Below are 144,179 nucleotides of genomic sequence, written 5' to 3' on the forward strand. Positions count from 1 at the left end.
GGTTTTTTTGAAAGAACGGCCTTGAAAGTATCCAGAAATCAATTGATTGGGTAATGCATGCTCAGCAATCCCAAAGTTGACACAGGATGAAAGTCAGGGAGGCCTTACTAGGCACTGTCCAAGCAAAGATGTGCTCTGAGAACAGAGAGGGAAAAAATACTGACAGGTACTGATACAAAGTCAATCATCAATGATAATGGCATACGCTATTTTTATAAGAACATATGTTGCAGGCACCACAGATTAGCTCACTCGGCATCCATCTCTACCTTTTGTGCCTTGGCTTCCTCTGCTATTGAAGATAGGAAAGCTAAATAATCACTTCCCCAACCTTTCTGGAAACTAAGAATGGCTAGAGAAAAAGTTTTGGCTGAATAAGACATCTCCATTCTCCCATTCACTTAAATCAAAACCTTGGAGTCCTCCCTGACTCCTCTCTTTTCTCCCACACCCCACATCTGATCCGTTTGCAAACTGTTGGCTCCACTTGTGTGATATATTCCAAGTCCAAATATTCCTCACGCCTCCCCCACTGCTCTCTTGCTGTAAGTCAGCATCATCTATTGCCCGGGCTGTGGCAATAGTCTCCTATTTGGTCTCTCTGCTTCTATCCTGTCCCCTACAACCCGTTTTCCAAAGAATAACTGAAGATATCTTTTTAAAAATGCAAACCTCATCATGTTACTCCTTTTCTCAAAACCTTCCAGTGTCTTTAAATACAATAAAATATAAACTCCTTAGCATAATCTACCAGGCCTTGCATGATCTGACTTCCAGCTACTTTGTCAACATCTATGGCCACCCTCCTCCTGCTGGCTCCCTCTGTTCAGCACTGCCAGCCTCCTTGCTGTTACTCAAACATGCCAAGCACATGCCTTATCAGAGCCTTTCTGTTTGCTGCTCCCTCTACCTGGAACACTCTTCCTCCAGACACATTTATTCAGGCCTCTACTCAGTCATCATAGCCTGCTGCCCATCATTCTCTACCTTTTACCTTCCCTAACTTCATTGCACACTTTGCTACTTGGCTTGATATGTGCTATTTTTTTTATTTATTTCTCTATTATCTAACACACACACACACACACACACACACACACACACACACACACAGGCACACATGGCTATTTTATTTACCCCTCTATCCCCAGCATCTAAAAAAGTGCCTGACATGTAGTAGGAGCTCAATAATTGTATTTGTTGAGTTAGTAAACTTTCCATAGACCTCTGCCCAGCTTTGAGTTATACTATATTACCATGTTTTATCATTTCTTTTACTTTTCTAAGCTAATAGTTATGGCAGACAGTGTTCATTGTCTACCCATCACTTAAGCCTCATACCCTCCTTCCATAACAAAGCTCTGATCTGTTTGGGGGAGCATAGAGCCATCGATTTAGCCCAATCTCAACTAATGAATCATGGTTTTCCTGGGCTAGACATGGTCATCCTGTTCCACTTTGCCACCAATTGTTATGCAGTAGACATGTGATCTGATTTTTTCAAAGGAAAGGCAACTCAAAGATTTCGCTTCTCAAATAAAAAGACAGTCTTAGAAGTAGCCGATCTTTTGTGCCTTGTCTCTTCCTTCCTCCTTGGGACATGGGTGTGAAGAAATAAGATTCAGAGTTGTAGCAGTTCTCTTGCAGCCATGAGGTGACATGCATGAAGTAAAAGTCACTCAGTGACGATAGTAAAATGGAAAAGTAGAAAGACTGTAGGTCCTTGATGACATCATTGAGCCAGTGAATAAACTGGAACTGCCTGTGTCCAAAGTTCTTATTAAATGAACAATAAATATTCTTATGGCTTAAGCTATTGTAATTAGGTTTCCCCTTATTAACTGCCAAATGAAATCCTGATTCAATCTTTTTATTTACAGATGTGTTTGTGAGGACAAATGTATTTTTTCTTACATGGAACATTCTAGATAAGAAAAGGTAAGAAGGGAAGGAGGAAAGGGAGAAACTTGTGGATGACATAATCCTGGAAGTGGAGTAAATTACAAGAAGGATGTGTGTGTGTGTGTGTGTGTGTGTGTGTGTATCAATATCTTACTCATTCATCACCTAGTCTCAACTTCCCCTGCTCTTTTTTTTTAATTTTTGTTTTAATGTTTATTTATTTTTGAGAGAAAGAGAGACAGAGTGCGAGGGGGAGGGGCAGAGAGAGGAAGACACAGAATCTGAAGCAGGCTCCAGGCTCTGAACTGTCAGCATAGAGCCCGACGCAGGGCTCGAACCCACAAACCATGAGATCATGACCTGAGCTGAAGTCGGACACTTAGCTGACTGAACCACCCAGGAACCCCATCCTCTGCTGTCTTTATCCAATCTTCCCACTGATACTGAAGGATCATAAACTAAGCCACTGTCTTTATACATCTACCACCACCCTTTAATGGCTTCTCATAATTTATCAGATAATTTTCATCTAGTGAGCATTTAAAGATTCTAAAACCCAACCACACCAATTCATTGAATTTACCTCCCACTATCTCCTAATCTAAGGCTTCCCGCTCAAATAAATAAGAACAAACTCTCCTTATTTTATTCTTATTCTTTATTATAGCTAAGTAATTGATCTTGACATTCCCAATTGCTGGATGACCCAATAGACAAAGTAAGTAGGTCTTTAAAAACACAAGCAAGGCAAAGGAGAGAGAGGCAGAGACAGAGAGAGATTCAACTATAATGGACTTATCCAGAATTCTGCAACCAGAATATCTGGAATAAACCATTTTAATTTCATCATATATGCAGGTTTTGTGTTTTACAGTTTTAGAATTGTTTACTTTTTTTAATTTTTTTAATGTTTATTTATTTTTGAGAGAGAGACAGAGTGTGAGCAGGTGAGGGGTAGATAGAAAGGGAGACCCAGAATCCGAAGCAAGCTTCAGGCTCCAAGCTGTCAGCACAGAGCCCGACACGGGGCTCGAACCCACAGACCGCGAGATCATGACCTGAGCTGAAGTCAGACGCTTAACTGGCTGAGCCACCCCGACGCCCCTAAAATTGTTTACTTTGAATTGTATCTGGTATATGTACATCATATATTTTCTTCTAAAGGTTAAAATTAAGCCCTGACCATTTATTTTATTTTTAATTTTTTTTTTTAATTTACATCCAAATTAGTTAGCATATAATGCAACAATGATTTCAGGAGTAGATTCCTTAGTGCCCCTTACCCATTTAGCCCATCCCCCCTCCCACAACCCTTCCAGTAACCCTCAGTTTGTTCTCCATATTTATGAGTCTCTTATGTTTTGTCCCCCTCCCTGTTTTTTTTTTATTTTTTTTAATGTTTTTTATTTATTTTGAGACAGAGAGAGACAGAGCATGAGCAGGGGAGGGGCAGAGAGAGGGAGACACAGAATGCGAAGCAGGCTCCCGGCTCTGAGCTGTCAGCACAGAGTCCCATGTGGGGCTCAAACTCACAGACTGAGATCATGACCTGAGCCGAAGTCAGACGCCCAACCGACTGAGCCACCCAGGCGTCCCCCTCCCAGTTTTTATATTATTTTTGTTTCCCTTCCCTTAGGTTCATCTGTTTTCCAAATGGAACATATCTTTTCTCCTCCTATCTGAAGCCTGCTCCCTACCTTGAGTGTAAGTCAAAATCCAATCTCCTCCAAATAACCCAAAACCACAATAGGATCTGTTTTTAATTGAGTTTTTAGTTTTTAGATTCACACTTTCATTTAAATATGTATATTTATTGTAAACTGCTCTTTGTGAGTTACATCTTCTCTCTCTTATTAGACTCAAAATTTCCCACTCACAAGTAAATCTCCGAGAATGCATCGTACTTCTGTTTTAATCTCCCACATTGCAACTAGAACGGTAAGAATGCAAAGAATAACTTTTGAACCCCTGACCTGCCGGTTTACATGAGCAGTGTGCAAATGAATGTGTGAAGAAAATTATTTTATGTTTCAAGAGTTCTCAGCAAACTGTGAGGCTAGAGGTAAATCTTGGATTAAGTTGTAAAGTACGATACTATCATCAGCATCAATAAATGAAGAACCAAATGTTCCTTTATGAAGTTCGGCAGGAGCCCACCAATCTTAACGAATCACTCCTGGCAAAGTGTCTCCTAACGGGCAAGGGAAGAGCCACACAAGACCTCATTCGGTCGGACATTAACCATCCCTACCCAGTCCCACTCCTCTCCCCGCTAACCCAGCGCTGCTACTCCCCCCATCATCAAAACTATGTCTGTTTTAAATCAGAACATGGATTGGCAACCAATAGCATCTATGCCTTATCAGAATTGGTTGCCAACACGTGCCCACCTCCCTGCTGCCTGTGACCGTCCGCTACCTGCCTCGCTGACCAAACTTGGCAACCGGCGCGCTTCTTCCTCCGCCTCAGTGTTAGCGGGCCATCCTGCTCCCTCCCTGTTTGGAAATCATGTCCAAAGACTCTTCTCCATGAGCTGCCTCCAACACGCCAAAGGGAAGGGAGGAGGAAGCTTGGCACCCTAGTTTCAAAAGGGTGCCAGTCCGTGATGTAAAAGGAAGACAATATTCTTCTGCAAATGTGGACACTGCCTGTTTCCCTTTACTGCAGTCATTAGCTGCTGTCTTTGGCAGAGAACATGTAGAGTAAGCTTTTCCAGGGTGGGCCGGTAGCCTTGGAAATACATCACCCAAAACAAAAAGCCAAACTTCTGATTGTTTCTCATCTTGCACCCACACACTCACCAAGACACTTCATTTGAAAACAAATTTTTTAACAAAGCAAAAGCCAAATTCATGTTCCTTCTACCCCCCGTGCCGATGACAAAGTTTTACGTTTCTGATTTTTACGTTTCTTTTTGGACTATTTTCTTTCCCTTCTCAATGAAAAGAAATATTTTTTGTCACCAGTAGCTACTGCATTTTCCAGTTGCCCTTTTCTGTTCCCTGGCCTCACTTTTTCCTTTCCTCTACCTGAACAAACAGAAATTTTTAAAACTAAACTGAATTTTGAGTAATATAAAATTGAGATTTTTAAGATCAGTATATTAAAAACTGGATGTGAATAGGACTCGACTCAATAGATCATTTATTTCCTTATGAGTCTGAATACAGATGCATTTAATATTTATTATTATATAAAGAGAAATGTAAAAATTTTCACAGGCAACTTTTCTTCTGGAAAGTTGCATATTCACATTATGCCTATATCACATTATGATAGGGTAATACAATAGAACTATTATAAACTCTTCTTTTTTTAATGTTTATTAATTTTTGAGAGAGAGAGAGAGGCAGAGAGAGGGAGACAGGATCTGAAGCGGGCTCTGTACTGACTGCAGAGAGTCCAATGTGGGGCTTGAACTCACAAACTGTGAGATCATGGCCTGAGCCTAAGTCAGAAGCTTAACCAACTGAGCCACCCCGGCGCCCCTAAACTCTTTTCTACTGGATTCAATGACATGAGTTTTAATAGGCAATCCGGAGCGCCAACTTCAACTCTAATCAATTCCGGTGTCAAATATCCGATTATCATATGCTCCATTTAATGAGTAACTAGCTGGAGAGTGAGATCTCTTCGATTGCAGCATGATATGTACAAACCAGACCACTGTTTCTTTCTATTTTTAATACAGTTAAAGAGTAACGAATATCTTTTCAAAGGCCATGGAAAAATACCACATAAGCTAGGGAAACTGAAAAAATAAATGCTTCTAATTACAGGTTAAGTTAATCCCCTTCTGGGTTTCATTTTTCCTTAGGGTCTTAGAAGGATATAATGTGATATATCAAGCTGCAGAAACAATAAATAACTTCTACCAACATCCTATTATTTACGGCTTAGCTGTCTAGTATGAAGACCAGGCCAAAAAGATTCAAGCATGCCCCTAATTTTTACTGACCTTTTCCTAAGAATTAATCAAGATTTGAGTCCCAATTCTACCACTCCATTGCTGTGACATTAGCTTTTCTGGGTTTCCGTTTTCTTCCTTTGTAAAATAGAGATAATAACTCCCTTCATAAGACTGTTGTGAGGATGAAATGAGAGAATATATGTGAAACATCTAGTTCAGTGCCTAGAATTCCGTGAATTTCCTTCAAACCCCCTCTTCACCTTCAAATTTCCATTCTTACTATTATGAGCCAAAAGGGATGTATGTGAGCATTCTTTCCACTCCTGTAGAGCAAGGAGTTAAACGAATATCTTTGTTTATCGGTGTTCTTGCATAAGATATTGTTTTGTGGGCATGTAATTTTAATTTATGTAAATAGCATTGTATAGTATATCTCACTCTTTCTTATCCTATTTATTTTTTGGTTTGGGGTTGGAGGATTGCTTTGTTTCTTATTGTTGTCGTTTGGGGAAAATATAAAACTTACAACGTAGTCCTTCACAGCTCCTGTTCAAAAGCGAGACTTTCTAAATCAGGTGTGCCCAAACTTGCTTGGAACAACTTTATCTGAAGAGATTAGACATACATGCAAAGCAAATACATGATGAAAGGGCGAGGGAGTTTTTTTTAATCTGCGGAGGTGGGAGGATGTGGTAAATGCCCCAGGGTTGAGTTAATCATATTCTTCACTTCATGGTCCATTATCATCAGATGTCTGTGCAAGGGCTCGCCCTTATTTTATTTATTGATTCCCTTTAATCCCCATTCTTCATGCCTCTCTCCTCCATCCTCTGAGAGGCAGCCATACCAATCAGTTGGATGCGTATCTTTTTGTTTGTTAAGTGTACTTGTGAAATATATTGTTTTGTGTGAGAGATGATTTTAATTTATTTAAATAGTATTACTCTGTATGTTTTCATTTCTTATTTTGTCACTCTGCACTATGCTTTTCTTTTTAATGTTTATTTATTTTTGAGACAGAGACAGAGCATGAACGGGGAGGGTCAGAGAGAGAGGGAGACACAGAATTTGAAGCAGGCTCCAGGCTCTGAGCTGTTAGCACAGAGCCCTATGCGGGGCTCAAACTCACGGACCGTGATATGATGACCTGAGCCAAAGTCAGACACTTAACCTACTGAGCCACCCAGGCTCCCCTGCACTATGCTTTTTAAATTCATCTCTATTGCCAGGTGTAAATCTACTTAGTTATTTCCAATTCTTGCTTTGTTCCCATGGTGTACAACCACCATGTTTTACCTAACCACTTTCTCAACGATGGGCACTCAAGAGAGCATCCAGCCACCTACCACTACAAATAATGCTGAAATGAAAGTCTTTATGTGTGGGGTACCTGGGTGGCTCAGTTGGTTGGACGTCCAACTTCGGCTCAGGTCCATGATCTCACAGTCCATGGGTTCGAGCCCTGCATCAGGCTCTGTGCTGACAGCTCGGAGCCCGGAGCCTGCTTCCGATTCTGTGTCTCCCTCTCTCTCTGCCCCTCCCTGCTCATGCTCTGTCTCTGTCTCAAAAATAAATAAAAACATTAAAAGAATTTTTTTTAATTTTTTAGATGAGTTCCCATATTTACCTGTGTGAAATTTCTTTGACATATATACCCAAGAGCAGAACTGCATATACTAGCAATATGACTCTATACCACGTACTAGTATATATGTATAATATACTTGCTGTAAGCCTCTAATTTTATCAAATACTGCTGGGTAACAACTGTCTAACAGTACCTGGGAGTTCCTGTAACATCACACTAGGCATGACATGGCTTTCTAATAAATGAAAACTGATATCTCATTGTTTTAACCTGCACTTCTCAGATCCTGATGCATTTCTTCATTTGCTCATTGGAATTTCCTGTACTATAAGTAAGGCCATTTCTGTTCACATCCTTTGCACATTTTCCTATTGGAATTATTGTCTTTGTCTTGGTGATTTGTAGTTCTTTGGATATATTAAATATAATTTTCCTTGTCAATTTTAAAATTTGAAAATATATTGTGTCACCTATTAATTTTCTCCACAATATCCTTTGTGGGAATGCTTAATTTTGATGTCATATCTTTGTCTTATGATTTGTGCTTTTGGAGTTTTGTTAAGCCTTTCCTTCTCCCTGGGTTACAAAAGAATATCCTCTTAAGTTTTCTTCTATTAGCTTTGTAACTTACCTTTCTCATTTAGGTCTTTCAACCATCTGAATCCAAATTTGGATATGAGCTTAGGTAAGGATCCAGTTTCATTTTTCGTCATGTACTGAGCCAATTTTCCCAATACCACTGCTAATTAAATCCATTTTTTCGCCATTGATTTATGGTGTCACCTTCATTATATATTAAATACTCGGTATACATGGGTCTGTCTATGATCTCTCTGTTATGTCCTTTTGGTCTGTTTATTCTTGTGTCAATATTGCACTGTTTTTATTATTATAGTTTGTGATTTGTCTTTATATCTCAAAGGAAGAGTCTTTTTTTTTTTTTATTCCTATCTTAGCTACTTGTGGATCTTTATTCTCCCATACAACTTCAAACATTGATCAAATTCCTCAAAATAGCCAACTGGAATTTTTATTGGGATTACACTGAATTTACATATGAAGTTTTGGATCATTGACATCATTATAATACTAAAGCACCCAGTCAAGGAAACATACCCAGGACAACTTTACCTAAAGAAGATTATAGATGTCCCTGGAAAGCAAGTAGTCAAAGAAAATGAACAGAAGTAAAGTCTTTTTTTAATCCAAGTTTTCACTAACAGTTGAAGAACCATTTCTTGATTTTTAAAAGAAAAAAAAACACTGTAGGAATGTTTTACAGGACTATCAGCTCTTTTTTAGTTTCTACCTCAAGAGGGAAGCTAACAGCTGGTCTTTGAGAATGAGACCAATCTAAAAGTCCCTGTATGGGGGTGCCTGGGTGGCTCAGTCATTTAAGCATCTGACTTTGGCTCAGATCATGATCTCCTGGTCCATGGGTTCGAGCCCCGCATCAGGCTTTCTGCTGACAGCTTGGAGCCTGCTTTGTATTATGTGTCTCCTTCTCTCTGCCCCTCCCCAACTCATGCTCTGTCTCACTCTGTCTCTCAAAAATGAATAAATGTTTAAAAAAAGATTTAAAAAAATTAAAAGTCCCTTTATAGTTGCAAAAGAGAAGAGCTTTTTGTTTGTTTATTTATGTAGTTTACAGGCGAAGAGTTATGAGGAAAGATATATAAACACAGGGCCATGACATGAGACTATGGACACAGCTGTGAGCAAACCTAAGGATTCTAGAGTAGCTGGTAATTGAACCAGTTAGGGAAATGAACCTAAGGATCATAATAATTTTGTTTCTTTATTTGTTTTAAGAACAGAAATGGTAAAAATTTTAAATGTTACTTTAAAAAAAATATTTGGGGGCGCCTGGGTGGCTCAGTCAGTTAAGCATCCGACTTTGGCTGAAGTCATGATCTCACGATTCCATGAGTTCAAGGTCAGCGTCAGGCTCTGCACTGACAGTATGGAGCCTGCTTGGGATTCTCTCTCTTCCTGTCTCTCTGACTATCCCTCATTCATGCATGCTTCCTCTATCTCAAAATAAATTTTAAAACAACAAAAAAAAAAAACGTTTGTCTTCATCATAGGGAAGTGGTGTTTAGAAAGAATTCCACTCCTCTATTTTAACAAAGCTACTTAGTTTTTTTAAGCAAAAGCTACAGCATCAAAAGCCAGCTTTAGTGCAAAATTAACAAACCAAAATTTAGTAATTTATGATAAAAGCTTTTAAAAATTAATTTTTGAAAAGTAAAAGCTACCCCCCCCAAAAACGTACTAACATTTTATATTTTTGCCATATGTAGTTTGCCCGTAGTGAAAAGGCAATTCATTCTGAAAATAAAGATGGAGTAAATGACATTTTAGACTCATTTCTAAGTAAATAAAGAAGGTTCTATCAAAATCCATAATCTTATAAATCAAAGAAATCATGTGCTATTATAAATAACTATTCCTTGCAAACTGGTGCAGCCATCATGGGAAACAGTAAAAAGTTAAAAATAGAACTATTCTATGATGGAGCAAAGGCACTACTGGCTATTTACCCAAAGAATCCAAAAATCCTAATTCAAAGGGATACATGCAGGGGCACCTGGGTGGCTCAGTTGGTTATTTCAGCTCAGGTCATGATCTCATGGTTCATGGGTTTGAGCCTCAAGTCGGGCTCTGCTCTGACAGTGAAGAGCCTGCTTGGGATTCTCTCTCTCTCTCTCTCTCTCTCTCTCTCTCTCTCTCTCTCTCCCTCTCAGAATAAATAATTTTTTTTTAAAAAAGGGATACATGAACCTCAATGTTTATAAGCAGCATTATTTACAATAGCCAAACTGTGTAAACAGACTAAGTATATATCAACTGGTGAATGGATAAAAAAGATGTGGTATATATATACAACGGAATATTACTCAGCCATAAAAAAGAATGATATCTGGCCATTTGCAATGACATGGATGAAGCTAGCAAGTATTATGCTTAGCGATATAAGTCAGAGAAAGTCAAATGCCATATGATTTCACTCATAGGTGAAATGTTAGAAACAAAACAAACAAGCAAAAGAAAAAGAGGGGAAGAGAGAGAGAGAAAGAGAGGGAAACCAAGAAACAGACTCGTAATTATAGCAAACAAACTGATGGTTACCAGAGGGGATGGGGGGGGGCAGCGATGGGTTAAGTAGCTGGTGGGGATCAAGGAGTGCACTTGCTGTGATGAGCATCAGGTGACCTATGGAAGTGTTGCATCATTGCATTATACACCTTAACTAGTATTACACTGTTAGGTAACTAGAATTTAAATAAAAACTTTAAAAAAAAACTTTAAAAACCTATACCACAAGTCTACAGCGTGAATACATAACTAGAATTGGTTCAGAGCGTTGCCGGAGAGGTAGCGGGAGGTGGAATGGTCGGACTGGGAAAGGGGCATTAAAGAATCTACTCCTGAAATCATGGTTGCACCACATGCTAACTTGTATGTAAATTAAACAAATAAAGTTAAAAAAAAAAAAACTAGAGTTGGTTCAGAGACATCGCTGAGCATGATTATTCCATACAAGAACTACAAAAGAAAATCACAATTAAGTACGGTTGGTATCTGAATATAAGATTTCTGAAAACTGGCAATCCATTTGCTTAGTTTCCAGAGCAGCATCTGTTATAGCAATGTGTCAAATAGTTCACGCCTTTGAAACATCAGGGTTGTTTCCGATTAAAGCACCCAGATCTTTTCAGTAAGCCCAATGTGCGTAAGATAATGCTTAAATTGTCCTAAAATGAGGAATTTTGGTTGCTAAAGGCGAAAAAGAGGCTGACATTACAGAGGCCTTGCTCCAAGTTGCAGGCCTTGTAGTAAAAACAGGTGTAAGTTATACAGTTGATAGGAACTTTGTGACAAGAACCACGATCAGTAAAAGTGGTGTTTTTCTCTTAGAATAAAGCATAACAACCTACTGGCAAAATTTCTTTGTCAGATAAGACTACTGGAGTCTGAATATCTGGAACACAGTTGTGGAAGGCCATTACTATCACGTATCCATGCCAGAAGATATCTCACTCTGTAGTTGCCCAAAACCGGGACGCCTGGGTGGCTCAGTCGGTCAAATGCCTGACTTCAGCGTAGTTTGTGATCTCATGGTTTGTGAGCTTGAGCCCCACTTCAGGTGAGCACAAGCCCCGCTTCTCTCTCTCTCTCTCTGTCTCTCTCTCTCTCTCTTTCTCTGCCCCTTGTGGGATTCTCTCTCTCTCCCTCTCTCTCTGCCCCTCGTTCACTTGTGCCCTCTCTTTCTCAAAAAAAAAAAAAAAATTACAGTTGCTCAAAATCACTGAAATTATGAGTCACCTTTAACATTGTACACCTGATATTACATGATTCTATACATTATGATGATAGATAATAGATAGATATTATATATTAGGTATATATTAGATAATGGAGAGGCCCTTGATGGCTTCATGCGTTTATCACAGCAAATGCATGCTACACGGAACGAGACCGTGGTTAACAAATATTTTGTGAGTCTGTGGTGTGAAACGGAAAACGGATAACGGATCTGGTAGTGACGGAGTAGCAGCTATACGTTAGAGCAGGGGATGTGCTTCTGTGCAAATCAAAGACGCGGCAGCCCAGAGCCAATCCACAGGCTGCCATGGCCAGCCACAGAGCCCAGCCAGCTATGCACTCCTGCCTCCCAGTCTTTACTCAGTGTAAAGGAAATGGTGACAAGTGTGACAATCATCAAGGTGCAGCTAATATTTTTTTGTTTATTTATTTTGAGAGAGAGAGAGAGAGAGCATGAGCAGGGGAGGGACAGAGAGAGAGGGAAAGAGAATCCTAAGCAGGCCCTGCACTGTCAGCACAGAGCCCAACGTGGGGCTTGAACCCACGAACCGTGAAATCACAACCTGAGCCAAAACGGAGAGTTGGATGCTTACCCGACTGAGCCACCCAGGCGCCCCAAGGTGCAGCTAATATTTCATGTTTGTGATGAGAGGAAATTTTAAGAGTAAAATTGTTTTTTCATGTCAAAGTAGCCGTTTGATCACACAGTGTTTAAAATGCTGAGAATAAAATATTGTTCTAGATTCTCATCATGCTTGTAAAGACCCTTTTTAAGATTTCAAATGGCTTCCTTAAGCTGCACATCTCAGAAATATGCCTAGTATCTTGAATAGCCAGAACTTCTTATTTTAAGGTTAAAAATATCATGATGGTCATAATGCTGAAGTTAACATGCTAAGAATTCATAAGAAAACTGAATTGCAGTGAAAATGATTCAATAGTCAAGAATTGCACTCTGCCAGCCCTTGATTCTCTTTATTCTTCAAAGAAAGAAACCTATGGTATATTAATGGGCAGATCTTAAAACTGCAACCAGATGCTACAAGAGAACATCAAGAAATATTTCTCTCTTTTTTTAATGTTTTTTTTTTTTTTGAGGGGTGGGTGGGGAGGCAGAGCACGAGCAGAGCAGGGGCAGAGAGAGGGAGACACAGAATCCGAAGCAGGCTCTAGGCTCTGAGCTGTGAGCACAGAGCCTGACATGGGGCTCGAACTCACAAACTGGGAGATCATGACCTGAGCCCAAGTCGGACGCTCAACCGACTGAGCCACCCAGGCGCCCCATCAAGAAATATTTCTTAGAGCCACACACAACCAAAGAGTGTTATTAGATATTCAAATGTTTGAAACACTTGAAACATTAGCATCTGACTGAGAACCAAATGTGCTGTTCAGAGAAAAATCTCCCCACACTTTTGGATCTCCCCACAGTTTTGGATCTGTATTCAGTCCAAAAATCCAAAACTATCTGACAAAGTCGGCAAACATTTGTTCCCACTTCTGATGACTTGTAATTGTGAATTAGCATGTTCTAACTTAGAAGAAAACAAAGAGTAAGAAAACAGCTACATAAAACCCGAACTGCAGTTCAGGTCAGCCATGATCAAACCTGTCAGAGATTATTAATTTTAATATGCTTTACTTTTTAAAATGCTAATAGATTGTAAACTTAAAATTGACTCATTGTATATGCTCTAAAACTCCATTAAGTTGGCCATGGACATTAAAAGTTAGAGAGAGGTGCCCGGGGAGGGGGGCTCAGTCGGTTAAGCATTTGACCCTCAATTATGGCTCAGGTCACAGATCTCACAGTCATGAGATCGAGTCCCACGTCAGGCTCCCAGCCTGCTAAAGATTCTCTCTCTTCCCTTCCTCTCCCCCCAAAAAGAGAAACACAGACTTATAATAAGTTATGATGAGAGAGTGTTTTACTCTGTTCCTGCACACCACTGATCTACAGCTAGCATCCAAGGTTTCAGGCAGGAACCAGAGGCAGAGTCATTCTCTTCCTACTTACGAGTCATGGAAGTAGATATTATTACTATGCCATACTATTTTTATAAATAAGAAAACTGTAATTTGGGTAAGTAAAATGAGCAGAGTCATATAGATTAGACACACGAGAAGCAGACCGAACACAGATCTTCTCACCCCTAATTCAGAGTCCGATTTACCCCATTCTTTCTCAGCATTGGAGATTTTGGGTACATTTGGCATAGTACAATGCTTTTTGGTTTGTTTTGTTTGATTTTTAAAGATTTTTAAATTTTTCCTTTTAAGTCATTTTTTGAGAGAGAGAGAGAGAAAGAGCGCGAGCCAGGGAGGGGCAGAGAGAAAGGGAGACAGAGAATCCAAAGCAGGCTCCAAGCTCTGAGCTGTCAGCACAGAGCCCCATGCGGGTCTCAAACTCACCAACCTGTGAAATCATGACCTGAGCTGAAATCTGACACTTAACCAACTGAGCCACCCAGGCACCCCTGGCTTTGTTTTTTGTTTTTGGTTTTTTTTTTCTTATTTAGTATTCTTTTTTTCTGTGTTTTTTTTTTAGTATAGTTGACATATTGCTCTGGTTGTTTAAACCCTCAACTTGAAGGAATGCTTATTATCCTAGATCTCTGAGTTGATGGCCACTAGCTAACTGAAGTTCCTACATCACAACTAACTGCAAAGCACCTGTTCTCTCTTTCGTATGTATTAGTGCAAAGCACCAGTTTCTCTCCCTACCCCACAGCCTGCCTCCCACTTCACTTCCAGACCTGCACGTAAAACAAGGAAGTGGCTGAAAACTGAATACTTTTTTTTTTCTATACCTTGAACCAACATTATGGATTGCAGTTGGGCTGAAGGTTCATATTCATCCTATTTAACGGGTCTTTAAAACTCAGCAGAACTGTTTCCACTAGATGGCGGTCTTTACCAAGAACTGTAAGAGCTATGCCAGCTGGTGGCAATTTACAAGTTGTAAAGCCTGCCTTTCAGAGCGGTGAGTATACTTACTCATACAAACCTTCTGTCTGTGATTCCATTTTTTTAGCCCCCACTGTGGAAAAAGCCAATAAATGCAAATATAATGTGCTTTTTAAAAACAGAGGGCGCCTGGGTGGCTCAGTCGGTTAAGCGGCCGACTTCGGCTCAGGTCATGATCTCACAGTCTGTGAGTTCGGGCCCCGCGTCGGGCTCTGTGCTGACTGCTCAGAGCCTGGAGCCTGCTTCAGATTCTGTGTCTCCCTCTCTCTCTGACCCTCCCTTGTTCATGCTCTGTCTCTCTCTGTCTCAAAAATAAATAAACATTAAAAAAATAAAATAAAAAAATAATAACTAAGTCTTGAAAAAAAACAGAAGAGAAATCGTGTTTCAAGTTGAAATTTTTCTTTGTTATTTTCTTTTTTGAGTTGAAACATATTTGACCTATAACTGTGTCAATTTAAGGCGTCAGCATGTTAATCTGTTACATTCATATGCTGTAATATGACTGTAGTGATAATTAGCACCTCTATCATGTTACGTGTTTGTCATTTAATTGGGATAGTTAAGTTCTAGTCTCATAGCAAGTTTGATGATGGTAAAACAATATTGCTGTTTCTGGTCACTGTTACTGTGCATTAGACCTTTGGGACTTCTTTACCATTCTCTGGTTTGTTGCCTTAAACAGCACCTGAAAATATTCTTGAAGAAATAAGGACTTTCTCCCAGAAGAAAGACTGAAAGACATATATAAAAAATTATCTCTTGTAATTGTCATTCATAGTCTCAGATCAAAAAATACCTGTTGGGCACCTGAGTGGCTCAGTCGGTTAAGCATCTGACTCTTGATTTCAGATCAGGACATGATTTCACAGTTTGTGGGATTGAGCCCCACATCTGATTCTGTGCTGACAGCACGGAGCAAGCTTGGGATTCTCTCTCTCTCTCTCTCTCTCTCAAAATAAATGAATAAACATTAATTTTTTTTTAGGGGCTCCTGGGTGGCTCAGTTGGTTGGGTGTACGACTTCAGCTCAGGTCATGATCTCATGGTTTGTGAGTTTGAGCCCCATATGAGGCTCTGTGCTGACAGCTCAGAGCCTGGAACCTGCTTCGAATCCTGTGTCTCCCTCTCTCTCTGCCTCTCCCCACCCCACCCCCCACCCCCCAGCTCATGCTCTGTCTCTCTCTCTCGAAAATAAAAACATTAAAAGAATAAGTAAATTAAATTAAATATTTTTTTTAATTTTTAAAGTACTTGTTGGTTCTAAAAATTGTGCATGACGTTTGGGAGAAGCAATTGGCTATTGCTATTTATAGTTGGCATTTGTTTTATATCTTTTCTCCAAGTGATAGTATTTTTAAGTTAAAATATAATCTACTGAGTAGAATTTATCATGTGCTACACAGTTTCTCCTCTGGTTATCAATGAGATTGTTTCTTCCCTTTAAATGCTTTGTTACGTATTAGTATTTAATGACTTGTTATTTGATTAGTAGAAATAATTCTTTAAAAAAATTTTTTTTAATGTTTATTTATTTGAGAAAGAGAGAGAGAGAGTACGAGCAGGGGAAGGGCAGAGAGAGAGAGCGAGAGAGACAGAATCCGAAGTAGGTTCCAGGCTCTGAGCTGTCAGCACAGAGCCTGACGAGGGGCTCGAACTCATGAACTGTGGGATCATGACCTGAGCTGAAGTTGAACGCTCAACCGACTGCACCACCCAGGTGCCCCTACTTTTCTTCCCTCCCCCTGCCCCCCCACCCTGAGATTTGGAGGGCAGAAGCGACGCAGCAGCCATGATTTTCATGTTTAGAACTCCGCAGCAGGCACTGTTCTAGCTGGTACACGTTGTCCCTTCTCTCTCTTACCTCACGGCTCCCCTTGTTGACCTGGGAACCGCGTGGGGCCTGCAGTTGTTCCAACTTCCTGTGACTCCTCTTTGACCTCCTCTGACTTCTGTTAATTTGATCGTCTTTAGTTTCTCTCAATAATGATTTGTAGTTCTTTGGTGTGATGGTCTTGCCCAACTTTTATTATATTTATTGCCAGGTATGTGATGTTTTTGATGCAATTGGAGATTTCATCTTTTTAAATTTCATTTGCTACTGTTTGTGACTGGTAGATAAAAATACAAGTTGATTTTTACATTTCGATCATGTATCCTACATGTATCCTACAACCTTGCTTAAATTTAGTTTTAATAATTCATGAACACTTTTGGATGTTCTACATATACAATCATGACATCTGAGATTAATGTGTTCCCTTCTTCCTTTTCCTTTTTTGGACTGCCTGGGACCTCTAGTATAGTACTGAGTAGCAGTGGTAATAAAAGGTAACCTTGTCGGGGCGCCTGGGTGGCTCAGCTGGTTAAGCGTCCAACTTCAGCTCAGGACATGATCTCACCATTCGCGGGTTCGAACCCCACTCGTGTGGGGCTCTGTGCTGACAGCTCAGTTCAGAGCCTGGAGCCTGCTTCGGATTCTGTGTCTCCTTCTCTCTCTGCCCCTCCCCCGCTTGCTTGTTCGCTCTCTCTCTCAAAAATAAACCTTTAAAAAAAAAAAGGTAACCATGTCTCACTGCCCATCTCAGGGGAGGGTTTGTAAATAATTCACTCTTGAATATTATATTTCCCATAGGTTTTTTGCAGATATTCCTTGTCAGATAAAAGAAATTCCTTCTACTCTAAATTTGCTAAGAGTTTTTATCATGAATGGTTTTATTGCACCTGGGTGGCTCAGTCGGTTAAGTGTCCAACTTCAGCTCAGGTCATGATCTCACACTCGTGAGTTTGAGCCCAGCTCAAACTGTGCTGACAGCTCAGAGCCTGGAGATTGCTTAGGATTCTGTCTCTCTCTCCCTCTCCCTCTCTCTCTCTCTGCCCCTCCCCTGCTCATACTCTGTCTCTCTCTCTCTCTCTCTCAAAAATAAATAAACATTAAAAAAATTATCACGAATGGTTTTTGCGTGATCAAATGTTTCTTCTGCATCTACTGAGATGATCATGAGTTTCTTCTTTTTTCTGTTAATATGGTGAGTTACACTGGTAATTTTCTTTTTTTTTTTTTAATTTTTTTTTCAACGTTTTTTATTTATTTTTGGGACAGAGAGAGACATAGCATGAACGGGGGAGGGGCAGAGAGAGAGAAGGAGACACAAAATAGGAAACAGGCTCCAGGCTCCGAGCCATCAGCCCAGAGCCTGACGCAGGGCTCGAACTCATAGAACGCGAGATCGTGACCTGGCTGAAGTCAGACGCTTAACCGACTGCGCCACCCAGGCGCCCCATACACTGGTAATTTTCAAATGTCAAACCAACCTCAACAAAAGTTAGTTTGGTCATTATACATCATCCTATGTACACATTGATCGATTGAATGTACTCATATTTTGTTTAGAATTTCTGCATATCTCTTCTTTTTTTGAGAGAGAGAGGAAGAAAGCATGCAAATGTGTGCACCAGCAGGGGAAGGGCAGAGGGAGAGGGAGAGAAAGAATCTTAAGCAGGTTCCACACCCAGTACAGGGTTCGACTCGGAGCTCAGTCCCACCACCATGATGCCGTGATCTGACCTAAATTCAAGAGTCACCCGCTTAACCGACTGAGCCACCCAGACGCCCCTGCATATCTCTTCTTAGAAGAGATTGGCCTTATAGGCCAATTTTCATTTCATTTCTTAATGTCCTTTTCAAGCTTTGGTACCAGAGGTTATGTTTAAAATGAATTGGAAGTGTTTCATCTTTTTCTTTTCTCTGGAGGAGTTGTATAAAATTAATGTCATTTCTTCCTGAAATATTTGAAAGGATTTACCCATAAGGCCATGTGGGACTGAAAACTTCTTCATGAGAAAGTTTTTAATTTCAGAATCAGCGTATTTAGTTGATATGGGACTGACTATACACTCTGTGCTGTGTGTATCATCTTATTATATTTTAATGCCTATATAATCTATAGCAATGGCCTCTTTTTATTACTGATATTGGAATTTTGTGCTTTCTCTATCTTTTTTCCCTGACTTACTTTGCTAGAGGTCTCTCAAATTTACTAGTCTTTTCAAAGACCCAACTTTTGTGCCTGTCATTTTTCTCTACTATGCATTTGCTCTCTATTGAATTAATTTCTGTTCACATCTTTAATTACTTCCTCCTACTTTTATAGGTGTATCTTGCTGTTGTTTTTCTAAATTCTCAAGATGAATATTTAAATACTTCATTTTCAGTCTTTCTTCATTTTCAGTCTTTCATTTCCAACTATGGATTTCTGGGGCACCTGTGTGGCTCAGTTGGTTCAGCGTCCGACTCTGGGTCTCTGCTCAGGTCATGATCTCATGGTTCATAGGTTCGAGCCCCACATCCCACATCTGGCTGCTTGTAGGCGGTGTGGAGCCTGCTTGGAATTCTCTCTCTCTCTCTCTCTCTCTCTCTCTCCCCCTCCCTCTTTCTGCCTCTCTCCCCAGCTTGCACTCTCTCATTCTCTCTTTCAAAATAACTTAAAGCTACAAATTTCCCTGTATCTTTTTGGAAGAACACAATTTAAGCCACTACACAGCCTTAAATTACTTATTACTTTTAGTACTTCCCTGGCAATGTTAGGACTTTAGAGCACTTTTTTTTTTTTTTTTTTTTTTTAAAGAAAGGCAGACTGCCACGTGCAGTGCCTCATTTGGATGTGTCTGGAATCTTGGAAGCTTGACTACCCTACGTTCTCCTACAAATGGACCTTGAAAGCTTGTTTGGAGGTTCTAGCAGGGGAGTGCACCTACTCCTATACCCTTGACCGAAGAATGTCCTCCTCTATCAGGGAAGGTCATCCTCTTGGACCGAGCGCACAGCTTCAGGAGGGATGCACATGGAGCGGTGAGGGAGGAAGGGGACACCCGCCTAGCCAGCCAGATCAGCCGAATCAAGCCTGGCGATCAATGGGGTGACAGATGTCGCAGCCAGATCACCCTCACATCCAGGACTTTCGAACACTTTAACCCCATTTACCATTTCCTGCCTTTTGTGTTATTGTTATTGTATATTAATTCTACATATTAAAAAAAAAATTTTTTTTTACATTTATTCATTTTTGAGAGACAGAGAGAGACAGAGCACAAGCAAGGGAGGGGCAGAGAGAGAGGGAGACACAGAATCCGAAGCAGGCTCCAGGCTCCGAGCTGTCAGCACAGAGCCCGACGTGGGGCTCGAACTCACGAGCTGTGAAATCATGACCTGAGCCGAAGTCGGCCGCTTAACCCACTGAGCCACCCAGGCGCCCCTGCTTTCCCTTTTTCTCTTAGTCTGCTGGATCTTCAATTTACCTATATGTCAGACCTGTTCACTATGTCCCATTTGTGTCTGCTGAGATTCTCTTTTTCTTAATCCATCTTCTCCTTCTTTTTCTCTATTTTCTTATATCTATTCATCAAAGTTATGCTTAAAATTTGGCTGATATCTATAAATCTGAATCACCTGTCTGAGCTTTCGCTTGTGTTTTTGGTCATTTTGTACTGTTCCTTGGTATGCTTGATACCTCTTGATTGACAGTCAGATATTGTTTGAAAATTTACAGAAGCTCTGGATGATGAGGGAATCTCCAAGGAATGTTCTCCATTTACTCTGCTAGGCAGGCAGAGTTAGGGCTGATCACCTTAATCTACTCAGGAATGAAATGACTCAGTATCGGGCTGCAGTTTTCCTAAAGGCTTTTTCTACCCCTTCATCATTCCCACAGGTCATGGAGGCGGAACCTCAGGGAACTGCCCAGACTGTAGGTTGGAACTCTACAGACCTGTCTTGAACTCTAATCCTTGTTACTTTAGTAGCCTGAGATGGCCACAATCTCCACTCTGCTTTTCAGAAAGCCTCTGCCCAGCTTCTTGCCTCCTATACTTTGCAGGTTCAGAATTCATCAAAATAGCTTGGAAAAAAACTAACCAATGGGGATCAGTTTTCTGCCCGGCCAGGCTTCAGTCTCTTTAGCTCCACAGGATCACCAAAAGCTCTGATGGTTTCTCTGCCTTCCAGCAGCGGCCCTTTCCCCAAGAATTTTATGGGTTTTCAGCCACATTCCTTGAATCCATAATTGTGAAATTCCCCATGGAAAAAACACAACTGCAGGTTGTTAGTTCAGCTCTCCATGGTTTTCCCCTGATCAGAATTTTGACCTCTCAAGTTCTAAGTTGCCTTAGCAGCATCCCTAGACTCAAGATTTTTTTTTTAATTTTTTTAAATGTTTATTTATTTTTGACAGGGAGAGACAGAGCATGAGTGGGGGAGGGGCAGAGAGAGAGAGGGAGACACAGAATCCAGAGTGGGCTCCAGGCCCTGAGCTGTCAGCAGCACAGAGCCTGACGTGGGGCTTGAACTCACAACCCGCAAGATCGTGACCTGAGCCGAAGTCAGATGCTCAACCGACTGAGCCACGCAGTCTTCCCCAAGATTTTTTTTTTAATTCAACCTCTCTAGTTATTCTTAAAGGATGCATTATTGTGCCATAAGTTACTCTATCATACTAAATAAAAGTAGAAGTTCTAAGCACAGAGTTTTAGAGCTCCCCCTCCATTAAAGCTATTGATTATCAGTCAGGAAGCTAAACCGCTGAATAAGAGAATTTATCTTTTTTAATTATTATTGACAGAGAGAGAGAGAGAGAGATTGAGTGCATGCATGAGCAGAAGCAGGGTAGGGGCAGAGAGAGAAAGAGAATCCCAAGCAGGGTCCGAGCTGTCAGCACAGAGCTCTAACTCACTAACCCTGAGATCATGACCTGAGGCAAGATCAAAAGTCAGATGCTTAACCGACTGAACCACCTAGGCACCCCAATCGTTTTTCTTAAATCAGGTATATGATGGTCTCTAAATCCCAACTGTAATTAGTGTGTCCTATGACAAAATATACATTTAAATTATAGAACTTATCATTGGACTATTTTGTCCAGAAACGAATGAGAAAAATAAATATGCAAAATAAGAAGTATTTCTCACAGCTCTGGATGCTGGGGCCAGCAAATTCACGTCCAGTGAAAGCCCTCTTTTTGGTTTGCAGATGGCCGCCTTCTTGCTGGATCTTCACATGGCGGAGAGATCATCTCTCTTGTGTTTCTTCTGAGGGCACTAATCCCATTGTGAGGACTCATGGCCTAATTACCTCCCAAAGGCTCCACATCCAAAAACCTTTACACTGGGGATCAGGGCTTCGACATACGAGTTTTGGTGGAGACCCATTCAGTCCATAGCAGCCATGAACTGTGTTCTATGATTAACTCAATGGTCTGTAGCTGTATGTGGTAAATGCTGCATTTGCCACTGAGACCCCTCTCCAGAAATGGAGGACTTCTTCCCTCAGCCGCTGGAAGTGCTGCAGGAAGGCAGCCCTCAGCTCTCAGCTTTCTTTGGGCATTGTTTTGCCTGAAGAAAAATGGCCCAAGATCATACCTCCTTCCAAAGGTAGCTCATATCCGGTAACTGATCGGTGCAGGAGGTATAAGTATCTGTTCCCCTTGCCCAGACTTGGGATAGTTTTGAAGGGCCATTCCAGATGCAGACTTTGTCATCAGGTTGGTTGATTGGGACTGCATCTCAGTTCAACTTTCTCCCTCTACCCAATCCTGTTTCATTCACCTCCCCAATAAAGACCGCTGACTAATAAATGTCTTGCACGCCAATCTCTGTCTCAGAATCAGCTTCCCAAAGAACTCAAGTTGTGACACAAACATTAACATAAGTACGTGTGTGTTAACCTTTGTTGATGTATTTTTCTCTTTTGCTGACCTCCATTTTTCAAACTTTCAGCAACAAACATTCTGGGAAAAGAAAAAATACAGAAGTTTTTTGTGTGTGCTTTGTTTTTGGTTTTGTTTTTACAAAATATGATGAGGATGTGTTTCTATCGGCTTTAGCAATAACAAAATGTGCCGGATTTTTTGTCTCTGGCGAACATAAAATAACTGAAAATACATAGACATTGAAAAGTCAAAATACCATCCCTATTTAATCAGAGGAATTCAAAGGAATACACAGGTGAAAAGTAAATGCACATATAATCAGTTCCCATTAGGTAGCAAGTTAAATACCAAGCCAAAACTTCCTCGCTAAATCATTTTGCAGTGGCTGTCTCCTTCCCAAGCTCCTGCAACATCACACTTGAGCAGAGGTCACTTAGTAAGCCTAAAGAGTTCCCTCACCACTCGTTCATTTGACCAACCTACCTGCCCAGTCTACCATTATCTTGTGAGCTGTCAATCCTATACATACCTGTGTCTGACAAGCATTTCTTACAACCATCAGTGGCTCTGTGTATTAATTTCCCAGGACTGTTGTAACGAAGTACCACAAACTAGGTGGCTCATAATAACAGAAATGTATTGTCTCATAATCCTGGAAGCTAGAAGTTTGAAATCAAGGTCTCAGCAGGTCCATGCTTTCTCTGAAACACTCTATGGAAGAACTTCCCATGCTTCTTCTAGCTACTGGCGATTGCCAGCAATCCTCACATGAATTTTCCCCTATGTGTCTGTGTCTATGTGTCCTTATCTTTCTTGTAAGGGCTCTAGTGGTTGTAGTTGGGGCCCATCTTAATCCAGTATGACCTCAACTTAATTACATCAGCAAAGGCCCTATTTCCAAATAAGGTCACATACTGAGATTCAAATTGCACATGATTTTAGAGGAGATACTATTCAACTCAGTATGTATAGTCTGCCCTCGGGCTCTCCCAGACTCACATCCATCCCATGTGCAAAATGCATTTTACCCTATCTCCAAATCCCCTCCAAACCTTAATGCATGGCAGCATTAAATCTAAATATCAACAATCAATTTGCTCTCTCTATGAAAAAAAATAAAGGATATTGAATACCTATCTCATACCGTACTCCAAAATCAAGTCCAGAAGGATTAAGGACACTTACATGTAAAAGGCAAAAATTTTCACTTGTAGGAGAAAATAAAGGACGTGTTTCCATCCTAGGATAAGGGAAATTTTCTTAAATAAACACACACAGTGACACAAAGTAGATGAAAATATTCATAATTCAACTATATTAAAATTGAGACGTCTTTTCTTTGGGAAAGTAAACAAGCAAACCACAAACTGGGAGGAGGTAGTTTCAACACTGACAAAGGATTAGTATCCAGAATGTATAAAGAATTCCCAGAGCTCAGTAGTAGAAGGCAAACAACCCAACAGAAAAATGGGCTAAAGATATAAGTAAGCATTTAATGAAGAGTAAGTACAAATAGGCTGTAAACATATGAAGAGATACACAACTTTATTTGCATTTTTACATCATCTCAATCATTTTTATGTGTACAGTACAGAAGCGTTAAGTATATTTGCATTGTCCTGTCACCATTCATTAAGAACTCCCACCTTTCAGATGAGAGCTGCAGGGCCACATCAAGCCTCCATGTATTCATGAGTCTATTTCTGGACTATATTTCATTCCATTGATTGATTTAGATATTCCTCCTCCACTATATCGTAACACATCCTCCAATACTAGCTTAGTACAACTTGGTAATAAATTTTGATATCAGGTAGGGCAAACCTCACACCTAACTCTTCTTTGTTTTTTGGTTTTTTTTGGTTTTTTTTTTTTAGATTTGGTCTCCCATATACGTTTTAGGATCCGTCTCGAGTTCCTTGAAAACCCCATTGGGATTTTGATGAGACTTGCATTGAATTTATGGATCAATCTGGGAAGGATTGCTATGTTAATCATATTGAGTCCTCCCATCCTTGGCCATGGCATATCTCTCCATTTATTTAGGTCTTCTTTAGTGAATTTCAATAAAGTTTTATCGTTTCCTTCATACAGGTCTTGCACATTCTAGTTTTATTGCTATCATAAGTAGCAACTTTTTTAAAAAATATGGCTTATCAAACTACTGTAAAAAAATTTTTTAAAGCACTTGGAGACATTTTAATACAGGCTGAATATTAGATGATACTAAGGTATTGATGTGAATTTGGTTAGGTTAATATGTTTAAATGGTATTCATTATGGTAAAAGAAAGTAAGACCTTTATGTATTACAAACTTATATTTGAATATTTACTGGTAAAGTGACATGATGTTTCGTTTGTTTAAAAGTTAATAAAAATCATTTTAAATAGTTTATTTTACAAATGAGGAAGAGCTAAAAGAAGAATGGCAAAATAGTGACAAGTGTTGAAGCTGGGTAATAGATACGTGGGAGTTCATTATACTATTCTCCTTATTTTTGTGCATGTTTGAAATTGTCCACAATAGACTTTAAAATTATATTTTCTACTTATTTTTTCTAAGGTATAGAAAAAATATCTTACAGCAACCCTAACAAACTAGTCCACTTTATATAAATGGGATCATACAGTGTTTATCCTTTTTGTTACCAGCTTATTTCACTTGTCCTCAAGCTTCATCCATGTTACAACATATGACAGGAATTCCTTCTTTTTTAAAAGATGGAATAGGGGCGCCTGGGTGGCTCAGTCGGTTGAGCGTCCGACTTCGGCTCAGGTCACGATCTCACAGTCTGTGAGTTTGAGCCCCGCCTCGGGCTCTGGGCTGATGGCTCAGAGCCTGGAGCCTGCTTCCAATTCTGTGTCTCCCTCTCTCTCTGACCCTCCCCCGTTCATGCTCTGTCTCTCTCTGTCTCAAAAATAAATAAACTTAAAAAAATAAAAATAAAAAAATTTAAAAGATGGAATAATATTCTATGGTACATATATACCACATTTTGTTTATCCATTCATCTGCTGTGAACACATAAGTTGTTTCTACCTCCTGGCTATTGTGAATAATGCTGCTGTGAACATGGGTGTGCAAATATCTCTTAGAGAGCCTGCTTTCAATTCTTCTGTATATATGCAAGAGGCATTACTGGATCATATGGTAGTGTGATTTTAAATTTTTTGAGGAAACATCATACTGCTTTCCCCAGTAGGTGCACCACTTTATAGTCCCACCAACAGCGCACAAGACTTATAAAATTTCTCTACATCCTTACCAGCCCTTATTATTTTCTGGCTTTTTGATAGTAGTCATCCTGATGGATGTGCAGTAGTATCCCACTGTGGTTTTGATTTGCATTTTCCTAATGATCATTCGGTTTTTAAAAATGCTAAGACCTTTTTGAGATACCATTTACATCCACTATATGTATTGGAAAAGTTAATCTGACAATACTAAGAATTGATGAGACAGAGACTTTTAAAAAACATGCTGCTGGGGGCATGTAAATTATTAACAATCTCTTTTGAAGGACAATTTGGCATTACCTTGTAAAGTGAATTCATTTTCCCTAAGATTCAGTAATTCCAGTCCTAGGTAGTTGGTTCCTGCAGTGCTTTTAAAACCTTGAGTCCACACTCATTTGTGAGTTCTGTAATCCATTTACTAAGAGTCACAATTAGCCCTGGAGAAGTAAATGTTGTTTTATTATTTTGTGAAACTTTTGTTTTATGTATGTATATTTACTGGTGGAAGACACTAATTGCATTTCTTACACTATGAGTAATGGTGAAAAAGTTTGAAAACCTCTCATTAATTCTTGCACACGCATACCAAGAGAATGTATAAGAATGTTCATAGTAACAAAAATCGGAGCAAACCTAGTGGCCCATAAAATTGTAAATTTGTGGTGTGTTCCTACAAGGCAACTCTATAAAGCAATGAAAATGCATGCATGCGACTTACATATGTATCCTTAAGTGAAAAAAACACCACAAAGACTGACATTTTTTTATTTTTGTTTTTTAAATTTTTTTAAGTTTATTTATTTTGAGAAAGAGAGCACAAGCAAGGGAGGGGCAGAGAGAAGGAGAGATCAAATCCCAAGCAGGCTCGGAGCCATCAGTGCAGAGCCTGATGTGGGGCCACAAACAGTGAGATGATGACCTGAGCGGAGATCAAGAGTCTCGAATTCGGCCTAGCCGAATATGCCACCCAGGTGCCCCAAGACTGACGTTTTTATAAAGCTTCCAAACGAGTAAAACTGAACAATATGTTGTTGAGAGATACACACGTGGGAAGGGATTAATAAGAACTAATCAGTAAATAGGGAATAATAAAATTAGGAATACATTTGGCAGGTGGATGAAACGGGGAAAAAAAGATGCAACAGTATTGGTGTCATAGGTCTTATGTATTCATAGATATTCATTTTATTAATATGCAACATAATTTAAATTTATACTAAATATATTATTTATATGTAGTTATATAACTTACATATGTATAAAAAGGTTCCTTCCTAAAAGTGCATATTCTCTGTCTTCTTGCACAGTAGTGAATCAACCCAATAGAAACTGAATTTCCTGAAAAACAGGTTAAGAAGTTAAAGACCACAGGGGGAAAATGCCTGTCAGCATGCCAAAGGTCAACATGTATCATTTCATGTAAGCATATCTTAACTTTCAAAAGTTCCCAGAGGCCAGGGCAGGGAGTAGGGAATGATAAATAGCTAGATCACTACCATTTTTTTCCTCTTAGTTTTGAAAGAGAGAGGGAGAGAGAATCCCAAGCAGGCTCTGTGCTATCAGCAAAGAGCAAAGACACCCCCCCACCCCCCACCCCCCCCCCCAGGCAGGGCTCCATCCCACGACCCTGGGATCATGACCCAAACTTAGAGGCTCAACCGACTAAGCCACCCAGGCGCCTGGCTAGATCACTACCTTAACCGTGACAATTATCTCTGTGGTTTTCTTGCTTCTGTGGTCTACATACACATCGCAAATCATTAAATTTGTCAGCCATCCGTATACCCAGTGTATCCACACCTCATTCAAATCAGTACAATATTGATATATGTATGGGCCCGTTAGTTCTGAGCTAATAACGATAGCAAGAGTAATTAATCAGAGCCATCCCTCTCAATAATTTAGAATAGGAACAAACTTTCATCGCTCTCCTAATTTCCTTTAAATGAACTTGGGGCAGCTCATCCAAACTTCCCATGAAGTGGAAAGCAACTCATTCGTTTTCGAGAAGTGACTTACAAGAAGCAACAAAACAGCAGTTGCAGGGGAAGGGAAGAGACAGTAAACAGAAAAGAAATCCCCCGCCCTCACCCCACCCCCAGGAGAAAGGGATTGTGGAAACTGAAAAGTGGAGACTAAGAATTCTAAAAAAAATATGCAAGATCGGGGAAAACCTTTCAAGCGCTCTTTTCAGTGTACAACAATAAGGAAATTCAGCTCAGGAAAACCATGCCTTAAAAAAAAAAAAAAAAAAAAAAAAGGCAAGAAACAATCATTCGACTTCAGCAAAACCCACTGCAAAGATGGCGGTGGGACGAAGCCCCTTCTCCTCTCGCCGCCAAAGGTCCTCGCCTCGCATTTCCCACAAACCCCTCCGCGCCGCCCCGCTCGCAGAAACCTGCCGGGCCGGTCGCGGACCACTGCGCAAGCGCGGCACCACGTCACGTGCCCTCCCAGGGCTCAGCGGAGCTGGCAGGAGGGGCCTTGCCAGCTTCCGCCGCCGCGTCGCTTCGGGGCTCGAACGGCGGGTTCGTGCTGCCTCTGCCGCCGCCGCGGGGCACCCGGGGGTCGCGGGGCCAAGCGAGGGGCGCGCGGCAGCGTGGCCATGGGACTGCGCCGACCCCGGTGACAGTAGGGAGCCCAGCGGCCCGGGCCCTGAGCGCGTCTCCTCCGGGGGGCCTCGCCCTCTTGCTCGCAGGGCCGGGGCTCCTGCTGCCGTTGCTGGCGCTGCTGCTGGCGGCGGCGGCGGCGGCCAGGATCATGTCGGGCCGCCGCTGCGCCGGCGGGGGCGCGGCCTGCGCGGGCGCGGCGGCCGAGGCTGTGGAGCCGGCTGCCCGCGAGCTGTTCGAGGCGTGCCGCAACGGGGACGTGGAGCGAGTCAAGAGGCTAGTGACCCCCGAGAAGGTGAACAGCCGCGACACGGCGGGCAGGAAATCCACCCCGCTCCACTTCGCCGCAGGTAACCGGGACCAGTGCCTCCTCGCCTCGCCCCACCTGCGCACCCGGGCTCTCAGGCCTGAAAGCAGACACGGTGGTCCTCTGCTTTTCCTCGTAGGACTCGGGTGCTGGTCGTCTCGCTCTCGCCGATTGGGGACCGAGGCGAGGACTTGGGGCTAGGGGGCGAGCGTGTCCCACTCCCTGGAATTTTTTTTTTTTTTTTTTTTTTTTTTTTTGCTTTGTTTTGTATCAACAATACCTGTACCAACTTCCGGTCTTGCTACTCTCAAAGACTTCCAGACACAAGAAAGAGTAGGGGACCTAGTAGACTGTGATTTGAAAGGCCAGTGATCTTCCAAAATCTGTCGTTCTTGCAAGTTCCACTACAGCTCTTCCTTTGTAAAATGTGACGATGTAATTCAGGAGGAGTAGCTTAATTAGCCGTTGACACGTTAGTGTTAATGGGTTTATCAGGGTCGTCAATCATTAGCAAGTTTCTGGAGAGGCTAGAACTGGAAATAGTCAAGTTTGGGAAACCTGAGATCTGACTTGGGCTGGGTGCGGGTGGGTAGTGGCTGCTACATTAACACTCACAAGTTGGGGTGGACAGTGGTAGGATGAGGGAAAAGATGGTACAGGAACTTGAACTTGCATCTAGAACTGAAGTTGGGACTAACCTCGCCTCATTCTGAGTTTAGATTGTTTGAATTACTTTTACTTAATTATTTACTAGGTTGGCTTTATAAGTGTACTAGGTTTAATTGAAGAATTTAAAAGAACTAGAAATGAGACACTCAGTTTATTTCCATAAAGCATTTAAACTTTTCGCTTCGAGGAGAGGTTATATATCCTCAAGTGAGCCATGCATGATTGAAAATGGGAGTGGGTTCTCATACTTAGGATAATCTTGTTTTGTTTTTTTTTTTTTTTTGTATTACATGGTTGTTTAAAACAATTTTGAAAAAAGCAGAAGGATGAGTTTTAAAGCATTCCCTTCTTTTAGAGTAGGCATGATGAGCGAGAAAGAGTGTAAGAAAAATTTCCTTGTTCACAGATAATTGCTTTTACTCGATTTGTTTGCTTTAACTTGCCCTGTTTTAAAATCTAAATACTACTAAGAGGTAATGCTTTCTATATCAGGTACAACTTTGTTGGGTTCCTATTGGGGAGCCTTTTTAAGAGGAAGGTATGGTGGGAGAACTAGAAACAGCCTGTGGGCAGCAGAAAGGAAAGGGGGAAAGTCAGATCTCACCTGTTTGCCATTTTGCCTAAAATTTTAGTCTTTTCTCAGCTAATTTGGGTTGTCTCATTTGGCCATGTAGTCAACATTTAAGCAACTGATTTGGCAAACTCATAACCAACTGATAAGTAATCCAAAGGGTAGTGTTACTTAGATTCTGTTCACTTGATCTGTGGGATAAAAATAACCAAGCAAGATCTTAGTTGCTACCTTTCAAGAATCTGGTGTATTAATGAGTTCATGTCTGAAAATAGTAGTATTTAGAGATTATGGGATTAGCTTTTCTTATTGACCTTGTTCCTCCCCCACAATCCCACCCTCGGTTCTGTCCCAACATTTCGAAGTACTTTTTTACATAGATTTCATGTGACTCAGACTGAAGTAAAAAAACTTGTTTTAGGAACCAATCTATCTCACTATTTACCCAAATTATCTGGTACAGGTCATATGACTAAGAATTTAAGGTACAAAGGGAGAATAATAAAATAAAAATTGTGAATGGTGTACATTAAATCAGAGCATTAAAAATAAAAGCCCTGCATTTAAACCCAGGCATATGAGAAACTTATTTAAAAATTCGTTTTGTAAATTCAATCTGAGTTATTAATGACAAAATATGTTTTTTGTTTTTAAGTTTATATTTATTTTGAGAGAGAGAGAGAGAGAAAGAGCGTAAACAGGGTAGGGACAGAGAGAATCTCAAGCAGGCTTCGTGCTAGATCCCATCAACCGTGAGACTGTGACCTGTGCCGAACATTAAGAGTTGGACACTTGGGGCGCCTGGGTGGCGCAGTCGGTTAAGCGTCCGACTTCAGCCAGGTCACGATCTCGCGGTCCGTGAGTTCGAGCCCCGCGTCAGGCTCTGGGCTGATGGCTCGGAGCCTGGAGCCTGTTTCCGATTCTGTGTCTCCCTCTCTCTCTGCCCCTCCCCCGTTCATGCTCTGTCTCTCTCTGTCCCAAAAATAAATAAAAAACGTTGAAAAAAAAAAAAGAGTTGGACACTTAATTGAGCTGCCCAGACACCCCAGAACCTGTTTTAATTTTTAAATAAATGCATTTAGCTGCATTTACTCTTACGTATGGAAAATACATTTAATAATCTCTTGTAGATAGCTGTCAGTCATGTTGATATGCATGTAAACACGCCGTTGGAAGCTCATTGTAGGTGTGGGGACTATGTGACTGCCTGACCAAGTAGTTTCTTGTGTTTGTACATTATAGAGTAAGGTACAAAGGGGAAAAATGTTTTGTTTTGTTTTGTTTTCAGTAGGCTTCGTGCCCAACACAGAGCCCAATGAGGGGCTTGAACTCACAACCCTAAGATCAGGACCTGAGCTGAGATCATGAGCTGGAATTATGTGTAGCTTAATCAACTGAACTATCCAGGAGCCCAGAAAAATATATATATATACTTTTAAGCCAATTAAAGGGGGAAGGGGACATGTTTTTGTCTTTCTGTTTTGATGTCCAGGGAATAGGAATGAGAGATCTCTGACCAAGGAAATGAATCATGATAGAAGAACAGTTTAGAAAAATTTGGTATGGCTCAGTCGGTTAAGGGTCTAAAATATTTAGCTATAAAGAATAAATTACTAACCCCAAAGGAGTTAAGTTCTTCTGTTAATGAAAAATAACATAAATAGGAACTTTTTTCCTATTAGGTGCTTTTTATTATTAAACTAGATTGCATTTCCTCTAGATAAATACTCTTTAAGAAGCCATTTCTTATGAGAAAAATTGTTTCCTCTTCAGTCCCCCACCACACACACAGGATATGAATGATTTTTTTGTAATGCATCACAAAACTTGTAGCGGCAAGTTGATGGTAGGGAGACTGCAGCTCTAATTTTGCTAAAAGCAATAACACCTGAAATTCTTGACAGTGTAATCCCCTAGAAAACAGCAGTTTTCAGTAAAGGAGATTGGTTCTCTGAATTTATTTCTGAAAGATGAAGAAGAGGGACAGAAACTTTAGGAAAAAGCCATGTTGTTGTCTGTCACAGCCAAAGAAGTACATAGCGTGCTGTAGAAGCTTAGGATGGGGTTGGGGGTGGGGATAGAATTCCATGACTTCGGTCTTTGGGGTGTGCGGAGAGGTATCATTCAGTAGAGAAATATGTAAAATCATTTATTAGGTTTAAAGAATTCAGGTATAGAAATGGTGGGAAGAGATGAGGTACATAGTTGTATGTTATTGGAGAATGACAAGTTGAAAAGAGCTTGCATTGTGGAGTTCTAGCTAAACAAGGTATCACTTGTTCTGCAGTTGTGTGCTACTCAGCCATCTACATTGGACTAGTCAGACTCAGTTTCAGTTCTTATATTCAATGGAGTGAATTGCAAAGGGTTGTTTGTTTTATTTTTTTGGTTCAGTTTGGTTTTTTATTCAGAGGAAGGTAGTGGAATTAGAGCATCTGGAAATTATTATAAAAGCAACAGATACAAAAACTAGAGTTACTTTAGGGATGAAAGAAGACTAAGGTTAGACAGTGTTAGACAGAATGTTACTGTCTTCACATATGTAGAAGACAAGTAGAAGAGTGAAATGGATATTGGATATGACTTAAGTGGCTTGGGCAATCAAAACCGGGGCCAGTAGGTGAAAGGTTACAAGGAGTCAGACTGACTTTAACAATCTATTTAACTGTGGAATTGGCTGCAAGTGTCCAAACAGTGGTTGGATTGGCATCTTTCAGAAATGTGGAAAGGATTCCTGCATACAGGTGGGCAACTGGACCAACAGGTCAGAATCTGGATTGGTATAAGAAAGTGGAATGTTTACCCCCAATTGAAGGTTTTAACAGCTCAGCTACCAAAGATATAATAGCTTTTGTGATTGCCATTCATATCCTTTCCCAAAACGGTGCTGTTGAAGACCTCCAAAAACATTTCAATAGCATTTCCTATTCTTGGCTGTAGGCCAATACCATAATTATGGGAGATACACAAGATATACCCATATTCCTTACCTAGGACTGGAATTTTTTTTTTAAGTTTTTTATTTTTGAGAGACAGAGAGAGAGTGAGTGTGAGCAGGGGAGGGGCAGAGAGAGAGGGAGACACAGAATCTGAAGCAGGCTCCAGGCTCTGAGCAGGGCCTAATGTGGGGCTCGAACTCATGAACTGTGAGATCATGACCTGAGCTAAAGTCGGATGCTCAAACCGACTGAGCCACCCAGGCGCCTCTAGGACTAGAATTATAGATTGTTTCCAGCATTGGTTTTTGCTGTGGGAGATGATTAAATCCTATATCAGTAAAAAACCCGAATCTGAAATAAAGACCAGTCTATATAAGAATTCAGGGAACCCCTGGGTGGCTCAGTTGGTTGTGTGCAACTCTTGATTTTGGCTCAAGTCACGATCTCACAGTTCATGCAATCAAGCCCCACATCAAGTTCCTTGATGGCAGTGTGGAGCCTGTTTGGGATTCTCTCTCTTGAAATTAATAAATAAACATTTTTTAAAAAGAATTTAGAATCTTTGGGGCACCTGGTTGGCTCAGTCAGTTAAACATCCAACTTCGATTTTTGGCTCAGGTCATGATCCCAGAGTTGTGGAATCAAGTCCAGCTTAAGATATTCACTCTCTCTCTCTCTCTCTCTCTCTGTCTCTCTCTCCCCCCCCCCCCAAAATAAAACAAACAAAAAAAAACCACTTTAGAATCCTTTCTTGACTTACCAGATCTCCCAGTATATTCTCAAGACTTGAGCTGTACTTCTTTCTTCAGATCTTGCTAGACTTAGAGATTGACTTCAATAACAATAGTTTGGAGTACTTGTTTCAGTACTTCCCCATTCAGATTATCAGGATTTGATCAACCCAAAGGCTATGGCATTCTTTTCCAAGTTTCTCCTAGTCTGACCAGAGAGGTAGTATATCTGTCCTAAGTTGAGCTAGGCAAAGCGTTTTTCCCTGTATTCTTCATTCTAAAATATATGTGGAAAATATGTTTCCGAATGTTAGTAAAGTTAATAGTAAATGAGAGGTTTAAAATGATATTCCTCAGAAAAATTTGGTAAGAGTCCTGGCTATATAAGTCAAAGCTGAAGGCCGCCTGATTATACATTCCCAACTCTCAGACCACAAGAGCCTTCTCAGTTTCATGGCCTTGTTGACATTTTCTGTTTCTGAGCTTTTCCTTCTGGCAAAGTCCTACAAGAGACCAGCCTACCTTTAGACTAGCAGGACACAGGGACAGCATTATCATTTTGTATTGGACTGGTTATATCGATGGCCCATCCCACCTTCGGACTGTAAAAGGAAGGAGAGGTGGTGGCTTTTGGTGAATATTCCTAAGCATCCAAATTGATTTCTATTGTGACTTCCACAATACTGTGGAAAACCATTCCAAAAACTTTGGAAGCCATTCACTGAAAGCATATTTTAGTATGGGAGCAAAATAAGATACTGTTAACAATACAGTAGTATTGAGAATACTGCTCTGACAAGAGTTGGCAATAGTTCCGAGACTGATAGCACCTAGATAGTGGTGAAATTTGACAAGAAAGAAACTGAATAGATTTCTTAATAGCCACAAATCATCAACTCCATACTCTCTGTGAGGGTCATTTGCTTACTGTTCCAACAAAATATTAAACATTGCACTAAACAGATGTTTATTAAGTCCTGTTTTATGCCAGATACTGGCTTTGGCCAGTGAACAGAAATGAACAGGATACAATACCTACCATTAAGTGACACAGTTTATTGATCAGTAAATTCACTTTACAAATAAGTCTGCTTTGTTTCACTGTCAGTGCTTTTTAGTGAATTCAAGCTCAAGTATGATTTCATCAGTTCTTTCTTTCTTTCTTTCTTTCTTTCTTTCTTTCTTTCTTTCTTTTTTTAATGTTTATTTGTTTTGAGAGGGAGGGAGTAGGGAGAGAATCCCAATCCAGCACAGAGCCTGACACAAGGTTGGAACTCATGAACCATGAGATCATGACCTGAGCCAAAATCAAGAATTGGACGCTTAACCAATTCAGCCACCCAGGCGCCCCTGATTTCATCAGTGTTCTCAAATTTAGAGCAGTGTTTGAAGATGAGTGCTGTCCCATAATTATCAAATAGACTGCATTGTATCCAGTGTATCCTGAGCAGCCATGACTGCCAATGAGATCCTTGGGATTTAGAGATTGGCACTAACTCTAAGGATATACCTTCTCAGGTTTTACCTGGCCAGTGAGAGCATTATCAAAATATATCCTATATATCCTGAAATGCTTTTTTTGTTTGTTTGTTTGTTTTTAAAGAACTGAGTACTTAACAGAAGACTTTGAACTGTTTTTGAGACCATATGAATGAAGATTTCATCAAGGATTAGCCCTCAGAGTTCGGGAAGCATCTTAAATCTAAAGGTTTTGCCAAACTCCCAACAATAAAATGCTTAGAATTTGAAATAGCTACCTACTGACCCCTCTAACCCCCCCCCCCCCCCGCCGCCCCATGCCAAGGAAGTGGCTTCAGGCATTCAAAAGCTGAGAGTCCTCATCTACTCTTTTAGGATAGCAACATGATCTCTACTCACATAGTATAATCATTACAATGTGACTTGTAAAAAGTGCCTATATCTGCTGTCAGCCTCCTGACAGGTTTTAGTCATCCTAATGGCTAGAGAATCATGTTAATACAAAGTTACTGAACAGTCATCTGTGTCTTGGACTGTTGGTAACTGTGTAGGTATAATAACTTGACCCATTCCACCCCTGTTTCTTCCCCAGCTAAAACTTCAGTTTTAGTATTTAGTCATACATGTCAGTATTGAGTCTCTTTAACTGGTTTTAAGCAACCTTCTTCAATTCCCAAATGATATTTTAATAGAAGGCTACTACTTGACTTCAGCTAGATCACCAGTCCTTTGGGATAGATACCTTCATAATTGACACAATATCTTGTAATAATTACATGTTCAACTAAAGCTGTTTCTTTTTTGCGAAGTTAGCCTGTGAATTACCATTTTGATTACTTCAGATGTGCTGATTACCATTGAAGAAATAGTGATCCTCCTTCTAAAAGTGGGCACATCAAGTAGCGTTCCCTAAGAAGAGATACTTTGACTAATTTTTCTTTGTTCTGATTCCTTTTCTCTTACTCTCCAGTTTAAGAATTCTTTTATAAAAGGGGCGCCTGGGTGGCTCAGTCGGTTGGGCGACCAACTTCGGCTCAGGTCGTGATCTCGCGGTCCGTGAGTTCAAGCCCCGCATCGAGCTCTGTGCTGACAGCTCGGAGCCTGGAGCCTGTTTCGGATTCTGTGTCTCCCTCTCTCTCTGACCTTCCCCCACTCATGCTCTGTCTCTCTCTGTCTCTAAAATGAATAAACATTAAAAAAAAAAAAATTAAATAAAGTTTAAAAAAAAAAAGAATTCTTTTATAAAAGCATTTCCTCCAGGTGGGTGCTGAATGGCTGGGAAAGCAGAACTATTAATTGGGGCAACTGTGGATGGCTTACTTGGAGAGGACAGTAAGATCAACAACGCTCAGGCAGAGATAAGGAAGACGAAAGTCAGAACATAGTGGCAAGATATTTGGCCTTTTCCTCCTTAAAATTTTCCCTCTTGGGTTCTGCAGTGCCATCTATTCTTAATTTTACTTCTTAGGCTCCTTTTCTCATAGTAATTCAGCAAATATCAACAAATTGCTGTGTGCCACACAGTGTGAAGGACACTGGGAAAGTAATAATAAACTAAAACACATGGCTCCTGCCTTTTATGGAACTTAAGAGTCCAGAAGATGAGTAAATGGTAAATCCAGATTTTAGTAAGTGTCAGAGGTTATTGCCATGAACAACCAAGAAAAAAAAAATCTCCATTTCTCTGCAGGTTGCGTTCTACTAGAGAAAAGGGGGAGACCAAATAAAGAATGTTAAGATAGAAAGTAACACTGGTGGGTAGAATGGACTCCTTTAGATAGGATGGTCAGGGATGGCCTCCTTAAGGTGGTGATATTTGAACAGAATAGACACTAGGAGGAATGAATAGTGAGTGACGGCTACCGTGCGTAGTGAGAAATGCAGAGAACAAGGGAGGAGCAGTCCAAGCAGAAGGGCAGCATGTACCAAGTCCCTGAAGTAATGTTGGCACACTTGAAACAGAAAAAAAGCTGGATCATAGCTCAGAAAGCATAGAGTGGTGTGAAATGTACTTAAGAAGTAGGTAAGAGCCAGTTTTCATGCAACAGGCCTTGCAGGACACAGCACAGTGATTAAATTTTATTCTGTGAGCATCAGTGGGAAGCCAGTGAGCTTTTTTTTTTTCCCCAATTACTCAAACTTTTATTATATTTCAGGAACAGAGGTAATCAAGAATTTAAATGTAGTACATTTAGCCAGTGAACTATTTTAAAGTATCACTGATGATATAATGATAATGTAATATTGGTACATATTTAAATAATTTAGGGAAATTTAAGTAACTTACTAATGATGATTTTATTTTGTTTTTTAAGTTTATTTTTGGGAGAGAGAGAGAGCACAAGTGGGGAAGGGGCACAGAGGGAGAGGGAGAAAGACAGACAGAACCTGAACCGGGCTCCAGGCTCCAGGCTCCAGGCTCCAGGCTCCAGGCTCCAGGCTCCAGGCTCCAGGCTCTAGGCTCTAGGCTCTGAGCTGTCAGCCCAGAGCCCGGTGCAGGGCTCGAAACCACAAACCATGAGATCATGACCTGAGCTGAAGTCAACCAACTGAACCACCCAGGTGCTCCGATGATGATTGTTTTCAAAAGGTCCCTTGGGACAGAAGTAGAGTGAGGGGCCCAATTAGACTGTTGTAATAATACAGGCTGGAGACAATAGTGATTGGGTCGGGGCAGGGTGATTGGAAATGAAGAGAAGTTCCGGAACATGTTGAGTTTAAGATGCCTTTAGAATATCCAGGTAGAGATATGTCCAGTAAATTGTCTGTAATTCAAGTGAAAAGTCTAGCTACACTGGAGATTTAAATTTGGAGGTTATGTATGTAGTTGGTACTTAATGCTGTAGGAGAAGATGAGATCACCTAGGAAGGGAAAAGAGGATAGAAAACTGAATCTTGAGGAATGCTGACATTTAGAAATTGGGTGGAGGAAGCAAGAAGGCCTCAGCTAGATAGGACTGTCCAAGACTTGAACTCCTCTTCTGCCAGAGACCTGTTTTGTCTGTAGCCTTCCTCATCTGAGTTGATGCCAGCTCCACCCCTCTGTTTCTCAGTTCAAAAACCTTAACATCATCCACGACTCCTCTCTCTCTCACCTTTTTACCCCTACCCTCACCCCACATCCAATCCATGAAGAAACTATACTGCTTCTACCTTCAGAGTACCCAGAATATGCCCTAATTACTCTCACAATTGCCACCAGATTCTTAGAGTGGTCCTCAAGCCTGTCTTTCTGGCCCTCATTAATTCTGACCTCATCTCCTACTTTGCTACAGCTTTCTCACTCAGCTCCAGTCACTCTGGCCTTACTGTTGGCTGTTCTTTCAAGTCTTTGATCAAATGTTACCATCACAGCAATACCTATGGTTATAGCAGCGCTTTTGATAACAGCCCAATTATGAAAAGAGCCTAAAAGTCCCATCAACTGACGAATGGATAAAGAAGATGTAGTGTGTGAAATATTACTCAGCGATCAAAAAGAATGAAATCTTGCCATTTGTAACAATGTGGGTGAAACTAGAGTGTATTATGCTAAGCAAAATAAGTCAGAGACAAATAAATGATTTCACTCATGTGGAATTTAAGAAGTAAAACAGATGAACATAGGGAAAGGAAAGCAAAACAAGATAAAAACAGGGAGACAAACCATAGAACAAACTGAGAGTTGGTGGAGGGGTGTTGGGTGGAGGGATGGGCTAAATGGGTGATGGGCGTTAAGGAGGGCAGTTGTTGGCACCTGGATCACTCATTTGGTTAAGTGTCTGACTTTGGCTCAGGTTATGATCTCACTGTTTGTGAGTTTGAGCCCCGTGTCCAGCTGTATGCTGATAGGTTGGAGCCTGCTTCAGATTCTGTGTCTCCCTCTCTCTCTGCCCCTCCCCTGTGTGCTCATGCGTGCGCGCTCTCTCTCTCGCTCTCTCTCTCGTGCTCTCTCTCGTGCTCTCTCTCTCTCTCTCTTTCAAAAATAAACATTAAAAATTTTTTTAAGTAAAAGGAGGGCACTTGTTGGAATGAGCACTAGGTGTTCTATGTAAGTGATGCATCACTAAATTTTATTCCTGAAATCATCATTGCACTATATGTTAACTAACTTGGATTTTAATTAGAACAGCAAAGGGGCGCCTGGGTGGCTCAGTTGGTTAAGGGTCTGACTTCAGTACAGGTTATGATCTCACAGTTCAGGAGTTCAAACCCTGCATTCAGCTCTGTGCTGACAGCTCCAAGTTTAGAGTCTGCTTCAGATGCTCTGTCCCCCTCTGTGTGCCCCTCTCCCACTTGCTTACTCATGCGCGCGCACTCACTCTCTCTCTCTCTCTCTCAAAAATAAATGTTAAGAAAAAATTTTTAAAGAAATAAACCAAGAACAACACTGCCTATGATGACCTCCTTGTTCAACTTTACAACCCATCTCCTTACACACACCCTGATCACTTCTTATTCTGCTTTTGTTCTCATTACCTTCTAACATAATTATTTTTTGCATTTATTGCTCATCTCTCCCACCTCCACAGAATAGAAGTTCCTCACAGGCAGGGATTTGGTCTCTCATTCACTAGCATGTCCCAGGCACCAAAAAAAGTGTCTCTCATATAGTAGATATTCCCTAATCATTTGTTGAATGAATGGATGAGACAGGAGGAAAACCAGTAGTGTGTGATGAAATGGAAGTTTTGGAGACACTATTTCAGGAAGGAAGGGAGTAGTCAGTTGCCAAATGTTGTTGAGAGGTCTAGTCAAATGAAAACAGACATATATCCCTTGGATTTGGTAACATGGAGATTTTAAGTAACCTTGATGAAAGCAGTTGTAAAGCAGCAGAAGCCAGATTGGATTTGGAAGAGGAGTGAATGAGAGAAAGAATTGATGGCAGCCTCTAGTGGAGCAGAAAAACGGAAATTTGAATTTAGGGAGAATATTTTGTATAAAATGGAAGATACAGAACATGTTTACATACTGTCAGGAACGATCTAGTAGAGAGGGAGGTATTGTTGGGAGTGGGGAGAGAACAAAGACTTTGAGAAGGGACTAAAGTACAAGATGAAAAGGGATTGATCTTTGATAGAAAGTACACTTCAACACAACAGAAAACTAGCTTCAGATGCCATTGTGACGGTCACAGCTCCAGCTCATACCAGTTTCCTGAGTTCAAGATTTACGGAGCTTTCTACTTGGCATTCATTCCACAGGCACCTCAAACTAAGCATTTCCAAATCCAAATGATCTTATCCCATGAAACCTGTTTCTCAAAGATCTGACGGCCACCCCTTCCTTCTCCTCTTTCCCCAGAGTAAAGAAGTTACCAGGTGCTTTCTTGTCTCTTTAGTTACTCCTGTGTACAGTAGAAAAAATTAGAACCAATTTATCCCTGAGAAAGGACCTACAGGTCTCCAGCTGTTGATGGCTTGACTTATGATTGTACTATTTTACAATGGTGCAAAAGCGGTATGTCAGTAGAATCCATAGTTCGAATTTTGAATTTTGATCTCGTGCTGGGCTGGCACCGTGCAATACATGTTGGTGATTCTGGGCAGAGGCATTGAGCTGCAGCTCCCAGTCAGCCTGTGATCCTGTAATGACAAGGGTAAACAACCGATACACTTAAAACCATTCTGTTACTCACTTTCAGTATAGTGTTCAGTAAATTATATGAGATACCCAACACTTTATTATAAAATAGGCTTTCTGTTAGATTTTGCCCAACTTTAAGCTAATACGTAAGTATTCTAAGCATGTTTAAGGTGGGCTAGGCTAAGTTGTGATTGATGTTCAGTGGGTTAGGTGTATTTAGTGCATTTTGGACATACAGTATTTTCAACTAAATAGGTTTATCAGGATATAACCCCATTGTAAGTTGAGGAAGATTTGTAGTTAAATTATGGTACTTCCAACAGATAAATTAGGTAATGATAGGAGTTGATTTCTGGGATATTACTAGAGTTTTTAAAGGAGGATGCGAAACTCTTTTTGCTGTTTTTAAATACTAGTAGGTATTTGTCCTTCAGTAAGCACTTTTATGTTGTAGCAGTATATTTATGCTGTTTCTAAGAGGAGGCTTAGTAATATAGGAGTAATTTCCTTTGGGTCTTTGTGAGGGCTTTTCAAGGAGGATTCAACCTGAATTGTATTATTAAATTGAATTCAGTTAATTTGCAACTCTGTGAGTGCCAGTTATGTACCAGGTGTTGGGTATTTTTGCAGTGATCATGAATTTTATAAGATTTCATTAGGAATTGTAAGCTCACAGAGATACATGCACCCTCCTCTCCTCCCTGTTCATTGCGGCATTATTTACAATAGTCAAGACCTGAAGCAACCTAAGTGTCAATTGATGGATGAAGGAAATGTGGTATATGTATATTTAATGGAATATTATTCACCCATAAGAATGAAATCTTGCCATTTGTAACATGGATTGACCTTGAGGGCATTATGTAAGTAAAAGAAAGAAATACTGTGTGATCTCACTTATGTATGAAAGCTTACCCCCCCACACCCCCCCCCCCAAAAAAAAACCCCTCCTAGAACAGATTGGTAGTTGTCAGAAGTGGGAGGTGAAGGGGTGGGTGAATCAGTGAAGGTGGTCCAAAGATAAAAGCTTCCAGTTACATAATAAATAAGTCCTGGGGATGTAATGTACAGTATGCTGACTATTTTAATCACTGTATATTTGAAAGTTGCTAAGAGAGTAGATCTTAAAAGTTCTCATCACAAGAAAAGGAAATTTGTAATTATGTGTGCTGATGGATGCTAACTAGACTTAACGTGCTGTTCATTTGACAGTATATAAAAATGCTGGATTACTATGTTGTACACTTGAAACTAATACATTATTTGTGAGTTGTGTCTCAGTTTTTTTTTTTAAAGGCAAAAGATTCCACTAAAACCTGCCTGAAAACAGTTTTAAAAACGGTATTCCATAAGACAAAGTCCAGATGCCACCTTAGCATGACATAAAAGATTTTTCCTCATCTGGTTATCTGCCTAATTGGCATTCTCTGTCTTATCGTGAATGATTTGCTTTTTCATGCTTCCGTGTCTGTGTACATTTTGTCTCTTCTGCTTGGACTGCAGTGTTCTACCCTTGCTCAGATCCTTCCCACCCACCTCTCCTCTCCTCACTTTCTTCATGATCCCTTGAAGAAAAATCCCTTGATTTTTCTGTAAGTCTTCAATTCAGATTTCACTGGAATCTCCTTGGGTAGTCCTTCCTATTCTCTGCTTTTCCCCCAATTTAGGTATTCCTTTCTTTGGACTTTAGTAACATTTTTGGTATACCTCTGTTATGGCAGTTGTATTGAAATGATTGCCTTTTTTTGTTTTTCCACATCTTAAATTGTGAGCTCTTTGAGAATAGGGAGAATCAGAGATAGGAAGATACTTATCTTTGTGACATGGAGCCTAGCAATATTAAAACAAAGAATCCAGTTAATCTTTCCAACCATCTAATTCTTATATCAGCTGCAACTAGGCCAGCCCCAGGCATACACCTTAAAAAGATTCTACTGCTGCTTTTTTTTTTTTTTTTAAGTTTATTTATTTTGAGAGAGAGTGCAAGCAGGGGAGAGGCAGAGAAATAAGGAGAATCTCAAGCAGGATCCACACTGTCACCTCAGCCCATACAGGGCTCGAACTCCTCAAACCCTAAAACCATGACCTGAGCTGAAATCAGGAGTTGGACACTTAACCGACTGAGACACCCAGGCACCCCACTACTGCTGCTTTCTCATTCAGCTCCCACTCTGGTTTTAGAAAAACTGTATTCAGGGTTGGTGGTTTTGAGAATATTCGGGTAAGGGTCATCTGGGTGGCTCAGTCAGTTGAGCATCTTCAGCTCAGGTCATGATCTTGTGGTTCATTAGTTCAAGCCCCGTGTTGGGCTTATTGCTGTCAGCCTTTCAGCATTGAGCCTGCTCTGGATCCTCTGTCCCCCTCTCTCTGCCCCTCTCCTACTTGCACTTCCCCAAAAATAATTTAAAAAAATTTTTTTAGCAAAAAAGAATATTGGGGTAAAACTTTAGATGAGTGAGAAGGGGCTTCTGTCTCTCCTAGCACTCAGGTATAACCTCCCCATCTGCTTTAACATATGCCTGAAATTCTTCCCATTTCATTTTGTTTTAGCTGTAAAAAAGGTTTTTAGCGTTGTTATGTGAGAATGGTTAAGAGATTGAAATTCATTAGTACTGATTCTGTAAACCAGTATAAATGAGTTGTCAGACTTTTTTCTTTTGTTTGATATGGGGCCAGTTACAGCAGAACTGTGGAACATGGTTTTCTGAAGGAGGTCTCCTACCTAGAAAGAGGTTGCTTGTGTTGTGCACGTGACAACGTAGGGGCTCCTTTGAAGACACCTGATGTCACACTGTTGCCCAAGATCGCTTCTATTTTCATTGCATAGACTAACTGTAAGCAGATATTTTTTGTGTTGCTATCTCATAGTCCCTAATTTAGTGGAACCATTTTTTTTTGAGATAGATGTGGGAAAGAGATTCTAGCAAGAGTTATATACTTTGAATATCTGAAAATGTATGCACGCTAAATATGCAGAACTCCATATTTGCAATTAGAAATGCCATTAGAGAGTGGGAAACATTTGAACTCTGGGCTTTCAGTCACTTACTTCATAACCTTTCTCTGAAGTTAGTTAGTATGCTTGACCCTTGAGCAACGTGGGGGTTGGGGTGTTGATCTCTGTGCAGTCAGAAATCCACATATAACTTTTAACTCCCCAAAAACTTAACTACTAATAGCCTACTGTTGCCCACAGCAACCTTACTGATAACATAAACAGTCAAGTAATAATATTTCATATGTCATATGTATTATATACTGTATTCTTAGAGTAATAACAAAGAGAAAATAAAATACATTTATAGTACTGTAAAAAAATCTGCTTATAAGTGGACCCATGCAATTTAAACCAATGTTGTTCAAGAGTCAGCTATACTACCTAAAGCATTGGAGAGTCCCTCTGCTTTCTTATTAGTAAGTGATATATTTCAGACCCTCTTTTCATCAATTATTTTTTTAATTGTATCTTTTGTTATTCTTCATCCAAAGACATTTTAGCGTGGCTAGTATTTATTGATACTAATTGATGTATTTTCTTTGGCAAACTTAAATGTGGATAATTTGTTTTCTTTTAGGTTTTGGGCGTAAAGATGTGGTTGAATATTTGCTTCAGAATGGTGCAAATGTCCAAGCACGTGATGATGGAGGGCTTATTCCTCTTCATAATGCATGTTCTTTTGGTCATGCTGAAGTAGTCGGTCTCCTTTTGCGACATGGTGCGGACCCAAATGCTCGTGATAATTGGAATTATACTCCCCTCCATGAAGCTGCAATTAAAGGAAAGATTGATGTTTGCATTGGTAAGTCTGTTTACTTTCCAGAATATTCTTGAAGTAACTATTCTGAATCTAAGTTAAATTCATTTGTTAATGTGATCAAATTCTGCCAGACTTTATTTAAATACTAGAGAATACTTTGTGATTTAATCTAACCATTATTTACTGAGTGTCTGTTTTTGTATGTTATTGAGCTTAAGTTCTTTAAAGAAGAGAGCACAAAATTCCCATTCTGTAGAAATTTAGATAAGACACATGAAGAAGCAAGTAAAGTCATGATAGAAGTGAACAGAGAGTGTTAGAGGATACTGAGTACCATGACTGGGTTGGAGTCAAGTTTCTCCTTCCTGGAGTCTTTCCAGGAAGTTGTGGGAGAAAGATTGAAAAGGTAGGTAGACTTCTTTGTAAAAAGCTTTGAATTGCAGATTAAGGAGCTTGATACTGTTATATAGGTAGTGTGAAATCATTGAAGACTTTGGAGGAGACAGTCTGGTAAGAGTAGTATATTTTTGAAAGAACGATCTGGTACAGTGCTGGGTTGAATGGATGGCATCAGACAGACTAGCTTGGAAGCTGTAAAATAATCCCGATGAGAAATGAGGGCATCAAGGAGGGTTGTAGAACAGAAATGGCAGGATAAGTAAAGAAGCATTTGAAGGACAAATGATCAGTTAACAAATGATACAGGATTGGCCTGATAGGTTGGTTGGTCACTGGCAGAAAATTATAATTGAAAAGATTATTTGAGAGTTTTCATTAACCCTGGTATTGGCTTTTCTGAGCCTAACAGTCAAGGGTTTCAGACTCTGCTTACCTTAGCTCTATTTCCTGATTCAAAACAAGGACAGCTGAAATCCTTGAGACAGCTAGAAAACCAGTTCGGTGCACTAGGAAAAGTCCAGGTGCTCTATGCTGGATTTAAAAGTTGCTCTCTTGGGGCACCTGGGTGTCTCAGTCAGTTAAGCATCCGACTCCAGCTTAGGTCATGATCTCACTGTTTGTGAGTTCCAGCCCCACATTGGGCTGGCTCTGTGTGCAGACAGCTCCGAGCCTGCAGCTTACTTTGGATTCTGTCTCCTGCTGTCTCTGCCCCTCCCCCGCTTGCGCTATCTCAAAAATAAATAAACATTTAAAAAAAAAAAAAAAAAGTCGCTCTCTCCTCACCCCAAAACCCCATATCGCTATTTATAACTATTTATACCAGTCCCAGCCTAGCTCAAGTTAGGTCATTTATAATCAAGATACAAAACACTTTACCTAGTAGCCTCTGCCCTGTTCTCCTTTCCTGTGTGTTATCTGAAATTGCTGCTGCCCTCTGCTCACAGCCCTTTTCTAGTTCCTGAGTCATAGACATATAAATCATCAGCTTTAATAATGCAGCATTTTCCAAATACGGTTATAGATCTGCACTGTCCAGTATGGTAACTGAGCACGTGTGATGCAGCTAGTCTGAATGGAGATATACTTTTAACATACCATATTTCAAAAACCATGAAAGAAAGGAATGCAAAAATCTCAATTTTATATTGATCACAATATAAATATAAATGTTGAGATGATGGTATTTTGGGTATATTGGATTAAATAAAATATTGAAAATAACTTATCCTGTTTTTAATGTGGCTACTAGTAAATTTTAAATTACATACGTGCTCCCGTTTTATTTCTATCGGACAGCACTATTACAGGTAGTGGTAGAGTGGAATGAATATAATAACCCTGTCAAAGAACAGGAGGTAGGCTTCCTGCTCTGCATGTATTTGCCTGTCTTTCACCAGCACTTACTTAAAGAGTATGCTAGAATATTTTTTAAAAAATTTTCTTCCATGTTTATGTATGTATTTATTTCCAGAGACAGCACAGAGCCCAATGCAGGGCTGGATCTCACGAAATCAAGCATCAGCTGAACCAACTGAGCCACCCAGGCACCCCTAGAATATCTTTATATAACAAGTAACAGTAGAGAATATAGCTCAAATCTGTTCTTTTCATGTGCTCTAGGATGTAACATAGCAGTTTTGATTTGGGGTTTGTTAACCCTACAGAGTATTTTTCTTTTCTTTTTCAAAGAATTTACCTGTGTGATTTTTTTTTTTTTCCTCCTTTTTTAATTCCACAGATCCCTGTTCCCGGGCTTTCATAGCTTTGGAACTTCTATTTTTGTTATGGTAGGACATTCTTTGTAACATAGGCAGTGTTCCTTTGGAATGAGAAAACAAGCTTTTAAGTAAACTAGTCTTTTATTTCTTTATATACTCTGATCTGTCTTCAGTCACAGAGCAAAGGAAACCTGACATTAATCTTAGGGGACATTTATTTAAGGTGTCTTATACATTAAATAATGCAATATTTTCTATATTCTTATCTTTAAAATATAACATTTACCATACTGTCAGGATATGAAAGGTCTTTAAATAACTCTAAGACTTCTGGACCAGAGTTTTTGAGAAAATGATTTACTAAAAGAATATTGTCATGGTTACCATTTTGAAAGGTAGTGTTTCTGTGTTGCAGTGCTCTTACAGCACGGAGCTGAGCCAACCATCCGAAATACAGATGGAAGGACAGCGTTGGATTTAGCAGACCCGTCTGCCAAAGCAGTGCTGACTGGTAAGCCGATGTCCTCTCTTTGGGTATTCCAGGAAGAATATAAAGAATTGAGCTCGCTAGGTAGACAGTCTGCTTCCTGCAGTTAATGATGTCAACTAGATTTTCAAAATGCTGTCAGTTCAATTGTTAACTCTTTTCTACATCTGGACAGTTGATATTTGATTTTTGTGTAAGAAAAGTAAAGCTTTTCTTTTTTCTTTTTAAATTGGTCTTTAAATATGTGATTTCTGCCTTATTTTGGGTCAGGGGTGTTAGATAGTTGTGTGTTACTATCACGTATTCAGGATTTTTAAATGTCCCTGATTTTTCCAGGCAAAAATAAACAATTGGAACAACATCAAAATAAAAAGCTTCTGCACAGAGAAGGAAACAATCAATAAAACTAAAAGGCACCCTAGGGAACAGGAGCAGATATTTGCAAATGACATATCTGATAAAGGGTTAGTATCCAAAATATATGAAGAACTCACAAAATTCAACACCCAAAAAAACAAATAATCCAATTAAAACATAAGCAGAAGACACGAACAGACATTTCTTCAAAGAAGACATACCTGATGACCAACAGACACATGAAATGATGCTCAGCATTACTGATTGTCAGGGAAATGCAAATCAAAACTACAATGAGGTACCACCTCACACCTTACAGAATGGCTAAAATCAACAACACAAGAAGCAGCAGGTATTGGTGAGGATGTAGAGAAGAAGGAACCCTCGTGCACCGTTTGTGGGAATGCAAACTGGTGTTGCCACTGTGGAAAACAGTATGGAGATTTAACTCAAAAAGTTAAAAATAGAACTACCCTACAATGCAGTAATCACACTACTGGGTATTTACCCAAAGAATACAAAAACACTAATTCAAAGGGATGGGTGCACCTCGATGTTTATAGCAGCATTATTTACAATAGGCAAGATACAGAAGCAGGCCAAATGTCCATCAATAGGTAAACGGATAAAGAAAATGTGGTGTGCGCACACACACATGTATAACATACATACATAGATACATAAACACACACAATGCAATATTACTGAGCCATAAAACAGAATGAAATCTTGCCATTGACAACAACATAGATGGAGCTAGAGAGTATAATGCTAAGCAGAATAAGTCAGAGAAAAACAAATATCATATGATTTGACTCATATGAGGAACTTAAACAAAAAGGGGGGGGGGGCAAAGGGGACAAAAAGAGCAAGAAACCAAGAAACAGACGCTTAACTATAGAGAACAAGCTGATGGTTACCAGAGGGGAGGTTGGTGGGGGGACAGGTTAAATAGGTGATGAGGATTAAGGAGTACACTTGTTGTGAGGAGGATCAGGTAATTAAAAGCTTCAAAAAAAAAAAAAAAAGAATAGCTTAAAATAAGTGAAATCTCAGAAATTTTTATTAGCCAGTGAATAAGGAAACATCTCATTTTGAAATCAGAGAATTTCTATTTCCAAGCTAAAGCTGCCTAAAAATGCTACTTTTCCAGGCATTGCAGTTGTTCTGCTAAAATTTTTTTGTGATATATATGGTTTTACAAGGTTCTGTATAGGCTGTCAGTTTATAAGAAGTTAAAAAAATAAATGTCCTGATTTTTCAAGATAACATGTTTACCCTTTTAATATACTATTTTTTTAAGCTTTTTTTTTTTAATGTTTATTTAGAGAGAGAAAGACAGAGAGACAGGTGGAGCACGAGTCGGGGAGGGGCAGAGAGAGACATAGAATCCAAGCAGGCTCCAGGCTCTGAGCCTGACATGAGGCTCAAACCCACAAACCATGAGATCATGACCTGAGCCAAAGTCGGACACTTAACCAACTAGGCACCTAGGCACCCCTAATATACTATTTTTTTTTAATGTATTTTAATCTTTTTCTTTTTCTCTCTTTTTTTATGAAACCCTTTCAAAAAGCTCTAAGAGCTCTAACCATTCCCTTTTCTAGACAGAGGATTCTGGCCATACCAATTTCATTACCATGAAGAGTGTCAATTATTGTTCTCGCATAACATATTCATGTCTTTGGAACCTCTTAGGATGTGTAAGGCTTAGTCTCTGGGTTTACTTAGACTGTCAAGCCTTTTCAAGTGGTAGTATCCACTTCAAATGTTTCTCCTTCATCAGACTGTTTCCTTTTAAGCAGCTCTCTGCCATATTATTTTCTGGATTCTTCTTCACTGTGTGATCACCATTAGAATCATGTCCAGTCCAATAGTCAAGAGCCTGAGAGCTTGTGCTATGAGCTCTTGTGCTTGGAATTTGTGATATTTCTTCTGGTACTACTGAGAAAATTTAGACTAGTCCCTCAAAGGGGTTCTAGAAAAGTGAACTGCTGTAACTATAAATCCAGTGTTTATTTCCCCCTTCCCTATTCCATGCTATTCCCTGCTTTTTTCTTTTTAAACACCTTGGGGCTGAAAGAAGCCTTGCACTAGTGATCAATATATAATTTGCACTGTGGGCAGCAGTTTGGATTTTATTTCAGCAAATCAGTAAACACTATCCATTAGGTTAATTTAAGTTATATTCATTTTAAAATTTTGTTTGTATTCGTTTGTAAATATGAAAGCTATAGGCATAAAGAGTTTATATTTGATCCAATTTTTATTTGCATATATTTAAGTAGCATTATAATAAATATAATTTTAGTGCTGAAAAATCTTCTGGATCCATAAAAATGTTAACAATATGTTCAGTTGATAATGCCGTAGATTATCTTTTGTTATCTCTATAATGTTGGTATATTGAATTTTGTTTTGTTTTACCTTTGAGTGAAGTTGTGGGTGCATTTTGTCTGTTGAACAAATAACATAATTGGTTTTAGGAAATTTGGAAAATTCTTTCCTTTACAAAAGAAAAGGAAAAGCTCACCAATAACCTACCACGTAGAACAAACTTTTGAAAGTTTGGTTTATTTTCTTCTTGGCTTTCATTTTTTGGTGAATATTGTTTTCATATAGCTTCATTATGTAATATTGGATTTTTTTTTTTTTGCTTTTATAAAAATTATTCCATGTTCTTTATAATTATTCTTAAACTGTACAATATTCTCTTAATTAACCATTTTCCGTTTGTTGGAAATTTCGTTTATCTACTTTAAATATAGTTCATGAGGATCTTTATGCATAAAACTGTTACTACTTTTGTGACTCAGTTTTCTTTAATCTCCTTTTTTCCCCTAATTCACAGGTGAATATAAGAAAGATGAACTTTTGGAAAGTGCCAGGTATGTACTGGTGTAATAAATACATACCATGAATAACTTCATCATTAATTTTTTTTAACAACAAGCAAACATTAAAAGAGAATGATTTTTTTAATAGTCACATATATGCCTCCATATAGGCTCTGGTAAAGAATACAAATTACTAATACATTTTTTTGTGTGCTAGGAGTGGCAATGAAGAAAAAATGATGGCTCTTCTTACACCATTAAATGTCAACTGCCATGCAAGTGATGGCAGAAAGGTACTTCCTTTTGCAACTAAATATGTGTTCATCCTCCTGGTAACATGAAAATGCATTTGTGTCACTAAAAATTAAAACATTTGATGAAGGGGCACCTGGGGGGCTCAGTCATTTAAGCTTTCAACTCTTGATTGTGGCCCACCTCATGATCTCATGGTTTGTGAGATCAAACCCTGCATCAGGCTCTGTTCTGACAGTGCAGAGCTTGCTTGGGATTCTCTCTCCCTCTCTATCTGCACCCCCCACCCTGCGCTCTTTCTCTCTCTCTCTCTTTCGAAAGAAATAAACTTAAAAAAAAAGAAAACGTTTGATGCAAATGCTAATATTTCTTTTAAGTAATAGTTTGGATTCTTAAATTTAGTAATACTTTATTGAAAATAAATATATAGTTGTTTGCTTCTTATTTAATAACGAGCTTACAAACTTTTATGCCTTCAGTACATATGTTGGATTCTATAAAACCAAATTAATACCTTTATCAAGTTTTTTGGTATTTGGATTTTTACCTTTTCACACATTTTTTTAGCTATTATTTTAATTTCATTAATTTGATTAATATTTCAGTCAACTCCATTGCATTTGGCAGCAGGATACAACAGAGTAAAAATTGTACAGCTGTTACTGCAACACGGAGCCGATGTCCATGCTAAAGACAAAGGGTAAGTAAGCATTTGAAACAGATGAGGATTTCTCAGATGTTTCTGTCCTTGCAATAATCTCTGTAATCTTATAAAAATCTTAACTGTTTGCTAAACAGCATAAACATTATTGAGTTTTTACAATATGCAGATTGCTCTCAGGAATCTGAGAATTATAAAATCTTAAAGCTCCCACTCATAAGGCTTACACTGCATTTAGGGAGAATGGAAAGATAGCTAACAATATAAGATCTCTACCGAGTGTGAGGTATAATAGAGATAGTACTTTAGGAGTTCCCAGGAGGGAACTCTCAGTGATGGCTGTAGTGGCTGGAAAATCCTTCAGGAGGAGGTGATACTTGACCTGGACTCAGTTCAAGAGAGCAGAGAGCTTAGGAAACATCTTTGTGCAAGAGAATCTGTGTGAGAGGAGATGCTGAAGCATATATTACAACATCTTTAAGAAACAAAGACTAAACCAGTATGGCTGAAGCAGATGATTTATGCAGGAGGGAGACATGAAGTTTAGGGTTGGAGAAGTAGGTAAGAAGCAAGTTTTAGAAGACTTGGTATTCTAGCCTAAAGAATTCAAGCTGTGAGCTGTGAGCCATTGAAGGATCTTAAGTAAGGGGAAATTTTTTTCTAAAAGAGGGGTTTTAGGGGACACACTCTGGCAGGAATGTGTAGAGTAGTTTGGAGACAAAGAGCCAGAAGGAAAAGAGCAGTTAGAGTAATCATTGTAGGGGTTCAAGCACGATGAGAATCTATAATAATGTTGCAGAGGAATGGAAATGAAGACATAGGTGCAGGAGATACATTACAAGGTAAGTATGGCCAAGATTTGTTGACTGAATATGATGAATGAGAAAGGAATACAAAGATAACTACATTTCAAATTCTGAAGCTGAATGACTGAGACCCAGTGATACACATGCTAAAATCCAGGAGGGAAATCTTGGAAGAAAACGTTGAGTTCCCTTTTTTTTTTTTTAATGTTTATTTATTTTTGAGAGAGAGACAGTGAGCATGCACGAACAGGCGATGGAGGGGGGTGCAGAGAGACAGGTAGAGAATCCCAAGCAGGCTCCATGTAGTCAGGGCAGAGGCCAATGCGGGGCTCGAACTCAAGAACCATGAGATCATGACCTGAGCCAAAATCAAGAGTCTGGGCACTTAACCGACTGAGCCACCCAGGCACCCCTGAGTTCACTTTTAGAACTCTCGGTTTTATGAGATGATGATGAGGGCTCAAGTAGAGAGACCCAGCAGATAGTTGGGAATGAAATCGGTGCTCAGGAAAGAAATCCTACAATGAAAAATGGTGAGGAAAGCCACGAGCCTTTAAAGAGAGGACAGGTAAAATTAAAGGCTAAACTGTGAGTGGCTCTTCCTCACCAGAAGCCATCACGATAGTGTCTGTGGTAATTAATGAATAAGTGATCCCCAAGGAAGAGCAGCTTAAAGGTACAAGTCAGGATTTTAAGGTTCCACCGTACCTTCCTATACAGAAAGTTCTTTTTCCATTGCCATCATGAAGGAATTGGGTTTTAGTTTATTAAGTAATATACCCTACAGAATCTGAAAAAAAAAGTCTCAAAGAAGAGCCAGTTTTTGAGCTCTGAGTCTGGAAAAGATTGTAGAAGCCAGGAGGGAGGGAAGTCTGTTCTACACCAAGGGGATAGTATGTGCAGAGGCATCAAGGGAACTGCAAGTGCTTGAGTGTACCATCATTGAAGGGTAAGCTTCCAGAAGGCCAGACCATTGCATGCCAGGGTAAGCAGTTGGAACCAGCTTTCAAAAGCAAGGAAGAACCAGTGAAGGGCATTAAAACAAGGAGTAACTACGTCAGATTTACCTTTTAGAAAAATCTGGCTACAGTTTGGAGGGTAAATTGAAGTGGAGGCTGTTTCAGTAGTATAAGAAGAAATAATAAAGGCCGTGGTGTTAGCCGTGCAGGAAAGAAAAGATGGATTTGGAAGCGACTTGGGAGTTAGGATTGTTAGAATTTAGTACTTAAATGGATGTTAAATTCTGTACATTTCTGTGTGAAGGTCACAAAAGCCATTTGCTATTTAAATCTAAGTGTATATTTAAGTTAATTACAATTACACCTAGGGGATCTGTAATAACACAGACTTCTTTTCACCCTCACCCCATACTGTAGTGATCTGGTGCCCTTACACAATGCCTGTTCTTATGGTCATTATGAAGTAACTGAACTTCTGGTCAAGGTTAGTTCTCTTCTGTTTTTCTTAGAATTATAAAACCAATTTGAAATACATCGTATATCTGTTCACTATGTGTTTTCAGTGCTTGGTGGGTATAGAAGGAATATGTATAATCCTTACATAGATGATTTATAGGTCAGCATTTGACCGCTTTGAGGTTTATGAGGTACCATATGGTTTTATTTTATTTTTTCCAAAAAATTTATTTAATGTTTGTTTATTTTTGAGACAGAGACAGAGCACAAGCAAGGGAGGGGTGCAGGGAGGGGAGGGACAGAGAGAGAGGGAGACACAGAATCCAAAGCTGGCTTCAGGCTCCCAGCTGTCAGCACAGAACCCAACACAGGGCTCAAACTCCCGAACTGTGAGATCATGACCTAAGCTGAAGTCAAGAGCCAGAGGCTTAACCAACTGAGCCACCTAGGCACCCCAGCTCTCAGTATTTTTTTTTTAATGAAGTATTTGTATGTACGTATCTATGTATGTATGCTATTTAAGTAATCGCTCCATTCCACATGGGCCTCGAACTCACAACCCCAAGATGAAGAGTCACATTGTCTTGCAACTGAGCCAGCCAGGTGCCCCCAGGAGTTCCTTTTAATGAAGTTCTTAAACTGAAGTATATTTAGCTGAGGGCAGCTAGGGTGAAAGGAAGTCTAGAAACCATCTGATAAGAAAGATGAGTGAAGGAGCTGAAGGTGTTTAGACTCAAAAAGAAAAACATAAGAGTTGCTTTCAAATACTGCAAAGAATATTGATCTCATTTGCTCCGAATATCAGTACATCAAAGTTTAAAATACATGTTTAACTCAAGATAGAAGATAACTTGTAATAAGATTTACCTGGTAATTATGAAAAATCATGTTAGTTGAGAATTAGTTTCCCATTATTGAGAATACCAAAAAGGGTAAGGAATTCATTTGTCTTGTGCAGGAATACTGTGGAAGGGATTGTGAGAGATGAGATTGAACTGGAATGACTTCTGTGCTCTGTCCAACCCCATTACTTGAAATGGCTGAAATTAAAAAGACTGACAAGGATGGGGGAGCACTAGAACTCAAACATTGCTGATGGCAATGCAAAAGTAATACAGCCACTTTAGAAGACTATTTGGCAGTTTCTAATAAAAGTAAACCTATACTTACCGTATCATCCAGCAATTCCATTCGTAGGGACATAGCATGTGTCCATAAAGGGACTCGTACATGAATGTTCATAACAGTTTATTCATAATAGTCAAAAACTAGAAATAGTCCAAATGCCCATCAACAGAGTAATGGATAAGTAAATTATGGTGTATCTGTACAATGGAATGCTATTCAGCAATAAAAATGAACTGTTGATACAACATGAATGAATCTCAGAAACACTGTATGTGAAAGAAGCTAGACACAAAAGTACATACTATGTTATTCTATTTTTATGAAGTTCAAGAACAGGTAAATCTAACATATGGTGCTAACAGAATGGGGCCAGGAATTATCTATAAAAGGAGCGTGAGGGAACATTCTGGGGTAATGAAAGTATCCTATATCTTGATTGGGTGATGTTATCATGGCTGTATATATTTGTCAAAACTTGTCAGATTATTCACTGAAGTACTGTGTTTTACCATATGTAAATTATACCACAAAAAAAAAAAAGATTAGAAATTGGAAAAGATGCAAGTTAAAGCTTCGTTCTTAACTGTGTTTTTAACAATAAAAGAGTTAAATAAGGCCCTTGTGCATAGGCCTAGCAACAAGCTGCTGGTTTTCCGTGGGGGGAGAAATGTATTTCTGAAATAATTAGTTTGAAAAGTGAACTTTGAGAACATAACTTGTTTAAGCATGCATAATGTTAAATTACACAGTACTAATAATTCTAAACTCTCTTACAAATTGAACACTAAATATATGCTCTACCCTCCTCCCCACCCCTCAGCATGGTGCCTGTGTAAATGCAATGGACTTGTGGCAATTCACTCCTCTTCATGAGGCAGCTTCAAAGAACAGGGTTGAAGTGTGTTCTCTTCTCCTAAGTTATGGTGCAGATCCAACACTGCTGAATTGTCATAATAAAAGTGCTATAGACTTGGCTCCCACACCACAGTTAAAAGAAAGATTAGCATGTGAGTATAAAATGATGAATGTTCAACCTCGAATATTAAGATACCAATAAACTAAAAATTTGTTCTTTCTCACTGTTTTTAGAAATTTTTAAATAATAGCTATGATACCCTTAGCCATGGGTATCTATTGTTTTTCGTGCTAGCATATTTAGTCACTTGGAAGTTTCTACTCGAGAACTTCTAGTCTTAAGATGCCGTGAAAAGAAAATATATTTGTATTTGTTTTTTCAAGTCAAGTTCAATACTTTTTATATGTATTAGTCTAGATAGTTGGTATGGGTTTGAAAAGAAAGAATTTAGGTTTTGTTCCTATCTTTGGTGTGAGTTTCTGATTAATTTGCCATGAAGTTACAGTGTTATTTGTAGGATTGCTGTCTTGTAAACATAGTCCCCAGATTTTACCATCTGATATGCTTTGGTTATGTAGGCAGTTCTATGGTTTTCGGTCTATAACTGATACAGATGTAGTGAGAAACAGCCACCTGGTTCAGATACAGTATTACTACATAGAAGTAGGAAACTGGTGTTAACATTTGGATTCTTCTGGAACAATAAAGGCTAATGGGTGGTGTCACAAATCTGATGCATGAAAGGAATGTTGAGAAAATACTCTTTCATTTATTCATCAGTAGGTGGCTCTTAAAAATACTTGATTTTCTGGTCACCAGTTCTCTGATGTGTGAGCAAAATTACCTGCTGCTGCCATGCTAGTGTAGGGACCATGATCACTTTTTGTTTTATTTGTTTACTGAGAAAAATTCTCTGCTTTGGAAAATTCTTAGAACTCTCAGGTCTGGGAATACATTGCAGTACTCTGGGTCCCTACAGACCAAAATAGACCCTGAGTCAGCCATGGGCTAAATCTGTGTATACGTTTGGGGATGAATTGGGTCATAACTGAGAAAAGCTGGTATAGCACTGTCTCCCTTTTTGGGGGGTTATATTTGGAGAATATCTTCAGAACCTCAATAATTTACATGCTTTTTCTTCATCTAGATGAATTTAAAGGCCACTCGTTGCTGCAGGCTGCACGGGAAGCTGATGTTACACGAATCAAAAAACATCTCTCTCTGGAAATGGTGAATTTCAAGCATCCTCAAACACATGAAACAGCATTGGTAATGTTTCAGATTAAAGTTTTTAAGATGCAATAACCAAAAACATGCTAAACTAATCATAACGTCATACTTCTTTTGATGACACAGAATAACATAATGTCCTACTTTTACTAATAGAATTGTTTTAAAGATTTGTTTTTTTTAAATTAGTACCTGAACATGTGTAAAGAAAAAATTTCAAACAGTACAGAAAAATAGACAACCTCACCCCTCTAAAAGGCAATAGTATTATTCATTTAAGTATCCTTCCAGAAAAAAAAAACTGTTCATATACTGACATATATCATAGGTAGCCTTTTTACTATCATAATAGTACATATCATTTCCTTTTTTTGTTACATAAATTGTAAATGCTTGTGATCGAGAATTTTGAACCCACTCAGAGTAATGAAAGAAAAAATAATTCTGCCATCCATATAAAAACCACTTGCTTTTCCTTCCAGTATTATAATTTTTTTCAGAATCAGTCTAAGGTCTGTATATATCCCCTCTATACTGTGTGAATAATGTGTCTATGTGAGTAGAGGCTGCTTCTCAGATAGAGGTAGTAACACTTCTGTGGAGCTGTAACAAAGTAGATGAGAATTGGACAGTCTGTGGAAAAGCAGAAAAGAATGGGATCTAGTAGGGATAAAGTGATGGCAGATAGAAAGAGAATGGTGTAATCAGACTGTCTTAGAACTAACGGTTTAAAAGGAACAAAGTCAGTGTTGCTGTATGAATTGCAGAATGTGCTTTGAGTGAGGGAAGAGGACCCTAAGTAAACAAATATGGTTAGGGGCAAATTTAACTCATAGTCCTACTTACCTAGTATCTTGTAGATAATTCATTTTCTTGGTTATTGGTTAATTTCCTTCCTTATGCCATGATGTAAACTATGTGAAGGTCGTGTAGGAACCTATCTATAACACATTTTAGGCCTTTTTGCCACTCTAGTTGTAAAAAATATCTAAGCAAAAAAAATGGTAAAGCTGCAGACTAATAAGAAATGCTAGTGCAAATTATCAAGATGGTGCAGAGAAATCTAAAAAGACTGACAGGAAAATTTTCTGGTCTGAAAAGCTAATACTGTATATTATTTTCCCTGTAAGTAGTCTGCTATTAAACAACTTATTTCTGTTACTAACGTTAAAACCTACTAGGAGTTAAGTATTGGTGGATAGTTGTGGTGCAGGGAGGGGCAGTATTTTCCAGGCTTCCAGAAATTACAGGTGCTGCCCCAGGATGGGGCTGAGGAGTAGGAGTGCAGTTTTGACATGAATGTGATCAAGAATTCTTGGAAATAAACTATTTCTATTTTGTGTGCTGCCCTGATAGATAGATGTCCTGGGATGGTAACTCCTGACATACCAAAGGAGCTGTGTTTACCAGTTAGAAATGGTTTTTATTGAGGGCAAAGGAATGATTTTGGTGACAGCAACAACACAGAATGAATCTGAAGCAGTCATGAAGATCAGATAAGCTTTATAATTAATAGGTTAAAGTAAGAGAACAAATTTCATATGTACTTTGAATTTAGATATATAGAACAACTTAGCTTAACAGTTATCCAGAACTTTTATTCCATGAATTCTCAGGCTTCAGTTGAACTTAGTATCTTTACATTGATCTCGTCATTCACATGTTCAGACATTTGTTGAACACCTATTGTATAGGAGTATTATCCTGGATATTAGAGATGCAAAGATTTTGGGACATGACCATGAGATACATACTAGGTTTATAACTGGCAAATCCCCACTTCCTGACTCCTTTCCTCTTTGACGTATCATAGATATAGATGCTACAGCCTTCATTGTAGAGCATTTCATCTTCTCCCATTGATTTTGACTAATCCAAGCTCCTTATTCTGTTGAAGCAACTAGTTGAGAAAGAAGTAAATACTAATCTTGGCAGCTATTTGATCCGTGCTGTTACCAAGCAGCCTCCAGAGCTGATGAGTGTCTTTTATTTCTTCATGTAAAGAAACTCCAACCTTTGGGGTGTTTCATTAATTAACCTTTAAAAATAACATAAATACCATGTTATGTGGGAATAGTTTTAAAAGGAGCATTGGTCACAGTAATTTGAATTTTCATCACATCACTATTGACTTTTTCAAAGATGTAGGACAACTGTAAAACTCAACCAGAATATTTAGCAACAGATACCCTCTGGTAAATAGGATTTGCAGGCCCTGCCAGAATTTGGTAACTGTTGTACATTTTATCCAATAGAAAGTCTTTGAGTAGCAAAGTTAGGTCAAAAATAAAACAAAGAAATTAAATAACTTCTTGGTTGTTCTTGATTGGAAACACAAATGTTCTTAAATAAAAATCAGTCATGTATAGTCCTTGATTAATGCTGCAATTTAAATTATCTAGCATTGTGCTGCCGCATCTCCGTACCCCAAAAGAAAGCAAATATGTGAACTCTTGCTAAGAAAAGGAGCAAACATCAATGAAAAGACTAAAGAGTAAGTATACATTTAGTAATTAAAAATTATTGACCTTTCATTTTTTGGATAATATATTCACTGTCTGGCTGACTTTTTCTTTTTAAGATTCTTGACTCCTCTACACGTGGCATCTGAGAAAGCTCATAATGATGTTGTCGAAGTAGTAGTGAAACATGAAGCAAAGGTATACTTCCTTTTTGGTAATCTTTGGTAATCCAGTGAATTATTTCCTGTTTAGCAGATGAAATACCTGGCTTCCTAAACTGTATTCTCTCTCACGAGTGCTATTTCTTTCGTCTTAATCTATACTTAAAAATAGACTAGCAGGTACTTTTCTTTATCTGATTTTTTGCTAGGAAACCTAAGGATTTATTCAAAAGTACATGCCTCAAATACATGCTTCCTTCTCCATTCCTGTTACCCACACCCCACTGGTCAAGTTTACCTTTGAGGTCTTTTTTTAACAATACTCTTGGGAATATCCTCAGCTGGAGACACACTGATTCTGACCCATCATCTCCAGTCTCCTCTCACTCATGTCTTCTGTTCCTTGGTTACCATGATACTCTTGTTATCCCCAGCCACAGTCTTTCTTACTGTCTGTTATTTCTGTGACTAAGCCAAAGGACTTGGAACAGAAGGAAGTAAATTATTTAAAAAATTCGACTCCCCATTCATAGCTCCCCATATTGGGAAGTTAGTATTCTTTAGTTGACATTTGTATACAAAGCATTTCATTCTTAGAATACTTATGTTTTCATCAGGCTAGAGATCATCACTTGTTACCCAGGAACTTTAAAAAATACCACTCAGTAAAAGATACACATGGCATCCCAGATTGGAAGAGATGACAGTCATCTAATTCAACAGCTCTCACAGTTTTTAGCCACAGAACCTTGCCTTTTCCAAACAGAATCTTGAGTAGAAACTCATTATGTAACAAAGAATGGAGCTGCTCTGAATGAAAGGAAAAGAAAGGAGTAGAGACCCTTTAGCCCTTGGGTGGCCCCAAGGCTCTTCCCTAAATGTGCTTTGCCAGAATAGTTTTCTGATCTGTCCTTCTGTGGGATCCCACTCAAGGAATCACTCAGAATTCTTTCTACAATTTCTTGTTTCTGTTTCCTTTCACTGTTCTAATTTCTCTTTGATTTGGGGGAATTCTTGATAATGTATAATCTCAGTCTTTCCTATTGTAAATTACTGAATAAAATAAAGTTTATTTCTGCTTGACTGCTTGGCATATCTCGTCTGTTCTATAACTTTTCATAGATTGCTTTTTTCATACATGTGGTGCATTACTAGAAGAATATCTGGATACATAGTAAATTTGAGTTGTGAAACTCAAAGAAGCAATCTTGATGAGGGTGACAAACTATCCAGGTTTGTTCAGGAACTGTGGGATTTCCAGAAACAGGACTTTCGGTGCTAAAACCAGAGAAATCCCAGGCAAACCAGGACAAGTTTGTCACCCTGATCTTCACACAAAGTGGTACCCAAATAAAGTTGTCAAGTGGGATGTATTTCACATTTCAGTGAGTTTTGTTTTGGGAATAAATAGATTGATTGTCCTGAGCATTTTAAATCAGTTTTCAGTTTCCAAAAGCATGGAGACTAGCTCTCTATAATCTAGTTTGAGATTCATTGAGAAAGTCTTAATATATTCCTGTTCAAATATTCTCCAATTCTATGAATATGAATTGGATGTGTCTCAAATCACACTAGTGGCCACAGGATTGATTACTGAGGAACTTAATTTCTCACTTATGTTTAAAGAATTACTTCCCTGGTAGGGAGGGGTGCAGGTAGAGATGAGATGGGGGAATTAACATTTTACTATGTTGTTTTATTACATACCCATCAGTTTCTCCCTCTGTCCATACGTGTATATATACATATTACATATTTCAGAATAATTTGCAAATTGCTATACACGTCTCCCTAAATATTTCCATATAGGCATTATCTAGAGGTCAGTATTTGTGTACAGGTTTTTGGTGGGATCTAAAACTTACGTGCACTGAAATGCACAAATCTTAAATGTACGTTTGCTGAGTTTTGACTAACACATACACCTGTGTAACCAAAACTTACCAAGATATAAAATGTTATTTCATGGCAGAAGCAGGGCCCCATCCAAGGCAATCTCCACCCATAAGGCAACAACCATTTTGATGATTTCCTATATAGATTAGATTTGCCTGTTCTAGGCCTTCATGTCTATGGAATCATACAATACATACTCAGTGTAAGGCTTTCTCTTCAGTATATTTTGGAGATTGATCCATGTACCAATAGCTTGTTCCTTTTTATTGCTTAGAAGTATTCTGTTGTGTAAATGTATGTAATGTGTTTGTGTATCTATACAGATTATATTTGGATGATTAAAAAAGGTAGAAGATTAAGCCGATAGGAATAAATGTTTTCAATGCTAACTTAGTCTCTGGCTTTGTTACTGTCGTGTATCTTGAGGGTTAGTCTCCGCGTTTCTGGACTTCAGAGATCTTTAAAAACACACGGATTAAACTTTTTTAGGCAGTGTCTGCCTCAAAATGCAGTAAATTTACTAATACTTGAATGTCAAACACAACTGTTATTCAACATTTCCTGCTTTTAACCCAAAAAAAGGTCTTTTCTGGTATCGGCCTTCATGAATTAGTGAATTTATGCTCTAGATTTGAGCAAAAACACTTGTTTTGGCACCAGATAAGAGGCTTCATAAGAGAATAATTGGGATTTTTAAATCAGTAGCAAGTGTTAAATTCATAATTGGATGGTTTTAAGTTTTGTGTTGCAGGCTAATTTTGGCTTTTTCTGCATTGTTAAGGTTAATGCTCTGGATAATCTTGGTCAGACTTCTCTGCACAGAGCCGCACATTGTGGTCATCTGCAAACCTGCCGCCTACTCCTGAGCTATGGGTGTGATCCTAACATCATATCCCTTCAGGGCTTTACTGCCTTACAGATGGGAAATGAAAACGTGCAGCAACTTCTTCAAGGTATTAAATGCTTTCATGAAATCAACTTTTTAAAATTATCCTTTAGGGGCGCCTGGGTGGCTCAGTCGGTTGAGCGTCCGACTTCGGCTCAGGTCATGATCTCATGGTCTGTGAGTTCGAGCCCTGTGTCAGGCTCTGTGCTTGACAGCTCAGAGCGTGGAGCCTGCGTTGGATTCTGTGTCTCCCTTTCTCTCTGACCGTCCCCTGTTCATGCTCTGTCTCCCTCTGTTTCAAAAATAAATACATGTTAAAAAATAATAATAAAAATAAAAATAAAATTATCCTTTAAATTTTTTCACATATTACATGGGAGTTGGCAGTAAAAAGAAAATGTAGACTATTTGGCTGTTATTTCATAACTTTTTCTACTCAGTGCTCCAGATGTCATGAAGTCTTAGTTATGATTTTCCAGTAGTGTTTTCTGCCCAATTTCTCTTAAGTTTTTATCTAGAAAATGTTTAAGAGTGAGCTACAGTAGTTGCTATTTCTTTAAAGAAAGGAAAACATAAAAAGGTAGGTGTCTCTTAGTTGATCCATAATGATAAATAATACTCTAAAGACTGGCCCTACCTCTTCGCTGTTTTATTATCTCCTTTATATATGAGGCATGTAGAATTTGTACCAGGTAACCAACTATTTGACTTAATAAAACATTTATTGAATCCCTGCATATTCATTACATTTTTAAATATTTACATCAAATATCTACATTTTGCCTAGGTTATACGTTTCAGCCTAGAAATCTGGTCCAGTAAATTTGAAAGTGACTTTGACATCTCAGGGCTCAAATGAGAAGAAATCTAACAGATCAAGCCTCTTATATCTTTAACAGTTACTTTTGATGATCTTTATGCCTGTGGTCTTAGAAACCAGCTTTTGAGAAAAACACTGAATAGATGAAGGCAGGTTGGTAAAACCTGGAAACTGCCAAAGCTGAACTAACTACAAGACTCTTTGAAGATTCTCTTTAGTTCCCCGTATACGATATGTTTGTTCTGGTGTCAGGTTTGGGGTTATAACACTGGTCCTATTCACTTGCATAGTGATGGACATTTACAGTCTTGCTAGTTTTGTGCTAAGCGATTTCTTACCTTTCCAGCGAGTTTCTTAAATTGTCAAAGTAGAATTTCCAGGTCAAAGGATAACATGTAATTGTTGAATCATCTTCTAGAAAGGTTTTTAAGTACCATTTTATACTCCTACTGACAGTGTATGACAAGACCTGTTTGTCAGCGCTAGTATGATTCTTAATCTTTTCGTTGGGTGAATGTGTGTGAATTTCAGAAGTAATAGATGCTTTTTTTTAATGCAAAATATAGAAATATTGTCAGGGTAGCCTCCCCCATGTCCACCTTGCCCACTAATGGATAAAAAAGAAAAATCTAGTATCGCAGTATTTTAATTTGCATTTCTAAGATACAGGTTGCAGTATTTTTTCCTTTTTTTTTTTTTATTTGCCTTCATAATTTTAATGTTATGTTATTGCCTGACATATTTTTCCTAATTGATTTGGGTCCTGCCTTGGTGTACTACTCTAAGATGCTTTTTTACTCCAGGTATAAAAATATTCACTTAGATTGTCTTTGAGTATTTTTAAGGTTTAATTTTTTATCCTTCAGTCTTCAGTCCATTGGAATTTTTGTTCTAAGATACAAAGTACATGTTTTCTTTCTTTTCTATGAGATTTTAAGTGAGCTATAAAACAAAATTTCAGACCTGAAGATGACTTTAGTTATCTTCTAGTCCATCTTTTCTCTTTTTAGAACTGAAAAAATCTGAGGCCCTTCACCCCAGTTCAGATAGCTAGTTAAGGGCAGAACCATGGTTAGATCTCTGGCCATTGCTCTCCTAATGTAAAGCTTTTCCACCATCCAGTGGCCTTGGTTGTAGAATATGCCATCTTTCATCTATTTTACATTCCGTTATATTGTTTAAATCACAGTTTATAGTTGTTATTCGCATTTACATACATTTTGCCTGTTTATATGTTTAATGTTTCCCAAAATTCTTTTTTTGTCTCAAAAAAGTTCTTAACAGTGTCTTAATGGTTTTCCCCTACTACTTTGGAGATTTATTATGTAATCTACCAAACTGCAAAAAGAACTTTACTTTGAGATAAGATGCCTCCCTTAAAGCTTGGTCCTGCCTTCTAAATAAGAGCTAATCACTCTTTCCTTCTCTGTTTTTAGAGGGCATCCCATTAGGCAATTCAGAGGCAGACAGACAATTGCTGGAAGCTGCAAAGGCTGGCGATGTAGAAACTGTAAAAGTAAGATATGATCTTGTGTTTTTGTTAACTTTTGGGTTTTATTTTCACGGTGTTTAATGTATCTGTACTGTTGTAATGAAGAGCCTAGTTATGTATATGTGCCTTGTTTTAAAAGGTAAATAATGAGGGACAGCTGGGTGGCTTAGTCGGTTAAGCGTCCAGCTCTTGATTCCAGCTCAGGTCATGATCTCACAGTTCATGAAATTGAGCTGACAGCACAGAGATTCCCACTCTCCATCTCTCTCTGCTCCTCCCCCATTCACAGTCTCTCTCAAATTAAAAAAGACAAAACCCTTTAAAAAAAAAAAAAAGGTAAATAATGATAATCTAGTTCTTCTCTCCAAGTAAGGATCATTGTGCAATGAAAGAAACTTTAGTTTCACATGCATCTCAGTAAATACCTCACAATCACAAACTTAATTAAGTAAACTGCATGTTTATGGAAATACATTTTGTCTAAAACACCTATTCATTTGTCCCTTTAAAAGAATAAGATACCAAATTATTGTCCATTGTTTACATATGACACATAAAACAGGAATGGGGAAAAGAACTAAACAGTGTGTCACTGCGTCTACGTATTTCTTCTGGTTTCATTTCTTTGCCCTTTTCTACCACTGTGTTGTCACTTTTCGGATCCGCTGTCTCCTAATAATCTTCAGTTCATCTAGCCAACTTCAGTTCGTATGCGGCCCATCTCCTGTGGTTATCCTCTGTTGAATTACCCTTCTTCACATTTTGCTTTACTTTTTACCATAGAGTCATATGTAGTAGTTGAATGCCTGTACCAGATATTTCTGTTACCTACAGAAATTGCATATCCCAGTAAATAACTCAGAGCCTAACATTCTGAAAGAGCAAGACTATTTTTCAATTCACCTAATATAGGTTAAAATTAACATGTTTTATGAATTAAATAATTCTAATAATTCTTCAGTAACGCAATGGGTGTTATTTTTTCACTGTTGCCCTCAGACTTTTTCAAAAACAGTGCTGCTCCTATTTGAGGGAACAGTGATAGGTAATAAGTTTTATAAACGAAATTTGTTGATGTGTGACAGAAGTAGCCAAATAAAACAATTTCACTGTGTTTCTTTTGTGTCCTCAATCCTGAACAGACTCACCACACAAAGATTTCCTGAGAATGAAATATGTTGGTGGCATCTGAACTTGAGCTCTAAGGAAACTTATTCACTGTCCTTTTAAATATAAAAGAGACCTCTGAAAGTTGATTTAAATGTGCACGTAATCTTTTCCTGCTGCTTTATGTGGGTAGATAGTAGTATAATCATCTCCAAGTAACTTCAGATTTTATTTTTTAAATAATTTCATTTTTCAAAGAAAAAAACACCACTATAATGCAGTCTTATTGTTTGATATGTTTTATATTTACATTCTCATTCATTTAAGTAGGAGGTTAAATAAGATACTGAAAGGAGGATTTGGTTTCTATTACTGAATACTGCTGACTTACAGAAAAACAAGTCACTTGAGTTAAAAGTAGTGAGCTGGTTCTTTTTTTTTTCTGGAAAAGTGATTAAAAAAGTAAAAGCAAGGTGCCTGGGTGATTAGTCAGTTAAGCATCCAGCTCTTGGTTTCAGCTCAGGTCACGATTTCACAGTTCGTGAGTATAAGCCCTGCCCCACTCCAGGCTCTGCACTGGTGGCACAGAGCCTACTTGGGATTCTCTCTCTCTCCCCCTCTCTGCCCTTCTGCTTGCACTAGCGCTCTCGTGCTCTCTCTGTCTCAAAATAAATAAACACTTAAAAAAAATTAAAGGCAGGGCTCCTGCGTGGCTCAGTCAGTTAAGCATTGACTCTTGATTTTGGCTCAGGTCATGATCTCACAGGTTTGTGGGATCAAGCCCTGAGTCAGGCTCTGCTCTGACAGCATGGAGCTTGTTTGGGATTCTCTGTCTCCCTCTCTCTCTCTGCCCCTCCCCTGTGCACATGCTCTTGCTCACTCATTCTCTCAGAATAAATAAATAAACTTTAAAAAAAAATTAAAGTCAACTAGTTAAAGGGCTGCCAGCTGATTTGAGTGGGGGTGAGGGTGCTGGGTTAATTTTAAACACTTGGGGCACCTGGGTGATTCAGTCAGTTAAGTGTCCAACTTCAGCTCAGGTCATGATCTCACAGTTTGTGAGTTCAAGCCCCACGTTGGGCTCTGTGCTGACAGCTTGGAGCCCGGAGCCTGCTTTGGATTCTGTGTATCCCTCTCTCTGCCCCTCGCCCACTCGTGCTCGCTCGCGCATTCTCTCTCTCTCTCTCTCTCTCTCAAAAATAAACATTAAAAAAATTGTTAAGCATTCATTCACTTACATATATTCAAGAGCATAAAGCTATATCCGGTATATATAATAGTGGAGACTAGACTTTGTTTTTGTAAAGATGAAAGGAGTCCAGAGCAAGAAAGAGATAAAGAGAAGAGATGGGGGCAGGAATTGGACTTAGAGAACAAAATAATGCCATTGGATTGAGGAGAGCCCTTCCTTTCTCATTCTCTGGGAATAAGCATTAGGCCATCTTCATTTAATCTCTGCTTTTAAGATCACCTGATGGTAATTTATTTCCACAGCCTTCCTAGTCCTTATCTGTCCGTAGACAGGGGACTTGGTGTGAATCACTGGGACAGTGACATCTGCATATTACCCAATGAACACTCAATTATGTGTTCAGTTGTATTTGTTTAAATACATCAGGCTAGATATTTCTTCCTAGGTGTTAGAAAACTTGTCTCAGAGTATACAAAACTAAACCGAGAGGTAGGGAGTAAAGTGGCTGGTGATAACTACCCAAACTAGCAGCACATGGCACATGTATTAAAAATATTCATTTTTCAAAGCCGTGAAATACTGTCTCAAATGCAACACTGAATCTGTAGATCTGTCAGCCTCTTGTTTGAAAGTGTAAAAAAGCTTTATCAGTCCTCTGATTAAACCCCCTGAAGTTAAACCCATGGATAGCTAGCTACTTTGGTTTATTAGGCTTAAGTTATCCCTGCTTTTAAGGTGGGATAGTAAAAAGTAAGAGTTTTTACTAATATTGATATTCTTTGGACTTTTTTTAAGCACCACAATTTATTATGTTTCTTTTTTCCCCCAAACATTTGTACTTTTCATACAAGCATGAATAAAAATGTTATTCTTACAGCTTTTCTCATTTAGGCTTCCTCATCTAAAGCAAAGAACACAAAAAAATTATTTGACTCTTTTCTTAATTTTCCCGAGGATTATAAGTGTAGTTCCTTGACTACAAGCATCACCTGGGAACTTGTTAGAAATGCAGGTTCTCAGGCCTCACCCCAGACACACTGAATTAGAAAATCTGGAGATAGGATCCAGTACGCACGAAAATTTGAGAACCCCTGTCTAGAGCAGTACTTCTAGAACTTGTAGCACTTCAGACTTTAGCGTGCTTACAGATCGTCTCGGGATTTTGTTAAAATGCAGGCTCTGGCTCCATAGATGAGGGTCTGAGATTCTGCATTTGTAACAAAACCCAGGTGATGCCAATACTTCTGTGACCCGGTCTACCTCTACTTATATTTGCCATGAACGATTGCTGATAATTGGTACTTTAGATTACCTTTGTGTAAATAGTAGTAGTGATAATGATAAAATTTACCCACTAGCTTTAGCCCCATCTTTAGGCATAGATGAGAGGACCAGAGGGATGGATTCCCTATAAATGACAAGGTAAAATAAGAATATAATTCCCTTTAAATGACAAGGTAAAATAATGGGGCGTGTGGGTGGCTCAGTCAGTTGAGTGTCCCAACTCTTAATGTCTCAGGCTATGATCCCAGGGTCGTGAGATTGAGCCCTGTGTGGGGCTCTGCGCCGACAGTGCAGAGCTTGGGATTCTCTCTCTGCCTTTCTAACTGCCCCTCCCCAGCTCTCTCTCAAAATAAGTAAGTAAATTTAAAAAAAGAAAATAAGTAGTTTCTGAGAATACTGATTTAATGAGACAAGAAAATAAATCAGACATTTGAAGTTTCTACTAAATGAAAACAAGAAGTCAGGGTAGCCAGCATCATGTGTGTACTGTGTTCCATCCTACAGAAATTGTGCACCGTTCAGAGTGTCAACTGCAGAGACATTGAAGGGCGTCAGTCTACACCACTCCATTTTGCAGCTGGCTACAATAGGGTGTCTGTGGTGGAGTATCTGCTGCAGCACGGAGCTGATGTGCATGCTAAAGATAAAGGGCAAGTACCAAGAATTGCTGCGGCCTCTTTTCCTTTATCGGACCTTTCTAGGAAAGTGTGAAAAAAATTTGTTTAGAAAATCTTTTTCGGATAGTTGGGTCGGTAGCGCTTTTATTTTCAGAGAAGTCTGTTACCTAACACTGGCTTAAATGTAGCTTCTTAATTTCAGTTAAGATTTTACGAGGGATCTGGGGCGCCTGGGTGGTTCAGTCGGTTGAGCGTCTGTCTCTTGATTTGGGCTCGGGTCATGGTCCTAGGGTTCTGGGATCAAGCCCCATGTCGAGATTCTCTCTCCCTCTGCCCCTCCCCTGCTCGCACACTCTTCTCTGTCTCTCTAAAAATAATAAGTAAATAGATTTTATAATGGTTAGCATTTATATAAAGCCTTATTTGTGTAATGCTTTGTAATCTTATAATGACTAAGGACATGAGTGTGTTTGATTTTTAATATAGTGAATTTTTCAGTATGCATTGAGGATATTTGAATTCTTCGTGTGTATTTTTCTTTAGAAGTATACAGTTCTCAATTCTAGATAGTCTACAGGTGTTTGTTATATTCTGTGCAATTTAAAAAATTTTTTTAATTTCCTCCCAGACCCTCCAAAAATAATTCCATTTCTGTTTTCAAAAAATTTACGTTCTATAAAATAATAATAAGCAGTGTAATCTCTTATGCAGTTCAAAAAATATGTCAGGGGTGCCTGGGTGACTCAGTCGGTTGAGCGTCTGACTTCGGCTTAGGTCATGATCTCACGGTCTGTGAGTTCGAGCCCCGCGTTGGGCTCTGTGCTGACAGCTCAGAGCCTGGGCCTGCTTTGGATTCTGTGTCTCCTCTCTCTCTGCCCCTCCCCCACTCGCGCGCGCGCGCGCTCTCTCTCTGTCAAAAAAAAAAAAAATAAACGTTAAAAACCTTTTAAAATAATAAAATAAAAGGAAATATATCAGTTATATGTAATTCTAAGTTAAATCTGTCTTTGTGGTGGCGCCTGGGTGGTGCCATTGGTTGAGTGTCCGACTTCGGCTCAGGTCACAATCTCAACGTTCATGGGCTTGAGCCCCGCATAGGCTTTGTGCCAACAGCAAGGAGCCTGCTTCAGATTCTCTGTCCCTCCCCTGCTTGCGCTCTCTCTCGAAATAAATAAATATCGAAAGATAAATAAATAGGAGTGCCTGAGTGGCTCAGTCAGTTGAGCGTCTGCTTTTAGCTCAGGTCATGATCTCGTGGTTCACAAGTTCGAACCCTGTGTCAGGCTCTGTGCTGACAGCTCAGAGCCTGGAGCCTGCTTTGGATTCTGTGTCTCCCTCTCTCTCTCTGCTCCTCCCCTGCTTGTGCATGCGCTCGCTTTCCCTCTTGCTCACTCTCTCAAAAATAAGCATTTAAGGCAAACCATAAGAGACTCTTCAAAACTGAGAATAAACTGAGGGTTGATGGGGGGTGGAAGGGAGGGGAAAGTGGGCGATGGACATTGAGGAGGGCACCTGTTGGGATGAGCACTGGGTGTTGTATGGAAACCAACTTGACAATAAACTTCATATTAAAATAAATAAACTTTTTAAAAGATTTTTTTAATAAAAATTAAATATATATATCTTTGTGTTGCATTCCTTATGTAATTTTTCATTTCAGAGGCCTTGTACCTTTGCACAATGCATGTTCTTATGGACATTATGAAGTTGCAGAACTTCTTGTTAAGCATGGAGCAGTAGTTAATGTAGCTGATTTATGGAAATTTACACCTTTACATGAAGCTGCAGCAAAAGGAAAGTATGAAATTTGCAAACTCCTACTCCAGGTATATTTGCTTACTGTGGACTGGGTTTATTACATAGAATATGTTTATATTTCTAATAACTTTTAATATAAACTTAAACTTGTAAAGGAGTATGAAACAGAGCTAATTCTCTACCTCAGTTTCAGAATAAATGTCATGAACACTTGTATATCTTAATCTGCTAGGATGTTTACCACACACAGATTTATTATATAAAGTCAGCTATCTTCATGTAACAGTTCTCTGATGATTGTCTTAATTTTTCCTATATAGTACTTTAGCCTCAAGACATTTGATGGATTATGTAATTTATAAGCCAGATTTATTTGGCACTAATAAAAGTGATAGTACTGGTTTAATACAGGTACCAGTGTAGATATTTTACACTAAAAACAAAAGTTAGAGCACTTGGCTGGCTCAGTCGGTAGAGCATATGACTCAATTAAATCTATACTTTATGTCAGTGTTCGTGAAAATTAAAAATAGCATACATGAAAGTCAGTTGTTAATGAAATACTACCTTATTTTGAACGTAATGTACAATTTTTATTAAATTGCATTATAGGGGTCCCTGGGTGGCTCAGTTGGTAGAGCTTGCGACTCTTGATCCCAGGGTTGTGAGTTCAAGCCCCAAGTTGGATGTGGAGCCTACTTTAAAAAAATAAAATAATAATAGTAATAATTTAATTGCATTATTAAAGCCCAATAATATTTAACTGCCTCTGTATTCTTTTTATTATAATTTTCTGTGTACTAAATCAAATATAACAACCATGTTCATCTTTAAGGTAGAGTCTCTCCATACAAAATAGGATAGGTTTTTTGGTATAGTTACATTGACTATTTTCTTCTTGACTAAGGGCAAACTTAAGCTAGTACCCCTTTGTCTATTTTTCACATGCCCAGCATGGTGCAGACCCTACAAAGAAAAACAGGGATGGAAATACTCCTTTGGATCTTGTTAAAGATGGAGATACAGACATCCAAGATCTGCTTCGGGGAGACGCAGCTTTGTTAGATGCTGCCAAGAAGGGTTGTTTAGCCAGAGTAAAGAAGTTGTCTTCTCCTGATAACGTAAATTGCCGTGATACCCAAGGCCGACATTCAACACCTTTACATTTAGCAGGTAAGTGAATGAAGTTGCATACCTTTAAGCTGGTGACATCTAAGATTCATTTTATCGGAGTAAAATATTTCCTGCAAGTAAATTTAAAAGATGCAACTCAGATGTCTTCTTTTACCACCGTTATACCTGAGTATATTTGTACAGGGCAACTGTATTTCATGTTCACTTTAGTGCTAGTGTGTTTCATTCGGTAAGAACAATTGAAAGAGGCTCTGCCGGTCACTATAATTTTTAAATCCTCTTTGGTGATTGAGTTTTGGCCATATAAACTTGAAAAATTAGCCTGCTTGAGCCAGCTTTCCTCCTCGTGCTAAAGCTCTCCACTCTTGGGGTAGCTATTAAGCACAAGCAGAAAAAAATCTTAAGACTAAAAAGTTACATAAGCCTATTGCCAAAGTAATTTGTTGTATTTGTTAGTCCTGCCGTAGGAAGGTACTGGAGGCTTCAACAACAAACTTTTTTTCTCACAGTCTGGAGATCAAGGTGTCGGCAGGATTAGTCTCTCCTTGGGCTGCAGATGGCTACCTTCTTACTGTGTCGTCACATGGCCTTTTCTCTGTTGTGTGCACATGCCTGGTGTCTCTCATAGTATGTCCTAATCTCCTCTTATAAGGACACCAGCCAGCTTGGATTAGGACCTTCCCTACCAGCCTCATTTTAACATAATTACCTCTTTCAAGACCTCATCTCCAAATACAGTCCCATTCTAAGGTACTGATGGTTAGAACTCCAACATAGGAATTTGGGAGACAGTTGAGCACATAACATTTTTACAAGTTTTCCCTCATGAAATGGGCACAGTGCAGTTGTTTTTTAGTGCAGGTGTACAGCCTGGTTTCTTTAGCGGCGTGGAAGATGCTAGAGAACGGGCCATTAAAATCCCTGAACTTACAGCTATTGCTTCATTGGTGTCACATTAAAGGCATAATTTGACTCATACAAGTTTATGTAAATATACATAGTTTAGAAAGAAAAATAAATAAATCAGAGAAAAAAGTAATGCAGGTGTTTCTGCCACTTTGTGTAATATGGGAGATGGATGTCTACTCTTATTTTTTTTTCCTCTCTCTCTCTCAGTTTATGTTAGTCTCATAGTGTGAATAACTGAGTGTGCTCTTAGTATTTAAAAGACAATTTGGGGGATGCCTGGGTGGCTCCGACTGGGTTAAGCATCCAGCTTATGGCTCAGGTCATGATCTCGTGGTTCGTGAGTTTGAGCCCCACGTTGGGCTCTGTGCTGACAACCTGGAGCTTGCTTCAGATTCTGTGATTCCCTCTCTCTGTGCCCCTCCCCCGCTCATGTTCTGTCTTTCTCTGTCTCTCGAAAAATAAACGTTAAAAAAAAATTTTTTAAGACAATTTTGGTGATATGTGATTTTTACCTTTAAACTTTTACCACCTGTAAGTTGGGACCCCACTGTCCAAGGAAAAGAATTACTCTATGTCTTTAGAGAATTTTGGAAGTGATAACCACAAGCGCTAACATGATGACAAAAAGCTTTTATACTTCCACTGGTAATCAGTTTTTCATCCATACAAGACAGGATGTGATGTGACATCCGATTTGAATTATGCTGTGTATATTTATTTATATTAGCTCTTCTGTATCTTTATGGTAGCTTATCTAGAACATTTAACAATAACTATTTAAATCTGTGTTGTCTTTGTAAGTGGTAAATAAGTTGTATATGCAAAACATTTCTGCCTACTTGTGCAGTTTTATAACTTGAGACCTGAAAGAACTTTGGGATTCATTGTAATACTTAGTTTATGGTAGTTCTGTGGTTTTGTTTCTCCCTTCTTGATCTTAAATGTTTTGGCTTTAAATCCTTTAGCAAAAGAATAAAAGCTACAAAAAAATAAATGTGAATAAGATATTTTGAACTATTTTAAAGTTTCAAGTGATACCTGGTTTTATGTTGGCAAAGTTCCCAATTTGCTTTCAATCTATGATTGTGTGTCAAATAAAATATACTTTACCATAAGACTATGTACTAAGGTAACTAACAGTTCCCAGTATGACAGCTAAGAAGTTATGGTATATTTATAAAATGTGGCTTTAGCAACATTAGGTTCTACTATCAGACGCGCACAGATGTATATCCCTAAGATCTCACTCTACAAAAAGCATGTCTTTGCAGCCTTCCGGGAAAATGGAGTCTTGAGACCCATGCTGGTGTGCTGTCTCCTATTCTGCTGGCCACTTGTGTTTCTAACTTGGCTTTTATATGCTTAAATGCCTTATATGCTTGTAGCCCTTGAGACCATGTACCTGAGTACAGGAAGTTGTATATAACAACCATAAAGGCAGGGACTTAGGTAGAAGGTTTTAAAAGGAAAGATATTAGCAAATCAGTCAGTATAACTTTTGAGAGTCTGTGGAATGCATATCACTGAAAGCTTCCAACTTGAGACCAGTGGGCAGTTTTTTTCATAAGATAAATTTTTAATATATTCTAGTGGAGAATTTTAGATTTCTGTAAACTTGCTTTATTTTTCAAAGCATGTCTATGCTTTTTATATAGATATATACAGACACGTAAATTTAATTTTTTATATTAACAAGTGGAAGTAATTTTAATTCTTTTCTAAATTAGCCGGTTATAATAATTTAGAAGTTGCAGAGTATTTGTTGCAACATGGAGCCGATGTGAATGCCCAAGACAAAGGAGGACTTATTCCTTTACATAATGCAGCATCTTATGGGGTAAGTTCTTTTATATTACCTTTAAAAAAAATCTCTAAAATTTTCAGGGCGCATGAATGGCTCAGTCAGGCGACTGACTTCGGCTCAGATCATGATCTCACAGTTCATGGATTCAAGCCCAAGTTGGGCTCTGTGCTGACAGCTCAGAGCCTGGAGCCTGCTTTGGATTCTCTCTCTCTTTCCCTCTCTCTCTCTCTCTCTCTCTCTCTCTCTCTCTCTCTCTCTGCCCCTCCCCCACTCACACTCTGTCTCTCAAAAATAAATGTTAAAAAAATTTTTTTTAATCTCTAAAATTTTCAAAGTGGAAATCAATATTGCAGTTCTCAAAGGGCATTTAGTTTGACTTTTTCATTTTATAGAGGAATAAATATGAGGGCTAAAGAGATTAAATAATGTCCAGGTTTCAATTCTGAATCCGTTGTAAGCTTGCTGTGTGACATGCAGCATATTTGTCATTCATTTTATTATCTTCCTTAGCACCTCTTATTTTCAGTGAGATGTTAATGATTTTGTTTATTTGTTGGTACCAGGAAAACCACTGGGACTCCTAAGAGTCCATAGAGATTCAGGTGCATTGTTCCTGAGTTTATAACAGCCCTAAATATTACAATTAGTATTGACCATTTTCAGTAGGTGTAGTTTGAATAATTGGGGAAGGTTGCTGGTTTCTAAACTGATGTCCAGCAGTTATAACACTTGGATAAATGAGAAGTTGTTTAAGTCGCATTCATTTATTTAGTTCCTGTCCTGTGTAGAATTCTTAAATGTTTTCTGATTTCTCAAGTTATTAAAATGTCTATTGTAATTTTTAATCAGCTACCCATAAATTATGATGTTGGGGAGAAACACGATTTTTTTTTTCATTTCCAGAGTAGGTTTGAAAATATGGAAAAATAAGTATGTAGCTAGTTTCTTCTTAGGAACTAAAATGTGATAACATTTCAGACTGTAACAGGAGTATTTTCTTTTACAGCATGTAGATGTAGCAGCTTTACTAATAAAGTATAATGCGTGTGTCAATGCTACGGACAAGTGGGCTTTCACACCTTTGCATGAAGCAGCCCAAAAGGGACGAACACAGCTTTGTGCTTTGCTGTTGGCCCACGGAGCCGACCCTACTCTTAAAAATCAGGAAGGACAAACGCCTTTAGATTTAGTTTCAGTAAGTGATGGACTCTTTGAAAAATCTCAGTGCTTTTCTTAACTTTTTAATGTTTGCTTGGTACATATAAAATATCTTTATGGTGAATGTGGCAAAATCTTTTTTTAGCTCAGTTTAAATATAGGATTTCTTTGGTATTAAAATGTAATATGTAAATAATAGGACTATCAATAAGCTATTGTATCCTGAGTGCCTTTGGAAATAGGAAAAAGAAGTACAAGGTATAGCTGCTTACGTTAATTTGGAAATAAAATTTCCAAATACAGGCCCTCAGTGAAGGCCGTTAAGGGGCATACTGTGCAAGGTCACATAGGACACTGGTCTTGATGAATTTCCCCTCATTGCCCTCAGGGTGCTGCAGCCACAAAGCCTGCTTCTTGTCAGGATTCTAGTTCCTCCCACACTGCCTGTTCCCAGAGTTCCGGTTCCGTGCTTACCTCCCCAAAAGTGTTCAGAAAACAAGCTTGTTCCTTAAGTTTTTTGGGTTGTGGTTGTTTCCCCCCCCCCCCCCCCCCCCGCCGCCAAGGGAACTCATGTAGGAGTCTCTGTTGTAGCCTCCACTTCCTCTTTGGCCAGTGTGACACAGGCTCCTCTCTCACCTCTACCACTGAGGAAATTGGCCAGGGCACTGGAGGGAAAGAGAGAAGAAATTCTTGTTGAGATACAAAGGAAAAGCAGTCTCTTAGATTGCTTTCTACTGAGAGAGATTTCACTGTCACAAGTTACACTGAGAAGCTGATTCAGTTCAGCTTCATTGGGGGTTAAGTAGATTTTTCTTAGCAGGCTGACAGCCCAACCATATTTGCAACATTTCTTCAGGGAAGTGTCCTTCCAATCCCAAACTACCTTGGGAACGCACTTTTCTAATTCATTCCACCCATCTGTTAGTCCACCAGACATAATTGACATGAAACAAAGTGCTCTAGAGAACAGGTGTGGGCTTTAGAGCCTAACAGACTTGCCTTAGAATTCTGGCTACCACTTAAAGATGTACGGTCTTTCACCTTGCCTAATCTCTAAGCCTCAGTCATGTCATCTATAATGGGGGTGAAATGTCTGGTTAAGGGGTGCCTGGCCAGCTCTCAGAAGAGCATGCAGCTCTTAATCTGAAGGTTGTGAGTTCGAGCCCCACATTGGGTGTAGCAATTACTTAAAAATAAAATTTTTAAAAAGAGAGAGAGAGAGAGAGAGAGAGTGTGTGTGTGTGTGTGTGTGTGTGTGTGTGTGTGTGTGTGTGTGTGTGTGTCTGGTTAATACAAGAATTAAGGTAATGTACTTAAAGTCTCAGGCATGATAGCAGATACATAAAAAGCACCCCATAGATGATGCTAATATTATTTTAAAATGTGGGTGCCGTGGAAGTCCTCAGACTTGGGAAGAAAAAAGATAAGGATTAAAATAGGCAATATAAATGTGACTAACCATGAAAACAAGTACTGATTTACTTCTTGCTGTTAGTGTCTTGAGCATTGTGGGAAAAAAAATACTATATGTCACTAATTAAGCAAATTAAAGCTAGTAAGTTTGAGGATTTTTTTCCCATACTAGTAGATTTGATTAAAATTATTATCTTTGTTTTCTCCCCCCAAAAATAACTCAATTTTAAGGATGTATCACTGAATATTTTCCAGGAAATGTAAATACACCATGTAGATTCAAGCTCCATGTAGATTGAATAAGAGTAAAACCTTGGTTTGGGAGCATAATTCGTTCCAGAAACATGCTTATAATCCAGAGCACTTGTATATTAAAGCAGATTTCAAGAACCATTGGCTCCGTTTTGATCATGTGATGTTCATCGTCACGTACTGCTCATCTTGAGGAATGCTCACAGAACAAGTTACTCACAATCCAGGGTTTTACTGCTTCTTTCAGAGTAATTGCGATAGTGTTAAAAAATTCTTACCTTTTAAAATTGCTATTACTATAGGGATGCCTGGGTGGTTCAGTCGGTTAAGTGTGTGACTTCAGCTCAGGTCACAATCTCATGGTTCATGGGTTCTAGCCCCACGTCGGGCTCTGCTGACAGCTCAGATTCTGTGTCTCCCTCTCTCTCTGTCCCTCCCCTGTTCACACTCTGTCTCTGTCTCAAAAATAAATAAACATTAAAAAAAATCAAAATTGCTGTTATATAATTCATTTCAGTGCTTTGCAGAAAATCATAGTATGAAAGTTAGGGTTTTTTATGCTTAGCCACATTTAACAGGTTTGTTCTTATTCTCTGTGTCTTGGAAGAGATGTTCTGAATTATGTTTTATATTTAATAACAGCTTAGCTGGATGTCACTTGCTTTACTTTTTAAAATAATCATTTTTATGTTATATGCAGTTCTAGTGCAAATCTGAGTTTTTGTCATATTTTTTAATGTATTCTGTTGGGTACAGGAGAATTTTAAAACTTGCTTATCACAGATTTAATCTCTCTCTGACACACACACTAGGCAGATGATGTTAGCGCTCTCCTGACAGCAGCCATGCCCCCTTCTGCTCTGCCTTCATGTTATAAACCTCAAGTGCTCAATGGTGTGAGAAGCCCAGGAGCTACCGGAGATGCTCTGTCTTCAGGTCCATCCAGCCCATCAAGTCTTTCTGCAGCCAGCAGTCTTGACAACTTATCTGGGAGTTTTTCTGAACTGTCTTCAGTAGTTAGTTCAAGTGGAACAGAGGGTGCCTCTAGCTTGGAGAAAAAGGAGGGTGAGAATAACTTTCTAACTTGTATTGTAGCCGCCTAGTTGTCATTTAGAATGCAAACAAAGTCATTTTTTAAATACAACTGTTAGTATCAGATTAATTAGCATAGCCTTAAAATTTTAGTCTTTCGTTGTTTTCTTTACATTATGCTTTTGAAAGGTTTAGATGGCTTGTGCTTGAGTAGTTATGCCTTTACCTAGTCCAGTATATTATTACAGAGTTAGGAAATATCTTTTCTCCTTATCAGAATACCCAGTTGTGAAGATCTTTTTTTTTTTTTAAAGGAAAGAAAAAGCATACTTGCGGTCTCTATAAAGCTGTTCTCTTTACTTTTTACCTGTCAAAATTCATCTCACCTTATGTAACATTGTGGAACTTGTTTTCATAAACTTTTTTGTGAAGAAGCTTATATCCTCAAAGATAAGGAAACTTTTTGAGTGGAAATATAATTGACATACTAGTTTCAGTATGGGCACTTATTTTAAAGATACAGTTAAAAATAAATTTGTTTAAATGAAATGTTTTTTTTTAACCTGAAAGTGCCCCATTGGCTGTTTCTTCTATGATGTTGAGATTTTGTAGCTTTCTCTTTTTGCAATTTTTGATGCAATGTTTTGCTTCGTCTTTGCATTCTTGATGTGTATAGTAATACCACATAACCTTGTTGCTAAAATGTTGATATACCTTATTCTGTTTGTTCTGGATTTTTTATTTTCCAGTTCCAGCAGTAGATTTTAGCATAACTCAATTTGTAAGGAATCTTGGGCTTGAGCACCTGATGGATATATTTGAGAGAGAACAGGTGAGTAAATGAATTGATTTGCTTGGTTTGGTGTTCTGTGAGACCTCAACAAAAAATTAGGACATCCTTGAAGTGCCTTAAGCCATTCAACTGTTTGTGGGGAGAGGAGAATGTTTTTTTAAGGGACTGGAAATCAGTTAACTCTTCTAATTGGGCTTGATCTTGGAATTTCTGCTTAGTTTATTAGCAAATAAAAATGGACTCTCATGAAATAAGAAGTACATTGAAACAAATGAAAATACACCTTCTTTTAAGTGCACATGGGACATGCGCCAGAATAGGTCACATACTAAGTCACAACATCAGGCCTCAACAAATGCAAGAAGATTGAAATCATACCATGCGTATTTTCTGACCACAGCGCTTTGAAACCAGGTCAACCATAAGAAAATTTTTGGAAAGACCATAAATACATGGAGATTAGACAACATGTATTAAGCAATGAATGGGTCAACCAGGAAATCAAAGAAGAAATTTTAAAATATATGGAAAAATGGACTGTGGTGTAGTAATAGTAAAATAGCTTTCCCAAATAGAAAGCTTAGCTTATTTAGCCCTTAAAATAAGTTATCCTTGAGCTTGGTTTGTTTAGTTCAGTTGTGTCACTCATTGCCTGCTCTGAGTCTGACACTTCGCTAGCCACTATGGGAAGGTATATAGATATGCTAAGTATATATCTGGGCTTTTCCAGAGTAGTCCCAATTTATGCCATCAGAATACTGGTGTTTTTTTCTTTTTTTTGGTTCAGAAAATATAGTTAGCATAGACTTGTACTCCTAAGGAACTTTTGATCTACTTATGGAGCTCTAACAACATATGAAGAAATAAGTTTTGGGCATAGATTTTAGAAATTCAAAGGGGAAAAAAAAGGTTATTGCAAGCTGGACTACTCAGGAAAAGTTTCATGGAAGACGTATAAATAAAACAGGATCTTTAGAATGTCTTCGGTTTCACAAAGTGGAAATAAAATATTTGAGGGTAAAGAAATAGTTTGAACCCTGAGGCACAAGTACCAGTTAGCATAGTCTGGAGTCTGGAGGAACCAGTGAAGGCCTTGTGTAAATGGGTGGGTTGTGGAGTGATGGTGGAAAAGACAAAATAGAATACCTGAATGTGATTAACTTGAAAGTACATTTTTGTTTCGCAGCTTAATTCGGTTCAGGTTCTTATGTTAAATGAAAATAACGCTATTTTTTGGTAGTGCATGACTGAACTTCAGTTAGCTGCAACTTTTCGGTTTCTGTTTAACAACTGGTTTGCTTTCATTTCTAAGCTGTTCAAAAAAATCTAAAGTAAATGTTTGAATCTAATACATTGTGAGAACACCAGTATGTGAATGTCTACCAAATAGAAGTCTTCTAAACAGTTTCATCCTCTTTTGTAAGATCACCTTGGATGTGTTAGTTGAGATGGGGCACAAGGAGCTGAAGGAGATTGGAATCAATGCTTATGGACATAGACACAAACTAATCAAAGGAGTTGAAAGACTTCTCTCTGGACAACAAGGTATTTCATTTTAAATCAGTGCTAACAATTTAATGGTTGGTATAAAGGCAGCCCTCAACTTACTAAATGATAATTTAAAATCTATGAGAGAGAGTCCATTTAATAGGAAGAGCAATAATTAGAATTTGTGAAACCTGGTATCAGGTCTTAATGCTGCTACTGTTAAGTTTACTGAGCTTCTGCAGTTAGTAGGTGAACTTAAGTAAAATTTCTGGGCTATTCAGAAGTTTGGGAATTGCTTTAGCTCTGAAGTATTTCTCTTAAGTCTATTCAGTTACTTCTGAAGTTATTCTAGCCCTAAAATTATGAGTCTAAAAGATCAGAAACTTGAATATCTTTCTGTCTTAAGATAATATAATAGGCAATGCCTAGGCATTGAGGTCTGCCCATAAAATAATGTTGTAAATCTCTCTTTTTTTGTTGTATGTAAATGGCTAAATTCTTTAGCACTTGCTGTGAAAGTACTGGGAAACAGTGTTGTAACTGAGAACACTTGACAGAACAGCATTGAATAATATCTTTATTTCTTCTGAACACTACTTAAAGAAAATGCAAATTGCATTTGTTCAACAGATGTTAACATTTCCCATGTACCAAGTCCCAGGTATGAAAAGGTGAATTGTTCTAAATATCAAGGCCGCATTTTTAACTTAATTGTTAAACTAAGGGTGTGATTTACCCTGTCTGCGGTCAGACACATCCTGTCATTGAAGTCCTGGCTGTACAACTGGAGTTGAAGAAAAACCCAGACTAGCAAAAATGAAGAGCTTTTCAGGGAAGGGGAAGGATGTATGGTAGGCAGGGTAGGGGCCATCTCTTGAAAAGGAAAAACTACCTCTAAAAAGTAGGTGACTGAAGCTAAGCAATACTTTATACTGGAATTCTGGAATAGAATCGATTGAAAGTGGATGCACTTTACTTTCCTGGTAGGGACTAGGGCAAAATGTTTAAAATATGAGGTAGTCTGGGATATGTCTAGTATAGATGACAAAATTGTATGAGATAAAGAAGAGAGAAAACCCGTGACTCCCTAGAATGTTAGTATACAATATAAAAAGTATCAAAAATGAAGAGAAACTAGAACCTGCAGTTGTAGACAGCCGTCATGACTCTACTAGAATAATACCAATCCGGTAGGATAGAAATTACGGTGGAGTACTGGAATAACAAGGGTCACTTATGAAAGAGGCAGGTTAAAAAGGAAATCAGACAGTGTTTGTTCATTAAACATATAGTGTCTGGGACACAGTTATTAAGACTGCATTGAAAGGCTCAGGAAACATTGACAGAAACAGGCACACCGCCTCCAAGTGGCAGAGGTGTGTAACTCTGTGCCACTTCTGGTCTGTGGTCATTCTGATACATACAGCTGCAATCGCAAAGGATCATTCACTCCCACATGGAGGAGAAATGTCACGACTCAGAATGACTGTGTCTGCTCTAGCACATCAGGGTCTCTTGCCTACATAAAGTTATCACCTTCCTTGTCTTCATTTGAAGCCAGGATTCTATACTGACATTCTACCTAATTTGCAAAGTGGAACCAGTGGCAGTCTTCTGACAGTCTCTCATTTTGCTGGCTTAGCCTTAGCTCTCATTCAGTGCATCAAGTCAATACATTACTTGTCCTGATCTTTTAGTGTTTATAAGACATCTTGGGGTGGTCCAGAGATGCTTTCGTCAAGCGTGTGCCATGGTCTTTATTCTGTTAAGTCTTTAGTCTCTGAAATATTCTTCTTTGTAAAGTCTCCATACTTCCTGTAGATAATGTACTTCAGACAATGTAATTCACATTACATACCTGATAAGTCTTTATCAGAGTTTAGCATCTGGTGGTGGTCTTGTTATTCAGACCAGACTCAGAACTAGAATAGTGCTCTTATTCTCTACACTCACACTGCCATGCATTGACCCAGCAGTAATGGATTTGAGCCCTACCTGGGAAAACACCAGAGCTTTACAGATCTTGTAGAGACTGAAGGAAAGGTTTGTTACAAATACATGGAAGAAATTAGAAAATTCTGTTTAAAATTCCACTTGAAAAGTTTTTGTGAGAGTAAAGGTACAAAATACATAGTTGTCTTGACCATTGACATTCAGAAAACACAGCATTCATTGCTGAATTAGAGACTGTGAGGGGTTAGAATAAGCATTCAGGGAACGCCTGGGTGGTTCAGTTGGTTAAGCGTCCAGCTCTTGGTTTTGGCTCAGGTCATGATCTCCTGGTTTGTGGGTTCAGGCCTCACATCAGGTTCTGTGCTGACAGTGCAGAGCCTGCTTCAGGATTCTCTCTCTCTCCCTCTCCCTCCCCCTCTTGAGCGTGCACACATTCTCTCTCACACAAACTTCTAAGTAAATAAATAAATTGAAAAAATGAAAAATGAATAAAAGAATAAGCATTCAGTAGTCGGTAAACTATGGAGTGTCATTCTAGGATGATTTAAAATTACCTGAAGCTGTATAAATTTCTGTCATAATTCTTCCTCATATTTACAGAAATTAAAGAGACTAAATGCTGAAAGTGCTGAATAGTTAGTAAAGGAAATAATCTGAAGAAGAAATTTTGTGACAACCTCCTTAAGGATAAGGGTTTGTAAAGAATAGAAAGGTTTTTCTGAATTATTCCCACAAAACCCTTACAACTTGTTGTGTCAAAATTAGCAACCTAAATGCAGTGTGGTGTTCTGGTTTGGATCCTAAAACAGAAAAAGAACATTAATGGGAAAATCTAATGAAATCCAAATAAATTCTGTAATTTACTTAACAAGTGTGACCAGTGTTGTACTGTGGCTATATAGAATGGGAACATTGGAGGAGCATTAATATTCCTAATGGTGACATTAGGAAGTTGAGTAAAAGGTACACAGGGACTCTCTACGTGATGTCAGTCTTTCTGAAAATGTAAATTAGTCCAAAATTAAAAGTTTTTAAAAATAGGTAGTAAGCAAGAAAAAAAAGTAGTAAGCATCAGATAAATCAGGTGGCCATTTTGGGTTGATGTTAATTGGAGAGGACGGGGACTTGGCATAATTTTTTTTTACCTTCAAATTTTATTTACTAGGTCTTAACCCATACTTAACTCTGAACACCTCTGGAAGTGGAACAATTCTCATAGATCTATCTCCTGATGATAAAGAGTTTCAGTCTGTGGAGGAAGAGGTATGTTCATATACCTTAAATAAAATGTTGGTTCAATAGCTGAACTTCCTAGAGGTTTCCAGATCTTGAAAATGTAATAGGATTTTAATTGTCCCTAACTCTTTACCACCTGGATGAATGTTCAAAATCAGCGTTTAAGGTACACTCCCTCAATAAACCTTGAATCCAGTAACTTGGTTCAATACTACAATTAATACTGACACAGAATTCTGTTGGAGAAGAGTTAACTGTCATGGGGGGGGGGGGGAGGCGGGGGAGATGCAAATATTCCCTCCCTTCATGAAGGCAATTGCAAACCCCAGTATCTCCTACAAGACCCAGAATATGTGGATGCTACTTTTCCAGGAAGTTTTTCTTCCAGCTTTCTTTTCACGGAACTCTTGGATCCACTGAAATCTTTGAATAGTGCTTTACAGTTTGAAGAACACGTATCCTGTATGTGTGAGGAACACAGGGATAGAAACTTGAGTGAAACTGGGTTCTAATACTCCAGAAACTCCAGCTCTCAATGGAGTACATATTGTGCTTTACTAGGGCAAAATGAATGGGAGCAAATAAATGCTTGTTTTATTTTTTTATTTTTTTTCTTTTCTTTTAATTTTTTTTTTTTAATTTACATCCAAATTAGCATGTAGTGCAACAATGATTTCAGGAGTAGATTCCTTAGTGCCCCTTACCCATTTAGCCCATCCCCCCTCCTACAACCCCTCCAGTAACCTTCCGTTTGTTCTCCATATTTATGAGTCTTCTCTGTTTTGTTCCCCTCCCTGTTTTTATATTATTTTTGTTTCCCTTCCCTTATGTTCATCTGTTTTGTCTCTTAAAGTCCTCATATGAGTGAAGTCATATGATATTTGTCTTTATCTGACTGACTCATTTCACTTAACATAATACCCTCTAGTTCCATCCATGTAGTTGCAAATGGCAAGAATTCATTCTTTTTGATTGCCGAGTAATACTCCATTGTGTATATATACCACATCTTTATCCCTTCATCCAATCAGTGGACATTTGGGCTCCTTCCATACTTTGGCTATTATTGACAGTGCTGCTATAAACATTGGGGTTCATGTGTCCCTTTGAAACAGCACACCTGTATCCCTTGGATAAATACCTAGTAGTGCAATTGCTGGGTTGTAGGATAGTTCTATTTTTAGTTTTTTGAGGAACCTCCATACTGATTTCCAGAATGGCTGCACCAGCTTGCACTCGCAGATTTTTTTTATTTTTTAGCATGTGAGGTGGTTAGCTTTGTATGTTTAACTCACCCATGCATCTGCTCCTTTTTCTTCCTTTAGTTTGCATTATATAATTTTCGCCTAAAAGTATTGTTTCCAGATTGACTAGCTAACAGCTATCTCTAGAAAGTAGTACTTGTGAAGTTGTAGAAGAACTCTCATATATACAAGAAAAATATTAAAATCTCATTTTGTATTCTCAAAAACAGAATCATAGGTGTCAAGAACCATTTTCCCCAAATCAAAAAAAGCAAAAGTAGGGGGTGCCTGGGTGGCTCAGTCACTTGAGCATCCGACTTCGGTTCAGGTCATGATCTCACAGTTCCTGGGTTCCTGAGTTTGAGCCCCATATGGGGCTCTGTGCGGACAGCTCAGAGCCTGGAGCCTGCGTCAGATTCTGTGTGTCTTTCTCTGCCACTCCCCTGTTTGCTCTCTCAAAAACAAACATTAAAACAAATTTTTGAAGGAAAAACAAAAGTTAATACACATATATTTGACATATTTTTCCATCAGATGCAAAGTACAGTCCGAGAGCACAGAGATGGAGGTCATGCAGGTGGAATCTTCAACAGATACAATATTCTCAAGGTAATAAGTTAGTGAAAATAAAGTTTTCTGAGACCTTAGTTTTCAAAGCCTGAAACAGTAATTAACTTTCATAAGAATATAATCTGTCTAGCCTAGTAAGTCTTTGACATAGCATCAAGGGATATTTGGGGAAAGGGTAGATCCTTAAAGGTTAAGATTCTCAAAATCCCTGTACTGTGTTTCATTTTTTCTTTCTTTCTTTCTTCCTTCCTTTTTTTGTGCTGTTTTCGTAACAAATAATTCAGCATTTGTTGAATTATCTTGAGATCATGATAAATCCATGAGGTTTAGGACCTTAAATGTATCAATTATTCAAGTACTCTTTTGTAGCAAAGCTGAATTTTCTTTGTGGCTCAAGAAAGGACTCCATCTTTATACTTATTTGTCCTGTGACAACTACGTGTGTCCATGAGTCCCCCATCTATACAACTTTTTTATAATTTTAATAGTACTCCCTCTGTACCTTCATCCTTTCCAAAAATAGTCTGAGGTTTTAAGTCATTCAGAGGAGAGTCCTGTCTTTTCTTGATACCGGGTACTCCTCTCAGGGCCTTTTCCAACCTTGCTGTGTTTTTCTTGAACTGCAGCAAGCAAAAATGCACGCTCTACTTGAGATGAATAAATCTTTTTATTAACTACATTGGTATATTCTTAATAATTATGGAATAAGACAAATAAAATGTGGCAAGTATCTTTTTAATACCTAAATTTTAAACTCAAAAGTGAACAGTATCAAATATTTCAGCTGTTTTATATTATTGTCATATATATACTATTACAAGTGTTATATTAGATGTCGTATTTTAGAGTTAGTGAATACTAAAATTATAGGAGATTGCTTTGTTCATCCTATTAGATGATTTAAGATAAAGAAATCCTGGGAGCTCCTATTTATTAGTTTATATCATAGTGTGACAAGAGTGATATCTTGATATTTCCATTCATGAACATATGTAATATTTTTAATAAGGCAAATAATCATACCTTTTATTTGCTTAATATAAGTGAGATCGCTGTGTCAGTTGTGTTCCTTGATTACATCTGTAGCCATATTTGAGTTTTTTTAAGCCAAGACTAACTCCACCAGCTCCCAGATGTGCTCTAGGACCAGCAGGGGGCTGTAACACCTTTAAGCACAGCCAAGAAACAGCTCTAGGGTTGTGAATTTTGATCCTAGAAATACTCCCAGTGAGACCAGCATCCATCTTTAACTCTTCTCAAGACAAAAATTTTAGGAATTGGAGGGATAGGGAAGGGTAGAGAGAGTAGTAGAGGCGTGTCTGTGTGTGTGTGTTTTAAGAATGTTTTTTGCTGGGGGTTATTTCAAATATTTTTCATTAAAAGCAGATACAGATGATACTTTGAGCCAAATAAAATAGGATGAGGTGAAAGATAACCGTTCTCTTTTTAATACTTACATACAGAATTCAGTATACCTGATTTGGAGCTGTTTTAGTAATAATTCTAAATTAATGAGAATGGGAGTATTTTAGTTTACGGTATTCTTGACCTTCCCATAAGTCCATATATAGCTTTTTTCCCTTTGAAGTTTTTCATTTCCAAAATGTAGCTATATTTCTATCTTTATGTTTGAGACCAAGTATTTTTAGCTGACTAAAATAAAACATAGTTTATATTTCAGAGAAGTTTTGCCTCTCTTCTGACTATGTGGCCTATTTAGGTTAAGATGAACAAGTAAAGTAGGTAAGTAATTATGACGTAAAGATTTTGATTCCTCTGGTTTCTTTTTTATAGATTCAGAAAGTTTGTAACAAGAAACTGTGGGAAAGATACACCCACAGAAGAAAAGAAGTTTCTGAAGAAAACCACAACCATGCAAATGAAAGAATGCTATTTCATGGTAAGATTCCTCAGGGCAGGGGGCAGCACTGGCAGGCTCAGTAGGTAGAGCATGTGTCTCTTGATCTCAGCGTCATGAATTCAAGCCCCAATTTAAGGGTGGAGATTACCTAAAAATTTTTTTTAAATGAAATCTTTAAAATAAAGAGCTGTTGTCATTGAACTTAGGGAATTTTCTAAGAACTTCTGTTGGATTGAAAGCAATATTTGTCTTGAAATTTCCCGTTTTCTTTTATGCTGCAAATTGACAGGTGTTCATTGGTCTTTGAGATTTATAGCAAAGATGAATGTAAATGTTAACGTAGTGTTTATCAAGTCTTCAAGCACATAGTAACTCCAGTATACTGGTTTCTTCATTTGGCCTTGATTGCAGAAAATTTTTAGAGACCTGTAAAGTTCTATGAAACACAACATTTAAATTTTACAGTCCCCTGGAGAAATGGCTATAGCAGACTGAATTGGTGGATAATATCTAAATGGTATTTCTCATTCTAAAACCCTAAAAATCATCATGATGCTCTCTTGTCAAAGAGTGTAATATTCATTTAGGTACTGACTTGATGGTTATAATGAATGATTTTTCTGTTTTATAATAAATGATTTTGGTTTTTCCAAATTAATTGAAATAAGTGATTCTGGTCTTCTGTAGTTCTGTAGTGGAATTCAGTGTATTTTCCTATTCCTTTATGAACAGGGACACTAATCTTAATGAATCAGTTAACTGTTACATTGGCTTTTCCTAACGCCCACCCCTCACCCTACTCTCTGGCCTGGTTCCCATGACTACCTCCTTTCCTTTGGCTAAGCTCTCCTTGGCACCCATGCACGGAAAGGGGTGAGAGTAGTCAGTATGCAGAGAGTGAAGGAACACACATTTGCAGATAGAATCTGGTGTGACAGGATGAAAGGCCGCGAAGTGGAGAGATGAGAAGAAAGTATAAAGAAGAGAATAAACATGAAAAGACCACTTTGGCCACTTGATATCTAGAAAAAGCACACAGACATGGGATGTCACTGTAAGGCTTAATTGCTATAGGAGATGAATTATGAGACTCTTGGTTCTGGATTTAGGGTCTGGAATTTGGTAACTTTAGCATTGATATTTTAAGTGATCTTTTTTTCTAGTTGAATCTTTGTGTGTCCTATTTTTTGGCATTTGACCCACCCCCTTATTAGAAACGTCAATCAACGTTAGCATTTCTTTTAAAGTAGTTAATTATTGGGGCGCCTGGGTGGCTCAGTGGGTTAAGCGTCCGACTTTGGCTCAGGACATGATCTCACAATTTGTGAGTTCAAGCCCCATGTTGGGCTCTGTGCTGACAGCTCGGAGCCTGCAGCCTGCTTCAGATTCTGTGTCTCCCTCTCTCTCGGCTCCTCCCCGACTCACGCTCTGTCTTTCTCTCTCTCAAAAATGAATAAACGTTAAAAAATTTTTAAAAATAAAATAATGTAGTTATTCTAAAGGAATAAACTAGGTGACAGGTAACTTGTTATCCTTGTTTTTTTAATATTCTTTATATCGGTGGTCAGTATGTATGTTTAGGAATTTAACTTCAATGAAGATTTCATTTTATTCTTCTAAGATAATTTTAAATTCTTATCCATCTACATCTGTTTTAGGATCTCCCTTTGTGAATGCGATTATCCATAAAGGCTTTGATGAAAGGCATGCCTACATAGGTGGCATGTTTGGAGCTGGGATTTATTTTGCTGAAAACTCTTCCAAAAGCAATCAGTATGTATATGGAATTGGAGGAGGTACTGGGTGTCCAGTTCATAAAGACAGATCTTGTTACATTTGCCACAGGTAAGAGATCACTTGTTCTCATTTAGTTTGATAAGAATTTAATAAGAACTAGTTTCATATTTGAGAAATTAGGGGAGCAAGGCATCATCTTGGACAACCTTAGGACTCCAAGATAGGTATTTTTCAGGTTGCTTTTGGCTCTCTCAGCAGTTGTAACAGGAGCCAGTGTTTATTAAATGATCTGTGTGAGCCAAGCACAGTTCAAACCACTTGACCTATTTAACTCATTTAATCATTAGAACACCTAGTGCTTTAAACAATATGAAGCAGGAAATATCGTTGGGCATGAGAGATTTTATTGTGGCCCTTAAATATTATAGGACTGTGGATTCTTTAAAAAATGTGTATTCAAATGCTAAAATAGTATTCCTTTGCCAAGTCTAGTATTTCATAGGAATGCCTGTAGGAGTCTCTCTTCCACTGTGATATGATCCTAATCCTGAATTTGTGATATTACTACTTGAAAAACTTATCATGAAACATATTCCTTTTAAAAAGCACATTATTGGGGCGCCTGGGTGGCTCAGTCGGTTGAGCGTCCAACTTCGGCTCAGGTCACAATCTCACGATCCGGGAGTTCGAGCCCCACGTCGGGCTCTGGGCTGATGGCTCAGAGCCTGGAGTCTGCTTCCGATTCTGTGTCTCCCTCTCTCTCTGCCCCTCCCCCATTCGTGCTCTGTCTCTCTCTGTCTCAAAAATAAATAAACGTTAAAAAAAAAATTTTTTTTAATAAAAAAAATAAATAAAAAGCACATTATTATCAAATAACTACTTTGCACTTTTTCCCCCCAGTTTTACTCTGGCCTAACTCAATTGTTAAAATCATTCAAATAACTTGCCCCTAATTAATCCTCATAGGTAAATATAAATTATCTTTTGTCATTTGAAAAATTGAGTAAGGTTAATTACTGAAATTCACTCAACAGTTAGGGTACTGCTTATACAGATCTGAAGCAGTCTTCATCAGATACTAGCAAGCAGGAGAATCACCTAAAGAGCTCACTAAAACACAGATTCCTGAGCCCTACCTACTGAGTTGCTGACTTAGTAGGTCTGAGAGGAGGCCCTAGAATATGAATTTCTAGCAAGTTGTCAGGTGATGCTAATGTTTCTGATCACTGATCTTGAAGAAAACCCTAGAGCAGTTCTCAGCCTTGGTGACACATTGGAATCACCTGGGCAGCTTTAAAAACTACTGATGCATGTGTCCCACCCTCAGAGGTTCTCATATAATTGGTCTGGCATTAGGATTTGTAAAGGCTTCCCAGCTGATTTTGAAAGGTTGCCGAGGTAAAGAACTCTGGTCCTGGCTAGAAACAAGATTTGTTTTTGTATTACTCTTGTTTTCCCCCTAAGTTTAGACTTGTGTAGGTGCCTGAAGTCAGCCCTTTTGGATATGAACTCCCATCCACTTCTGTTTTAGATCATAAATTGGACAGTTTAGAAAGCTTGTAATCTCTTGAGATTCTGTAAATTCAACTCTGCAGTCATATTATCTGGAGGTAAAATAGTTCAGATTATAATAATGTTCTAGTACCACCTCTCATTACTTTTTAGAACAGAGTGGTTGGCTGTCTGGAAATAAGTTTATTAAAATTTTTAGGGGCACCTGGGTGGCTCAGTCAGTTAAGCATCCGACTTCAGCTCAGGTCATTATCTCACAGTTCGTGGGTTTGAGCCCCGCATCAGGCTCTGCTGACAGCTCAGAGCCTGGAGCCTGCTTCAGATTCTGTGTGTCTCCCTCCCTCCCTGTCTGTCTCTGTCTCTGTCTCTCTGTTTCTTTCTCTCTCTCTCTCTCTCTCTCTCTCTCTCTCTCTCTCTCAAAAATAAATAAACATTAAAGAAAAAATTTGGGGGGCACCTGGGTGGCTCAGTTGGTTGGGTGTCTGACTTTGGCTCAGGTCATGGTCTCATGGTTCATGGGTTCGAGCCCCGTGTCGGGCTCTGTGCTGACAGCTCAGAGGCTGGAGCCTGCTTTGGATTCTGTGTCTCCCTCTCTCTGCCCCTCTCCTGCTCATGCTCACTCTCTCTCAAAAATAGATAAACATTAAAAAGACTTTTGTCTTTGGATTATCACAGGGCTGATTGGGACTATAATACATATTGATTAGCAATGCTAAGGTTTCCAACAGGCTTATTTAGAATAAAAAGTATAGATAGCCTCTCTTTGGAGAATAGAATTAACTCATTCACCAAAATCTCTTTCTGTCCTTGGAAAAGAAGAAAAGCCATGAAGTAATAAAAAAGGCTTATTGGAAATAAGGCAAGTCAATCATATATATGCCTGGGGATTGGGAGCGTAATCCACTTAAACTTCTGGTAAAGGAAGACCTATTTGAGGAACTAACATTGCAGCCGAAACCTAAAAAAATCAAGTGTTAGCCCGTTTGAAGAGTGGTAGAATAGATACCATTCTCTATAGTAAAGGAAACTGTGTATGATGGTCACTAGGTAAGAGAGTTGGTTTGTGTGAAGAAAGAAAATTAATGCTCCTGATACACAACACAAGGTAAGATTAGAGAATTTGGAGCCATTGTAAGGAATTTGGATTTTCTTCCAAGGATACTGAGTAACCTCTACAAGGTTTTAAGCAGAAAAGTGATGTGATTTGATTAATGTTTTATGTGTTGGATTTTTTTTTTTTTTTCCAAATAACTTGTTGCTTGGATGGAAAATAGTTTAGGAATTAGAGTAGAAATAGAGTAGTTCAGAGGCCATTGGTCCCAATCCAACTGAAAATTTTGGTGATTTGAATTTAATGGTAGCCAATTAAGAGAATTAGTTTCAGATATAATTAAGAATTAAGAGAATGAGTTTCAGATATAATTTGAAGGTGGAATCAACTAGACTTAGTTGGATAAATGTCCAACTTTGCAAGCTACTTCATGGGGGTTCCTTAAATTTGCTTCTCCTTCTCACTTGGGCTGTGGTTTGTGCTTTTGCTGGGATACAAACGAGTGGAGTCTCCGTCTCTATAAGGTCATTCCATTCTCAGTTGTTATAGTTAAAATAAGGATTAAAGTGACAGATTCATTAATGAGAGTAGAAGACATTCTCACAAAGTTCTTTTAAGGGTGAAATGACAAAACAACTTGTGTTTATGTATAAATACATTAAAAAGCTTATGCAGTCTACACAGACAATGTCTTATACTGCCTTGTCTTCAGAGAGATCTTTTCCCTTCCATGTTATAGGCAGCTGCTCTTTTGCCGGGTAACCCTGGGAAAGTCTTTCCTGCAGTTCAGTGCAATGAAAATGGCACATTCTCCTCCAGGACATCACTCAGTCACTGGTCGACCCAGTGTAAATGGACTAGCTTTAGCTGAATATGTTATTTACAGAGGAGAACAGGTAATTCAGTTTTATTTGCTCATCTTCAGAAATTATTTAGAGCCATACTTTAACCTTTTCTTAATCAAGAAGTCCCTTATTTTCCCATTGTCAACATTTTGTTCTCTCCCGCGTGTGTGTGAATAGTTTTTCCTGAACTGCTTGAGGGAAAGTTGTAGGCTTGTTGCTTTACCCTTACGTACTTTAGTGTGTATTTCCCCAAAACAAGGACATTGTCTTAAAATTATCAAAATCGGGAAAATACCATTGTTATAATATTCTATCTAACTTACAGACTTTATTCAGATTTTGCCAACTACAGTAGATCTTTTTTCTGTTTCTTACCTTCTGTAAAATACAGTTAGTCAGAATCCTGTATTTAGTAGTTAACCTATCTGTAGCAAAGAAGCAAACAATTCCCTCTTGCTCTTAGTGACACAGATCCAGTCTCTAGAGCAGTGTTCTTAACTGAGGAAATGTAGCAGAATCACCTCAGTTATTAAAAACAAACACATACTTAGTATTCATCCTAGACCTTCTGATTCAGAACCCAAGTGATTAGAATCAAGGTAAGGATGTTTTGAGAAAATGTCCTTAGATGATTCTGATCCACAGCACTAATTTAGAACCTCTTTTCTAAAGTTTGGAAATCCTTATAGTAAAATGTTTAAAAAAGTTTGTTTACCAGTGTTTAAATTGATCTTTCTCTTCCAGGCTTACCCTGAATATTTAATTACTTACCAGATTGTGAGGCCCGAAGGTATGGTTGATGGATAAATAGTTGTTTTAGGAAACTAAATCCACTGAACCTAAAGTCATCTAAGCAGCTGGTGGCCTATTAAGTTTTACTCCTTTGCTGAGAAGTGTCATCTTGTCCACAAGCCTGTGGCCAAAGGATAAAAAAATGTGAAAGAAGTTTAACATTCTGACTTGATAAAGCTTTAATAATGTACAGTGTTTTCTAAGTATTTCCTGTTTTTCAGCACTTTAACAGATGCCATTCCAGGTTAAACTGGGTTTGTCTGTACTAAATTATAAACAAAGTTAACTTGAATCTTTTATATGTTATGCATTGATTCTAACAGAAAGTGTAATCCCCTCAACAGACTCATTTTACTAATATAGTACTGTGTTCTTTAAAACACAGCATTTACACTGAATACAATTTCATTTGTAAAACTGTAAATAAGAGCTTTTGTACTAGCCCAATATTTATTTACATTGCTTTGTAATATAAATCCGTTTTAGAACTGCAGCGGTTTACAAATTGTTTTTCATATGTACTGCCCATCTGTACTTCATCGTGCATCATCATGATTGAGTGATCTTTACGTTTGATTCCAGAGGCTATGTTGAGCTATTATTAGCAAAGACTTGGTCAGTTAGGAAAGATTGATATATCAGATTTAATTTGCTGATGGAAGCATTTATCTCTCATTAGAAATCTTTCCCATTTCAGAACTTACTTCATAAATACTCTGGGGATTTAATTTCTGGTACCTTTGTATGTATAAGACACATTCCAAAGAGCTCTAATTATGAACGTCCTGATAATTCAAGATACTTCTTTACTGGCTTCAAACTCCCGGGTTTCACATTGGAAAATTCTGTCATTTCATTTTGTAAAAATGAGAGCAAGTGCTTCTGTGTTTTAGAGGCTGAATCCTGCCAGTGAACAATTATGGTGTTCTTTTCATGGAGTGTAAGTAGGAAGTTACATTTCAGAGGTAGGAACGGTAATTCTGAATAATTTTCCAATGTATTCTAATTACCCTAAATCTAAAGTGGGGGGATGGAAGGGGAAGCGAATGAGAGTGGGTCGTTTTTTATCCTAAGTAACTTTCTCTTGTTTTTTCTCCTTGGCCTTACTGTTAGAGCCGATCTTTACACCGTAGGTAAACTGAACCCAGAACCATGAAATATAGGTGTCCCAGTTCTCTCCAGGTCGCCTGAATGGGCAGGTGCTGTGAGCCATTGCTTCCTGGTCCTCGGTTGCCTCATCATGACACTAACAGTCAGTTGGAAATACACTTTGTGTGTGCACCACATGGTGACCAGGCTTGTTTGGCAGCTGTGGAGGGGAATGCTATCCCATAAAATGCCATTCCTGTTTTCTAATGTAAAACTGTCTTTTCCATGAAATAGGTGAAAGCATCTTGGTACAGAGACATGAATTATAGCTTGTCAGTCTAGTTGTTGACTCTAGCTCCCTCAGAAAGCAAGGCAAGATTTTTACCGACTTACGTCTCTGTAAGTGGGAATGTTGCCCTTCAGTCTCTGTGCCAGTTCACTTTTGTTTTACATTTTATTCCGTCTCTAAATTATCTGGCCCTTTGCAGTAACTTGTACATAAAGTGCTAGAAAATCATGTTTCTTGTCCTAAGTGAGAGTTAATCAGAGTAAATGCATATCTGGAGTTGTTTCTATGATGTAAATTGTGATCATTATTTAAGAGGTCAGTTCCTGACCTGGAAGTGCTTTTATACAGTTCTCTAATAATTGCAGTTATGATCCTAAAGTAATTTCTTGGAACACAAATGGAGTATGCCAAATTTTATATAATTTTTCAGATTCTGGAAGCTTCCAGATTTTATAATTAGAAGCTAATGAGATGAGTTAATGGAATTTATATTTACCTACCTTATCTCTCAGCATTGAGCCCGTTACTCACCCTGTAGGTGAATCTGGAATTACTTTTCATGGAAAATCATCGAGATCTTTGAGTTTATGATATTGCAGCCTGTATTGTTTCATCTAATCCATTGCTTAATTAGTGTGTTATTTTTCTATGAATGATTATATTGTGGTTAATATGTTAGCATGGCAATATTTTCAAATAGCTTTTGGTTTGTTGACAGTTTGAGGGATTTTGGGGGGTGGTTGGGGGGATTTTTTTTGGAGTTTTTGCATGAAATATCATACTTTATAATGATGGAATTGCTTTTTCTTTTGTCTTGTGATTTTTTTGGGGGGGGGAGTGAGAATTAACTTTTTGTGTGGGTAGTACTATTATATCCATCTTGGGTGTCTTACTTGTACTGTATCACATTCCATACCTTCATTTAATTCTTAATAAAGTGTTCATTTGTTTTTCTGGGTAGCATGGTAATTACTGGAATAGTATAAATGTTTTGAATGGTCTTGAGAAAATGGATTAAGATCGCAATAAACCACAATTGCAGGAAAACAATGCAGTTCTGAGTCTAACAGTGATAGAATGCAGTTTAAAATTTGAAATATTGAGTTTTGTGACCATAATCTCTCAGATGCTTTAATATGTGATGCTTTTAGACATTTACTGTATCCAATACAACTTTCAGCAAACCTTAAAGGTCATTCCCAGGAAATTTATCTTCTTCTAAAGCGGAATATATATCTACATTTTTTTTTTTTAAGTAGGCTACTGTAGGCCCAACATGGGGTTTGTACTCACAACCCTAAGATCAAGAGTTGCATGCTGTACTCACGGAGCCAGCCAGGTGCCCCTAAAAACAATTTTTATAAGTTTTAAAATCTTAAAGTTAGTGGTACTTATTACTCTTAAAGTATAGGGACATCTGGGTGGTTCAGTCCATTAAGCGTCTGACCTCAGCTCAGGTCATGATTTCGTGGTTCATGAGTTCGAGCCCCACATCAGGCTCTCTGCCGCCAGCATAGAGCCTGCTTTGGATCCTCTGTCTCCCTCTCTCTCTGCCCTTTCCCTGCTTGCACACGCACTCTCTTTCTCTCTCTCTCAAAAATATTAAAACATTTTTAAAAATTATAGTAATGTATGTATTTTAGATTACAGTAGAAGTGTTCACGTGTGTGTGTGTGATCAATTCTTTGCTTTCCCTAATAATAGAATAATGGTGCAAATAACCTATGAGTCATTTGGCTTTGAAAGATTTTTCAGCAGCTTAGTCTTACTCCTTTAGTTAGGACAATATGTTTGCTTGCTAGTTCCTAAGCATCCTAGTATATGATACGATACAGTTCTTTTCATGGTGGTGAGGAAAGAAAACATGTAAATAAATTCCCATAAGCTTTTGTAATTAGTATTCCTGACTGGCCCTTTACCTTTTGTTCTCTCTGTTAGAGAACAAAAGTGACGAAGAAAGCAAGTAGGAATACTGATTCTTCACCAGGAGAACGGTCAGACTCTTTTTCCCCAGTTTGGTTTAGTTTTTAATATTTGACTTGCTTTATGGATTGTCAAACTTCTAAAACCGTGCAGTGGAGGCATCCTGGCTTGGGGTGCAGAGTGGAGGCGTCTCAGAGACCCAGGTTGCTTGTGCTCGAGCTCCCCACCCATCCTCTGCCTCCCCTTCTTCCTTTGGAGGGCAGGAGACCTGTCATATTCTTATAAAGTTAGACTATAATGTGGCCTTTTCGCTGTCTGCTCAATCTCCTCCCCGCCCCTCCTTTTCATGCTTACTAGCTTAGATAGACAGTGACCTAAAATACTTAATTACACCCTTTTCGGTGGTTCTTGCTCCTCACAAGCCACCACTGTCAGAACTGTCTTCCTAGTTCATCATCCACCCACAGCTGCCCTCCCCGTCACACACAGGCACAGAGCCCCCCACATGGTCTGCTGGTAGAGCAGTGCTACAGAGAAGTGGAGAGAACTACAAGATAAGCCAGGAAAATACCCACATAAAAGAAAGAGATGAGAAATAGAAGAGGGCTGAGAGAGATGGAGTATAGAAGATCCAACTTAAAAGAATATAGGAGGGAAGAGATTTGAAGATTTTTGTGCAATTTATTAAAGACATAAAGTTGAAGCATGACATACCAGGAGAGCACATGAAAACAAATCTACTTCTAGACATGTAGTGGCATCACGAAAGGCGAGAAAAGTCAGGGGCACCTGGGTGGCTCGGTGAGTTGGGTGTCCGACTTCAGCTCAAGTCACGATCTCACAGTTCATGGGTTCAAGTCCCACGTCGGGCTCTGTGCTGACAGCTCAGCCTGGAGCCTGCTTTGGATTCTGTCTCTCTCTTCTCTCTCTCAAAAATAAACATAAAAAAAATTTTTTTAATGTTTAAAAAAAAAGAGAAATATAAAAGCAACCAAAGAGAAAAGACATTACCTGCAAAGGAATAATTACATTAACAGCAGGCTTTTCAATGACAGCAATATAGGCCAGGGGACAATAAAATAAGCGCTGAGGGGGAAAAAACGAGTTAGCTATGAATTCTACACATAAAGGAGTATTTAAAAGGGAGGATATGGGGCGCCTGGGTGGCTCAGTCAGTTAAGTGACTGACTCTTGGTTTTGGCTCAGATCATGATCTCATGGTTTCGTGAGATCAAGCCCCTCATAGGGCTCTGCTGACAGCATGGAGCCTGCTTGGGATCCGATCCCTCCCCCATGTGTGCCAGCTCTGTTTCTCTCAAAATTAAATGAAAACTTCTAAAAAAAAAAAAAAAGCTAACAGGGGCGCCTGGGTGGCTCAAGTTGGTTGGGCGTCCGACTTCAGCTCAGGTCGTGATCTCACAGTTCGTGGGTTCAAGCCCCGCATCAGGCTCTGTGCTGGCAGCTCAGAGCCTGGAGCCTGTTTCAGATTCTGTGTCTCCCTCTCTCTGTGCCCCGCCCCCCCACACACACTCTCTTTCTCTAAAAAATAAACATTAAAAAAAATTTAACAGCTGCAGGAGGAAGAGTAGACATTTAAAGGGGCGGGCAGGGAGGATAAAAACGCATTTTCAGGTTTTGCTGAAAGAACTCATAGGTTTGTTTTTTAGGAAAAAAGGCAATTGAGTCCAGAAGGAAGGAGTTAAATGCAAGAAGCAGAGTGAACAAAGAAATTGATAGGGCCGCCTGGGTGGTTCAGTTGGTTGAGCCTCTGACTTCAGCTCAGGTCATGATCTCACAGTTTGGGTTTGAGCCCCACGTCCAGCTCTGTGCTGACAGCTCAGAGCCTGGAGCCTGCTTTGGATTCCGTGTCTCTCTGTGTCCCTCCACTGCTCTCTGTCTATCTCTCAAAAATAGACATTTAAAAAATAAACATTGGGGGAAAAAATTGGTAAACGGACTGAAATACTCATGTAAAAACAGACTGTTTTATTAACTGATAGAGAATAATCTTCAAGACATAACAAATGAAAAACAAAAGCAAGAGGTTGACCAGTATAGATGGTTTCCTGTTTTTTACTGCTATTTCTATAAAAGGAAAAAATACAATATACATTTGATTCTTTATGCATAAAATGCCTCCAGGATACACATAAATTTGGGAGGACACCAAAGGTGTTAAAGACTTCACTATATATCTGTTTAAAATAAGTGTTGTCTATAAAAATACTACAGAAGTAAAGAATAGATTTGAGGTTTTAAAAACAAGGAATTAGGGGCACTTGGGTGGCTGGCTCAGTCGGTTCGGTGTCCAACTTCAGCTCACACCATGATCTCACGGTCCGTGAGTTTGAGCCCCGCGTCGGGCTCTGTGCTGCCAGCTCAGAGCCTGGAGCCTGTTCCAGATTCTGTGTCTCCCTCTCTCTGCCCCTCGCCCCCTCACGCTCTGTCTCTGTCTCTCTCAAAAATAAATATTAAAAAACAAAAACAAGGTGGAATTTAAAGTACTACTTGACAATGATATAGGAAGATAAGAGAAACCTTAAAATGTTGATGAACTTCAGTATGCATATTACATTTTTAAGGGTAATCAGAGTGGAAATAGAATTGTAAAGGTGAAAAAGGGGTAGAAAAAATTGAATACTCCAGTAGAAATGGAAATAACAGGCAATGCATGTCCTTTTTCTCCCCAGAGGTATAAAAGAATCCAGGATCAGTAGGAAATATCTATAAAGGGCTAAGAATAGGCTAGACATGCCTGAAGGGGGTTGGGGGAGAGGGCCAGAGATGGAGAATAGAATTAATGCTCTAGCAACTAAGTGTGATATTGGTGCAGGGATAGGCTCATTTGACCAATTGAATGGAGTATATATAGGATTTTTATACATACCAGAGATAGCATGACAGTATCATTATAATGCAGAAAGAAGGGCCTTTTCAACAAATTGTTATGGATAACCATATGAAAAAACACATGTATTTGGATGCATAAACAAAAATTCTAAATGTATTTTCTATAGGGCTTCTGTAGGAAAAGTAAAGTATGTTAGATGTTGAGAAGAAACTCTGGAAGACTTTCTGATTTGGAGACAAAAGAGAACTTTTAACTGAGTTTTAATGAATGCTAGCCCTAAAAGAAAAGATTGATAAAATCATATTAAAATTAAGAACATCTGTTCATTTAATAACCTCTGTGAAGAAAGTAAAAAGGCAAGTCACAAAGTGGGAGAAAATATGTGCAGCACATGTAACGGGCAGAGAAACTCAGACTGTATTAAAAACTGCATATATAAATCAATATGTATTTAAATCAATTTTCTATATAAGCCAAAAGCCAGCCTCCTGCTTATGAGAGAAACAGAAGTCAAGAATCAGACGAGGGCTGTCCATCATCCGTGTTTAGCACTCTTCTGGAAAATGATAAAGGGGACAGTCAAGCTCTTTTTACTTACAGTTGATACACTGAAAAACTCAAGATCACCTGAAAAACTGCTAGAATAAGAAAATTCAGTAAGATGAGTAGGTACAAAATTAATAAGCAGTAAGTAGAAGGCTTCCTATTTATACACAAAAAGCAGTTTTAAGATGAAATGGAAGGACGATCCCATTTATAATAAATATATATATATATATATTACATAAAACATATTTAATGCTACTTAGAGACAAAATAAGTTGGCACAAACAGAGTACCATATGCTGTTCTCGGACGGAAAGATTCACTATTCCAAAGATTTCGTTTCTCCCTTAATTAACATGTAAGTTTCCCATGACCTAATAACATATCAAACCTTTTCTTTTTTAATGAAATGAACTAACAGTTTCAGGTGAACGGCACAGCGATTCCACAAGTCTGCTTCGCTGTGTGTGCCACCAGCGTGGCCGCCGCGTGTTACCATACGGTACAACTGCATGGTGGACCTTTAATCCTGCTGACTTACTCATTCCGTAACTGGAAGCCTGTGTCTCCCACGCTCCTTCACCCATTTCGCCCATCCTCCACCTCCTTCTGCAACCACCAGTTTGTCCTCTATTAATGGTCTGTTTCTGCTTCTGGTTTGTTTATTCACTTGCTTTTTAGATTTCACATATAAGTGAAATCATATGGTTTTTGTCTCTGTCTACAGGTCAACCTTATTGAGGGAAGGAGTAGAAACCCATACAAATTGATTCTAAAGCTCCCATGGAAAAATGAATGTACGAGGATTCTTATTAAATATTTAAGGAAAGAGTGAAGGGCTACTGGCCGTATCACATCTTAAGAATGTTCTTGGGGCGCCTGGGTGGCTTGGTTGGTTAAGCATCCGACTTCGGCTCAGGTCATGATCTCACGGTCCGTGAGTTCGAGCCCCGCGTCGGGCTCTGTGCTGACAGCTCAGAGCCTGGAGCCTGCTTCGGGTTCTGTGTCTCCCTCTCTCTCTGCCCCTCCCCTGTTCATTCTCTGTCTCTCTCTGTCTCAAAAATAAATAAATGTTAAAAAAAAATTTTTTTTTTTTTAAATGTTCTTAAACTGTTATTAAAACAGTAATCCTGACACATAGGATAATCACAGTGGAATGGAAGAGAGCCCAGAAGGCTCAAATCCACTGTATGTGATAAAGGTAGTATATTATGAAATTGTGGGAAAGGTAATGGTCTTGCAACAACTGAGGAGCCATCTGGAAAAAACAAGCCTTACTCCTTATGTCAGAATATTTCAGGTGAGTCAAATGTGGCATGGTAGAAATGAAACTGCAAAGTTACAAGAGAAACACAATATTGCTAATCTAGGTGTAGGGAAGATCTTTCTGATGTAACACAAAACCCAGAAGCTATGAATGAGAGGATTGATAAATCCAACTTCAGAAAAATGTTACGTCTGCAAACAAAAAGGTAAATAATGCCAAACTGACAAATATTTGCAGTGTGCACAGTAGACAAGGAATCGGTTCTCTTTTACATAAAAAGGCTCCTGAAAATCAAGAAGCAAAACAATAACCCAACAGAAAATGAATATACAGAAAAGGCAAGGATGATGCCATTTAAGGGAGAGAAATTCAGCTTACTCATAACTCTACAACAACACCTCTATTAGCAAAGATCAAGGAGTGATACTCAAAGTAATAAACACCCTGAACACTTGTCAATCAAGACAGATTCAAGATTCCCTCTTCTGCCTGGCGCCAGTCCTTTAGATGGTGGATTGTGGGAGGGAGCGGGGGGAACGGAGCTGCCGAGCTCCCCGAGAGAACGAATCGTTTAGGGGGCTTGGGACAGAGCTTGTTGCCAGTGGGTATGGAAATGATGGTACCTAACCAGTACAACACCACTGGTGCAGCACAGCTACCTATCAGACCTGGTGGAGAGTACCTCTCTCGCATTGTTGAAAAACAACCTCGGAAAACAGCGTTTGCCCAAATTGTGAATGGACATACCCTTTCGTGAGAGGACACATGGTAAGGAAATACATCGCAGCCTTATTTGAAATGACAAGAGTCGTAAGTAACACATGTATCAGTAGGGAACTGGTTAAGTAAATTACAGTGCATGCATACACCAGAAAGTCTGCAGTCATGAAAAGCATGGGTCAGTCCTATGTACTGATGAAGACAAATTATTGAGGAAGGGAGTGGGGAGGGAAGCAAGATTCAGAGCAGTGTGCATGGTGACTTACCATTGTAAAAAAAATAGAGGAGAAATATCAACATGCAGACTTGTTTGTCCACAGGCTATCTCTCAGGAGTTGGGAGGAATAAATGGCAAATACATGGTAACAGTAATCTGAGAGATCTGGGTGGCAGGATACCTACAGATGGAAATGAAAGCTAATTTTCCATGCTGTATTCGTTGGACTTAGAATTTTGTACTACAGGGGCTCATTTAAACATTATTTGTTTAGGGCCGCCTGACTGGCTCAGTCGGTAGAGCATGAGACTCTTGATCTTGGCGTTCTAAGCTCAAGCCCCACGTTGGATGTAGAGATTACTTAAAAATAATATCATAAAAATAAAGATATAGGTAGTACTTGTTTAAAGATGAGGTTTAAGTTAGGTAATATCGAAGGGTTCTTTTAAGCTCCAAGTCTGCTAAAGTGTGACCAAAACTGAACTGAGAAGTCACCCAAACCTGCTTCATCTGCCATCTGCCTCTTCCTGGTTCATAGCCTCCATTCTTCCCGTTGTTCAAAACAGGAACCCTGGGTCTTCATGTTTCCCTCACAGCCCGAGTCATCCCATTTAGATTCCCTGCTTTCACCCTTGTCCACCACGCCCGTTGCACGTCCCATGCTCTATTTTCTTTCTTTCTTTCTTTTTCTTTCTTTCTTTCTCTCTCTTTTTTCTTTCTTTCTTTCTTTCTTTCTTTCTCTTTTCTTTATTTCTCTCTCTTCTTTCTTTCTTTCTTCCTTTCTCTTTTATTTCTTTCTTTTTATTCTTTCTTTTTTTCTTTCTTTCTTTCTCTCTCTTCTTTCCTTCTTCCTTTCTTTCTTTTTAGTAAACTCTAGTCTATTTTCAACTCAGGAACCAGAGTAATCCTGTTGAAGCATAAGTCAAACCATGTCATGCCTCTTGTTCAAAATTCTGCAGTGACGCCCCACGTCACTTAAAAAGATGATGTCCTGGGGCACCTGTCTGGTTCAGTCAGTGGAGCATGTGACTCTTGAGGCTGTGAGTTCAAGCCACACATTGGGTGTAGAGATTACTTAAAAATAAATCTTAAAAAAAAAGGTGGGGGGGTGAAGTCCTTTAAATGCACAGCTTGACATATATGACCTGCCTCTGCCACCCCTGTATCACCATGTCCCACTCTACCCCCCTGGCCATGTCAGCCTCTGAACAGGCAGGCATGCTTCCCCCAGCCCTGGCCTTTGCAGGTACTATTTCTGCTGCCCAGAATGCCCAGCATTCCCCGTGACTTACTCCCCTGCTTCCTTCCTTATTGTTCAAATGTCACCTCAGGGAAGACTTCCGCAACCACCTTATTTTAAATGTATTGCAACCTCCCTCTTCCCCAACTCGCTCCAATCCTCCTTACCCTGCTCTGTTTTTCCAATTAAACAGTTTATAAATTCAACATAGTGTATTTATTATATTTATTGCCCATCTCCCCCACTGAAAGAGAAGCTTCACAAGGATGGATTGCAGTGATGTAGCCCAATGCCTAGAACAGTGACTGACACAGATAATAAACATGTGGTTAATGAGTGGTCTTGTATGTTCTTCACTCAATTCTTTTAAAGTCTACTTACCATCATATAGCTAATAGTGGCATTGCCAGTAGTAACAATTGTAACAACATGGTTATTTATCAAATCCACTTCCAGCAATAATAATATCAATTGTCATAATTATGTATCCAATTCACTGTAGCAATAATATAATATCAATAATTATTTTTAAAGTTCACCACCAGTAACGTAATATCAGTAATCCCAGTTACCATGTATTAAGTCCTTACACCACGAGCCAGATAATCCCACATAGATTATCTTTCAGATAAGGGAACTAGAGCCCAGAGCCAAAGCTGATAAATCTTTTCAGATTCCCTTCCCTCCGTGTTCCTCGACCTTGTAAGCACTCTTGGCAAGCTGTATGGAGTCTTTCCTCGAGACTCTGGGGAAATGCTATTTGTTGCCTGAACCGTGCGGAGATGCCGGATGGATAAATCTCTGACTTTTCTGGTACTTCCAGTCTGCGGTCATGCGGAGTTATTGCTGTGTTCCTCTCCCAGAGCCAACATTTCCTCCCATCTCTGTGCAGGTTCAGCCAGAGGAGCTTCATGTCCCTACAGGCAGAACACCAGCCCAGTGTGCCCTCAGTGCCTCCCTCACAGAGGCTGGAAAGGATGTTTTGGGGGTTTTGTTTTGTTATGTTTATTTATTTTTGAGAGAGACCGAGCACGAGCGGGGGCGGGCGGGGGCGGGGGGGGGGGGGGAGGGCAGAGAGAGAGGGAGACACAGAATCCGAAGCAGGCTCCAGGCTCTGAGCTGTCAGCACGGAGCCTGATGCAGGGCTTGAACTCACGAACCACGAGATCATGATCTGAGCTGAAGTCGGACACTTAACCGACTGAGCCACCCAGGTGCCCCTGGAAAGGATATTTTTACTGAGGATCTCTTTATCAGCTGAATTTTAAACTGACCAATCGTCAGAACAGATGGATTCTGGATGAAGCTGTAATCCAGAGGTTGAAACTGATTTCTGTTGGCACTTTCAACCCTATCTGTCAGGAGCAAGTGGGAACTCTCCTGGGGAGTGTTCTGTCCCAGAAAGAAAAGATTTCTTCTGTTCTGACCACTAAATAAAGGGAGAATGAATCTAGGCAGAAATGAGCTGGCTGAAATTTAATAGATTTTAGTATAAAAAGGCTAGCAGATTGCAGTGGAAGCAAATATAGTCAATTTGTATTTATAGACAGGGATTAAATAAACTAATCCGACAGGACTCTTTGCAGGCAGTTGTTCGGGAGCAAGACAGATCCATCTGCGTGCAAAGAATTGCGAATGAATGAGGATCCGTGGCTCGGTGGGCAGGCAGAGCATAGAGGAGGCCACCAGTCCGGATAATCAGACATTCACATTTCCCACTGTTTTGTTCTATTGTATCCAAATGTGAGAAGCTGCTTTCCAGTCCCCCACATACAAAGCTCTTTATTGGACTTTACTGAGGCATGATCCTGACTGCTTTACTGAAACTGCCAGCCTCAGGAGGAGTTTTGCTTGATGGCGTCTGGCAGCTTGGTTTTGCCCCCAAGTAGATTTATGAGCTGTGAAAGATGGTCAAATTAACACCCTAAGCATTCCTGATAGGATTAGGCAGTCGGAGACAAGCCTGCATTTGCATACCACCCAGATACAGCGCGCAAGTCTTTGTGCCTTCCCAGCCCTTCTGGGTGGGGTGTGGAGAGGGCGAGTAGGAGGTGACACCACAGTCCCCTCTCCAAGCTGGCAACACAAAGGGTCACAGTGAGGTTCCAGATGATGTTATTTGGTATTTAACATCTTTTAATGGCAGCATCTCCCAATCAAAAGGACTGAGCTGAAGTGGTAAATGCATCCCCTTTCAGGGCTAGCTACTGTGCATGACTCCCCAGGGAGAGAGAGAGAGAGAGAGAGAGAGAGAGATTGTCTCCTCTCTGGGGTGGGATTGACTCCTCCCAATTGCCCAAACAAGCCTGGAGGGTGTGAGAGTTTGAGCCTTAAAAACATACATTTACATAATACTAATTACCGATTGTTCTGACTGTAACAGTAAAGCACATTCATTGTAAAACTTTGGGAAAGGCTGAAAATTACAGGAAAGTGAAAATCACCCATTATCCTGTTTCTTAGAAATGGGTAACTTTGGGGCACCTGGGTGGCTCAGTTGGTTAAGCAACCTATATTCTTGATTTCTGCTCGGGTCATAATCGTACCATTCGTGAGACGGAGCCCCATTTCGGGCTCTACACTGACAGTGAAGAGCCTGCTTGGGATATTCTCTCTCTCTCTCTCTCTCTCTCTCTCTCTCTCCCTCTCTCCCTCTGCCCCCCTCCCCCGCTCGTGCTCTCTTTCTCTCTTTCTAAAATAAAAAATGTTTCAAATAGAACTAAATAATAAGGGTGAATATATGATTTCAAGATGAGGAAGCATAAAAGCATTCTTTAAGAAGTTATAAATCAAGGGGCCCCTGGGTGGCTCAGCCAGTTAAGCATCGACTCCTGGTTTCAGCTCAGGTCATGATCTCATGGTTCACGGGTTCAAGCCCCGCAGTAGGCTCTGAGATGAGAGCTTGGGATTTTTCTCTCTCCTCTCTCTCTGCCCCTCCCTGCTCACACTCTGTCTCAAAATAAATAAGCTTAAAAAAAATAAGTTAAAAATCAAAAGATTGAGCAATATGGTTACATTTTTAAATTGAATTTGATATGTAAAAAAAAAATACATAAATACAAAAAAGGAATTCAAAATAGACCAGAAATATGACCAAAAAAGTTCAACTTTAGAATTAACAAAATCGGAGCACCTGGGTGGCTCAGTTGGTTTTGTACCTGACTCTTAATTTCAGCTCAGGTCATGATCCCAGGGTCATGGGATTGAGCCCCTCATCAGGCTCCACACTGACCGTGAAGCCCGCTTACAATTCTCTTTCTCCCTCTGCCCCTCTCTTTCTCTCTCAAATTAAAAAAAAAAAAAAAAAAAATTTAATGGTTGTCATTTAGGTAAAGAGTCTGATATATAACACTACACAGTAGATGATATTTGTTATTACTTCTTTTAATATCTAAAAAGGAAGTCTGGGAAATGCTGTTTTATGATTTACAGATTAACCTCCAGAGAGGTTACACCAATTTACACTCCCACCTGCATATAAGAGTACCCACTTTCTATACTGTGAGGCCCCCCCCAACTGAAGAGTTACATCACGACATCACTATATATATATATGTGGGTCCCCATCATAGAGGCAAGGGATGATTTGGGTGGTAGGTTATTTATGTAGTTTAAATTCCATTGGAACCCTCTAAGGAATGGAGGGGAGCCAAGAAATCCAAAACTTTGAGTAAAGAGGATTGGAAAATACCTTCCTGATTCCCCAGGACTCTTAGTGATATAGTGGGCCAGGAATGAACGGTCAAGAAAGAATTCTTGAAACGTTTTCAGTGCAAAAAAAGGTGGGGCTTTTTAAATTACTGTTTTATTTTTGTTATTATTATTATATCACAGGGACAGGACCCATGGGCAGAAAGAGCTGCACTTGTGCCTGTGAGAAGTGACTGATTAAATACCTTTTAGTGTGGGCTAAGGATAGCATAAGTCTCTAAAGCTTTCAGGCCCATGAGGGCCTAGCTGCTACTGAGATAAGGCTATATTTACTACTGCCTAGAAAAACATCAGACTTGAGACCCTTCAGATGTGTATCAGCGGGCCAGATGGTGTTTCTTTTTTTTTTTTTTTTTAATTTTTTTTTTAACATTTATTTATTTTTGAGACAGAGAGAGACAGAGCATGAACGGGGGAGGGTCAGAGAGAGGGAGACACAGAATCTGAAACAGGTTCCAGGCTCTGAGCTGTCAGCACAGAGCCCGACGCAGGGCTCGAACTCACGGACCGCGAGATCATGACCTGAGCCGAAGTCGGCCGCTTAACCGACTGAGCCACCCAGGCGCCCCTGGTGTTTCTTGTCGTTGTTGTTGCTGTTGTTTAAGATTTTTAATTTTTTTTTAAGTAAACTCTACATCCAACATGGGGCTCGAACTCACAACCCCGAGGTCAAGAGTTGCATGTTCCTCCAATTAAGCCAGCCAGGTGCCCCTCAATGGGCCGCATGTTTGAAAGATGATTGCTAATATATAGTTTATGGCTATCAGAGAAAGGGACACTAACAAGAGCAAAGCTGTAGCGGTAAAGCAACCAGGGAAGTCCTTGAGAGAGCTGTGGGAGGGTTACAATCTGTAAGCCTCAGGAAATCTCCCTGGAGACTGTGAACTGCAGCCAAGTCTGGCCTTTGTTTCCTTTTCTCCCATCCTTTCCCCCCACCGAACAACTTTGACCCTTAAGGTTGTTGACAATGGAAGGTCCTGTCTTCTGTGACTTCCTCCTACTGAATAGGGGCATAGAAATGTCCCTACCTAATGGTCAACATTGGTCAGTTGGGAATTTAATAGGAGTTATGGAGAGGCACCTGGGTGGCTCAGTCAGTTTAGCGTCTGACTCTCGATTTCAGCTCAAGTCATGATCTCACCATTCGTGAGTTCAAGCCCCACATCAGGCTCTGTGCTGACCGCAGGGAGCCTGCTTGGGGTTCTCTCTCTCTCTCCCTCTCTCTATGCCCCCCGCCCCCGCTCTCTCTCTCTCTCTCAATAAATAAACATTTTAAAAAATAACAGGAGTTATGGAAGGCTGACGCACCTGTAACTAGAGTTGATAACATATAGGAGTCTCCTTAAACAGAGAGGATCAACTGTCAGCTTGAAATTATGTCAGTGGAGGAGTCTCGGCACCAGGTGAAGAGGCATCGGAGAAACAGCAAAACGTGATTAGAGTAACAAGAAGAAAAAGAAGCCCAAACAAGAGTCCTTTGATAGTTGACCAAAATCCCCCTCCTGTCCAGGAGCTTCACCAGTCAGTAAGAGAAAGGGAGGGGTCTTTTAGAGCACCAACTCGAGTGTTCGTGACAGTTAGAAACCCAGAAATATTTTTGTGGTAAGCCGGGATGTATACACGGCATTCCGTTTTTATGATAACACGCGTTCTACCGTGTACAGCAGTTAAAACGTCTGATGCCATCCTATTTCGTAATATTGCCCTGTGCATTTGTGCGTGAGTGAAGCCAGTCAGAACCTTAATGGTTCGAGAGTATGAAAAGGTCCGATCTGTGGCCTGGGAGATTCCAGGTGGTACTGACTATAGGCCAGAGAGTGACATTGTGCTTTGTTATAGAGCTATCACAAAGTGTCTGAGTCATAGATGACATCTAAGACACGGTTACAGAAGGAATGCCAATCTGCGCCCTGAAATGGGGAGACCCAACAAGGCAGACTGGACGTACTCGATACCAGCAGAATTCCACCTATCCAGCAAGCTGTTTGATTTTGAAGCATAATGCATAGCCCATTGTAAGAAGGAATTACCAGTATAAACCGGGGCAAAGAGAATGAGAAAGACAGGTACAACCTTCATTGTCCTTTGAAGAGAAGTATGAGAGCTTCCACAGGTTCACAGGAGTAAGAAGACACATTAGCTGGCACACTGGATCCCTGTGAGAAAGATAACAGATTTAATTCTTGATATAGGAGTCCATGAGGAATGTCCTTCTCATTTTATGGCCGGGAGAGTACATAAAATGACCTCGTAGGGGCCCTTCCATTTTGGAGTTAAATCCCCTACTGTATTAGACTTCCAATCATTTATTTTTTATTTATTCATTCATTCATTCATTCATTCACTTCAGAGAGAGAGTGCGAGTAGGGGAGAGGGGCAGAGGGAATCTTAAGCAGGTTCCATGGTCCGCACGGAGCCCAACTCAGGGCTCTATCCCACGACCCTAGGTTCATGACCTGAGCCAAAATCACAAGTCAGACGCTCAACTGACCGAGACACCCAGGTGCCCCTAGACTTCCAATCCTTTCAATAAACTGTGTCTCCTGGATTTACATGAAGTGGGTTGTTAGTAACAGTGAAATCAGGGTTGGGGAGGGTATGGTCTAGTATTTGTTTAATATGAATTAACCCAGCCTCGAATAATTTAACGGAGCATTACAATCTGCATCTATTGATAGGTCTAGAGTGAGAAAAGGCTTTCCGTATAATAATTCAAAGTGGCTCAGCCCTATTGATTGTTTGGGGGCAATTCTCATTCTGAGAAGCCCTATGAGTAACAGAGCGATCCAATTTTCTTGAGTCTCAATGCTTAGTTTAGTAAGGTGTCTTTTTAAGGCATGGTTAGCCTTTTCCACCTTTCCGGAAGATTGTGGATGCCAGGCCAAATGCAAATAGGTATTGATTTTTAGGGCCTGAGCTATTTGCTGAGTTATTTCTGCAAGAAAAGACAGTTCTTTGTCACTTTGTAAGAACTAGGTCCAAACCTAAGGACAATCTCCCTTAATAGAGTTTTTGTCACTTCAGTGGCCTTTTCTGTTTTGCAAGGGAAGGCCTCTATCCATCCTATAAAGGTGTCTACATAAACCAGTAAGTATTTATATTCTTTACAAGATGGCATTTGTGTAAAATCTAATTGCTCCCCAGGATATGTCCCCTGCCTTTGGAAAAGGGGGTGGTAAGAATTGATCATGATTGACAGGCCTGTTTTATGGTAGTGATTAGTGGTTTGTTTTTTTTTTAAGTTTATTTATTTATTTTGAGAGAGAGAGAGAGAGCAGGGGAGCTACAGAAAGAGGGGAAGAGAGAGAGACTCTTAAGCAGGCTCTGTGCTGTCAGTGCAGAGCTGGGTGTGGGGCTTGAACTCACGAACCACGAGATCATGACCTGAACTGAAGTCAAGAGTCAGACGCTCAACCAGCAGAGCCACCCAGGTGCCCTGGTAGTGGTTACGTTAATTCCATTAAAGGTGTTCTTAACCATTTGTCCCAGGGCCTTTTTACCCAGGTGAGTAGCCTGATGTATACCCTGCACTAGTTTCCGTTAACTGCTTTTGGGTCTGAAGACTTTTCCTCTATCATTTATTTATAAACCCAGCCTTGTGCATTTTTTGAAAATCCCTGTTCCTGGGATACTCGGATTTCATGATCTGAACAGACAGGGGATATATCTTTTACTGGTGTTAGGACTGGTATGAGACTCAGGCTTTGTGCAATTTGGGTGGCTGTGTGCTGTGCCATGTTATATCCTTCAGATTCCATAGACGTGTCCTTTTGATGCCCCCTGAGGTGACTTACAGCCACCTCTTTAGGGCTGGGGTTGTGTACAGCGTCTAAAAGGGCTATTATTTTAGGTCCACGTTTGATGGGAGAGTTAGGACTTCTTAAGGACCCTCTTTCCAAATTGCCGCATGCTCGTGTGGGACTAGGACGGCATAGTGAGAGGCAATATAGATATTAATCTTGAGCCCTTCTGCCAATTGTAAAGCACGAGTGAGTGCCATTACCTCCAGTTTCTGGGCGGACGTATTTGCTGGAAGGGCTTTGGCCTCAATAGTCTGGGGTTAGACTGACTAAAGCATGCCCAGCTTTTCGTATCCCCTTTTCTATGAAACTCCTGCCATCGGTCAACCAGTGGTCATCTGCATTACCAAGAGGAGAATCTTTTAAGTCTGATCTGCTAGAATAAACGAGATCAATAACTTCTACCCAGTTATGTTCTACAGAAGTACAATGGTCAGATCCAGGTGTAAGGGCAGCTGGGTTTAAAGTCTGACAGGTCTTAAAGACGACTTCAGGTGTATCTACAAGGATAGACTGGCATTAAGTCGGCACCTCCATCATCTATTGATGAATGGCCTTTAGTTGCTGAAATACTTGGAACCTGATGTGAAGCCATCAGTCAGGGACTGTCGCATAGTAAGTTTTCAGGCTTCCTCTACTGGGAGGGCTGTTGCAGCCACCACTCAGAGACAAGCCAGCTACCCTTGTGCTACATTGTCAAGTGGCTTTGACAAATAACCCACTGCTCTTGTTTCATTTCCTAATTTCTGGGTAAGAACTCCCAAAGCTTGACCCTGTTTCTCTGCTACATATAGAGTGAAAGGTTTTTTTCTTCATTTGGTAGAGCCAAGGCTGGGGCTGATAAAAACTTAGCTTTTAATGTCTTGAAGGCCGTGTGCTGGCCTTTAGTCCAGAGTAATGGCTCTTCATCAGGGCCCTTAACTGGCCTAGAGCCTGAATCCAGGAACCCACAGAGGGCAAAAGCCTGCCATGCCTAGGACGGTGCAGGGTTGTTTCTTTGTAGTTGAGGGCTCAAGGTCTAATATAGCCTTTTTTCTGTCAGTAACTAGAGTATGGTCACCTGGTGTTATTAGCTCATATCCTAAATGCTGTACTTTCTGTTTAGATATTTGTGCCTTTTTAGGGGAGACGCGACACCCTCTGTCTGCCAGGAAACGAAGTAAGGTTACAGAATCACTGTCAGACATTTCCTTTGTGGGACTGCAGATGAAAACATCCACATATTGAATTACAGTCCCCGGAGGCAGGGATATATCACGAAGGTCTTTACTAAGTACAGCCCCCAATAAATGAGTACTGTCTCCAAATCCCTGCGGAGAGACCGTCCAGGTTAATTGAGCAGCCTGTGGACTTGAATGTGAGGCCCATTCAAAGGCAGATAGCGGCCGCATCTCTTCACTTAGAGGGATGCAAGAGAAGGGGTCTTTTAAATCCAGTGCCGTAAGCCAATTCGCATCACCAGGGACCCGGGTGAGAAGAGTATATGGATTTGGATCTATGGAATAGGCACCACCGTCTCATTCACAGCTCTCAAATCTTGTACCACCCAATATTCTCCATTTGGCTTTTTTACCAGTAAAATCAGAGTGTTAATAGGAGATTGACAAAGCCTTAAAATACCATGTTTAAGAAGTTTATCAATAAGTGATTGTAACTCAGGCTTCTCCTCAGGGTTTAAAAGGTATTGTCTTTTGTGAGGTATAATGGTTGGGTTCTTTAAAGTCCCTTTAACTGGTTGAGCTTTAAGAGCCCAGCCTGGGACGTCACAGTCCCATCCTGTGGATTTACTTCCTTCCAGATACTAGAAGGGAGATCAGTACAAGGTCTTGGTTCTCCAAGTGTTAAAGAGAGCAAGCCATCCTCTTCTTTAATAAGAGCAGACTTGCTCCCTAGTTTTTACATCAAGTCTCATCCAAGTGAAGGAGTGGAACAAGACGGAAGGACCAGAAAAACATGAGTAACCGATGGTGTTTTGGATGTACAAGTTACAGGCGTTGTCTGGTGGGCACGTTTTAGTTTCCCATTCTGTGTCAACAATTTTATGATTAGAAGGACAAGTAGGGCCAGAGTTCTGAATAAGGACAGAGTAAGTGGCTCCTGTAGCAATAAGAAAATCAATGAGCTTCCCTCCAACATCCAGGGTAACCCAGGGCTCAGTCATTTTGGTGTAAAAGGAGCTGGACCAGCCTTAGGGTCCCATCATGCCAGACCCTCCGGTTTTGACCCAGACGGGGAAGTGAGTGCCTAAGCTCCTCTCCCTGAAGACAACGACAGTCTCTCTTCCGATGCCCTTCTTTTTTTTACAAGCAGGACATGGCCCAGGAACAAAGCCTCTGTTGGGACATTTTCTGCTCCAGTGTCCAATCTGGCCGCATCTGAAACGTGGGGTCTTACCTGACTTCTGGTCTGGAGTTGGCCCTTGCCCCTGGTGATTCTGATGTGGTGGGGAGGGAGTCTGCAAGGGTGTCAGTCAATGCTCAAGCCTATATCTTGCCCTGTAACTTCACACGCTGGTCCTTTTCCTGTCTTAATGCCACATCTCTATTATTAAAAACTGTGGCTACCTCTAGGAGGCGTTGAGTGGGGGATTTGAGGGCCTAAAGCCATTTTAGTTAACTTTCAGCAGATGTCAGGTGCCGACTGACTCATAAAATGCATGTTTAAAATAGTTACTCCTGGGGTGCCTAGCGGGCTCAGTTGGAGGAACGTGAAATTCTTGATCTCAGAGTTGTGAGGTCAAGCCCCACGTTGGGTGTAGCAATTACTTAAAATAAATAATTCTTAAAAATAAAAATAAATAAAATAGGGGCACCTGGGTGGCTCAGCCAGTTAAATGTCCGACACTTGGTTTTAGCTCAGGTCGTGATCTCAGGGTTGTGAGATCGAGCCCCACATAGGGCTTCACGGTGGGCATGGAGCCTGCTTAAGATTCCCTCTCCCTCTTAAAAAAAATAATAATTAATAATTAGATAGTTATTCTCTCAGATGTAGTTGGGTCCAGGTTTATGTATTTACAGATAGCCTCTATTAGGCGACCGTGAAATAGAGCGGGATTTTCATCAGCTCTTGGCGTAACTTCTCAAATTTTGTCAAAATTTACAAGTTTAGTAAGTCCTTTTTTCATTCCTTCCATCAGGCAGGTGATCATCTGATTTCCCTGACTATCCTCCTGCTAGGTCCAGTGTGGTTGGGTAATTGGGACAGCAGTGCCCCCTACTGGAAAGCGTCCCCTCTCGCCATTGCCAGGCCATCAGCAAACTCTTGAGCCCCTGCCAGACCCCGCTCTTTCCTCAGGGATGCAGAAATGAGTTAGTAAGATATATATATCATATATATATATATATCATATATATATATATGATATATGATATATATATGATATGATATATCATATATGATATATATATGATATCTTGCTAGGTCAAATCAAACATAATGGATACTTTGTTGATAAACCTCAATAAATTGAGAAGGATTGCAACTACATGGATGGAACTGGAGGGTATTATGCTAAGTGAAATTAGTCAGAGAAAGACAAATATCATATGACTTCACTCATATGGACTTTAAGAGACAAAACAGATGAACATAAGGGAAGGGAAACAAAAATCATACAAAAACAGGGAGGGGGACAAAACAGAAGAGACTCATAAATATGGAGAACAAACTGAGGGTTACTGGAGGGGGGTGGGAGGGGGGACGGGCTAAATGGGTAAGGGGCACTAAGGAACCTACTCCTGAAATCATTGTTGCACCATAGGCTAACTAATTTGGATGTACATTTTAAAAAATAAAAAATAACATAAAATAAAATAAAAATAAATTGAGAAGGATTTTTGGAATATTATCCTAACTGTTTTATTTGAACCAAGTCTGCTCTGGAGAACAGGACACAGACTCTGATACCGCCCATTTCTCCATTAGCAACCTCCCTGCAAGGATAAAATCCTGATTTAGGGGGAATTCCAGGGAAATAAGGAGTCCCACTCCTAGTGTGTCCAGTAGGGCCAGGTGCAGAAGAGTGGTGAGGGGGGCTCGTAAGGAGGAGGAGAAGTGACAGAATCAACGTCCCCTTTATTTGGAGAGTTCTGAGATTCCTCTGGTAACCTGAGTTCATTAGGAGGAGGAACAGTGAGAGAGTCAGCATTCCCTTCATTAGGGATGGCCTGTGATTCCTCTGGCAATCTGGGCTTGTCAGGAGGAGGAAGAGGCCTGTTGAGACAATCATCATCCAATATATCAGGAGAGAGCTTGTTAGCCTAGTTACCAGCTAACATTCTGCAAGAGGCCATTGTATCGGGGTCCTGATTTAGGTCCATGAAGGCCTGGACATAGGGTGCCTCAGTCCATTTGCCTTGTCTCCTGCAGAAGAGATCTAACTGACAAATAGTATTGAAGTTTAATGTCCCATTAGCGGGGCCATTTTTTCTTCTCTCCTAAGGAGTAGGGAGGCCATGCACTGTTACAGAAGATCAGTTTTTTCTTTTTTTTTTTATTAAAAATTTTTTTTAACATTTATTCATTCTTGAGAGACAGAGAGTACGTGAGTGAGGGAGAGGCAGAGAGAGAGGGAGACAGAATTTGAATCAGGCTCCAGGCTCTGAGCTGTCAGCACAGAGCCCGACACAGGGGTTCATGCAAACTCACAAACCATGAGATGATGACCTGAGCCCAAGTCGGTTGCTCAACCGACTAAGCCACCCAGGCATCCCCAATTTTTTTCTTTCTTAAATCTTGCAACCCAAATTGTTTCCAGTGGGCTAAAAGGCACCCCAAGGGAGGGTCCTTGAGAACTGAGGAAGACAATCTGTGATCCTAGAAAAGCAGAGAAGGTCCATTACCAAGAAAATCCCTCCCAACTCCAGGGAGGTGTCCCATGCAGGATACGTCAGAGGTTCCTGGTGTCAAAGAGACCAGAGGTGTCCCTCAAGTGAAAATCACTATGAATACCGCCTTGTCCTGTAGGAGGGATGCCTCCCGCCCCACCACCCCTGGCTTCCCCATTGCATCCTAGGCTCCAAATGGGTGCCAGTGAATGGACTGAAGAAGAACCTGCTGTTTTAACCCATGGAAAACACAAGAAAAACTTTAGAAGGGGAAATGACCCAACATTGCAAGTTAGTCAGTAGGGGACATTGATGAAAAACAGGAAAGATGGAAATCCATCATGCTGTAAGCGACATTCCAAGTCATGTAGCCTTTTCAGCCAACTTTCCTAGAGAACAGTCCCTGGTTGGGTTTTAATTTAATCGGGTACTGTTTCGGCCGGCTCCCAGGGGAGGTCTCTTGGCCTCCATAGATGTGGATAGGAAGATCACATTAGACCAACGAGGAGGAAATCTTACGCGGGAGTCTTAAGATTGGCAGCCATCCTAGTGACAGGTGGCTGTCCCGAGCCCCAGAAAGACAATTTGCGTAAGAATAGGAATAAAGAGAGGGCATCAAGTTTCCCAGTCTCATTACCATTCAGGCCAGGGTCCTAACTTCCAGCCCAAAGGCAAGCTTTTATTACTCCCCGTAGAGTTAGAGGATTGCAGCCTGAGCAACCAGACGTGAACGTGTTCCCACTAGGACTGTACTCCTTGAAAAGGCCCTGAAATGAAAGGAAAGGAAAAGAAGAGAAAGTACTCACCAACTTTGCAACGAGGCTCTGGGTCCAGTTAAGAAGATTCAGAGCCCACATTCGTTCGTGTGCCAAAATGATGTAACACGGGCTGGGAGCAAACGATCAAGAAAGAATTATTGAGCCGTGTTTGTGCAAAAGGTGCCTTTACTATAGCCTGGGGGCAGGACCCGTGCTCAGAAAGAGCTTCACTTGTCTTGTGAGAAGTGACTGATTAAATATGTTTTAGTTAATGGGGGCTAAGGACAGCATAAGTCTTGAAGGAATTTGGAAATAAAGTTTTCAGGACCATGAGGGGCTAGCTGCTGCTAAGATAAGGTTATTTACTCTTGCCTAGAAAAACATCAGCCTTGAGATCCTTCTGTGGGCCATGTGTTTGAGATGATCGCTAACATATATCTTGGGGAGTGTTTATGGCTATCAGAGAAAGGGACACTAACAAGAGCAAAGCTGTAGCGGTAAAGCAATCAGGGAAGTCCTTGAGAGAGCTGTGGGAGGGTTACAATCTGTAAGCCTCAGGAAATCTCCCTGGAGACTGTGAACTGCAGCCAAGTCTGGCCTTTGTTTCTTTTTCTCCCATTATTACCACCAAGGTAGTCCATCCTGTCTCATGCATAAGCCCCGATCACTCTACGGCATGTTAGAAGATTGTATGTCTGCCATTGGATATTTTTTAAAGCACGTGTTTGGGCTTCTTGTCTTTTATTTTCAGGATTAAATTGTTGTCTGTGGTATGAAATGGGTTTTCAGAATACTACCCTAGTTCCTAGCTTTGTGTCTATGGAAAATAAACCCGGATTTTATTAGTCAAATAAGGACTATCATCTAGGAGTCATGTAGATTGTATGATTAAGTGGGAGGTTGTGTAAATCCATTGTGCTAGAGAGGGGTTCCCAATGCTAGCTGCCATTCGAATCGCCTGGAAAGTTTGAAAAGAATGCTGTGTGGGCCTGGGCCTCACCTCCAGAGATTCTGATTCAGTTGGTCAAGAATGGACACGAAGCACCTGGGTGGCTCAGTCAGTTGAGCATCTGACTCTTGATTTTGGCTCATGTCATGATCTCACGGTTTGCGAGGTCAATTCCTGATGATGTGGAGCCTGCTTGGGATTCTCTCTCTCTGCCTCTCTCTGCCCCTTCAGCTCTCTCTCTTTCAAAATTAAGAAAGACACTTTAAAAAAAAATCTAGGGGTGTCTGGGTGGCTCAGTCGGTTAAGCATCTGACTTCGGCTCACGTCATGATCTCACGGTTGTGGGCTGGAGCCCCCGCATCAGGCTCAGTGCTGACAGCTCAAAGCCTGGAGCCAGCTTCAGATTTGTGTCTCCCTCTCTCTCTACCCCTTCCCTGCTCACACTCTGTCTCTCTCAATCTCTCAAAAATAAATGAACGTTAAAAAAATTTTTTTTTATCTAAAAAAAAAAAAAAAAAAAGGATGGACTTAGACTATTGGTGTATGTTTTTAAATCCCAAACAGTTCTAATGTGCAGCCAGAGTTGAAAGCTGCAGTATTTCATTCCTTGTTCAAATTGCCTTTCCAACTGGGCTGCGGCTTCATGTAGACAGGGGCCACATCAGTCTTGTTCATGACTATCTTCCCAGCACTCAGCACCCAGCCCAATGGCAGGGACATTGGTATTAAATGAACATAATGATGTCCTTTGGAGTTCACTGATTTTTTTAAAGCCTGAATGGCAGCTTGTTTAGACCCAGCACTGGCTTTGGGGGAGGGGCGGGAGGAGGTGGAGGGACCGTAGGCTGTAAGAACCAGTTTGAACAAAGTGTGGAGGTACCTGGAGGAAGCAAGTGAAGATGAGTACATCATGGCTGACCAGGGTATGTGGGGGTTTTAGCAAGGGTTGGGGGCAGGCTCAGCCGGCCTTGAGTGCAGGAAAACTGACTCAGTGTGAAAGGCTGAATTTACTTGCTCCTTGAAGGACCCTGGGTTATCAACTGCATGAGAAAAGTGAAATGTGGGGCCAGCTAAGAGCCTGCAGTAGAGACAGGAGTTGGCCAAACCTAGGGAGCTGTGGAGACGCCTGTGTGCAGAGGTCTGCTTCTGCTTTCCTGTAATTCCAGGCACGAAGTTGTGCTGTAAATCAGAGCTGTAGAGCCTACGGCAGTGTCAGAGTAGACACCCAGGGAAGATTGATGAGACTTGAGTAAGGGGGATGGGTAGGGGAAGAAGGATAAAACGCTGGCATAGAACAGTTCCAAAGACTAGAAGAGATGCTGCTTTGGATTTTCTCTGCAAGTCCCTGTTTGAAAGGATGAAGGGAGGCCCAAGGCTTGGCTTCTTTAAGAGTTATTTTGTTTTGTTTCCGGCCCTGAAGCAAAATCATAATGGCGGTGCTTGGTGTAAGGGAGGGGGACACCAAGGCGTGATTTTTATATATTGGCTTGTTTTGAAATATTTCAATATTCAGATATTTCAAATATTGTTTTGAAACATTCAAATTTTCAAAAAAAATATTTTGTTTAATTTTGGATAGGTATTATATTTACCATGATTCAAAATCATTAAAGTACAGAAAGATACTCAATAAAGCCTCTCTCCTATCCTCATTCCTCAGTCACCCAGCTCTCCCACAGTTGATTAATGCTATCATGGTTCTAGTGTAACCCTACCGGAGATTTTTTTACCTACGCAAGCAAATATGAATGTATATGTACAAATATACTTTAACCCCCTTTTAAAATTCGTATTATACACGCTATTCTTTTTTTTTTTTTTAATGTTTATTTATTTTGAGAGGGAGAGAGAGAATTTCAAGCAGGCTCCACTCTGTCAGCACAGAGTTCAAGCACAAACCCTGAGATCATGACCTGAGACGAAATCAAGAGTCGGACGCTTAACCAACTGAGCCCCCCAGGTGCCCCTGTACACGCTAGTCTGATTTTTCCTGTTTTCTCTCAATGACTATCTTGTGGATCTTTCCATATTAGTATACAGACAGCATCCCCAGCTTCTTGACAAATGCATGGGATTCCATTTTGTGGATGTGCCACAATCCACGTTAGCAGACTCGTACTGATAGGCATGGACAATGTTTCAAATATTTGTCATTACAAAAAAAAAAAAAAAAAGAAAAACAGTACGCTTCAGAACAACTATATGGTCACATTTTACCTGTGTGAGTATATCTTTAGGATCAATTTCCAGAAGTGGAATTGCTGGCCAAAGGGTCAGAGAGAGTGCTGGGGGGAACCAAATGGATTTAGTGCAAAATGCAAAAGGTATAAAAGGGTATAGAGTGAAAAGCAAGCCTCCCTCCCACACCATCCCTGCCACTCAGCTCACTTCATAAACAGCCAGCATTATTTGTTTCCTGTGTATTTCCCCAGAGATTATGTGCATAATCAAATATATATATATATATGTCTTCTTTCTTTTATTCTTTTTTTCTTTTCTTTTTTTTTAACATTTATTTATTTTTGAGACAGAGAGAGACAGAGCATGAACAGGGGAGGGTCAGAGAGAGAGGGAGACACAGAATCTGAAACAGGCTCCAGGCTCTGAGCGGTCAGCACAGAGCCCGACGCGGGGCTCGAACTCATGGACCGTGAGATCATGACCTGAGCCGAAGTCAGACGCTTAACCGACGAGCCACCCAGGCGCCCCCTTCTTTCTTTTATTCTTATTTTTTAACCCAAATAGTAGTACACAAGACACCTTGCTTTCTCTCTCTCTCTCTCTCTGTCTACAATAAATCTCCAAGATATTTCCGTGTCAGTACAATGTTGCCTCAGTCTAAAGGGGAATTTTCTAGCCATACTCAGTGTGGTACAGTTGTAATCATTCTTTTTAATTTCTTTTCTCATCCAGCCAGAAAGCAATTTAGCTCAAGCCCGAGATTCTCATAGAGTTAGAAAAAACTCTTACAGGTTTTTAAGATGTGTGTGATTTGGGGGATTTGTCTTATTATTTAAATGTCCTATTTGCATTTCCATCTCTGAACCATAATGTGAGAGGAAGAAGGACTCAGGAGGTAAAACCTGAAATGAAGCCTCCCAAATGTTCTGTACTCTCTGACTTGCCAAGAGCTGGGGACTCCTGGAATCCTTCACTTCAAGCTGCAGATCTCCTACCCCATTCAGCCTTCACCTACTTTATGCATTGGTGTTTAGCATAAGATCTTGTTAGAAATAAGGATTTGTGTCTGATATACCCCCTTGGATTTCAGAAGAGGGTAGTGAAGACAAGAGACCTTATTCAAGGTCACCCCACTGGTATAAGAAGGACCAGAACCCGGGTCTCCCAAGTAATGCCTACATCTTTCTTCTCTCCTCATGTCACAATCTTTACCCTCTCAGGACAGGTTGTGTCCTAAGATGGCAGCAGAGCATTTAACCAGTTCCCTCCAGGGGCACCTGGGTCGTCCGACTCCGGCTCAGGTCATGGTCTCCTGATCCATGAGTTTGAGGCCCGTATGGGGCTCTGTGCTGACAGCTCAGAGCCTGCTTCAGATTCTGTGTCTCCCTCTCTCTGCCCCTCCCCTCGCTCAAAAAATAAATAAACATTAAAAAAAAAGATTAATCAGTACCCTCCAGATGGCATGTGTGCGTGTTATTGCCGACACCACTTGAGCCCAAAGACCTGCTTGATCAGTGGACATTCGGGGCATTCTAGCAGAACCTCTGGGAGAACATTAGGGGAAGAAGACCGTAGGTAGACTTCCGGTCTCCCCTGTAGCTTACGAGTCTAATCAGTACGAGGCCAAAGAAATGCCGGATCCATGAACCAAAATGAAACACTTTTGGGTCTTGTCCAGATGAATTGCACCGGTAGTTACTGATCATGGCATCCATTTTTTTTTTTTTTAAATGTTCACTTATTTGAGAGAGATGAGCGTGCATAGGGGAGGGGCAGAGAGAGAATGGAGAGAGAATCCCCATGGGGCTCAATCCCAGGAACCGTGAATCATGACCTGAGCCAAAACCAAGGTCACTTAACCGACTGAGCCCCCCAGGTGCCCCCGATCATGGTTTTCTTATCAGAAGCATCTGGGCAATTTGCAGGTTAAAAGCAGTTTCCCAGGTGCTGCCCCACAGGGTCACTTTGAGAAGATCAGAGTGGGGGTGCAGAAATCTGTGTTCACAAGCCTCCTGAGTGGTTCAAATAGAGCTAATGCTCAGCCCAGATTTGAAGAAAATACCAGTGAATAGGAGGAGCATTCTAGAGTCAGATACGGGTTCCGAGACAGCTCTTTCCCTCAAGACACCTGCTCTGAGCCTCCGTTTCTCACAATGGTAAGTGTGGAGAAAGATCATGCCTCACAGGGGAGCTCTGAGGTTCAGATGAGGTAATGTCTGTGAAAATATTTGACAAAGTGTAAGCTGCATATAAATGTGAGGAGGCGTTACCTCACTGTGCCCAAGAGGAAGATATCTGGAAGAGCCTGATTTATTTTCAGAGCTCAGCAACAGCTCCCAGCTACCCTTGGGAAGTCTGCTTCAGAATCCACACTATCTTCCGACTAAACATTCCTCTCCTTCCTTTGTCGGTGGGCTTTGCCTGTGACTTCATTTTGGGTCAGCTTCCCGTTTTCAGGACTTGGTGCTAATTGGTCGATGTCAGAGCCTCAGACTTCTTCTGGCATCAGGTATGGGACAATGAAGGGTCCTCTCCCTGCAGACCTGTAGGTGGCCCTGCCCTTCCATACCTCCTGGACTTAGGGGTGCCTTTCTGGCTTGAATCTAGGTCACACAATTGCCTTTGTTAATCCCATGGGGTCACAGTTGTGCCCAGAGCTTCAGAGGAGGACCAATGAAACGGAATAAACGCCTTACATTTGCTTCTCCCCCTTTCCTACAGAGAGCCGCACAAGTACCTAAAGTTTAATGAAATGGAGCCAGAGTGAGGTTTGCTCCCTGGGGCTCTGTCTGAGGGGTGTGATGTTGAGTCAGAGGTAGTTTAGTCAGGCCTTCAGTGGGTCTCTTAGGATGTCAGGTAATAGCACACCCTCCTCCCAGAAAAGAAGTTTGTACTCTGTGGTCTCCCATCTAATGAAAATGCAGCCTGCCTCAGCCTGGATTAAAAGATTTTCTTTTCTCGCTCCCTTTTAAAGTGCCTGCAGACTTGGAACTACCATTAAAACCAGAAATACATTGCAAGAGGGCATTTCATGCCGAGGTGGTATCGAATCTCAAAGAATGTTAGTTAGCGACGAGAGAGGGATGGGCAAGGAGAGTGGCCCTGGTCAGGGAGAGCCCTAGATTCCAGCCCACATAGCTTCCCTTAACTGACACGAAGGACTCTTCCTTCGTGTGGCCTCCTTCTCAGGCTGGCTGTTCTTGACCTTTCTTGACTAATGTATTCATCATTTTGGCAGGCCTGGCGATTTTTTAATAAAGAAGGGGAAGCCAGAGGCGCCTGGGTGGCTCAGTCTGTTGGGCATCCTACTTCGGCTCAGTTCAGGATCTCACAGTTCGTGGGCTCGAGTGCTGCATTGGGCTCTGTGCTGACAGCTCGGAGCCTGGAGCCTGCTTTGGATTCTTTGTCCCCCTCTCTCTCTGCCTCTACCCTACTCGAGCTCTGTCTCTCTCTCTCTCTCAAAAATAAATAAACCTTAAAAAGGGGGGGGGAAGCCATTTGAAGATAGGAACAATAGTCTGTCAACTGTTGCCTATGAAGCAACAATTATAGCACACAGCTGAAGGTGAAGCAGGGAAATCAAGAGAAGAGTACATTTTCCCCAGTTGTCTCTATGTTGCCCTAATTAGTGCACGGTGAGTGTGAAAGGAAGGGCATTCTTTAAGAAGACCCGGTTTCCTTCCTGAGAGGGGAAGGGAGAGAGAGAATTTTAAGCAGGCTTCATGTTCAACTCAGAGCCCAGCCCGACTCAGGGCTGGATCCCACGACTCTGGGATCATGACCGGAGCCCAAATCAAGAGTCAGAAGCTTAACTGACTGAGCCACCCAGGCAGCCCAAGAAGACCTGGTTTTCTTATACATCTAGATTTTGATTTACTTTTGTTCCAACTTCAGGAAACATTTCCTGAATGCTTTTTAGAGACCTGGTGGTGTAAAGGAGGCTGAGGAGGAGGAGGAAGCAAAGAACAATTATTAGCACATATTAAGCTCCTGCCAGTGAATGTTTTCCTACAGAAAATTAAAAACCATCATCTTCCTTCCCTTTGCCTTAGTAATTGTCCAAATTTTGCTGTATGTTGGAATTAATTACCTGGGTGCTCGTTTATTCATTTTTATTTTATTTTTTATTTATGTCTATTTTTAAATCAAATTGTTAATGTTTATTTTTGAGAGAGAGAGTGCATGCAAGAGCGGAGAAGGGGGCAGAGAGTAAGAAGGAGACAGGATCTGAAGCAGGCTCTGTGCTGACAGCAGAGAGCCCCAGGCAGGGCTGGAACTCACGAAGTAGGATGCTTTACCGACTGTCACACAGGTGCCCCATACCTAGGCACGACTTAAAAAAAAAAAATACTGACACCACATTCTCACCCCCATTTTGATTTAATTGGGATGTGACATAAACCACCAGGATTTTTAAAAGCTCCCCAGGTGATTCTAATGGGAACCACCACCCTAACTTCTATTTCTTCCTTCAGGAAGACTTCCCTGATTTCCCTGCCTCTCTTATCATCTCCATACACTCCTGACCCTGACCCTGTAGGGTGGCCCTCCCATGGGCTCCTGCGGCACCTGGTACTTAGCCTTTCCTAATACTGGTCGCTTTATACCCAACACTCTTCCTCGGGAATACTGGGAAATTCTTTCTTTTTTTTTTTTTTTAAGTTTATTTATTTTGAGAGAGAGGAGAGAGAGCTTGTGAGAGCAGGGGAGGGGCAGAGAGAGAGGGAGAGGATCCCAAGCAGGTTCTGTGATGCCAGCAACCAGCCTGGCTCACAAAAGGTGAGATCCTGACCTGAGCTGAAATATGCAGCGAGTGCCCCTCTGAGAGATTTCCTGAGCTCAGGACTGAGCGAATCCCCACAGCGAGGCCCATCCTGAGCTAAGTTCTAGTTGAAGGAGTGAATTAATTTTCTATTCGAACAGTTCATTTCACTCATCCTGACCATGCCGATTTACTTTCTCTGGTGACAATAAATTTGGGAATTGCCCACTTAATCACACCTTCTTCCAATGTTCGTGGTCATTGGATCATGTAATAAAAAGCATTTGCAGTATTTTATCTTTTCTGTATCTTATTAAATATTTTAGGAACTACTGCCAGCTGAAGCTATCAAAAGATCCCAAAATGTGTTTTTTGTTTTGTTTTGTTTTCACAAGAGGGGGTTAAATGATTAGAATTGGTTCAGGAGCGTTATGAGTGAAACATCTTTATCTTCACTTGGGTTTCTGTAGACTCGAAACCTGGTTTTTCCCTTTTATTAAAAAAAAAAGTTTACAGGCTATGCTTTACAAAATTAAAGGCAAATCAGTAAAAACGTACATTTTGCCCAGCCCATACGGATTTAATGAAAGGGCGCGCGCACGCGCGTACACACACGCGCGCACATTTCTGAAGTTGAACCACGCTTTACTTCCAAAATCAGACAAAGAAACAGATCTACAAACACAGGCCCCCTGTAACATCACCGAAGGGGTCAGATTACACCGCCGGGCGACGGGGGCCTTCAGAACCGCCGTAATTGTCTCCACGTTCTCGGCCCCGCATCTCCAGCTTCGGCGACGCCGACAGACTCGCTAATGTCCCGCTTTGTAACCCCGCCGGGCCGCGTGAAAGGCGGCGAAGGTAACGTGACCGCGCCGCGCGGGGTCGCCCCGGGAGGGGCGCGGGCCTGGCCAGTGGGAAGGTCGGACGCGGAGCAGCGACATCACCCCACCGGCATCAGGCCATCGCCTCCATTCAAAGGCAGAATGTGGGCGGGCGGGGGGCGCGGGCCCCTCGGCCTGCCGTTAACCCTGTGCGCGCCCCAGGCGGAGCCCCGCCCGCCGAGCCCGCGCCCGCTGAGTTTCCTTGTCTCCGCGGGGACGCGTGGCTCTGTCACTGTTGTCTTTTTGTTTTTGTTTTAATCTCGTCATGTAATCGCTGTGATCGCGTCTCCCGGAACCCTAGAGTCTCACTACAGCTCAGATGATTTAGAAAACATTTTAAGGTCATTGTGGGCCCCGGGAAGCCAATGCAACGTTGGCGGCTTGTCTTACTGGAAGTCCAGGCACAAGCGCCCCGTCAGAGGGGAGCCAGCGACCATGCAGGCTCTTAAAACTGCGCCTCCTCCACACTTTACACGTGGGAGCCCTGAGGCAGAAGCCCTGTCTCTTACTTTTCTCCCCTTCTCTGTAAATTATCTTACTAAACAGAGGCATGGTCAGTTTCCAGTTAGTTTTGGGTTTTGGGTGTTTTTTTTCCCCCCAGTTAGTTTTTCTTCAGACTTTTTATTTAGGAAATAGTCAACTTACAGAAAAGTTGCCAGTGTGGTGCCATGAAAGAAGTGAACATTCCTCTTTCATCTAGATTCACCTGTTGGCAGTATTTTGCCTTCTTAGCTTTATCATCTATCTGTAGAGAGATTTCTTTCTCCTGCATTACTTGAAAGTAAATTGCTGATCTCAGGACATCTTTTTTACATACAGCAACTAGGAATAAGGATGTTTTCCTTCATAACCACAACTATCACACTTAAGAAAATTAACCCTAATTAAATATCTCTTAACATTTAGACCACACTTCCATTTTCGCGGTTCAAAACAAATATTTTTTAAAGTTTGTTTGTTTTGGGAGAGACAGAGCATGGGGGAGGAGCAGAGAGAGAGGGAAGCAGAAAGAGAATCTGTCCTGTCAGGGCAGAGCCCGACTAGGGATGTGAACTCAAGAACTGTGAGATCATGATCTGAGCCAAGGTAGAGTCTGATGCTTAAAGGACTGAGCCACCGAAGTGCTCCTAAGATGTACATGTTTTAAACAAGTATATATCATTTTGTAGCCACTGAATAATATTATTACACTTATTTATTTATTTTTAAGATTTTCTTTTATTTTTTAAACAATAGTTATTGTTTTTTAAAGTTTATTTTTTTAAAAAAAATTTTTTTAACGTTTATTTATTTTTGAGACAGAGAGAGACAGAGCATGAATGGGGAGGGTCAGAGAGAGGGAGACACAGAATCTGAAACAGGCTCCAGGCTCTGAGCTGTCAGCACAGAGCCGGACGCGGGGCTCGAACTCACAGAATGTGAGATCATGACCTGAGCCGAAGTCGGACGCTTAACCGACTGAGCCACCCAGGTGCCCCTGTTTATTTATTTTTGAGAGAAACAGAGACAGAGTGTGAGCAGGAGAGGGACAGAGAGAGAGGGAGACACAGAATCTGAAGCACGCTTCAAGCCCTGAGCTGTCAACACAGAGCCCGATGCGGGGCCGAACCCACTAACTGTGAGATCATGACCTGAGCAGATGTCAGATGTCAGACGCTTAACCAACTGAGCCACCCAGGCGCTCCTTTAAGATTTTATTTTTAAGTAATCTCTACACCCAACATGGGTCTTGAACTCACAAACAGGAGATCAAAAGTTGCATTCTCCACCATCTGAGCCAGCCAGGCACCTCTACATTTTATATTTTAATCCCTTAGATCATTGAGACTGAATAGTAGCCAAGATTGTGATAGAAAACATGAAATGCAATCAGAGCAGGCAAAAAAAAAAGAAAGAAAAACTGAAAAAAAAATTTTTTTTCAGAGTGATCTGTTTAAAATTTTAAGCTCCGGGGTGCCTGGGTGATTTAGTTGGTTAAGCATCCAACTCTTGATCTCGGCTCAGGTTATGATCTCATGTTTCATGGGTAAGGCTCTGCGTTGACAGCTTGGAGCCTGCTTGGGATTCCTTTCTCTCTTTCTGCCCCTCCCCCACTCGCACGCATGCTCTGTCAAAATAAATAAATTTAGGGGCGCCTGGGTGGCTCAGTCGCTTAAGCGTCCGACTTAGGCTCAGGTCATGATCTCGCGGTCTGTGGGTTTGAGCCCCGTGTCGGGCTCTGTGAGGACAGCTCAGAGCCTGGAGCCTGTTTCAGATTCTGTATCTCCCTCTCTCTCTGCCCCTCCCCCGTTCATGCTCTGTCTCTCTCTGTCTCAAAAATAAATGTTAAAATTTTTTTTTTTTTTTAAAAGGGGGGCACCTGGGTGGCTCAGTCGGTTAAGCGTCCAACTTCGGCTCAGGTCATGATCTCCCGGTCTGTGGGTTTGAGCCCCGCGTCGGGCTCTGTGCTGACCGCTCAGAGCCTGGAGCCTGTTTCAGATTCTGTGTCTCCCTCTTTCTCTGACCCTCCCCTGTTCATGCTCTCTCTCTCTCTGTCTCAAAAACAAATAAAACATTAAAAAATAATAAATAAATTAATAAATAAATTAATTAATTAATTAAAGATAAAATTTATTTATAAATTAAACCCTAACTTAGGACATAACCACATAAAATGTGCAAAGAGGACATATCCAATCTATCTGTATAGAACTTATCAAAACAATGAAATCTGGGGGTGCCTGACTGGCTTAATTGGTGGCATGTGTGACTTTTTTTTTTAAGTTAGCTTTTTTTTTAATGTTTATTTATTTTGAGAATGAAAGAACATGCCCATGTGCACAGGGGAGGGGCACAGAGAGAGAGAGAGAGAGAAAGGGAGAGAGAGAATCCCTGTGCTGACAGCACAGAGCCTGACTTGAGGCTTGATCTCACAAACTGTGAGATCATGACCTGAGCCGAAACTAAGAGTCAGATGCTCAACTGACTGAGCCACCAGGGTGCCCTGGCATGTGTCACTTTTGATCGCAGGGTTGTAAGTTTGAATCCCACGTTGGATGTACAGATTACTTATAAATAAAATCTTGAAAAAAAATTATATCTAGAAAATTACTCTCATCAAATCTACAGCTTGAAGAAGTAGATGAAAATCTCTACATCTCCAAATTCTTCACTAAAGGGAGAAATAATGACTGATCAAAGCAATGAGAATTTTAAAAGAGAATTATTCCGGGGTGTCTGGCTAGCTCAGTCAGTAGAGCATGCAACTCTTGATCTCAGGGTTGTAAGTTTAAGCCCCATATTGGGTGTAGAGATTACTTAAAAAAATAATAAAATCTTACAAAAAAATAAGAGGCATAAAGTATAAAAGAGAATTATTACTTTTAAATCACAATTCAAAAGCTCAAATACTACTCTGGACTATTAGGAGATGAAGAAAATGACATCCACGAAATCAGCAAGCTAGGGAACAAGGAGAGGACCTCTAGAACTTAACCATGTTTTGGGGGTAAGAATACTGGAAAAATGGTCATCACATTCTTGTGCCAGCATGAGAATGTTTCTAGCAAAAAAAATTTTTTTTTCAAATAAATGATTATCCAATTTTCCATTGTATTAACTTGGCAGAAAGTTTAGTATTTCATTTTACGTAAAAATTGCTGCCAATGGAGAACCTATGAAACTAACTTTTGTATTCCAGGCAACAAAGGCAAAGTATTCTGTTGCTCCCCTCACATTTTTCACAGCCATCTTCATGATGAGCTTTGGGCAATGAAGGACACATTTAGATTCTCTGTGAAAAGAACATGACTGTCAAAATACCTAGGAATAAACCTAACCAAAGAGGTGAAAAATCTATACACTGGAAACTATAGAAAGCTTATGAAAGAAATTGAAGACACATAAAAAAAGGAAAAATATTCCATGCTCATGGATTGGAAGAACAAATATTGTTAAAATGTTGATACTACTCAAAGCAATCTACATCTTCAATGCAATCCCTATCAAAATAACACCAGCATTCTTCACAGAGCTAGAACAAACAATCCTAAAATTTGTATGGAGCCAGAAAAGATGACGAATAGCCAAAGCAATCTTGAAAAAGAAAACCAAAGCTAGAGGCATCACAATCCTGGACTTCAAGCTGTATTACAAAGCTGTAATCATGAAGACAGTATGGTACTGGCACAAAAACAGACACTCAGATCAGTGAAACAGAATAGGGAACCCAGAAATGGACCCACAAACATATGGCCAACTAATCTTTGACAAAGCAGGAAAGAATATCCAATGGAATAAAGACAGTCTCTTCAGCAAATGGTGCTGGGAAAACTGGACTGTGACATGCAGAAAAATGAACCTGGACCACTTTCTTACACCAGACACAAAAAGAAACTCAAAATGGATGAAAGACCTAAACACAAGACAGGAAGCCATCAGACTGCTCGAGGAGAAAGCAGGCAAAAACCTCTTTGACCTCGACCGCAGCAACTTCTTACTCAACATGTCTCTGGAGGCAAGGAAAACCAAAGCAAAAATGAACTAGTGGGACCTCATCAAAATAAAAACTTCTGCACAGTAAAGGAAACAATCAGCAAAACTAAAAGGCAACTGATGGAATGAGAGAAGATATTTGCAAATGACATATCAGATAAAGGGTTAGTATCCAAAATCTTTAAAGAACTTATCAAACCCAACACCTCAAAAATTAATAATCCAATGAAGGGTAAAAGACCTGAAGAGACACTTCTCCAAAGAAGACATCCAGATGGCCAACCTACACATGAAAAAACGCTCAACATCACTCATCATCAGGGAAATACAAATCAAAACCACAATGAGATACCACCTCACACCTGTCAGAATGGCTAACATTAACAACTCAGGCAACGACAGATGTTGGCGAGGATGCAGAGAAAGAGGATCTCTTTTGCATTGTTGGTGGGAACGCAAGCTGGTGCAGCCACTCTGGAAAACAGTGTGGAGGTTCCTCAAAAAATTAAAAATAGGACTACCCTATCACCCAAAAATAGCACTACTAGGAATTTATCCAAGGGATACGGGAGTGCTGATCATAGGGGCACATGCACCCCAATGTTTATATAGCAGCACTATCAACAACAGCCAAAATATGGAAAGAGCCCAAATGTCCATTGACAGGTGAATGGATAAAGAAAATGTGGTGTGTGTGTGTGTGCACGCGCACGTACACACACACACACACACACACACACACACACACACAATGGAGTATTACTCAGCAATCGAAAAGATTGAAATCTTGCCGTTTGCAACAACATGGATGGAACTAGAGAGTATTATGCTAAGCATATTTCACTTTTAAGAGGAATAAAAATGCTTTAATTTTTCAGAAAATCAGTTATTTATTTATTTAAATGCTTATTTTTGAGAGAGAGAGAAAGCAAGCAGGAGTGGGGGAGGGGCAGAGAAAGAGGGGACAGAGGATCTGTCTGTGCTGACAGCAGAGAGCCTGATACAGGACTTGTGACCTGAGCCAAAGTCGAAGTTTAACTGGCTGAGCGAAACACCCAGGGACCCTGAAAATCGGTTTTTTTAATTACATGAAATTGTAATGTGATATGTAAATAAAAGTAACATTCCGATAAAACAAGGAATTCAAAACAAGGAGGAGAAAATGTGTGACTCTGAAGAAAGATTTACTGATAAAAACCGTATACTAATTTCTTTAAAAAAAATTTTTTTTAACATTTATTTATTATTAAGAGACAAAGAGAGACAGAGCATGAGCATGGGAGGGGCAGAGAGAGGCGGAGACACAGAATCTGAAACAGGCTCCAGGCTCTGGGCTGTCAGCACAGAGCCCGAAGCCAGGCCCGAACTCACAAACCGCGAGATCATGACCTGAGCCGAAGTCGGACGCTTCACCAAATGAGCCACCCAGGCACCCCTACACTAATTTCCTACAGCCTATTTTCTGGTCATTATAGAATGGTATAATCTCAACTGAAAAGACATTTGAACAAACAGGAAACTTTGAAAGAAGAATTTAAGAAATATTGTATGGAGGCACCTGGCTGGCTCTGTCGGAAGAGCATGCGACTCTTAATCCCCAAATTGTGAGTTTGAGCCCCACGTTGGTATAGAGATTACTAAAAGAAATAGTTTTCAATTTAAAAAAACTTTTAAAGGAAGAAATATTGTATGGCTCTAGATATTACTCCAAGAAAGGAAACATTGCAATATAAGTGATAGCAATTTACATGATGAAATTAAATTATTTAATAACATTTTCTGGGATGTCCGTTTATCATGCACAATTCCAATACAACGAATGTAATTTGTAAAACTGCGGGTTCATTTCTGAATTGAAGAAATCTATTGACAAATAAATTGCTACTACCTCAGCAGAATAAAGTATCTCAAAATTGAATTGAATAAAAACCATCTAAGAACCATAATGACTCAAAAATTATTCTCCAATTTGGCGTTTCTGGCAATAGACCACAGGCTATGCTGTTATAATCCCGACAACATAATTAGCCATTTTGCTGAAATGAGGATTAAAAATAAATACACAATAATTTGTGAATTATATGTTGCTATTATTCATCTTATGTTCACTGCCCTATCAACAGAACACCAGACATGCACCATAATCATTAAATTTAGTTGTCTTGGACATTTTGCCAACTTTCATCCATGTAAAATCATAGTTTTCATATGTAAATATTTAAAATTTTGTTGTTTGAAGGTATAGTCAAGATAGGATGGAATATATAAGATCTTGTTATGATTATGTGATATTTAGATTAATATTTAGACATATAAGTGAATTTCCCTCCATTGGAACTTTTGCCAAAGGTCCTGCAAATGTCGGAGGGAGACCTAGAGAGGCAACTGCTATTTGGTATGAGGTTTCTGCCTAAATAATCTCAGTATTGCCCACCCCTATTTCCACAGCTCTCAGACCCTTACTTCCAAGAACTCTCCTGGTGTCTTGCCCTCTCCCTCTTGGGTTTCCAAAGATAACACTAATGGGACAGAGCTTCTTTGACATGTGCCTCTCAGTTTAGTGTGGCCCATCCCTCCCTGGGGACCTGGCACAATTTACTGGGGGTTGGACCCCAGTCATCTGAGTAATAACACACAGCATAGGGTGCCTTTGATCCCCACCAGCTCTTACACCTGGGAGGTTAATAGGCAGCGATTGTTCCCCAACCACAGGCAGGGTTCAGGCCTGGGGAACAGGCCACCGGGGCCCATCCACAAACTCACAGAGCTCATTAAGTACCCTCCCACGCTTAGATCTGAGCGCTCCCTTTCAATATTTAGCAAGTGCTGGGAAGTCTATGAATTTCAATTCGGATCTCATGGCAAACTTTGAGATAAACAGTAAAATGATAAACAAAGGGACTTTCATGTCAGTATTGAATTTTGTAAAACTGCACTACCAAAATAACATACCAGTCATGCCTAAATTGTCTTCCAAATGCTTTTCAAAATCCAAAGAAGATACTTTAGACATTAAACAGTAGTTGTTACTTTTTTAATGGCAAATGGAACTGGGTGGCTATTACAAGACACGACCTCTTCTGCTATTTTAAACAAATTAACCGCTAAGCAGTTGTCAAATTTGAGGCTGCTGGTAACTTAAGGCTGCAGCCAAATGCCCCCACTAGCCACTTCCTGCCCCTCCCCTCTTACATCCCACAAGCTGGTTCCACAAGGCCGATTATCCTGCTGGCGAATAACTTCAGCGCTCAGCCTTCAATCTGCCCCCAGCCTTTTTAAGGCACCTACTTGCTTTCAGGCACACATGCTTGCATTGAGGCCCTCCTTCCTTCTGGGCGACTCACTCAGAGTTTGGATAACACTTGTAGGCTCCAGCCATTCACAGTTACTCAAAGTGGTTTCACCCTCCAGATTTTCTGGAGGGTTTATTTTGCAAAGTTTAACATGGATTTGCAGAACATCTAAACGCATCTAAGGAACTGACTGGTGCATGGATGCCAGGGTGGCTCAGGTGGTTAAGCGGCCAGCTTCAGCTTGGGTCACGATCTCGCCGTTCCTGGGTTCCTGAGTTTGTGCTGACAGCTCAGAGCCTGAAGACAGCTTCAGATGCTGTGCCTCCCTCTCTCTCTGCCACTCCCCTGCTTGCACACTGTCTCTCTCTCTCAAAAGTAAACATTAACACATTTTTAAGAACTAGTTGCATAGCCACAGGTTGAGGCTGTTGGTGTGAACTAAGGAATTCAAGATAGGGCTGTCCTAAATGTCTTTCCGCTAGGCGCTTGCTGCTGGTACGTTTTCAAAATACTCCAATCCTGTGTGTGCTTGTGTATGTGTGCTGTTGTGTGTTGTTTTGCCTTGCCTTTTTTTTTTTTTTTTTAATTGAGAGCATTCCAGAGAGCCTTGGGCAGTCATTGGAAGGGATAAGAAGAGGGAAAGGTAAATAACTCCTCTGAATGCCGGTAAATATTTCACCCTAGGGCACTGTGAAGGAATACTTGTTCATGGTTAAACATCAGCTGTGACATCTCACCCTCCTGGGGGATCCCACACTAGCCATCTTCCCTTCACCCCTCTCCCCGCGTCTTCAAATCAATGCACAAGGGCCCTATCCCTGTCTCGATTTGGAGAAGAATCGTTCTCATTGTAACCATTGTGCGTGGGAACAAAAGAACATATGGATCAAAGGTTTAGGGTCGTCAGCCCCACCACGATCACATGACCACCCAGCTCAAAGGAGGCAACTGTCAACTGAAGTGCTAGTCGGAAGCTTCTGGCCTTTCATGGAAAGTCCCTATGGTTACCTAGAAACAGTCCCCTCACGTCATTGACATTGTTTTGCACTGTGCTGCTAAGACTCCTTTGGAGATTCTGTATTTAGCCATTTCAAGTTGTCTGTTTAATGAAAGCATCCTTTCTCTCTCTCTCTCTTTTTTTTTTTTTTTTTTTTTTGTCCTTCTGAAACATACAGTCCTGTATCCCTCCAGCCCCCAAATTCATTTTGGTTTTCCCTGAGTGCTCGAGAAGCAGTTGCCTCACACTCTAAAATCCTGTTGGTAGTTTTTTATTCTGGCCATTGCTACATGATTAAATATTTTGTGTGATGTAAATGTAAATATTGTCTTAAATGAGTAGATTATTTACAGATGGACATTGTTTTAAATGTTAGGACCTTTGTTTCATTATGGCATTAAGCGTATATATGTTTTCATTTATTCAGGCCTTCCTTTTCTGACCTCAGAAGTATTTCTGTGTTCCTCACATAGCTCTTGCAAAATTCTTGAGTGTATTCTTAGACACTTTACCTTGTGTTGCTGTTACTAACGGCACTTTCCATCGTCTTTTCTAACTGCTGTTGTCTGTATATGATGACCACCCAAGAATATTGCCGAAATGGCCTTCTTACTTTAAAAGGGAGAGGAGGGCTTTGGCCTGCTTTTAAACACTGAAACAGGGAAGAGTTTGAATGTGGTGAGCTAGAGGTCACAGGAGGGACAAACTTGGGGTAAGTTCATCAAAGCCCTGCGGCTGTAAGCACTAGTCGAAAAGTAAGGAGCGCTGCCCTTTGAAGTTGTGACAAAGCCGGGAAGCTGGGAGGTCAGTTGTGGTCCCCAAGCCTTCTGAGACCACAAACATCCTTGTCTCTGTTCAAGTCACCCCCATCCAAGGAGGTGTCATGTACCCCCTGCTTCCACATTACGGGCGCCATCACTGTGTATCGTACACATTGTCAGATCATTCTCTCTTCCACAACCACACATTTCTTGCATATTTTTTTTTTCACACTGTTCTTAGCTAAGATGCAGCATTGCTGATCACCATTTTGTGTAAGTGCCCTTTAAGATGGTAGGTTCCCTTTGGATGCTTGCATGGCCACACTGAAGGAATGTGTGAGCACGGAGGATATACTTAATGCTTGTTTGAGATGTGCCAGGAACTGTGCTTTACCATAAGCATCTCATTGAATCCCACCAAGAGCCCTGTGGGAAATTACTATCCTTTTCCTTCCTATTTTACATAGGAGAAGACTGAGGCTCAGAGAGATGAATAAATTGTTCCAAGGTCACATAGCTGCTTAGTAGCAACCGCAAAGTTTGAACCCAGGAGTATTGGTCTCTGTCACCTGAAGTGTTGGTAGCTTTAAGCGGTAATATCTTTTTGTGGTGGTGGAGGAAAAAGAGACCTAAATTATGCCTCGACCAAACTGAAATATTATTTTATAACAGTGGCAGTGCACTGCTTGGATCTGCCCTAGCGAGAGCCTGTTGTGAGCAATGTAGTTAGGGGACGTGTCCAGCTGCAACACCTTCAGAATCCATCACAGCGTCCACACCCAGAACATGTTCTTCCCAGGCCACTCCCAGCCAATGACTGTGCCTGCCAGAGTGCTAGAACCAGGCCATTCCTGTCCTCTGTGGGACTCCTCCAACCTCAGTGTTGGGGCTCCCCACCGGCCTGGCTGAGGGCTCCTCAGAGCTGCAAGACCTAAGCCTTTTCCTTTCCAATCCTCTTTCCTACCGCTCTCCCTGCATAGGACTCAGAGGTGCTCCCCAACATGGGGCTCAAACTTACAACCCCGAGATCAAGAGTAGCACGTGCTACCAACTGCGCCAGCCAGGCGCCCCTGTAATGTCACTCTGTGTCATTTTTCATTGTGTTGGAATTTACTTTGTTGGATATTAGCATAGCCCCTTGTGGTAGGCAGAATAATGGTCCCCCAAAGATGCCCATGTCTTAATCCCCAGAATTTGCGCATAAATTATGTTGGATAGCTTTAGGGAACTAAGGCTGCAGATGGAGTTGAGGTTGCTAATCAACTGACCTTGAGATGAAGAGACTATCCGGGATTATTTGGGTGGGTCCAACATAGTCACAAGGCTCCTTTTATGTAAAAGACAGAGGCTAGAGAGGGAGAGAGGAGTTGCGGTAATGAAAGCAGAGGTCAGAGTGAGGTGATTGCTGTCTTTGAAGATGGAAGGCGTCCATGACCCGAGGAATGTGGGCAGCCTCCAGAAACTGGAAAGGGCAGGAAATGGATTCTCCATTGTGTATTTTCTCTCAGGTGGGCCTGACTGCCCGCTGCTTCTAGTTGGACCTTTTTAAGGAATCTTGTTTTGGCCTTGAACTTTGTCCTGTTGAGGTTTACCCCTAGAATTGTCTTTGAGTCATCAGAATGCAGAAAATTAAGACACGTTTTTCAGTGACAATCTGCCCAGGCAATGAGATATGGTAGAAAGTTGGCATTTATGAGCCTACTAATATTCCTGTACATATTAGTACAGGATTGATAGTACCCTGGATTGAAAATGCAGGGTAGACTGACAGCATGCCAAGCATATTGTGACTAGCCATTTCCCATGAGTGCCAAGGGGATTTATAGTCAAATTGGACTAGTCTCTTAGATATCTCTTTCTAGTTAAATAAAATTGAGAGAGAGAGAAAATAAACAAAAACAATATCCATAGGAAAAGGGAATATGTTTGTGTATAACAACAAAGGACTGTTTTTGTGTGTGTGTGTGTGTGTGTGTGTGTGGCAGTTGAGGGGGTCAGAGAGGTTTATTACTACAATGGGTTGAATTGTATCCCCCGTAAAATTCAGTTAAAGTCCTAATCCCCAGTGCCTCAGAATGTGACCTTATTTGGAAATAGAGTTATAGCAGATGCCATTCAAATGAGGTCCTCCTAGAGGAGGGTGGGCCTCTTATCTGGTGCCCTTTTGTAAGGTCTGGTATCTTTATCAGAATGGGATGTTTGGAGTCAGACACACACAAGGGAAATGCCATATGAAGAAGACAGGACTTTAAAAGCCAAGGAGTGTCAAATATTATGCCAACAAACTACCAGAAGTCTGGACAGAGAGATGGAACAGATCATGTCTCATAGCCTTCAGAAGGAACCAACCTTGCTGATACCTTAATCTGGACTTCTAGACTCCAGAATTATGAGACAATAAATTTCTATTGTTTAAGCCACCCGGTTTGTGGTATTCTGTTACAGCAGCCTTAGCAAACTAGCACAGTTATTTAAAGATCTAAGCAGAGAATAAAACTTTATGGAAATACTCAGGTGATATCAACTTTGTAATCATTTCCTATGCAACTAAAGAGATTTAGTGTTTGTTTAAATAATAATTTTTTAAGATTTTATTTTTCTTTGGGCACGTGGGTGGCTCAGTTAGTTAAGCATCTGACTTTGGCTTAGGTCATGATCTCATGGTCAGATGAGTTCGAGTCCCGCATGGGTGACCTGGAGCCCTACTTCAGGTGAGCCCCACTTCTTTGTCTGTCTGTCTGTCTCTCTCTCTCTTTCCCCTCTCTCTCTCTCCCTTTGTCCCTCGTGGGATTCTCTCTCTTTCTGCTCTTTGCTCACTTGCACCCCCCCTTCTCAATAAGAAAAAAAAAAAAGATTTTATTTTTCTTTTAAGTAATCTCTACACCCAAGGTAGAACTCGACCCTACAACCTCGAGATTAAGAGTAGCACACTCCACTGACTGAGCCAGCCAGGTGCCCCAACAGATTTAGCTTTTGTTCATCAAGTGGGAAGTGGTTACTGTGGAAAACGGTGTGGAGTTTCCTCAAAAAATTAAAAATAGAAATACTATACAATCCAGTAATTCCACCACCAGATATTTACCCAAAGAAGACAAAAACACTAATTTAAAAAGATAAATGCACCTCAATGTTTGTTGCAGCATTATTTACAAGAGCCAAGATATGAAAGTAACCTAAGTTATCGATAGATGAGTGGATAAAGACATGCTGATTATAAGAGGACACAAGTGAGTGAAGGGCAGAGAGAAAGAATCCCACAAGAAGCAGAGAGAGAGAGACAGAGACAGAGACAGAGACAGAGAGAGAAGTGGGGCTTACCCAGGGCTTGTGTTTTACTCAAAGCAGGGCCCATGCTCACCCGAAGTGGGGCTTGAGCTCACAAACTTTGAGATCATGATCTGAGCCAAAGTCAGATGCTTAATGACTGAGCCACCCAGCTACCCAAGAGAGAGAGAATCTTAAGCAGGCTCCATGCTCAGTGCAGAGCCCAACATGGGGTTCCATCCCACGACTCTGGGATCATGACCTGAGCTGAAATCAAGAGTGGGACACTCGATCGACTAAGCCACCAAAAAAGAATGAGATCTTGACGTTTGTGACAACATGGATGGACCTAGAGGGTATGATGCTAGGTGAGTAAGTCAAAGACAAATACCATAAGATTTCATTTATATGTAGAATCAAAAAAGCAAAATCAACAAAGTAGAGCCAGACCATAAATACAGAGAACAAACTGGTGGTTGCCAGAGGGAAGGGGTTGTGGGAAGGGCAAAATGGGCAAAAGAGCATGGGAGACACAGGTTTCCAGTTATGGAATGAGTAAGTCACAGGAATAAAAAGCACAGCATAGGGAATATAGCCAGTGGTATTGTAATAACATTGTATGGCGACAGATGGTAGTTATACTTGTGGTGAGCATAGCATAACGTTACAGAGTTGTTGACTCACTATGTTGTATACCTGAAATTAATGTGACATTGTGTGTCAACTATACTTCAGTGAAAAATGGGAGAAGTTGGGGCGCCTGGGTGGCTCAGTCGGTTAAGTGGCCGACTTCGGCTCAGGTCATGATCTCACGGTCCATGGGTTCGAGCCCCGCGTCGGGCTCTGTGCTGACAGCTCAGAGCCTGGAGCCTGTTTCGGATTCTGTGTCTCCCTCTCTCTGACCCTTCCCCGTTCATGCTGTGTCTCTCTCTGTCTCAAAAATAAATAAACGTTAAAAAATTAAAAAAAAAAGAAAAATGAGAGAAGTAGTTAAACAAAACTTTACTTATTTTATGTTCATGCTGTGTACTATGTATCGATGAAAAAGCCTCAGGTATATTTATATTCACATGCTAATTTAGAAGGATCTTGAAAATATATTATGTGAAAAGTAAATTGTAGCTTAATATATATAGCATGATTCCATTTATGTACGAAAGAAACAACATATATATTAAATACATATATGCACTTTGTATTGAACAAAGTCTGAAACTTTACATATATCCAAATTTGAGAACCTCAGGCCACTTCTCAGTGGTCTAAGTATCTATCACATCCAGAGGGAAAAACGAAACCCTAATGGTTCCCACCAAATTCTAACAGTCAGTGGTTACTTCTGTGAAGAGGAAGGAGACGAGAAAGAAGCTGAATAGAAGTTTTCACATTTTACTTGTTTTAGGAAATTTTAATGAAGATGTATATCAATACCTTTTAAAGTCCTAAGTGCATATACCCTTTAAGCCACAAACTCCATGTATAAGACTTTATCTGGGGGGCCTGGGGGGCTCAGTGGGTAAAGCATCTGACTTCAGCTCAGGTCATGGTCTCACAGTTTGTGAGTTCAAGTCCCGCTTTGGGATCTATGTTGACAGCTCAAAACCTGGAGCCTGCCTTGGATTCTGTGTCTCCCTCTCTCTCTATCCCTCCCCTGCTCACACTCTGTCTCTCTCACTCTCAAAAATGAATAAATGTTAAAAAAAAATTGTTTTAAGTTTATCTTGTAGATATACTTGCATGTATACACAATAAAATAATTTTAAAGTTATTTATATGTACTTATATTAGTTATCTATTGCTGTGTACCAAATTGCCCAGACTGAGTGGCTTAAAGGACACACATTTATTATCTCATATTCTGTGGGTCAGACACAGCTTAGCTAGGTCTTCTGCTTCACATTCTTTCATGACCCTGTAGAGTCTCAAACAGGGCTGGAGTCTCATCTGAGGCTCAGCTGAGGAAGGATCTGCTTCTAAACTCGGAGTTGTTAGCAGGATTTAATTTCTTGTGGATGTCAGGCTGAGGGCCTCAGCTCCTTGCTAGCTGTCAGCTAGAGTCTGTTTTCAGTTCCTTGCCATGTGGGCTTTTCCACATGGTGGCTTTACTCCATCAAATTCAGCAAAAGAGTCAGCTAGCAAGAGAGAAGATACAGTATTATGTGATGTAGTTACAGAAGTGACATTTCAGGGTGCAAAGGTGGCTCAGTTGGTTAAGTATCTGACTTCGGTTCAGGTCATGATCTTGTGGTCGTGATCTTGGGGCTCGCTGCTGTCAGCACAGAGCCTGCTTCGGATCTTCTGACACTCTCTCCCTGCCCCTCCCCCCTCCCTAAAATAAATAAACATTAAAAAACAAATGAAGGGGTGCCTGGGGGGTTCAGTCGGTTAAGTGGCCGACTTCGGCTCAGCTCATGATCTCGAAGTTCGTGTGTTCAAGCCCCATGTGGAGCTCTGTGCTGCTTCAGATTCTGTGTCTGCCTCTCTCTCTGCGTGCCCCCCCCCCCAAAAGAACGTTAAAAAAAATTTTTTTTTAATGAAGTGACATTTCATCTCCTTCGTTGCATTCCTTTGAGATTAGAAGCAAGCTACCTGGTCCTGCCTACACTCAAGGAGAAGGGATTACACAGGGGTGTGAATACTAGGAGGCAGGATAATATAAGTAATTATATTAGTTATATACTCACATATACATCTGCCACGGTATATAACTCATAGAGTTAATAAAATAAAATACTTTTATTTGAAAAATTTGGATTTAACTTGGATTTCTTTTTTTTTTAATTTTTTAAGGTTTTTTTTTTTAAAGTAATCTCTACACCCAACGTGTGGCTCAAACTCACAATCCCAGGATCAAGAGTCACATGCTTTTCCACCTTAGCCAGGAGCCCCAACTTTGATTTCTTTTAGATAGATTTTGTTTTCTTTAGCATTTGGAGTCATAGGTGTTTAGGTTGTAAGGACCAACAACTTATTGTTTTAATGTAATATGTAGCTATATGTTCCAAATGGAGGACCCAAATGTTCAGAATAAAACTATCCTGCCTTGCTTAGAAGAAAATATCCATGAGGGCTGAACTTCAAGCTTGGGAGTAAGTATTTGTCACATGGTCTTCTTGCATTCTTCCAAGAAGTTTTTTCACTAATAATCATTAAGTGGTATTCTGACATCCTCTCCCCTCCCCTTGCCTTGCCACTTTACCCCAGGGTAAGATTGGAAATGAAGAATAGTAGGAAAGCTGTCTTTACAGACAGGGGACATTCGAAAGTGAATGCCCCGAGATATTTCTATAAATTTTATTTTGAGACAGAGAGAGATCGAGGGAGGGGCAGAGGAGGGAGAGAGGGAGAATACCAAGCAGGCTCCACACCTGTGAGGACCCTGATGCAGAACCTGATGCAGGCTCGATCCCCTGAACCATGAGATCATGACCTGAGCTGAAATCAAGAGTCAGAAGCTTAACCCACTGAGCCACCCAGTTAGATCTTTCATTTTTTAAGTGGCCACGTAGTATTGTATTAAGTTGAACCACATAAAATTGACATTTTTCTGTAGGTCAGAATGGTCAAGTAACAGGTCCACATGTATTCTGTGAAAGGGAAGAATATGCAAAATGACTTCCAAAGGCTGAAGGAGCCATAAAAGGGAAGAAAAAAGCTAGCTTGACAAGAAATGGCTCATTAAGGGGACTTACAGACAGAAGCATGTCTTGGGCTCCGCAAAACCAGTAGATCTCCTGGACCCCGCCTCTCTTAAAACCTACCCTCATCTAAGGTGACTGGGTGGCTCAGTCATTGAGCATCCCACTTCGGCTCAGGTCATGAGCTCACCGTTCCTGGGTTCAAGCCTTGCATTGGGCTCTGTGCTGACAGTTCAGAGCCTGGATCCTGCTTCGGATCCTGTGTCTCCCTCTCTCTCTGCCCCTCCCCTGCTCCCATTCTGTCTCTCAAAAATGAATAAACGTTTAAAAAAACAAAAACAAAAACAAAAACAGAAAGAAAAAACCTACTCCTATAGCCCTAGAAGCTGAGAGTACTTGTTGGGGGACCACCCAAGGGGAAATGTTTAAGGGTAGTTGTGTGTCACAGTTATAGCTCCAGGGCAGATCAAGGATGTTATGCTCCTGGGATGTACTTAAGAGTGTGGTTAAACAAAAGGAAAGAATGTGGGAGGGGCAGGGATGCTCAAGAAGGTTTCTGGTCACAGCACAGTCATCAAAGTGGATTTGTCCAAGATGGCCTTAGTTTGGTTCACACAATATGGCTCAATCCCATATAAATGGGTTGCTTGGGGCACCTGGGTGGCTCAGTCTGTTAAGGTCAGACTTTGGCTCAGGTCATGATCTTGTGGTTCGTGAGACGGATCCTGTCTCCCTCTCTCTGTCCCTCCCCTGCTATCTCTCTCTCTCTGTCTCTCTCTGTCTCTCTCTGTCTCTCTCTCTCTCTCAAATAAATAAAAATTTTAAAAAAGATAAATGAGTTGCAACTTACTTTCCCATTGATTGAAGTTATTTCTGTTTTTTGGCCAATATAAACAATGTTGCTATTAATAACTTTGTATGTGTTTCTATGTGTCTTTGTGTGAGAAATAAGCCCACTGACCCAATCAAAGGAGGGATGAGGAGACACGGAGCCGGAGAAGCAAGGCTTTAATCAATGTTCTTGCTGCAAGAGTAGGTGTCTGGGGCCACCTGGGTGGCTCTGTCGGTTAAGCATCTGACTTCAGCTCAGGTCATGATCTTGTGGTTCATGAGTTTAAGTCCCTTGTCAGGCTCTGTGCTGACAGCTCACAGTCTGTAGCCTGCTTCAGATTCTGTGTCTCCCTCTCTCTCTGTCCCTCGGCGCTCATGCTTTGTCTCTCTGTCTCTCAAAAATAAATAAACATTAAAAAAAAAAGTGGGTGACTGATGGACAGGCACACTCAGGGCAGTCACGGCAGACAATTTATCTCCTAGTGTGCAAGTCCCTCCCCCAATTCCTCATTGGCTGAGGACTACTGAGGTTAGTCTTACCTGGAAGCCGCCAATGCCCATGTAAAGTAAAAAGTATTTTCATTGGAACAAATGTACATTCCTTGAGGTGACTCAGATACTTCAGTTTTTTGGTGCATACTCATTGCCAAGCCCATGAAAAAATAAACCTGTGAAATGGTGAGGGGAAGAAGAACCAAGAAGTGAAATGTCTAAGGGTTTGGGACTCCATTGTGTGTGTGTGTGTGTGTGTGTGTGTGTGTGTGTGTGTGTGTAAGGGGGTGGGGATGGGGAGTTGTACATATTTCCAATAGATTGTAAACCTATTGTTAACTAGACAGCACAGCTTTTATTTGGAATTTTTGAAAATGAATCATCTCACTTCTCGCACCTTGTATTAATTTGTCTTTAGCCACTCCTGGGTGGCTTAGTTGGTTAAGTGTCCGACTTTGACTCAGGTCATGATCTCATGGTTAGTGAGTTTGAGCCTCATATGGGGCTCTATGCTGTCAGCACAGAGCCTGCTTTGGATGCTGTGTGTCCCTCCCTCTCTCTCTTTAAAAAAAAAAACAAAAAACTATCCAGGTTAAAGGGTATGGGTATTTCAAATTTTGAGAAAATAAACTGCCAACTTCTCTTCCATTGAGGTTACACCAATTTACACCCCCACCGATGTTATCTTAGAACTCTTGTTTTCTGGAGCCTTCAGCGGCATAGTATATATTTTTTCCTTATGCCATACTGAGGCACAAAAATTTTTATGACTTGCCCAGAATTAGACCTAGAGGCAGAACTGGGACGTGGCCCAGGAATTTTAAATTTACATCATTTCTCTTCATCATTTCATTTAGATTTTCATTCATTTCCCACACCTGTTTTTTGAGTTACAGTACACCCAAGTTTACCTCAAGCTAACACCTTCTAAGTGGGCTTCCCAGATAACCAGACCTACACTTAAAGCTCATCTTCCTAATCTCTTACATGTAGAAGCCTAATTTCTTTTATTGTTGTTCTCGAAGGGTTTCGTGTATAATCCTAAATTCCAGCTTGTCGACGTCTAGTCCTCTGTCAGGGTGTACCCACCCCGCTTCCTCAGCACCAAACAAAGTCCAGGACATCTGGCACAGTATCAACAAGTATATATTGTTTAGTTAAATTGATTTTTATTTTTTTAATTTTTTTTAATGCTTATTTATTTTTGAGACAGAGAGAGACAGAGCATGAACGGAGGAAGGGCAGAGAGAGAGGGAGACACAGAATCGGAAGCAGGCTCCAGGCTCTGAGCTGTCAGCCCAGAGCCTGACGCGGGGCTCGAACTCACGGACTGTGAGATCGTGACCTGAGCTGAAGTCGGATGCTTAACCGACTGAGCCACCCAGGCGCCCCCTGGCCCCAGTCTTAAGGGAGTGGTCTCTAACTACTCTGAACTTCCTTTCCACAGCCAAGATGAATTTTATCTAATGGTCAATGTTACTCAGAATATGGCCTCATAAACCTGGCCTGAAACCATGTGCAGTCTGAATGTTTTGCCAATTGTG

The 144,179-nt window shown here is 40.2% G+C and overlaps 1 protein-coding gene and 1 long non-coding RNA gene across 4 annotated transcripts; one reads left to right on the forward strand and one right to left on the reverse strand.

Moving 5' to 3' along the window:
• Positions 1–28,150: 28,150 nt before the first annotated feature.
• TNKS2 (tankyrase 2) lies at positions 28,151–100,180 on the forward strand. Of its 2 annotated transcripts, XM_042959774.1 has the most exons (28): positions 28,151–28,596; positions 44,086–44,310; positions 46,801–46,896; positions 50,081–50,117; positions 50,284–50,359; positions 50,924–51,018; positions 53,162–53,228; positions 55,149–55,335; positions 56,332–56,453; positions 58,817–58,908; positions 58,996–59,074; positions 61,715–61,886; positions 64,076–64,155; positions 68,219–68,364; positions 69,992–70,157; positions 71,043–71,262; positions 73,860–73,969; positions 74,943–75,131; positions 77,572–77,824; positions 78,541–78,623; positions 80,009–80,129; positions 83,191–83,288; positions 85,040–85,114; positions 86,870–86,975; positions 88,595–88,781; positions 91,976–92,132; positions 92,826–92,871; positions 99,993–100,180. In XM_042959774.1, exons 1-28 carry the CDS (start codon positions 28,398–28,400, stop codon positions 100,121–100,123), a joined length of 3,615 nt encoding a protein of 1,204 aa, XP_042815708.1. In that variant the 5' UTR covers positions 28,151–28,397; the 3' UTR covers positions 100,124–100,180. The 2 variants fall into 2 exon arrangements, with proteins under 2 accessions (XP_042815708.1, XP_007080156.2); XM_007080094.3 differs by lacking the exon at positions 99,993–100,180 and having other exon boundaries at positions 92,826–95,205.
• On the reverse strand, positions 57,992–60,038 carry LOC122231701. Of its 2 annotated transcripts, none has more exons than XR_006208928.1 (2): positions 59,336–60,038; positions 57,992–58,452 (listed from the first exon to the last, which is right to left on the reverse strand). It is a non-coding gene; the product is annotated as an uncharacterized LOC122231701 (long non-coding RNA). The 2 variants fall into 2 exon arrangements; XR_006208927.1 differs by having other exon boundaries at positions 58,943–60,038.
• Positions 100,181–144,179: the final 43,999 nt, after the last annotated feature.

The sequence above is a fragment of the Panthera tigris genome, chromosome D2, assembly GCF_018350195.1.
Source record: "Panthera tigris isolate Pti1 chromosome D2, P.tigris_Pti1_mat1.1, whole genome shotgun sequence".
Classification (NCBI taxonomy): domain Eukaryota; kingdom Metazoa; phylum Chordata; class Mammalia; order Carnivora; family Felidae; genus Panthera; species Panthera tigris.

Excerpts from the sequence above, each read along its gene's own strand:
- TNKS2 (XM_042959774.1), top strand. The coding sequence starts at position 28,398 with ATGTCGGGCCGCCGCTGCGCCGGCGGGGGCGCGGCCTGCGCGGGCGCG. Across the intron at positions 61,887-64,075 it reads CGTGCAGCAACTTCTTCAAG|AGGGCATCCCATTAGGCAAT; the intron begins GTATTAAATGCT and ends CTCTGTTTTTAG. Across the intron at positions 88,782-91,975 it reads TCTTGTTACATTTGCCACAG|GCAGCTGCTCTTTTGCCGGG; the intron begins GTAAGAGATCAC and ends TCCATGTTATAG.